A 128,211-nucleotide genomic window follows, 5' to 3' on the forward strand; every position below is an offset into this window, starting at 1 on the left:
TGTTTTAGTCTAAATCTAATAATATTTGGAAGAAAGTATTCATTTTCAGACTTTTTTTGGATATTAGTTTGACTTTTTATTTGGTTTTCTTTCTGCAAATCTTGAGTACAAAGATAACTAAAGAGAAAACCCTTGCCTATTTTATAAAAGGCAGTATAAAAATTAAATAGGCATTTCATAAATATATACATATATGTAAATATATGTGTACACATAATATATCAGTGTTTAGAATATAGAAGACCTTAAGGGTTGTTACTTTACTGTTATTAGAGTAAAAATCAGAATATAGTAACTATTAAGTGCCTGAACTTTGTTACTTCATTGATTAGCTAAAATTTTTGCTTAAATATTATCAGCTTTATGTTGTGGATATCGCTCTGTGTAAATAAAGTTCTGATTGGCCAGTGGCCAGGCAGGAAGTATAGGTGGGACAAGAGAGAAGAGAATTCTGGGAAGTAGAAGGCTGGGGAGAGACACTGCCACCACTGCCATGAGAAGCAACATGTAAAGACACCGGTAAGCCACAGGCCATGTGGCAAAGTATAGACTAACAGAAACGGGTTAATTTAAGATAGAAGAAGTAGATGACAAGAAGCCTGCCATGGCCATACAGTTTATAAGCAATATAAGTTTTTGTGTGCTTTTTTGGTTGGGTCTGAGCGACTGTGGGATTGGCGGGTAAGAGAGATTTGGCCTGACTGGGCCAGGCAGGAAAACTCTAACTACAGCTTTATGATTTTGAGCCAAAGCTTTTCCTTGTGGTTAGAGTACTGCATGAAATAGAATAACAGTTGTATTTATCTCTAAGGTTGTGGTTACACTTGAAACATTTAGTCCTCATCACAACTACCTGACATCCACGGTATCATGCTATTTTAATTCTAAGGGTTGTATACTTAAACACTGTACTTCACTTCACATAAGGGCTGTTACATAGTATGTACAAGTGTTTGTTGCTATTATGATACTTATTTATGGTTTCTGACATGCTCAGTACTTCCTAATAACATTGATAAGAAAGTCTAGATATTTGGGTGATTTTCATGTTGGGTTTCTAGATAACCAGCCTTTGAATTAATAATGTAACAGGCCAAACACTACAAGATAGTAGCTTGGTGAAACCTTCACAGAATTAATTGAATTTTTCCAAAAGCTAAGTTACAAGTAGTAAGATCTGCGATAGAATATGAATTATATATAATGAGCATAAACAAGTATCTTGGAGAATCTGGGTACAAAGGTCATTAGATATTATATATCATTACTCAGTGAGATTTTGTTGGTGTGGCCTTTATAAGGCAGCCTTGATTCATAAGCAATGGGAAGACATTGATGAGTTATGTTCAGAAAGTAAGGAAGACAGATCAGTGTTTTATAATAATGTCTATTTTAGGAAACCAGAGAGTAGAGACCTGATAGACAAGGTATTCTACAGTCCAAGTTAGAGAGGTGATGAGGGGCAGCCTTGCAGAGAAGAAAGGCTAGCTCTTCATGAATAAGGTAGTGGAATCTGGTTGAGATAACTGATAGGATGTATGGGTCATAGACAAACAATGATTTTGAGTTATGTAGCTTGAGTCACTGGAATGCTGGAAAGACTTTATTTGGTGGCACATGTGGTTTCTCTAGGCAGAAAAGTCAAGGAAACATTTGGCTGTACAGGTTCAAAGTTTAGTTATGAGGTCTAGTTCAAAGATATTGATTATTCACACACTTTGAGAAGAAAAGAAGTGAAGGAGAAACTCCTCAGAATTACTAGTGAGTAGAGGATCTGGAGCCAGTTTAAAAAAAAAAAAAGATGCTAGATTAGTAAGAGAAAATAAGAGAGAGCAAAGTTGCTGAAGCTGGGGAAGGGAAGAATGTTATAAGATGTCGAGCAGAAACATCGACAGCGAATTCACTAGTGGCATCTGCCAGACAGTCAGAGGACCACTAGGTCTGGGATCTATATTACGAAAATGGTTGGGGATGACAGCAGAAGTGAGGTTCCAAAGCCAGCAAAGGGAACTTCCCAGAAGTTGAATTGTAATTGAAGACAATGGGTAGGAAATGAAGGGCTTAAGGTGAAAAAGAATTTTCACTGCAGGAAAACTTGAAAGACTAAGGGTAGATATGAAAAAAAAAATCACTGAAAAATAAAATTCTAGAAGGTGATAGAAGGTAATATTGGTAATATTGGATAGAGGTTTTTTATGTCAGATATGTGAAATCTTATAAACATACAATATATGTATATATATATATATATATATATATATATATATATATGAGCAAAATGAAAGAAATATCATCAAAGCATTTGGATTTCAATCGTGAGATTAGTTATATATCAGAAATACCTCATAAATTTCTACTTAAAATGGATATTTATAAGATTTGGAGAGATGGCTCAGCAAATAAAGGCACTTGCTGTTAAAGCCAATGACCTCAGTTCTATCCCCTAAACCTACATGATGGGAAAAAAAGAACTTATTTACATATGTTGTCCTCTGACCTCCATACACATGCTGTGGCATGCATGAACCCCCCCCCCTCCACACACACACACAATAAATTAATTAATTAAATAAATACTTGTCAAGTACATAAAACTCTTTGGCAAAGAAGAATTCACATGACAACAAAATAATAAAAACTATAGGTAGCAATTTATAGATTATCTGAGTCAAAATTAGTTTTATGCTGCATGTCTTCTATGTAATGTGTATTTTTCAAAGGTGCATTTAACATACTATGAAATTTTATTTAACAATTACTTGCATGAGTCATTTAACTTGAAAATTGGTTTTCACCTTGGAAAATCCCTTAGTAGAAAATACTACAATCAAAGTAAGAATTGTCAATACTTAAGGTTCATTGGAGGAAATTTGCTCTGAATTGGAGTCAAGTCACAAGAAAGAGACAAGACAAGCCATATGAAGAGGAGAGACCTACAAACTGCAAAATGCTTATCACAGAAACAACAAGGAAAGCTTTTCTGTACTCAAGGGGAGAAGGAATGAACATCTGGGGATGTCAAGAGTTGAATTATACTTAATTTCAGAGCCTTGTATAGTATTTTCTTTAAGTTGTATCTTTTGGTGGGTTTAAGATATAGTTGACACGAAGGAGAACAAGCTGAGAGTAGGTCACAGGGCCTTCCACATGAGGTCCCTGGTAGCATCTGTTGAAATCTCTCAAATGATGCATTTGGTGACAAGATATCCTGCATCTACTTGAGAATTTCAGGTCCCTAGTTTACTAGCAGTGTGTGGACCAACTGTTCTTTTTAGAATGCTAATAAAATAACCTATTTCATAGGATGGGATAGTTACATGGGTTAATGGCAATATTTATGCATTTAACAGGTTTGCCGGTATACAGAAAAGCAATAATCACTGGGTCTCCTTGCTACTTAGTTGTTATTGGCATTGCCAGTGCCACCTGTTAGCTTCCACTACATGGGATGTGTAGGAATTACCTGTCCCCCACTCTCAGTTATCCAAGTTTCTTGTAACCAATGCATAGTAGAAATAGGAGAGTACTTTGATGTATTCTACTCCTATATGATTCTTGTATTTCTTCTGCCTTGTATTCCACCATACGCTCCAAGTTGTGTTTATGAAACATTGCCTTTGATGTGCTTTACAGTAATTCTGAGAAACTCTGCAATGACTTTGGTTGGGTAACAGTGGACTTCTGGACTGTGTCAGAGTCATATATTCCCTTGCTAGGACATGAATTGTGGCTGTCTAAGGTATATTTCTGCCATCAGCTGTCTGTGTGTCAGGAAGGGAGAGCTTTCTAAGTTTCTGAGCAGCTAAGGACTGGACTTTGTCCACTTATCAATCACCCATTCACAAAATCTATACAGTAATTCTGTGCCATGGTGCAGGGTATTGTGGGTCAGCAGGACACCTGTGTTCTGCTGCCACACATAAGGAGGAGCAGAGAGAGGATCTGTGAGTTTACATAGTACAGAGGTTCTGGGGAGGCCAAATAATCTTAAGGATGTTGGGGGGGGGGCAGTTAGCTTGGATCCTATATCTACATGATAAAAGAGAGTAAGGCCCTTATTCTACTTCTACTCTAGCAATCTGAAACTTTGGAAGCACCATAGCTCTCTCCTGCAGCCTCTTTCAAGTCTGGGAAACAACAAAAAGCTGGCTGCTTCAAGTTGCTGGCTGCATCACACTAAGAGGCTTCTGGAAACTTATAAAGTTTTTTACCTGCCCTTCCAGGTTGCCTGGGTTCAAAGAGGTAATTTAATAAGAGAGACTATAATTAGGGGATTTATGGTTTGTTTTGTTTTGTTCTGCTCTCTGGGAACAGAAACTGCCTCCCTTATAATTGCAACATTTGTTGAATGCCTACTCTGTGTTTGGCACAATTACATTTTTTTTATATATTCATCATAACATGTTTAGTATTTTAAAGAATTGAAAAAAATAAGATTTAAAAGGTAGGTCACATTCCTTGTTTATATAACCAGTAAGACATAAGGATAGGACTGAATAAGGCTAATGTCTGAAATATATATGGAATGTGAATGGAAAGGTGAAATGGAAATCTTATGGTAGCAGTGAGTTCTAAAAGGGGAGAAGCTGTGGGTGTATATTAAACTATTTCATATGAAGATCAGGTTGAAGTGTTTGGATTTAAAGAATTCCTTTGTAAGATTAGTGTGTGAAAGGATGTGCTAGGAAAGATCCTTTATTTACATATAAAATAAGACAATGACATCCCTAGAAAAGGAAGGAAGAGGTATAATGGACACACAGAGAAAGAGAGAGAGAGAGAGAGAGAGAGAGAGAGAGAGAGAGAGAGAGAGAGAGAGAGACAGAGAGAGACAGAGAGAGACAGAGAGACAGAGAGACAGAGACAGAGAATATCACCAACTAGAGGGCCATAGGATGTCTTTTGTTTTTTAATGAATAAAATCTACCTGTGAGAACAGATGCTACAGAGTAGGTTACTATTCTTGTTAGATTCCTCTGGGAAGTCAATTAGGTATTTTAAATAGTATATTTAATTATTTTAGATCATCTTCTGCAAAGATAATAATATCACACTGCTCTTGGCTCCTGAAAAAAGGACCGGAATCTTCTTCTGTGCCAGGAGTTGTGCTACACTCAGGCACTCTCTTCTGTTTAAGGAACTCACAAGATAGCTGAGGTCACAACACACTATAAGGATAGCTGTATGTGCAAAATATAGCCTAGTATATAGGGATCATATAAAAAGCTAGCTAGTAAACTCTGTGTGGGAACTGGAATGAGGAAAGGGATTTTATCTATTGTCAGTTAGATATTTATTCATCAGCAAACATATATTTCACATATTTAGACTTCCCATATACCAAAAACTTCAAATAAAAGGAATACAATTTAAAGTCTAGTACAATAATCAATTCCTATTATTAGAGTTGGAATTCGTACTTTAAGTATTCTAGTATCTTTTTCAAATATATTTTTATTTAATGTGTTTTGACTGCATGTATGTATATTCAATACCCATGGATCTGCTGGAACTAGATTTTCAGACAGTTGTTAGAAACCATGTCGGTGCTGGGAGCTGAACTGGGGACCTTCGGAAGAGCAGCCAGTGCTCTTAATGGTGGAGCCATCTCTCTAGGCCCTCTGTTTGTTGTTGTTGTTGTGTGTGCATGCACACACATGTGTGCATGAGGTGTCCATGGAGGCTAGAAGAGGGCACCGGATTCCTGGAAGCTGGAATTAGAAGCAGTTGTGAGATATCCACCTTAAATACTGCAAACCAAACTCTGGTCCTCTGAAAAAGCAGCAAATGCTTTTCACTGCTTAGCTATGTAGTTAGTTTTCCTGCCTGGCCCAGTCAGGACAAATCTCTCTCAATGGTCAGTCCTACAGTCGCTCAGACCCAACCAAGTAAACACACAGAAACTTATATTGCTTAGAAACTGTATGGCCGTGGAAGGCTTCTTGTTATCTACTTCTTCTATCTTAAATTAACCCATTTCTGTTAGTCTATACTTTGCCACATGGCTTGTGGCTTACCAGTGTCTTTACATGTTGCTTCTCATGGCGGCTGGCGGTGTCTGTCTCTCCACCTTCCACTTCCCAGAATTCTCTTCTCTCTTGTCCCGCCTATACTTCCTGCCTGGCCACTGGCCAAACAGCATTTTTATTTATACAGAGCGATATCCACAGCATAGCTACCTCTACAGCCCCTATGCTTGACTCCGGAATCATCTCTTTGATGACTCAAAATAAATATTTCTTTGGTAGTTGGAGGTAACTGTGTGTGTGTAGATGTGAGGGTATATACCCACAAACCTATCTGCAGAGGCCAGAGAAGGACATACATGTCTTGCTCTATCGTCTAAATGCTAGGGGTTCAAATTCAGGTCCTTCATGTTTTTTCCTATCCAGTGATCCATCTCTCTGTCTCAGGGAGCAATTTTTAGATATAATTTTTAGGATAGTGGTAGTGACACATACTTGTAATACTCTAGCATCCAGTAGTCCAGAACAGGAGGGTCATGAGTATACAGCAGGCTGGATACTGAGATACTGACTTGTTTAAAAAGTATTCATAACATGATCAAATGTTATATCTGATAAACAACTAATCACAGATCAACCTTATTAGTTTATTTTATTTTTTAAGACAAGAGCTCATGCATCTTAGGCTGGCCTCAAATTTGGTATATGGCCTTGTTAGTCAAGGATGACCTTAGACTTCTGATCTTCCTGATTATCTACCTTCTCCGATGCTGGAATTACATATGTGTGCTACCATACCCAGTTTATGCATCGCTAGGACTAAAGCTAGGGTTCTGCCAGGTGTTGTGGCACATGCCTTTAATCTCAGAATTCAGGATGCAGAGACAAGTGGAGTTCCAGGCTGGCCTGGTCTACAAAGCAAGTTCCAGGAGAGCTAGAGCTGTTATACAGAAAATGCTGTCTTGAAAAAGCAAGAAACAAATCACAAAAACAGGGTTTTATGCCTGCTCAGCGAGCACTTTAGCATCTGAGCTACACCACTAGTCCCTAGTTTTATTTTTCTGACCAAGATTATTTATTCAATTGTTTTCTTAATATAATAATAAATAATAGGTATCCATACCTTGTAAGAATATACCATAACGTTGGTATTTTTATCATTTCTCTTTTATAGGTGAGAACATTGAGACTTGGAGCTGACTAGTAACTATAAGGTACTAGTCAATGACCTAGGGGCAGGTAGTTTTTTTTTTTTTTTTATGTATTCATGTTATCACATTGGGAAATGAGGATTTGATAGTCACTCTTAATATTTACAAACACAACAGAAATTGAAAATCTTAAATCATTTTGTGTAGATATTCTTATCATAAAATCCACTTTTTGAGAAAAGTATGACAAGTTTACTCAAAGCTTTCCATTACATGCAAAGAAACCTTCCTAGTCAAGACCAATGACACAGGGGGAGGTTTAGTTTGAATGAGAATGCCCCCTCATGGGCCTATATATCTGAATACTTGGTTTCCAATTGATAGAATCCTTTTGTTGTTGTTGTTTTTGTTGCTTTTAAATTTTTGGAAGGAGTAGGAGGTGTGGCCTTGTTGGAGAAAGTTTGTTACTAGGGGTAGGATTTGAGGTTTCAAAAGGTTCAGGTATTCTCAGTTAGCTTTCGCTCTGCCTCCTACTAGGGGATCAGCTATTCCTGGTGCCACACCTTTGCTGTACAATTATGGACTCTAACTCACTGGAACTACAAGCCCATGTAAACTCTTTATTCTATAAGTTGCCTTGGTCATGACCTTATCATAGAAACAGAAAAGTAACTAAGACTCTCTCTGAAGTTTGATGAAGCAGGGACAGCCATATAGAAAGGTGATTTTAAAAAGGCCATGAGCAAACAGAAGTGGACACAAGTTTTAGCATTTTCACTGTCCAGCATCCAGCAGGACACCTATAAAATGAGGAGCTCAATTTCTTCCTCTCTTCCCTCCTTTTTTCTTCCTTCCTTTTTCTCTACCACACATATATGATATAGTCTTCTGAAAATGTAAACAAAGAAGGACAATGATCTATAGTGGCTGCCCAGTCTCTAAGTAGCACTCAAACACTTCTGAGCACTGTTACCCACAGTTCTTCTGTGTATTTCCTTCTGAGAGTTCCATGTGTCAACTAAAATGCAGGTAATCATTCTATAGTGAATGACAAGTAACCTGTAGTTCCTTCTGAGTACTCTTGCAGTTTTGGTATTCTCTAGTGCACAGGAAGGAAAGAGGAAAACACATTAAAGCAGTAAGTGACTGTTGGACAAAGGATTGAAGAAAGAAACAAATTGAAGAATAAAACAAAGCTATGGCCCTGGAACTCTTGGGGTCTGCTAGAGGCCAAGGAGATAAAGTTTTATATAGATGCAACCTGGCATCTCTCTTTAGGAGTATCTGGTCTAGTTGGGGTCTAAGTATGACCCTGTTTATGTAGTATATCTTACATGGTGCAGGTGCAGGAAGAGCTCAGAGGAGGGCAGCACAGGAACAGGACAAGAAACAAGAAATAAAGTATTCTGGTGACTTTGGAAAATGTGTATTGGGAAGACAAGGAGCCACCTTTATAAAGCTAAGGTGTGATGTGAGTTGTATTTGTTAAATAGACAGTTTGCAAAACATGGAGAAACCAGGCCCTGGAGTTTAGGACAGGCTGGCCAAAAGAAAATATCTTATGATCACTCACTGTCCATTACTTTTCCTTGGAAGTAGTGTATAAAATTAAACACATCTCTCAAAGAGTTAACATTCTCTTTTCTCCTTCTCTGCCTCAGATGGGGTTTGAATCTAGAGTCCCATACCACATGCTAAGCAAGAGTTCTCCCACAGAGCTACATCTCCAGATCACTTTTTACTTTTTATTTTGAGACAGGGTATCTCAAAGTTATCCAGGTTGGTCTTAAACTCCTAATCCTCCTGACTCAGTCTCCTTAGCTGTGACCACCCACCTGAAACTCTGACGGGTACTACTTAACAAATGTACTATCTAACCCAGCTAAGTTCCTTAAGGCTTTTGAAATGCAAACCGTGGGCTTGCTTAAGCATTCCTTATTTATTCATTCCACAAAAGTTCATGCAGGATCTCCTAGTGTGAGAAATTTGTTAGGCACTATGGGGGTGGTGGTGGTATACAAAGAGAATTGAATTTGGTCCCAATCTCCCAGGACCTTATAGCTTAGTAATGGGAACAAATGTGCATACACAAGACCTTACAATAGGTGAACATGTGAGAGCAGAATTGGAGGGGATCAACTCCTTTATAGAGAAACTATAAAGGTAATGTTAAAAAAAAAAAAAAAAAAAAAAAAAAAAAAAAAAAAAACGAAGAGTTTTTAAAACAAATTGGGTTCTGAATTAACTTTAAAGCGTTATGATAATAGTTAAGACCAAGACTCGAAGTCCAGGGTGGAGTAAGGAACAGAGGTTTGTTTGACTGGACAGTCAGGCTTCTTGAAGAGCAGTATAGTGGGGTATTTAGCTGGGTATAACCCAGGCTAGGGCTAGGCAGAAGGAACCTGAACCGAGATCTCATTTCTTCTCTTTATACTTTGACTTAACCCTCATTATATTTCTTTTTAAAATTCACCTCTTTCCTAGAGTTCTAGTGGTTGGTGGTGGGGTGGGTTCAATGTGTAAGTTAAGGGTTTGCAAAGCGGCCCACCAATGACTTAAATCCCATACTTTTGGAACCAGAAAAGGAAACACGCGAGAGGCTGTTTATGCCGAGTCCATTTAACACCACCATCCACCCCCACTCAAGATACCAGCTGTTGCCCGGACAAGCTGCAGGCCAAACCTGAGAGCCGAGAGCCAAAGCTGGCGGGAGCTCAGATCTCTGAACTGGCGGGCCAGAGTTGAGGAAGACAGGGAGGGAGGGAGGGAGGGAGGAAACGCGAGAGGGAGGGAGGAAGAAAGAGAGGGAGGCGTGTCATGTGATCCGCTTCCCTGCTCCTTTAAGCGTCCACTGGCTGCCGAGCGGCCGCAGTCTCAGCTCTGGGCATCTGGGGAGCCCGAGCAGCTTCGCCCAGGGATCCGAGCGGGCGCCTGCGGTCTGGGTCCTATCTAGGCTGTGCTATCGCACCCTTGAAGTTTTGCAGCACCAGGAAAATAGGACAAGGAAGAAGGAGAGGGGAAGCGAAAGCATAATCTAAAACATTTATTTAAAGGAGAAAAGAAGTGGCGGTGTGGGGGGGCGCAGAAATGGCTGGGGCAATTATAGAAAACATGAGCACCAAGAAGCTCTGCATTGTTGGAGGAATTCTGCTGGTTTTTCAAATCGTTGCCTTTCTGGTGGGAGGCTTGATCGGTAAGTGTGAGAGCTGCAAACTTTCCCCCTTTCCCTCTCTTCGGCCCTTCCCTCTTTTGCCTCTTGGGCTACTTGTTACAGTATCGCTGCCTTGCCTCTATGATCTAATTAGTCCGGCTATTGTGCTTAAGAAAGCAGAGCTCCATGGGGCTCCATGGGGCACAATCCAGTCTAGTGGCAAAGAGAAAAGGAGGGGAAAAGTTTTGGCCTAGTTTCAGTATCCACTTGAAAGGCAGGAGGGGGTGGGGGTGGATCTTAAGCATGGCGACGGATCGCGAGGAAGTGCTGGGTCTCAAAGTTGATTGCTCCCCCTGCTCTTTCCCCTCGCCCGCCCCCTTTTCCCTCCGTTCCCTTCCAATCAGCTCCGGGAGGGCAACGCAATCGACTTTATTAGGAATAACAGGAGAGTCGGTTGCTGAGCCCTGTGTCAGCCGCGAGCTGTTACTGGCTGTGGCTTGTGTAAATGCATTAGGTTGTCTCGGCGAGGGACTAGGGCAGGATTTAGGGTCTCAACCTTTAAGCCCTTGGCTTCCAAGCCTCACTCCACCCACCTCTGGCGGTGGATTGATCTGAGCTGAGCACTCCAAGCGGGATGGAGTAGGGTGGTTGGGAGAGAACTAGCCCTCCCAGCACGAACTTGGAGAGCGTGTAGCAGACAGCCCGTTTGAAAGGTGTTTCTTTTGCCTGTTGTCCCCTCTGCGTTGAGCCCCAAGATCCAGTGAGTCAGAAACCGGGGGTCCTCCCCTGGCGCCAGGAGGACGTTTCTTGCTCCCTCCTGGGCTGCCCTCAGGTGACAGCTCCCAAGCCCCAGCAACGGCGCCAGGGAGACTTTCCCCCAGTGCGCACTAACCCAGCCTCTTGAGCCAAAAAGGCTTCCGATGTAGCCGACCTTGTGCCTAGGTATTCATTCGGAAAACCCAACTTCCTTACACTGTCCATTCCATCTCACTTCCCTTCCTCCTCAAGATTCCAGACAACCTTGCACAAACTTCAGTGCCAACTTCGGAGCGGGAGCGGCTGGGAGGTTCCTTGGGGCTGGCTGTTGCTCTTAGCTGGGTGGAAGAGCGCTGGAGCCGGGGAGGGAGGGGGTGTCTGTGCTCCTCATGGGAGCCCTTAGGCCACGCAGGAGCTCTCTAGACCCGCCGGAGAGTCATGGGCGCGGTGTTTTGCTTCTAGACTCGGGTGTTTTAGGTTCGCATTCCAGAGAGTCTGGTGCTGCCAATCTTTGTAACATTGAGGCTGAGTGTTTTAAACAAAGGAGAGTGGGAGAAGCTTCAAGAAGGGAGTTCTTAGAGGAGATCCAGTACATGTTAAAACCAGAGTTTTCTAAGCCTCTGTCCTTCCTGTGGGCTAAACGGCTTCATCACCGCGCGCGCGCGCACACACACACACACACGCACGTACACGCGCATAAAACACACACACACACACACACACACACACACACACACTGCTAAACAGCTTTATCACTGCACACACACATACTGCTAAACAGCAAACAGCTTTGTCACTGCACACACACACACACACACACACACACACACACACACACACACACTTTGGCTTTTGTTTTGCTAAGCCATGTAGAATCTCTTTTTCTCTGTATTGGATTTTCCAGATTCTTAATACTTCTCTGCTGGGAGCTGTAGGCAGCAGCAGTCTCAACAGGCTCACAGTGATTATACCGCGGTTGCAATTACACCTCTTGTTTCCCTTGATGAGCAGTTGCAGTTAGATGCTATTGGATCTAGTGTGATTTCAGTGGAAGACCATAATAAAATTGCTTGCACCTTGTGCTTTCAGAATTAAATTGGCCTATTATCCTTGTCTGACCTTCCCTTTGAGGTTTTTGCATATAGTAAGCCATTACAGTTTCCTGTCACTGCAGCCCCCCCACCCCTCACTCCCCAGTGAAGCAGATGTGGGCCCACAGAGCTCCTGGTTCCGGTTGTAGGTTTCCTAGAGCACTTCTGGAACTAGTGTATTTCCTGAAACCTCACTATTGTACAGAGGAGATCCAAGGGCTCCTGTAAGTGTCTGCTGGACATCAGAATGACCAGAGTTAGAGAACTTGTTTGTTCAAATCAGGATTTGTCAGAAATAAGTAGTGCTAAAGTTGTTCTCCCCTCCCTCCCTTGGGAGACGCCCCCCCCCCCCAATTACTGAAGCGGCAGGCCTTGCCTAACAGATTTTCCCAAATTAACAAACTACTTTAGTTCTAACTTTCCTTGGAAAAGAAACATCTCTATAACATTTCTTGGAGGAAGTTTTTACACAGCCTTACTGTTTTACTTTCATTCTCTCCCAACTGCAGTGACTGTCCACAGTTCTGATCCTGAGACTGAACAGATTAGATGTAGCCCATACTGAGTAGTGTTTTAGTTTTTAACCTCTTCCACTTGGAGAGTAACATTTTTGCTCCTAAACAAATTTAGGTAACCTAGGCTCTCTAGACCAAAATACAGGAAATGAATATTAGCAAGAGGTGCATGCTATGTGGAAACACTCAACTTCTCTAATTGAAAGTATATGAAACTTTCAGAGTGGACTTGAAATCAGTACTTGAAAGAACATTTTTTAGGTTAGGAAGACGAGGACAAGATTAGAAACCTCTGCTTCCACTCAATGCTACTGCAACTTATGTGACCTAAGGCAGCTAGTTATGCCTTTACAACTGTAGCCACTGTGTTCCTTTTGGATCCTTGTTTTCCCTCAAGAGAGAAAACATGGCATCTCAGGGAAGGAGAATCTTATGAGAAAACTCTGGTAATACAGGACACACACAAAAGTACGAATCCCCTAAACAGCCAAAACAATTCATGAATTTCAAAGTGACCAGGCCAGTCACTTAACTAATAGCCTTTTCTCCTTACTGGTAGATATATGAATTTAAGATCCTTTTCATCTTTAATTGTATAACTCTTTTAGTATTCAGAGTTTTATATAAGACATTGGACTAATATTCAGTTATAGCCTCATAAAATCAAGGGGAAAATTTTTAAAGTAGCTATAAAAACAAATAGAAGGAATTAAATTTTGATTTAGTTCAAATCCCCTGTATCCTAAAAGTCTTCTTACTTAGCTTGTTTACTTGCTTTCTTGATGGCTTTGTGTGTTTTTCTTGTGCCAATGTGTATAGATTATTGAACTTTTGATGGAATTTTACAAACTGACTCTGTAAGGAATATCTTACATGGTAGAAACTGGTAGGTTTATAAATTTAGTGATTTATGTTTTTGTTAAATCTTTGAGACACTATAAAATTAGGCATCTGTTATTTTATACATTCAGACAAATTTACTAAGTGACTAGCTGTTTTAATGTTGAGACTGTATTTAATATTTAAAAATCCTAAAAGGAAAATAAAATGTTTTGAAAGGTATAGCTTAATTTTATCCTCCTGAAAACCGAGCCTGAAAAATCTTAAAATAATTTTTCTTTGGTTCATGGAGAAGCAGCTGTAGGGGTGATGGAAGAGGTAGGGAAGGAGACCGTGTGTCATGAAACAAGAGCACAGCACACTAAAAATCATGAACTTGAGTGTCTGGTTCATCGTGTAGTTTGTTCAGTTTCCGATGAATCATTTCTGGGGTTTTGATGTTTGAAGAATCAAGTCACTGTTTCACCTATTCTAAAATCATGAAATGAGCAGAGATTACAACTGAACAGAATGGATTATGGTTAAATTGTTTTAAGCAAATCCACAAATAAGAATTTCAAATTAAAATTGCAAGTAAAAGTAAACAAATCACTAGCTTTAATTTCTTTGTGAAGAATTGCTTTTTTCAGAAGTCATGTGTGTGCCTCCCTTTTTAATGCTGAAGATCTAATGTATGTAAGACATACAGACATACACATTTAACACATTTTCTCAAACAGTGCTGTCAAGCATGCAGAACTCTATCATGCTGTTATTAAGTGGAAACTGTTGATGATCTTGTTATTCATTCATATGAGAATTTGTCTGCTGCTGATTTTCATTTGAAAGTTGCAGAAATTTGATAAATTGAATGAAACAAGGCACACTTGATTTTAGTACATTAGATTTTAATTTTGCTGTATATGTTGCATTTTAATGTGTGTTAATATTGTACTCATTGTAATCCTGAAGTAGTCAAGTATCTGGTGAGAATCTTTGGTTTGCTTCTTTTGAGAGAGTCTCTTGTACCCCAGGCTGGTTTTGAACTCACTGGCTGAGGGTGTTCTCCAACTTCTGATCTTCCTTCCATGTCCCAAATTCTGGCATTACAGGTATGGCTCACTACACTAGGCTATATCTTCTGAGAATCTTGAAAAGTACTAATTGCTTTTTGGCTGATACTGGTCATATTTTTCTGTAATTTATTATGCCTTTTATTTTGTAAAATTATATACCTGATCAAACTATACTTTTTCATTCTTTTTGTTAGCTCCTAAAGGAATCATACTACTGTGATTTATGTAAGGTCTGTGTAGCCTCATAAATTCACTTAGGGCAATCATTTTTTTTTTCATTATTAAAATAACATTATTTAATGTCTAGCAAGCTAAACCTCTTGTTTATTACAATGAGACAATGCTTATGCTAATAGTCTCTAATTGTTCTCTGATTGGTTCAGTACCTCCCATCTAGCCTTCTAGTGCAACTTTTCTTTCCCTAATAAAGTGAGAAATATTTCCTTGAGGTAATTATGAATTGTTTTGTGAAGTTTACAAATCATCTGCCTATAAACCCTGCCTTTTTGACATTTTACAATAATTTGGCTTTTACTTTTATATTTTTTTACATTATTATTTTTTCATACTATTTTTGTTTGTTGTTGTTTTGTTTTCTCGAGACAGGGTTTCTCTGTGTAGTTTTGGTGCCTGTTCTAGATCTTGCTCTGCAGACCAGGCTGGCCTTGAACTCCCAGAGATCCACCTCACTCTGCCTCCCGAGTGCTAGGATTAAAGGTGTGTGCCTTTTTTGTTTGTTTGTTTTTGAGACAGGATCTCACTATGTTGTACACCTGGCTGGCATGGAGTTCCCTATGCCGACCAGGACACATAGTAGATCTGCCTGCCTCTTACTTCCCAAATGTTAGAATTACAGGCATGTTCTACCATTCCTGGCAACCTTTATTGTTAAATATGTGCTGACTGAGGAAAGGGTCATATCTATCTCACTCATAAAGTAGTTTTATAGAATGCCCTTAGCTCAAAACTTAGATGTATCACTGGTCTAATGTCCAAAGTGCTTTATCTGGGTCCATGGTGTGCTCATGACAGGCCTATATGCTGCCTAAAGATTGTTTAGAGGGAACTTAGAGCCTCAGTAAATTAGGGAGACTCACAGAAAATTTATGATGAGGATTCTACAAATCACTTATTTATTGATAATTTGAGAACATACAAAATTGGAAGCTATGCTGTTCAGCAAATTATTAGCTAATACTTATTCCTGAAATGAATGTATAAATAAAATATGTTGAACATGTATTGAATGCCAGATTTTGTGTAATTTAATCCACAAGAGCCTTGTTAATGGTATTACAATTAAAAAATTATGTGTGTGTTTATATATGTGTATATCTCAGAAGACAACCAACTCAGAGGAGTTGTTCTATCCTACCATGTAGGCCCCAGAGATTGAACACTTGTTGTCAGACTTTGTGGCAAACACCTTTACCTGCTGAACCTTTTCACTGGGCCATCATTGGTATTCTTTTACTGATTTTATTTTATCACTATTATATTAGTAAACCAAGATGCAGACAGTTCTAGTAAAATTTCTCAAGATTAACTTTCTCAGTCAAGTATACAACTAGACTCCAGTCAATCTGATATCACAAACCAGAGTTAAATGATCCTATATAAATCATGACTTCTGGGTATAAGTAGAAATGATTTTAATGCGGAGAAGTAGAATGAGGAACAGGAAACCATAACTGATTTCTCATTGTTATAACGTGGAAGGGAAGAATAATCTATATCATGATAAAGGAAGTCTAACTGTAGTGCCAATGCAGTATCTTAGCAAGCCAAGGGAGAGTATCCTTTGGAAACATTCAAACACCATTTTTACAAGTTCTATCCAGCCTCCATAATTGTACGAATCATTCAATTGTCTGAGCAGCCTGGTTCATTAACCAGAAAGAAAGATTGCTTGGTTTTCTTTTATCCAGCTGGTAGTTTGACATATTTATGTAGTTATATAAGAAGTTTGGACTTTTCAAAGGAAGACAAGAGAAAGAATCACTGGAGACTGAAGAGGGTTTTGGAAGTTATGAATGGCAGTAATGGGAGCAGTTGAAACTTAAAAAAATAAATAAATAAATCCCTCCCAAAATGTCAGCGTACAAGAGCGGTAGCTCTAAGGAATAGCAATGTTGACACCATGAAAGGTACATTTTATTCTTGGGGAAAATGCTAATAGATATTTTTTCTACATGGAAAAATTGAAGCTCTTGCTTTTGATAGAAACTTCAACAGATTTACACAATCATATTAGTTTTACTTGGGTTCTGAGACTTGATGATGGTGGCCTAAAGAGACAAGTAGGTCAGAATCAGGTAGTTCCAAAGTGTCTGATGGTAATGGGAGGACAGGACTTTAAGATAAAGGAATGTTTTGTGACTTTTCCTTTGCATAAACAAACTGAAATGATTTTTAAATTATGAAAAAGATGCCTCGTATTTCAGGATTTAAAAAAAATGCTAAGACTCTTGCTTTTTTCAATGGTTTCCCAGCTTCTTCATCGAACCTCCACATTCTATCCCTAACAAAGTTTTGTAGAGGAACAAAAATAAGAATCATGTTACTGTCTGACCAGGAGCAAGTATTTGCCTTGCTGTAATTTTTGCCTGTTGTGTGACCAGGTAAAACATTTCAAATGTATTGATTCATTTAATGCTCATTATAATCCACAGTGATATTATTGCTGCTTTCTCAAAAATTCATTTGAATCTCAGACCCATTTAAGGAATTTTTTTTTCTAATTTCAATGAGTGTTTATTTATCTTTTAAAACTGATCTTTTACTTTGTTCAGAAGTTAACAATTTAAAAAACCAGGGAACTAAGACAATTAAATATTTTTTACAACTGTCCTTTAATTTTTTACCAGTATAATTGCTATCTGGGCTAGATTTTTGTTTGGTTGTTTGTTTGGTGTTTTGTTTTGTGTGTGTGTGTATGTGTATGTGTGTGTGTTTTGTTTGTTTGTTTTTTGTTGTTTTCAAGATGGGGTTTCTCTGTGTAACAAACATCTCTGCATCTCTGGCTGTTCTGGAATTCACTTTGTAGACCAGGCTGGCCTTGAATTCACAGTGATCCTCCTGCCTCTGCCTCCCAAGTTCTGGTACTAAAGGTGCTCCACCATAATCCAGTTCTAGGGTATGTGCAATTTCCCATAATAAAAAGTGTTCAATCAGAAAGTACATTGCTGTATATACACATTAGGATTTTTTTCTTTAAACATAATTCTTTATTGGTTCTTTGGGAATTTCACATCATGTACCCCAATCCTGCTCACCTCCCAGTCTCTCACCTCACGTCCTTCATTCTAGTGGCATCTGGAACAGCTGTGTGTCATTTAGTATACCCTTTTGTCCAATCAGCCCCACCTCCAAAATGTTTACTGCAGTGAATCTTTGGTTCAAGGCTTCTGGCATACCATCATCACTGTACCTTCACCAAAACTCTTCTTAGATATCCTGTTGTTGCTCTGAGTAATGGAGATCCTGTGATTATAGTTCCACAGGACCAGTCTAAGGAACCTTTTTGAAGCTATCTTTTATTCAATCCTAAACCATGTTCTTAATGTTGGATGCTGCTTTTATCCCACTGTCCCTTCTATTTCTTTCCTTTTTTTTCTTTTTGGTTTTCTCATGTTCCTTCCATTTCTAAGAAACACAAAGGGGCAAAGGTGTGAGGTTCCACACAAATGAAATATGACATGAAAGCTCATACTCTTTTTTTGACTTATGTCCCTTCCTCAAACTAAGCATTCTCATTTGCTACCTGAGTATCAAAAGACAGCCTCCTAAACAAATGACTCCAATACCTCACACATAACAACCCTCATACCAGCACTGTGATTGTGACTATGCTTGTAGGCCATGCTGGCAAGGGCTAAGCCTAACAACCTCACATGCCTCCTTGGTGACATGGCATCTTGCAGCAAAGGGTAGATGAGCATTACAGAAAACTTGGGAAATGGGTGCTGAAGAGTCTCCTTTGGCTTTATTTAGCCTGTATAATAGGTATTGAATGTAATGGGTAAAGGAAAGAGGGCAGTGTGGATATCAAAGGAGATGATAGCAGAATGTGGCCCAGAAAAAAAGAAATTTAAGGCCTGTGCAAACATCCCTTCATGACATAGCTGGGCTGGATTTCTCACACCTACTTTTTTCTGATGCTACTCATTCCCCTACCCCAAACTAGTACTTCCATCTCCATGCCCATTTAAATCCTGTACTTTCAAGTCCCTGCTGCTTTTTCTCCTTCCTGTTGTATGCTTTTAATGTTCTCAGAAAAAGGAGTGTTTTAAAAAAAAAAACAAAAACAAAAACAAAAAACTGGTTCATGCAAATTATAGGACTTTCTTAAACTTCTGTCTAATTCCCTTGCATAGCTCAGGGGTTTTATCCACAAATGCACATGTCAAAGAGAGCAGAGGGAATTAAAAGAAAAGATCAAGCCTACTATATTATTTTGGCAAGGTATTAAAATTTTTCTTTAGGAAAAAAAGACAATTGGTCTAAAAATGGTTGTCTCGGTGTTTTTCAAGTTCTACATTAATAAAGCCAACCTCATGGATTGCACTGTAAGTTCTTCTTCCTTTGTCTTTCTTTTTCTTGAACAAAGCAGTCATGAAGCAACATGTAATTTAGTTAACATGATATTGACTTTCAGTCTTTACTACTTAGCATGTTTGCCTTCAGGTTATCACAACCAAAAAGTGGTTCCAACTTTGTTAAATCCAGCCTTCTCTGAAGGCAGTCATGCATTTTTGAAGTCCAGTTTCTTTTCATCTGCTTCTCAACATGTTTTATGCTGTCCTTTAGGCTGTAACTTGCCCTGAGTAGAATGCCTTTAATGGGAAAGACACACCCCCACATTCCTTTCTTTGCTCAGTTCTCTTAAGTTGATTCTGTCCTTAAGCTGCAATCCTTGAGCTAAGCAATTATACATAAAATTCTTGAGGCTATGAACAAACTGCTATCACTTATAGAACATGTCTCTACATTTTGGAGGACAGAGATGGCTGCAACAGAAAACTGTGAGACCTGAATTATCTTTGTTTCAATGTCTGGCTGCATAGAACCTTCGGGTTCATGAGAGTATGGATATGTTGAGACCCTGACACCACTCTTTGTACATGCTCAGGCAGAATAGAGTTGTGCTCTAAGAGAACATGATGTTTCTGTGTAATAGCTGATGAAAAGAAAGAAAGAAAAAAGAAATAGCAAGTTGATTTTTAAAATGAATGAGCACTATCATCTTTTAATTAGGATTTGTTTTCCTTTCTTTTCTTCCTTCTTTTCCTTTTCTTTCTTTCTTTCTTCTTTTCACAGATACCAAAAAAATTCTTCTATTACTTTCATCAATTACTCCATTCACTCAAGAAAATGCATTTTAGGAGAAGGATGAATATGTTTGAGATTCTGATTAAAACTAGGGTTAACATATCTATAAGACAGTAACTTTTATAAAGTAGGTCTTATCTCAGCTCTGTCTAGGTAAGCCACTAATTCTTCACACTAAGAGAGCTGTTAAAATTTAGAAAGGTACTTGTTGATTACTTGGGTGTATTAAAGGATTCTTGAGAAATAGTTATTTTATAAAACAGTAGCATGGTAGCTAAAGGTTTCTCATATGATGGTTTTTGTTTACCAAAAACCAGAGTTGCTATGGAGTATTATTTTAACTATGTAAAGATATGTTACGTTTGTTTATGTTGCAGAATATTATTTTATCTATGTGAAGGCATTTTTTATGTTGAATTTGTTGAACTAGACAAATATGTGTTGTATTTGTTTATTGTTTTTAATTATGTAAAGATGTGTTGCTGTTTCACTTTGCCTGTCTAAGGTACCTGATTGGTCTAATAAAAAGCTGAATTGCCAATAGCTAGGCAGTAAAGGGATAAGAGGAGCTTGTGGGCAGAGAGAATAACTTAGGAGGAAAGAAGAGAAGAGGAAAGAAAGCAGAGAATGAGGGGGAAAAAGGGGGAGGTGCCCTAGCACCAGCCAGCCAGGCAGCCTCCAGCCAGCTAGACACAGAGTAGGACATACAGATTGAAAGGAAGGTAAAAAACCTGAGGCAAAACATAGATGAAGAGAAACAGGTTAATATAAGTTATGAGCTAGTGGGACAAGCACAAACTAAGGCTGAACTTTCATAACTAATAACAAGTCTCCATGTCCTGATTTGGGAGCTAGTTGGTGGCCCAAAAGAAGGCTGGCTATACTGGGTAGTAAAAGCCTTTATCTCACACTCAAGACACTAAAGCAAAAGGATCATTGTTACTTGGGAAGTGACTTCAAGGCCAGAATCAGCAATTTAGTGAGATCCTGTTTCAAATAAGTAAAAAGAGGGCTGGAATTATAGCTCTGTTATAGTAGAACTGCTGTTATTATGTATGAGAAAAATAAGAGAAAAATGCACTAACCTTTCTGGTCAAAGTTTTTCAAGTTCTAAGAATTTTATTGTAGCAACCAATGGTCATGATCTGATTTATCTAATTGTTATCAGACTTCCTTTGAAACCTAGGCAAAACTTTAATGTCTCAGTTTCCTTACCTAAAGAATTTACAGGCAGAACATGGAATTTAAGTGAAAGTATAATTTATGCATTTGTTCCAAATGTGCCTGTTCATAGGCACAGAGGAATCACTTTCTGAGAACCACATTTCTGGATTAGAAGTTACCACTAAGTACATGCTTAGCACATACATGTATACATTTGTGTTCATTCTGTGTTTTATTTTTTGCTTCTAAGTTGGTTAGGTACTACTAAAAACCCAACAATACAGCTTTATGAACTTCTTATTGGCATAGTCAATGCTAACCAATAGTTCAAGAAGTATGTCCTTCACATATTTGTAATCACAGAGGTTCATTTATCTTTTGGTTTAATTTTTAATAGCTTTCACAAGGTTTAAATTGAATCATAAATATTTTCCTTTTAATACTCTGCCTTGGGGTTGGGGAGATAGCTCAGACAAGGCCCTGAGTTAAATCTCTAGTACTACTCTCAAAATCTAAAATCCTGGGCCAGTATACATGGCTGTATATAGCATAGGTAAGCCTAGGTAACAAATTTTAAAGAAATTTTACTTACATGTTCTATCTCTGCTGGTTATAACAAAAGCTTTAGTTGCCCTTCTGTTTTACAATATAAAACGAGTCATTATCCATGTGACATTTTTCCTCTTCCAAATGCATACTATATGATAGTGACTTCTGAACATCAAATTTGAGGGAAAACGATCTTTTACTAATGTGATATCAGCTATTAGAGTATTAACTAGAACTATGGAAATGTATTGTCAAAATATTTTTTTGTGTGTGTGACACTAGAGGCATGTACATGCCAGGTAAGCACTCTACCAGTATACATCACTATCACCATTTGAATTTTAAAATAAGAATAATATAACATTTAAGAAGCTATATAAAACTATAAGCTCCATCCTGACATGTAGTTGTTACCATAGTCAAGTACAATATGAGTACCAGAATGCGTGGATAAATGCCTTACACTTTGGACTTACTGAAAAGATACCAAAAATATTCATTAACATCTGCCCTAAGTGTTGTATTCCAGGCTGTAGTTTTACGTTTAAATGAAGATAAGGCTTTTATTTTTCACTTGAACATGTTAACAAAAGTTCATGCATACCTTCATGGTATGTATACTTGGATATGAATAAACTTGTACTATTTTTGGAGTTGAAAAGGAACCTTCTCTTATATTGTGGAAACCAAGGCCCAGAGGAGACCAAGGGACAGCATGTAGTTTGATCCAAGCTTCTTGGTCACTGTTCATTGTCATTCCCTCTTGTTGATGTGTTTTTTCTTTGATTGAGAATAAACATAGGTAATTGACTGTGGTTGCTTATCCATACTTGACAATTAAGTATAAAGGGAATATGCTCTAGTGCATATATTTCCAAAGTTTGAATAATCAAATAGAGATGCTGAGTGATAGTGGAAAACTTGTGATTTATTGTGTTTACAAAGCAAATATATTTCTCGTGCTTCATCAGGGCTGTTCTGGAGGGACTTGTTTTAGATTTATTTCTTCTGCTTCATGAAGACTGTTCTGAAAGACTTATTTTAGAAGCCCCACAGTTTGACTAAAAACTCTTAAAAATTGGAATTTGTTTTTCTACTTTTCTAAGAATTTTGCAGACATATGGTTGTTCTTTGAGACTGGAAGATTAGATTTAAATGGTAGTTTAAATTTTAGACTTATTTATTTGTAGTGTTACAGATTGAACCTTACAGATTGAACCTAGTTCCTGGGCATGCTCAATAAGCACTGTACAGTGAGCTATCACCCAGAAGGTGTGGATTCAAGTCCTGGCTCCACCATGTGCTGGTTATGCAACCTTGAATAATTATTTAACTCAAGTCTGAAAGTATTCTTCAAAGAAGGTAAAGTAGATTCACCAGGCTTATCTCCTAAGATTACTATAAGATTAAATAAGATGTTAAAAGACTTTATTAAGGGGGTCTGTCAAATACTGAATCCTTAAAATTAAACAATGACTATTTTATTTTTAGTCTTAGTCCTTTCACCCAGTGTCCTGGGGAAGCTGTTGTGAAGCTTTCTAAGATGTGGATGGCTAGACTGTTGGTTTGAGTTTAAAATCTGGTGAAAGGAAATTTTTCTATTTTAATTTTTAGTTAGGAATATAACAACCTTAAAGTAATTGAAAACAATAAAAATAGAAAAAGGAAATCTTTCTGAAATTCACCATTTTAATGCAACAATTTTGTTTAAATTTTATTTATTTTTTCACCTCTGGTGCCTGACATTCAGTCTCACTAAGTAGAGACACTTAACAGAGGCTTTCTGTTGTCTTTCTGCCAGCTGCACTTTACTTTAGAAATTTAGCAATTCCTCCTCTTTCCTTCAAGCTCTGTTCTACTACTTAACTCAAGATTGCTATTGAGCCATTGAACCATGGGAAATTCATTTTCAAAATCTGCTTAATTGCTGTGAGACTTTAATTTGTTCTGGATGATGGTGCTAATGTCTGGGAACTGGGACTGAAGCCCTCCGAAGTTGTTAATTTAATCAACCGCTGTGCCCTTGCCTAATGAAGGGGGCACCAGATCCTCCTCACAAAGAGGCTGGGTCCCTCCTGACCACCTCGTTCATGATGAATAACAGAGGCCCCACAGTCAGGTTGAGAACTTGGGACAAATTATCAGAATGTTGGTCCCCATTATCTGAAATCCAGGGCTGAGTGTCCCTAAATAATTATTGAGTAGATTTTATAAAGGAATTTAAGAGTTTCAAGGTAGGGATTCTTGTATGCTTGTGTTCATACCTGATAATCTGAAAAATTATTGAATCGTTGAGGTTCTGTTACAGCTGGTCTATACTCTGTAAAATCCTAAAGATCACCTCAAACTGCAGAGAATGCCTGTTAACCACTCAAGTTTTCCATGGCAAGACTGGTGAACACTTGCTCTGGCCTCATGATAAATTAGCTTGTTTATTCCTCTTCTGCTTATTTCTATCCTGCTGTTGGTTAGTGTAATGAAGCAGAAGCCTATTGTGTATGTTCATTGGCTAGCAATCCTCTGGCACCAAAGAGGGTAATTGAGTAGAAAGGCGGATGCTGTTGGTGCATGGGAGAAGCTAACACCACATGAGGTCACCAGGCTTCCAGCTTTAACCAATGTGGACACAATGCAATTGAGATTCTGAAAAGGGTTTGTTTATAGTGTGAGAGTAAGGGTCAGTAGTTAATTTGAAATGCTGTAGGTGTGTTTTCCTTGAACCAAGAAGGTACAGAGCATGTGTCATGGAAGATTGTAAATATCCTCAAGGGGCGGAGGGTAGACTTAGGGGAGGGATTTAAGACAAAAGCATATTTAAAAATTCTGGTATGCTTATTATCTCTCTATCCATGTTTTCTTAAAAGTTTTACTTTCTTGAAAATGAGTTCACTGTAGAAAAAAAATACTACAAATCTGTGATTTAGAGGCACAGTCCTACCAAGAAACAACCTTTTTTGAAGTAGTAGTTTCTTAAACATGAAGGTATTGGAGTCCTGTAAAATATTAATATTATTCTAAGGAATGCACACATTCAGAAATGTCTTCTAGGATATATAATTGTCCTGACTTTAATGAGATAATATGGAAACCATTAGCCCCGTATTTGTTCATAGTGTAGGCATTTGCCCTTTTTAAGTGTCTTTCCCAGGCACATCTGCCTTTTAAAATTTTCTTTGGTATTAATTTCATTAATTACCTGCTTAAAATTATAGAATTGTGTTTTTATAATCACTCTTCAGATAATTTAAAGTCGCTAAGAGCCTCCCCTATACTATAGGGAAATGTAAGCAAACGTTTGGTTTTCAGAAATGACAATAGGAACAAAAATGGAGGTAATGCAGGAACCAAAGATTTGCCATGACCTTTATCATGCTTTGTGGAGTGTATGTTAAGTCTAGAATATGCATTTGATATTCCTGAAACCTTACATTTATAGACAGCTTTTATCCTTCTTCAAAGTGCTTTTGTAGAAATCACCTCATTTGATCTTGCCACACTCCAAGATAGGCCAGTCCACCAGGGATCTTCAAATTTGAAGTCATGGAAACTGAAAAAAGAACTATGTTTATGGTGTGTTTTGTTTGAGAAAACACTAGATTTGTGGTGATTAAAACCTGAAAATTTGGAATCTTATTTGCTACATGGGAACAGGTGTTAAGAAGAGTAAAGCGGCATAGTTGTATTTTTTTTTAACATAGAATTATTTGTTGTAGAAATTACCAAATTACTTTCTGAGCTCTCCTCCAGGAGAAGTAAATGCTCTCTGTAGTCTTTTCTTTGTCTTTCTCCATCTAACTCATAGTTGCTTCAGTGAACAATTGTTGAATGTCTCTTTAAACTGTGGTCTGTTTCAAGTTGTCAGGTGTTTTTCAGTTTCCCCAAGCAGAATCTAGTTCTTTAGATATTTTGGCAAATTTTAAAGGAGGGGCCAGAAAATACTTTCATTCCCCCCCCCCCATTTTTTATTAAAGGCATGGGGTAGAGTTTTTTGCTTATCTGTAGATCAGACATTTATTTTGATTTATTTAGTTTTGTTTTATATGTATGGCTGTTTGGATTGCTTATATGTCTGTGTAACATGTACATGTCTGGTACCTTGGAGGCCAGAAGAAGGGCATGGATCCCCTGGAACTGGCATTATGGACAGTTGTGAGTTGCCATGTGGGTTCTGTGAATAGAACCTAGGTCTTTTGAAAGACCAACCAGTGCTCTTTTTTATATATAAATTGTTTTGCCCCTGTGGATTCCCCCATCATTACACCCCAGGCTTGTATAATCCTTTCTCTCTTTCTTCAGCAAGGCTCCCAGAGCTCAGCCCAGTGCTTGGCTGTGATTTCTGCATCTGCTTCCATCAGTTACTGGATAGAGTATCTCTGATGATAATTAGGGTAGTCACCAACCTGATTACAGTAGATGGCCAGTTCAGGTACCTTCTCCACTATTGCTAGGAGTCTTAGCTATGGTTATCCTTATGAACTCCTGGGGTGTTTCCTGGTGCCAGGTTTCTCCCTAACCCCAAAATGCCCCCTATCAAAATGTCTCTTTCTTGACTCCCTGCTCCCCATCCCACCCTAACCCACCTTCTGCACCCAGCCTGCCCGACCTGCTCCCTCAAATTCCTGTCCCTCCACTACCCCATCCCCTGCCCCCAGTTCACTCAAGAGATTCCCTCCATTTCTCCTTCCCAGGGAGATACATGCATCCCTCTCTGAGCTCTCCTTGTTATCCAGCCTCTGTGAGGCTGTGGACCATAGGTTGGCTATCCTATACTTTACTCCTAATATCCACTTATGAGTGAGTATATGCTGTGTTTGTCTTTCTGGGTCTGTGTTACCTCACTCAGAATGATTTTTTTCTAGTTCCATCCATTTGCCTGAAAATTTCATGAGGTCATTGTTTTTTTACAGCTGAATAATACTCCATTGTGTAACTATACCCCATTTTCCTTATCCATTCTTTGGTTGAGGGGCATCTAGGTTGTTTCCAGGTTCTGGCTATTATGAATAATGCTGCTATGAACATATTTGAGCAAGTGCCCTTGTGGTATGATTGAGCATCCTTTGGGTATATGCCCAAGATTGCCAACCAGTGCTGTTAAACACTGATCAGATGTTTTGATGATGATTAAGGCATATTTTCCACTTCACAAAATTCTGGAAGACATAGAGTCGTGGGACAGGATCATCTGTTCATCTGTGATGCTAAGGAAAGAATGCACTGGAATGAGTTCACTGAATCTCAACTGTGAGATCTAAGCTTGCTTTACCTTGTAACATATTGCAAAAGAAGACAATGCATGTGAAACATTTGATTTTAACAATGAACCAAAGTACAGATAAAGTAAAAGTATTTTAGGTGAGTAGAAAAGTTGAGATAATTATAAAAATATTGTTTAGCACTACACAACAAAATATGATTATAATCAGGCAATATTATTTGAGCACCATTTACACTCTAGACAGTGTGCTAAGTGTTTATTCATAGCTTACCCCTTTGAGCTGTTTATTTGGAACTAGATTCTTTGGTTGACTTGGTTTTACATTTTAAATTCTAGAAAAACTGAAGTATCCTTAAGTCACTGATTTGGACTTCCTTAACTTATTCACTGCATTTCTTTAGAAAATTCTTCTATCCAGGAGTGATGGTACATACTTTTAATCCCAACACTGGTGATGGTGGTGGGGAAGGCACAAGCAGGCAGATCTCTGAGTTCTAGGCTAGCTTGGTCTACAGAGCTAGTTCCAGCATAGCCAGGGTTACACAGAAAAACCTTGTTTCAAAAAACCAAAACATCAAAAAATACTTCTAAAAGAAACAGGTTTTGGAGGGCAAAAGCTGGAGGTGGCTGCAAATTGACCAGAAAGTTAACAAGTCCTCATAAGGACTAGCATTGTGTTAGCCATTGTGGGCAAATCCATTCAGCTTAGGGCCTCGGTCTCTATTTCCCTTTGTGAACTCTTCTACTGAATGTCCCATCATCCTTTAAGATGAAGTTCTGCTAGTTTTGTCTGTTTTTACCACATAAATGTTTTAGGAACTCTCCACAGACTGGCTTGATTGTTTGTGTGGGCTGGGAACAGATTGTGTGGGTGATGAGACAAGTAGGAAAGGACTCGGAAATCAGAAAGGAGTTGAGGAGCAGTAAGCTCTTTCTCTTTCTCTCAGAATGGAGCTTGGACACAAAGCGAACTTCGTTAATCATGCTTCCTTTGTAATCAGAATGGAGAGGCACTTTTAAAAACTACTGCCATTTGGTTCACTGTTTCGTCTGAGTTAAGCCAACTATGCCATAGCTAATTGAGTGGTTAAAATTTTTCCAGAGGCAGCCAGGCAGAATCAAGTTCTACTGATAAAGTAGGTAACTAATAGTAATGGTGCTGGCCCTGCCCAGGGTTTTCATGGTGGCCACTTATAATTAGATGGTAAAATTTGATGGGTAGTGAAAAATGGGAAAAAGGTTGTAAGATTTGGGAATTTCGATGAATTTACCAGATTTGAGTCACTTTGTACTAAGTCTCTAAAATAAATTCTGAATAGAGAATTAAATTATCTCATTTACTGGATAAATTTGGAAAATTTGCTTTATCTTGTGGTAGTTTCTTTCTTAGAAATCAAAGAATAGTAATCTTTAATGCTCACTTAATTGGTGTTGTGAAAGATATTGACTGTAAATACTCTGAGTGCCTTACAAATGAAGAGAGAGCAGAAATTCTTTTAGTATTATTCATATTCAGTAGGGAAAGGTGAATCAATATAGATTTTTGTTGTTGTTGTTAAGGAACACTTGTTATTCTTTCAACACATATCTTTTTACAAAGGAGGTTATATGTCTTGCTACAGGTTAATATTCTCTTCTTTTCTTTTCTTTTTCTGTATGCAGCCCTGTGTGCAGCCCTGGTAGTTCTGGAACTTGCTCTGTAGACCAAGCTGGTCTCGAACTCAGAGATCTATCTCTGCCTCCCAAGTGCTGGGATTAAAGGTGTGTACCACTACAGGTTAATTTTCTAGTACTTATGAGAACAAGCTTGGAAATTTACAGCGTGGGTGGTTTAGAAAGAAAGAACTTTAAACTTATCTATGCTATATCCGTTTAGTCCATCAATCTAGTAGTGAGATGTTTTATAATGAGTTGTTGGTATTGAGGAAATAAGGAATGATGAAAACAAAGGCAGCAGTAGTGTACTGACAAGGGTATGCCTATTTATTGTTATATAGCTATTTCCCACTTATCTGTCTTTAACAAATGAAACATAATTTTTAAGCTTAATAACAAAGTGGTCATATATCCTAGGCATCTGAGTGTCTTATATTTGGAAGACAGTAAAAAGATCTTGGCCTTTTGACTTTATTTTTGTTTCAAAACACCAACTGTCCTATCCCTGGATTATCTATTCAAAACAGATGAAAAAAAAAACAGATGGAAAATGATCTCTAACAAATTTCTTCTCCTGTTGGGTCTTTTATCATCTAATGTACTTTCCTCCTAGGCTGAATTCCTCCTTTCCTTTTTATGTGAAAAATTGCTGGTATTTTCTTCTCAGTGGAAATCTCTAGCCTTACTTTCCATTTCCCTTTTTCAACAGCAAACCCACATTTTGCTAATTATTTGGAGCAACAAAGATTTTTATTTTGGGAAGATCCTGGGTATTTCTCTAGTCCCGTCTCTCCTATCTTCCTATAGTGACCTTCCATTCCAGTGACCTGTTGTTCTTTAGTTCACTTAATTTTTCGATCCACTCAGTTTTTCAATCTAGTTTAAACACTGCTATGAACACTCTTTCTTACCCCTCAGTGGAAAGTGTTTCTGGGATCACAATTAATTTCTACTTGTGAATCCTGGATTTTCTATTTGGAGTAATCTAGAACATGTGTTTCCTGTTTATTTCATGGTAATATTTCACATAATTGAAGATAGCTGTTACTTCCCTCCTTTGACTTTTTTCTCTGCATGAGATACACCTTGTCTCATTTAGTTAGACCCCTAACCATGCTCACTATGGCTTTTCTGGTGATTGCATCACAGTTAAATGTACTTTCACTGCCATGGTAACCAGTTACTGCTTGTTTTTTTTTTTTTTTTTTAGAAAAAGACACAGCTTTCCTGTTTTCAGTATAAAGTCCATAATTAAAAAGCCAATATATGGCTGTCCTTACAGCAAAGCTGTGGATGGTGGTCAACTCCATATTGGGAATACAACTTCATACAAGCTGGACACTGACCTCACCACTTTAACTCAAATGACTTATGGCACATGCATTTTTCATGCATCTTTTTGTCCACTTTTCTCATTAGGAGAGCCAGTTGGGCCCAGATTGATTTGAGTTCATCCCCATTATAGCTACATACTTACTGATACTGACTGTGACATAGGATAGGTAGAATTCAGATCCTCATTTTACTCATCTCTAAATAGAGTTTTTGTGGTGATATTGTGTTCCACAAAATATTGTGCATCCTAATAAACTTATCTGGGGTCAGAAAACACAACAGCCACTAGATACAGAGGCCAGAAAATAGTGGTACACACGCCTTTAATCCTATCACTTGGGAGGCAGAGATCCATGCGGATCTCTGTGAGTTTAAAGCCACACTGGAAACAGCCAGGCATGGTGACTCATGCCTTTAATCCCAGGAAGTAATGGCAGAAAGCAGAAAGATATATAAGGCGTGAGGACCAGGAACTAGGCTGGTAAAGCTTTTAGGCTTTTGAGCAGCATAGTTCAACTGAGAGGCATCCAGTCTGAGGAAACAGGATCATCTGAAGAACTGGTGAGGTGAGGTGGCTGTGGCTTGTTCCGTTTCTCTGATCATTCGGCATTCACCCCAATACCTGGCTCCAGGTTTGATTTTATTAATAAGAGCTTTTAAGATTTGTGCTACAAGTTTTATTTACTACTTATATCTACGTAAGAATGAAAACAGTTCCTGTTAAATTCATAGAATCTGTGTCACTTATGAAATGATATACAAATGGGTAGCTGCTGCTGTCTTTCATAATTTGTAAATGGAAACCTGATGCAGACAGGTTGACGTATCCAATAACTACAATGGGTGTGGATTTCTGGGGACTTGTGTAGATGTAACCGGCTTGTTAAATAAGAAACACAGAACCGATTGCAGAGTTAAAAACCACGAGGTCAGAGCAAGAGTGGAAAACCTTACCCTTCACTGCTTCTGCTGTTCTTCCTCTCTGCCAGAGACCTACTTCTATGTGTCCTGTCTATTTAAAGACTTTCTGTTCTGTTTTCTCATTGGTTGTAAACCCAGCCACATGACCTCCTCATCACCTCCTGTTTGTACAGACCTCCAGGTCTTCTATGGTTGGTATTGAGATTAAAGGCGTGTGCCTGCCATGCTGGCTGTGTCCTTGAACACACAGAGAGATCTGCCTAGCTCTGTCTCCCAAGTGCTGGGATTAAAGGCATGCCCCACTACTGCTCAGTTCTGCTCTGGCTTGCTCTGACCTCAAGGCAACTTTATTGACATACAAATAAAATCACATTTCAATACAAATAAAATATCACTATAGACTTGGAATTGTAGTTATTTTGTGGTGTGAGTGTTTTACTTGCATGTAAGTGTAGCATGGGCCTACCTGGTATCTGTAGAAGTCAGAAGAAGGCATTGGACTTTAAGCTACCATGCTGATGCTGCAAGCTGAAGTCAGATCCTCTGTAAGAGCAACATGCTAACAACACTGAGCCACCTCTTCAGCCCTAAATTTCCCTTTTAAGAGTGGATAATTGGGTAAAGCAAGGGTTCTCACCCAGGGTTAAAGTGAAAATCCTGGGGTAGGACAAGCAAGGAAGCTAAGAGATTCAAAGCCAGAACAGCACTGAGTGATAAGCTCAGACTTTGAACAGAATGTTAAAATGAATCTAGTGCAACCATAATTCCACCATCAAAGGGGTCTAGCCCCATAGTTCTAAGATGCTAACTCTTCCAGTATTTTCATGTGCTGATTAAATAAATTACGCTTGCCGGGAGTTGGTGCGCACACCTTTAATCCCAGCACTCGGGAGGCAGAGGCAGGCAGATCTCTGTGAGTTCAAGGCCTGGGCTACCAAGTGAGTTCCAGGAAAGGCGCAAAGCTATACAAAGAAACCCTGTCTCGAAAAACCAAAACAAATAAAGAAATGAATAAATAAATAAATAACGCTTAGAGTTTACATGCCACTTTTTATACCTTTTATTTTCTTTAATTGCTCTGTACTCAACTGTTCTAGTTTCTAAGTAGTTATTTTGCCCACCCACCTACCCCAAAAAACCTGAAACAATCCACAGCCAAAGGTGAATCTTATATAAGAAGTTTGTAGTTAGAGTTTTCCTACCTGGCCCACAGTCAGGATAAATCTCTCTTACCCGCCAGTTTACCCGCCAGTCCCATAGTCGCTCAGACCCAACCAAGAAAGCATACAGAAACTTATATTGTTTACAAACTGTATGGCCGAGGCAGGCTGCTTGTTATCTACCTTTTCTATCTTAAATTAACCCATTTCTGTTAGTCTATACTTTGCCACATGGCTTGTGGCTTACCAGTGTCTTTACATGTTGCTTTTCATGGCGGCGGCTGGCGGTGTCCCTCTCCAGTCTTCTACTTCCCAGAATTCTCTACTCTCTTGTCCCGCCTATACTTCCTGCTTGGCCACTGGCCAATCAGAACTTTATTTACACAGAGCAATATCCACAGCAGAAGTTCTTACCTTGATTTGCATTGTCCACACACAATGGAGAGGATATTAAATCTGTAGCAATGCTTATACAAAATTACCTTTTTGTTCCAAGACACTTTGTTGGTCCTAACTTCTCTTCCAAAATCACTCTAGCATATTGATCTTTGAATAAACCCTTTTCATAGCCTTTGTCAATTTCTTCTACCTGTTCCTTCTTTTGGTTGTATCTCATAAAAACTCAAAGACTCCAATTGGTAGGGTTGCTTGTAGGATGTCAAGAAAATGGGTGAATTTTTTATGTGTTCTTTATTTGTGTGTTTATGTGTATGTGTTATATGTATCTGTTTGTGAGTATGTTTGCTTATGCATGCATGTTTGGCAGTCAGAGGTTAACTTCAGATGTCTTCTACTTTTACTCTGCTATCTTATTTTTTTGAGACAGGAACCTGGCTAGAGTGACTGACTAGTGAGCCTCTGGGACCTCCTGTCTTTTCCTCCCTTAGTGCTGGGATTATAGGCACATGCTGTCATGTACAGCTTTTGTGTGAGTGTTGGGGATCTGAACTCAGGTCCTCATGCTTGTTTAGCAAGTACTTTATCAACTGAGCCACAGCCTGAGATCCATATATTATATTCGTAAGAATGTGTATAAAAATATGTCCTAAAATCTTCAAGCCTACTACCATTAATTATATGTGTTTAAGGCTGAGATGTGGACATTTTGCCCTATTTTGTGTCTCCTTTGTCTTGTGTTCATGCAAGCCTAAGAGCAATTGTGGAGTTAGTTAAAAAGTTCTTCCTTTTGAAAGCCTCATTATTTAAAAAAAAAGAAAAAAAAACTGCTTAGAAACAGTTATCACATGTTACTGTAACATTAATGTTGGCCACAAACATTGGGAGCACTATTTCAAAAATAACCACTTTTTTGACCATTGTCTGTCATTTCTTTTGGCATGTAAATGAATTTTTTTTCTAGTAGACTGAGGTAATAGTTTAAAATTTCATTTTAATCCTCAAAATGTAGTATTTATACTATAAACTTACTGACACAGACTTGTAAGAGCCATGTAAAGTATTTGTAAGAAGGAAGCCTGGGGTTGGGCTTGTGTGTATTATGTCCCAGGCAGTGTGAAAGATAGTTATGGAATCTTCCAGACTTCCTCTCTGTATCAATCTTCAATGTGCATTAATACAAGAAGGTCACACACTTAATCCATTATGGCATTTTTGCAATGATGCCTACAAAGTGTATGACAAAAATGTGTTGATAAATCAAATAGTACTTAATGTCAATCAGTTTATTATAACATGAGGACTCCACAAAGACCTGCAGTTTGAACATCTTACATTTAAACCTCTGTGAATACTAAGGAGAAGGAAGATGCAGCCACTGCTCTAGAAGTTTATAATTTCCTAGTTCGGCTGGGTGGTGGTGGCACGCCTTTAATCCCAGCACTCAGGAGGTAGAGCCAGGCTGAGTTCGAGGCCAGCCTGGGCTACCAAGTGAGTTCCAGGAAAGGCACAAAGCTATGAAGAAACTCTGTCTCGGGAAAAAAAAAATTACATGTTCAATAGAAATTTGTAATGGAAATTGACCAGCAGATGCAATGGTTACTTACTATTACTGAAAGGAAATCAGAGAAATCCTTAGATGTTGGCTCCTAACATTTAACAAATTAGGCAAGGGAAATGACACTTGAGTTAGAACCTAGAAGTAGTATAAATGTTAAAATATTTAACATTTGCATAGTGATTGAAACACAGTAATTCCAAAAACTGTAGATCACCCTTAAACTGTACCTGTGTTTAATTATAGGAATTCACAAATTGTAAGGGCTCACCTTGTCTTTGAACAACCAGGGAAATGATGATTCTGGAAATTTGTGAAATTGAGATAGGTCATTTACAGGTGTTGCTTGGCTATACTTTCTTTCTTTGATTAACATGCCTATTGAAACTTGTCAGAAAATGGAGAGAAATCAATAAACTGCAGCTACTTACTGCACATTAAATTCTGCATTCTTTCACATGTCACATACATACATACATAGAACATTTATCATCTTGGTATGACCAAATGAAACTTTTGCTTTAGTTTAGGTTCTCTTATTTATCTAATTTTTTCCCCTGAATTTACTGTGAATGGAGAACTCACCTTTTCCTGAGCCAAAATGTGCTATTATATGCTTCCCTGAACTATCAGTAAATTCTTTATTAGGTTGCTCTGAAGCCAACCTGTCTCTAACTTTTAAATCTTTTTATCATTCTTGTCTACAAAGTTTGCAAATATATTCTTCTAATAGCAACACTGGATTCTTTACCCCAAGTCATGCCTCTTCTAGTCTGCCATCCCAAAAGAACCCAATAAATATAGGAGAATGTCCATTATGTTTAGTTGAGTTTAATGTATTTTTAAGAGCTTCATATTTTGTCTTCTCTTTATGTAACTCTAAATAAAAGTGAAAGTGATTTACAATTCATATATTATTTATGATTCATCTTTATTAGTGCTAATGACACAGATAAAATCAGATGATAGATGCCAGGTAATAAGTTATAAATAGCCAATATCAGAAAGTTTTGCTTCACAGCTGTTTCTTTTAGGACATTAGTTAATTTGGGATTTCCTAGCTGTAAAATTCCAATGTAATGTGTACTGCGGCTTGCTTGTTCAAAAAGTAGAACCAGTTATTTACCTTTTATTGCTCCTCATACCCACAGCCTGCCAAAGCAGTTTTGAGGACTTCCAAGGCACCTGTGAGGGATTCCCATACAATGACTGGTGCATACCCATGCTAGGTTTTGTGATTATGACTCAAGGTCATAATTTAACTATCTGAGTTTTCTTACAATACCCAATAGAGATACCATCGCCCCCTAAACAACAGGAAGCAATTCTAAGAAAACGACGCCCCTTATCACTAAGGTTTCATATTTCTCAGAATTATGGATAATGGTTCTAGGGTTGGGGGTAGAAGAAACTGTTAAACTCAGTACTCTCCTTAAGGAAAGAAAATATGTCTCAAAAAAAAAGGAAAAATAAAAATGGAATGGATAGGTATAAGATATTGTGGTAGACTATCATATACATTAGTAAACAAATTTAGTAATATATCAGCCTTTGCACTGTTATGAATTCTTATATATTGATACAAATATAAACTTCTTTTATTCCTATTTAAGATAATTTGTATATTGATACAAATACAGAACTATGTTTGTTATATTCTACACATATTTTTACTTATTTGAAATATTTGTATATTGATACAAATGTGAATTTATATCTGTCATACTGTATGTATGTTCTACTTCTGTTTAAGATATTCTGTATACTGATATATATTTAGGATTATTATCATATTGCTTATTACACTATACATTCCTACCTCTGTTAAAGATATTTTGTGTATTGTCACAATTTGAAGTCATTGTCCTTTTACTGTACATTGGCTTACAAACTGTTTGCCTTATTTAGAGAAAGCCTTAGTCCTTAGGTTGTTTAGGTAGATAAGACTTAATAGAGTCATTGTCACCTATGCTGGACGCAGGAGGTAGACCGAACAGAGTTCTCCAGAGAACACCGCCAGACTGCGCCATACCTTTGCCAGACCCTACAACCTATCCCTTCATTTGTAAGTTACCCCACAAAATAAACCTCCCTTTTAACTACGTAGAGTGGCCTTAATAATTTCACCAATAGACACTATTTTTTTTCCATAATTGATTCTAAATAACCTTTTGGCTAACAAGTTGCAAAATTTGAGGCACTTGCACAGGCTTGGAAATGTAGCTCAAATGTCTGGTTTGCAGAGCAATGAGCATTAATAGATGAGTCATTTGGTCTTTCTGTGGAGGCCTTTTGTACTCATTTCATGTGCATTTAATTTTTGCTGTTATAAGCATCATGGAGTAATGTAATAACAGACTTTTTCAGAAATATAGCTTAGAGTTAGTGATTTTATATACTTCTGTCAGGCTTCTTGATTCAGCCTTTCTTTATCGGCAAATACTAAAGGTAAGTATTTTTTTTAATCCAAATTTAGGCCATTGGGTTACTGTTCTAGTTAGCATGTCTAATGACTGGCAGATTTTATGTCCTGAACCTCTTGCAGAGCCTTTTATGTGTGTTTTATTGTCTTTTCAAAAAGAAAAAAAAAAAAAACTGGCACCAATATTCAGCCTAAAATAATTTCATGTTTACCATAGGATTTCACATGCTATGTAGGAGTTTGGCTTAGTGTCCCAAAGAACTTTGTTGTTTTTTTGTTTTGTTTTTTTCTCTATGGTTCCAACACTCCTCAATTCAAAGGATCTAAGCCAAGCAAATAATGCAAACCAAGTGTAGCTGGTTATTTGCCATGTGGATTCTATAAAGTAATTCTTTTCTTCTATTGAGATTTACAGGCCAACCATTTAAAATACTCATCTACTTAAGATATAAATATAAGATATTTTTTAACATTTTGGAATTAGAATGAAATATATAACTTTGCTGCAATTTTGAAAACTATACTGTTAAACTGTCTGTGCCATTCACTCATAGCTTTATGTCACACACAGTGAACTATTTTTAGTAAGTGTTTGCTACAAAAAATTACTTTTCATTCAACTTTGATGTTCATGAATTGTATGTTGCTGTGTGGGTATATTTATCTGTTGGTTGCCATGTGATTGTATGTCTGTGGGTTACCATGAGATGTGTATGCTGCCATGTAAGGGGTATAATTTACTCTGTGAGTACATTTGTGTGTTAACATATGGGTTGTTTGTGCTAACCTGTGAGATGCATGTGAATCTGTTACCATACACATGTGCACATTAGCCACCTTTCTATTTGCTTTGATTGCATCCTGACAAAAACAAGGAAGGAAGAGTTTATTTTGGCTTATAGTTTTAGTATAGTCCATCATTTGTACTTTTAGTACAGTCCATCATTTATAGTTTTTGTATAGTTCATCACTTATAGTTTTAGTACAGTCCATCACTTATAGTCTTAGTACAGTCCATCATTTATAGTTTTAGTACAGTCCATCATTTATATTCTTAATACAGTCTATCACTTATAGTTTTAGTACAGTACATCATTTATAGCCTTAATACAGTCCATCACTTATATTCTTAATACAGTCTATCACTTATAGTTTTAGTACAGTACATCATTTATAGCCTTAATACAGTCCATCACTTATATTCTTAATACAGTCTATCACTTATAGTTTTAATACAGTCCATTACTTATAGTCTTAGTACAGTCCATCATTTATAGTTTTAGTATAGTCCATCACTTATAGTCTTAGTAGAGTCCATCATTTATAGTTTTAGTACAGTCCATCATTTATAGTTTTAGTACAGTCCATTGTTTATAGTTTTAGCACAGTCCATCATTTATAGTTTTAGTACAGTCCATCACTTATAGTCTTAGTACAGTCCATCACTTATATTCTTAATACAGTCCATTGTTTATAGTTTTAGCACAGTTCATTGCTTATAGTTTTAGTACAGTCCATTGTTTATAGTTTTAGTACAGTCCATTGTTTATAGTTTTAGTACAGTCCATCACTTATAGTGTTAATACAGTCCATCAATTATAGTTTTAGTACAGTCCATCACTTATAGTCTTAGTATAGTCCATCATTTATGGTTTTAGTACAGTCCACCATTTATAGTTTTAGTACAGTCCATTGTTTATAGTTTTAATACAGTCCATTGCTCATAGTTTTAGTACAGTCCATATCAGTTTACACTGTATCCACAGTCAGGAAGCAGAGAGATGATGAATTCGGGTGTTATGATCACTCTTTCCTTTTTCTGAAATTAGGGAGGAGGAATAACCCCTGGAATGATGTCACCTACACCTAGAGTGGGTCTTTCTACTTTAATTAGCCTAATTGAGATAATCCCTCACAGATATGCCCAGAATTTATTTTCAAAGTGGTTCTAGATCCTGTCAAGTAAAACAATTCAGTTAACTCACCTTCATGGTGTACACCTGTGTATGGCCCTGTGTATATATATATATATATATATGTGTGTGTGTGTGTGTGTGTGTGTGTGTGTATTTCTGTATGTTGCCATGCATGTGTATCCTTGTGTTGATATGTGGAGTATGTGCATCAGTTTTTCTATATTCATCTGTATATTACCATGTAGACACACCTGTATGCTCTTATGTGGGGTATATTTGTTTTTGTGTTCATCTATTACTGTGTGTGTGTACTTGGTGTTTCTGTGTCTATGTTGTATGTAGGGTACATATATGTTACCATGTATATACATATGTGTGTTGGGGTATGTGTATATGTTGCTCCTTATGGGCATTTATGTATTGCATGTAGGTGAGTATGTATATCTATATGTCACCATATGGGTACATGTATGGGTCTGTGTGTTCCCATGTGGAGTATATGTGTAAACCCACATATTTTTGTGCCTCTCAGTATTGGGATTAAAGAAGTGTGACACTATGTCCAGCTGTATGGTATGTGTTTCAGTGAATTGCTATGCATGCATGGTGTGTGTGTGTGTGTGTGTGTGTGTGTGTGTGTGTGTGTGTGTAGTGTGTAGACATCTATGTGATGCATGTGTGTCTATGCTGTCATGTGAACACATGTGCATTCCTGTTTTTGTATATTTGCATCTGTATTTTGTGTTGTATGCATGGATGTTTGTTGGTGTGCTACTGTTTGGGTGCATGTAAGAACATCTACATGTTGGCATAAGGAATATAAAATTTGTTAGTATGCCTTGGTGGTAGTCATTTAGTGTAGAGGATTTCTTGCTTTATTCAGTAAATATGTTTCCTAGAACAGATGTTAGTATAATTATTCATTGGAAGTGGCTGTCAAGAAATGCTTTTAATGCTGGATGGTGGAGCACACATTTTTTGTTTTGTTTTGTTTTGTTTTTTTGAGACAGGGTTTCTCTGTGTGGCTTTGTGCCTCTCCTGGAACTTGCTTTGGAGACCAGGCTGGCTTCGAACTCACAGAGATCCCCCTGCCTCTGCCTCCCAAGTGCTGGGAATAAAGGTATGCACTACCACTGCCCAGTGGAGCACACCTTTAATCACAGCACTCAGGAGGCAGAGGCAGATACATCTCTGAGTCCTGAGTTTGAGACCAGCCACCCCCACCAAAAAAAAAAAGTTGCTGTCAAGAATGAATTGCATCTCACTAAGTGTACATCATTTCACTCACAAGGGTATAGCTAAGGTAATTCCCAAAGTCCTGTCTCTAGGTCTAGTCTCTACAGATACACTTTTACTTTGAAGTAATTGTTATTAATTGTGAAGTAATAATTTGTTCAGTAATCTGGTAAGATTTAATTAGCATGGTTGAAATGCGTGATAATTTTATCCTTAAAGTAAATGGCAATGTTAAAACATGTCTGAACATTATAGCTACAGAACAGTTTCAGTCAAGGAATTAACAGACTGAGTTAGTTAATTCCTAAATGCTAAATCAGTTTAACACAAGTATTTGCATTTTCTGTAGCTTAAGGTTTTGAGCTGTCATTTAGAGACACTCTTAATACTTAAATATTTTCTGAGGATGACAACAGTGTTTTCAGGAATTTATCTTGGATGGATGGCTGATGCACAGGAGTGACTGGTGGAGTTATTAACTGTTTTGAATGTTACAGTTCAACCAGATAGTGTTATCTGTCTACTTAAGTTGTACAGTCTATTTCATGTGTTTCTTTTTAAGCAGAATTAAGGCTTTTGAACTTAGGAATGGCCAAGAGGAATGTCTCAATTAATTACTTTGAAAATCAACTTCTAAGTTTGAGGCTAGGCTAAGGCAGTTAAAAGCCAAGTTCTAAACTTAGATGCCAATCAAGAGCTTTGGGGCTATTTGGATGAAAGTTACAGTTGTGTCACTAACACAGACCTATTTATTTATTTATTTATTTATTTATTTATTTATTTATTTATTTTAAATTTGAGACACTAAATTTCCTTTTTATTTCCCACCATCTTGTTTAGGCTGTTTGGTACTGAGAACCTAAGTATATAGTGTGTATTGTATAAGTTTTCACTGCGCACATATGTTATTAATAAATTTTTAGGTGTAGGAGGACATGTCTTTCTGTGTCTGGTTGTTACCAGCCTCATGGTTTCTGGAATTATACTTCTGTTCCACTATACTTGGCCTATCTTCTAGGCAATGAAGATATTTCTCTAAATTCTAAGGTGAAGTTGATATTAAGCCTCTTACTTTCATAGTTAAGATGAAAACTTTGGGAACTGGAATTATCCATATATTGCTTCTGTTATTATTTTAAATCAGTCTGTTTGTTATCCCTTTAATATGAAATATAAGTTAATATTTCTGGTAACCTAAAATTATTTTGTAGAATAAGATGGAGAAAATAAAGTGAAACTTTGAAGTCCTAGATATATTCCCCCCCATCCCCACCTCCCAAGAGAGGGTTTCTCTGTGAAACCCTGGCTGTCCTGGAACCTGCTCTTTAGACCAGGATGGCCTCAAACCCACAGGCCTGCCTCTGCTTCCTGAGTGCTGGGATTAAAGGAATACACTAACACTGGCTAGCAGTTGTTTATATTTTTAAAGGTGTAGAGACAGTATAAGTTTTTAACTGAGATTATTCAAAAGTTAATTCAACCTCTCTTTAGAGTCATAGAAGAAAGTATTTGTGCATCATTGTTTTATTGTTATTTTTACTACTAAATTCTCTTGGAAAAATAAAATATTTCTGAAGTTGTTGACTCACTCCAAATCATTATGTTTTTCAAATTTTAAAGTTATGCTTATTAATGTTTGTAAACCCAATTACCCACACAAACCAATTTGTTCTCCATATTCCTTCCACTCAGCCCAAGCAGATTAATGTTCAAATTATCATTTTTGTTGAAAGGCAGGCATTTCTGGTCTAATTTAGGGGAAGGTTATTATGACCTGATAACTAAGATTTCAAAGGCTCTGTGGGAGAAGTAGAGCTCTTCCATTCCTATTCAGACCACCCTCTAGAGTGTCCTTATTCTCCCAGCTGATATTCTGTCTGCCTTTAAGTAGGTACAGATTGGGGGGAGGGAGAAGGAAGGCTAGAAGGAGGAAAGGAAGTAGGGAGGGAGGGAGGGTGGAGGGAGGGAGAGAGAGAATCTTAAAAGAGTCCCTAAATAAAAGTTCTTTTTGTGTGTGTGTGTGTCTTATTGTTCCTTTTCTATAGTGTTTTGTAGAGCTGAGTAGGGACTACTGAGAGTAGAAACCAAGATGACTGTAGGAATGTGCCCTTGGCTAGAAAATCAAAGGGCTGTGATCCAGTGAAATGCTCTTCCTAATGCCAAATGTGGTGGTGGCACATGGCTTTAGCCCTAGCATTGGGAGGCAGGGGAAGGTGGATCTCTGAATTCCAGGCCAGCCAGAGCTACATAGCAAGAGCTGTCTGAATCAATAAGTCAGTTAATTAAAAGTATTCTTTCTAGTTTTCCAAACTCAAGCATGGACATCTGTAGGCAAAGTATCTGCTTATTGTTTCCTAACCTAGTGGTCCCCTTGCTCTCTGGGCTCATACTTTCTGTATTTCAAAAGTAGACCCTGTAAGCCATTACAGACTTCTTTTACAGCCAAAACTCTATTCAGACCCTTGTTGAAACAACTTACTATCATGATGTCACTGTCTATCCAATGCTCAGATATTTGCAAAGGGATGCTTTGTTGCTTGTTCCAAAACCAAAGAAATAGAAAAAAATCCCTATTGACTTAAACAGAAACTATTTGTCATTTTAGCATGTTGTTTGCTTTTATTTTAACTTTTGTAGAAAACAACCAACTCTTGTATCTCTCCCTGTGCATCTTTCAATTGCAGGTTCTAGAAGAAATAGGGCCAATGATTTGACAGTGGTGGTTGGCTAGAAAGTAACTTGCAAACCAAGGTCTGATTTGAGATAAAGGAAGCTGACTGGAGCCAATTAATTTTCTTCCAAAATAGATACAGGCTTAGTTGTTACTGGATTACCTTTTTATTCAGGGTTAAGTTGGAGATGATGGTTGAAATTTGTCTATCACTTTATTCTTCTCATTCCTTCTATATTTCAAATAGTTAACTATTCCCCTTTCTCAGGTTAAATGTAGCATTCATCACAATTATAATTAAAATTTACAGTAATTACCTATTTTCTATATTCCTCACCATTCATATATTTCACATTATTGGAATCTATTATTAGAAGTCTACTCCAGCAGCTGACAGTGTCTATCTAGCACATAGTGAGTCCTCACAACCATTGGGTATGAAGTAATGTATCTGAAGTATCATTTTCTAAGAGGTAGCTTCCCAACCTTGATTTTGTCACAGATATTACTGATTTCATATCACTTTGTAATTAAATATAGTATAGTATCATATTTCAGAATATGAATACTGTAATGGATAAGAGGAGTCAAAAGTACTGTTGAAATACAGATAAAGGAAGAAAATCTGGCCTGTGTTTGATTTGGTAATGAGAACAGACCAAAGACTGGGCCAACATTTTTACAAATGCTTTCTATAGCTAACCTGCATGCATACCTTCAGTGTTCGTAGGTGCCAATATGAGAAGTTAACAGTTCACAGTGACAGGACATATTTGGTTTTTTGTTACAATGTCCTTCTTGCTAAATTGTATTGATGTAGAATCAGCTTCTAGCCCTTATATTTCCAATTAAGTTATATTCTATGGATGTATACAGAGGAATTTTATAATGTGTGAGGCAGTTTAATGATCCTGCTTTACTAGCCTTCAAATACTGCGGAGTGGTTGTTTTTACTTTTCATTTGATCAAACATGACTTTGTTTGTTGACCTGAATCTAGGTAACCCCTTTTTAACACTGTTTTGCTGTCCTTTGCTTTGTAAACCAGGCTGGCTTCAAGCTCACAGAGATCTGCCTGTCTCTCTTTTTAACACTGTTGATCCTCAGAATCAAAATAGGAACTAAGACTTTCATTGTAAATACAGTGGACTACACTTGTTCTGGTTGCCTGCTACAGAAGGTATTTCATCAGATGCAGCCAAAACTTTTGTCTTGTTCAAAAGTTGCAGATAACTTTGACTTTCTCTATTTAGTTCTTTAGTCATTATGAAATCACTTTCAAAAATAACAGTTCAAACATTTTGGGTTTTTGTTGTTGTTATTTTGTTGAGATGGTATCTCACAATGTAGGTCTGGTTCTCCTGGAACTTACTTTGTAGACCAGACTGGCCTTGAATTCACAGAGATCCCATTGCCATTCCAGCTGTGGCCTGGAAGTTCCAACCCCCATTGAGGCTTCAGTAATGGTCACGCCTACAAGGCGGGGCTGAGAGAGGACACTGAAGACCCAGGATCCAAATGAGAGGGAGCTCTTGATGCCCAGAGCCTGGATGCTGGAGGTAGACCGAGCAGAGTTCTCCAGAGAACTCTGCCAGACTGTGCCATACCTTTGCCAGACCCTACAACCTACCTATCCCTTCATTTGTAAGTTACCCTACAAAACAAACCTCCCTTTTAACTACGTGGAGTGGCCTTAATAATTTCACCTCTGTCTTCTGAATGCTGGTATTAAAGGTGTGTGCCACCATGCCTGGCTCATTTCAAACAAAGTTTTATTCAAATACTGTTTTATGATTTTTGTAGTCACAATTTTGGCTGAATCTGATGAAAAATACCTTCTATAGCAGACAACCAGAACTAGCTTCACCCTTGGCTTTCTGTTTTCTTTATATGCTGTTGACACTGAGTATCTACTCTTAGCTGCAGGTAAGATGTCATCCTCAGTTGTAAAGATATCACCAAAGGAACTCTGTCTATGTTTGAATACAAGTGTGCAATTTACTTTTTCAAATAGTATAAACATTGTTTTCCTTTTGGATGCTACTAGAAAAAGTTGAAATGTTTAATTATGTGCAGTTTTCAAGTTTTAAATGATTTTTTTAGGCTATCTTATTCCAGAGAATAAAAATATTTCTCATTCTCATAGTCTAGCTAAAGATACATATTTGAAGCTTCTTCAAGTCCATTGCCAAGATTTCTTAAGAATATGAGTGTTTCTGGGAATTTTACTTTGTGAATGATACACTGGGTTAAAAAAAATGAAAACCAAGTTGGTGACTACACAGTCTCCCACACAAGCTGCTGGAAATGCAGCCTCTGTACTGTCTGGTGTCCAGTGCTCTGTTGTCCCATGTGGAATGTGGTTTTGGAGCTCAGCTGAGGAACTTGGCTAGTTATTTTTATTTTTGTCTGAGGAGTAAAATACTTGTTTTTCAAACTGAATAAAATAAATGAAAAAGGCTAGGTTCATTTTGGAAGAAGAGAGGTTTTGAAATGTAAGTATTTTTTGCAACAAATAGTTTGACTATGTTACTTAAAGTGGAATTTATGACTTTTGCCTCACTGTTTAATTTCCAACCACATTAAAATGGGTCCAATTAAATGTGTCATTTAGTTTTTCTAACATCAGGAAACTGTTTCGCTGACCAAAATAACCAATGTTTGATTGACTCATTTCTAATAATATGCTAGACAAGATGACTTTAGATAAATTATGTATACAAAGTATTTGTGGTTGTATAGTTTTGAGTTTTGAGGAAAAAAACTCCCATAGCATGAATCCATAGAGATACCAACCACCAATACCCAAGAGCTATCAGTTGTACTACTTGACTGCAGAAGTTCCTAGCATTTTTTACTTGGTACTTGCTAGTCTTTTTAAAAACACATTAACCACTAATATGGATATTAAGATATTAACATATTTACCATTAATATAGATATTAATATATTACATATTAAGGTAAGAATAATGTTTTAATGATTTTGAAATAGTAGTTACTTTCCTCTAGGAAGATTTTAGGCAAAAGTTTTAAACTTCAAATTATATTTTGCAATTTTACTATTACAGTTGTATTAATCATTTTATAACAAAACGGTGCTCCCATATTATATGTTTCAAATGTTATTTTCTTTCTTAATGAACATGGGTAATATTTTAGTTTATTTTAGAAGTATCAATCATTAAATATCCACCTTCAGATATGTACCAAGCTAAATGGGGTTCTAGGTCAGCATAGTTGTACATCAAAGGCAGTAGTGGTTGGGAATCATCCAGCTGAAAGAAACCTTAGAAGATAGCCAACTTGTTCCTTAGATGACAGTCCTGAAGCTAGCACAGATGCTGCTAACTTAGGTTGTCAACCAAGTCTCAGACCTGGCATCTGAGTTCAGAGACTGGTCTCTGCAGTGCACCTCACTTAGTCCCCAGCTCTTGAGGCACATTGGAATTTTATGACAAAGATTTGAATGGAGGCTGTAACTGAATTAGATTGCTTACAAGTGTATACTATAATTAACTGGACATATAATGGGAAGGCTTATGGAGATACTTTTGTGACCCTCTGCAGATGACAGGAGGGTCCTCACTTGGATTTAGAGGATCTCAGATTGCAAGTGTCCCCCAGCTGTAGATGGCTGTGTACAACTGGAAGGAAGGCACAGTTGAAGAGTTATTAGCTAGAAGTGGATACTTCAGTGGATTCTTTTCTAAATAGGAAAACCTTATCTTTTCAGCTCCAGCACCCACAACAGCAGTGCCCTACATGTCAATAAAATGTGTGGATGTCCGTAAGAACCACCATAAGACAAGATGGCTGGTGCCTTGGGGACCTAACAAGTGTGACAAGATCCGAGACATCGAGGAAGCAATTCCAAGAGAAATTGAAGCCAATGACATTGTGTTTTCTGTGCACATTCCCCTCCCTTCTATGGAGATGAGCCCATGGTTCCAGTTTATGCTGTTTATCCTGCAGCTAGACATTGCTTTCAAGCTGAACAACCAAATCAGTAAGTACGCCAACTGCTTTAGCCACCTGTGGATATTTCCTTCCTAGGAGTATGAATGATGATGGCAACTCAGTTATTAGCTGTTTGCTCCCTCCTGTGCGTTTTCTGAGCCCTTCATCCGAATTAACTCATTTAATCTTTTAAAACCCCTTAAGGCAAATATCTGTATTACTTCATTTTACATGTAGATCACTTAGGTTCTGGTGAAGTTGCCCACAGTCAAACCTGTTGATCCATTTCATTGTCCCCTGTGTTGATGTTTATGCCCAAATGATAAGTTAGTATATAGAATGCTTATGAGAATGGACCTGAGTACTCATGAAATAGATTTAAATTCCTGAATTAAAAACTTGTGTGTACATGCATGCAAAGTTGCTTGTGTGGAGGTTATAGAACAATTTTTTTTTTAGGTTTTCTTTTTTTTTTTTTTTTAAGAAAGTTTTCCACTCATTGTACAGATTCCCCCTCCCACCCTTCCTCCCGCTTGCCTCCCAGATTCTCCCCGCAGCCTACCCTCTATCTCCTTCTCCAAAAAAGTAAGAGCTCCCACAGGGAGTCAGCAAAGCCTGGTACATTAAGTTGAGGCAGGACCAAGCCTTTCCACCCTGCATCAAGGCTAAGCAAGACACCCCACCATGGGTAATGGGCTCCAGAAAGCCAGCTCAAGAACTCTCCTGATCTCAATGCCAGGGCCCCTCAAACAGACCAAGCTACACAACTCTCTCATATGCAGAGGGCCTAGTCTGGTCCCATGCAAGTTCCGCAGCTGTCAGTTTAAAGTTCATGAGTTCCTATGAGCTTGGTTCAGTTGTCTCGATAGATTTCCCCATCCTGATCTTGACCCACCCTTGTTCATATAATCTCTCTTCTCTCTGTTTAACTGAACTCCCAGAGCTCAGTCTGGTGGTTGGCTTGGATCTCTGCATCTGCTTCCATCAGTTACTGGATGAAGGCTCTATGATGACAGTTAGGTTATTCACCAATCTGACTACTGGGGTAGGACAGTTCAGATACCCTCTCCACTATTGCTATTAGTCTAATCTGAGGTCATCCCTGGTAATTTCCCTAGCATCAGATTTCTCCTTAACCCCATAATGTCTCTCTCTATCAAGATATCTCTTTCATTGCTCTCCCACTTCATCCTTCCCCCAACTGGACCATCCCATTCCCCCATCTCCTCCCCTCTATTGCCCCCCACCTAGTTTAATCAAGGATATCTCATCTATTTCCCCTCCCCAGGGCAATCCATGTGTCCCTCTTAGGGTCATCCTTGTTACCTAGCTTCTCTGGAGCTGTAGGTTGTAGTCTGGTTATCCTTTGCTTTACATCTAGTATCCACATATGAGTGAGTACATACCATGTTTGTCTTTCGGAGTCTGGGTTACCTCACTCCAGGTGATATTTTCTACTTCCATCCATTTGCCTGCAAATTTCATGATGTCAAGTACTCCATTGTGTATATGTACCACAGTTTTCTTTATCTATTTTTCGATTGAAGGGCATCTAGGTTGTTTCCAGGTTCTACTGTAGTTGATTGACTTTCTGTGCCCACCCAGATCCTATGTCCTCACAGTCCCGCAGCCTCTCAGACCCAAATGAACACACAGAGGCTTATAGTAATTATGAACTGTATAGCCTATTAGCTTAGGCTTCTTGCTAGCTAGATCTTACATCTTAAGTTAACCCATTTCTGTAAATCTATACTTTGCCACATGGCTCGTGGCTTACCAGTATCTTTACATCTTGCATCTTATGGTGGTGGCTGGCATCCTGACTCAGCCTTCTCTTCCCAGAATTCTCCTTTCTGATTGTCCCACCTATACTTCCTGCCTGGCTACTGGCCAATCAGCACTTTATTTATTAACCAATCAGAGCAACACATTCACAGCATACAGAGCGATATCCACAGCATTCTAGCTATTATGAATAATGCTGCTATGAACATAGTTGAGAACAATTTTTAAGTGCCAGTTCTCCCCTTCCCCTGACTCTTGTCTTAGTTACTGTTCTACTCTTGTGAAGAGACACACCATGACTAAGGCAACTCTTAAAAAAAAAAAAAAAAAAGCATTTAAGTTGGCACAAGCCTTAAATCCCAGCACCTGGGAAGCAAAGGCATGAGAATCTTTTAGTTCAAGGCCAGCCTGGTCGACAGAATGAGTTCTAGGATAGCAAGGGCTACACAGAGAAACCCTGTCTCAAAAAACCATTTAATTAAGGTTTTTGCTTACAGTTATAGAAAGTTAGTCCATGACCATCATGACAGGAAGCAGACAGACATGGGGCTGGAGCAATAGCTGAAAGCTCACATCCATTCTGTTCTGGCAACAGCAGGCAAATAGAAAGACAATGGCCTGACATGGGATTTTGAACCCTCAAAGCCCATCTCTAGAGACATACCTTCTTCAACAAAGCTATATCTAGTGCAACAAGGCCACACCTCATAATCCTTTCCAAACAGTTCCACTAACTGGGACCAAGCATTCAGACATATTAGTCTGTGTTGGCAATTCTCATTCAAACCATCACATGCAGCAAGTACTTTTACCTGCTGAGTCATTCAACTGCCCTCTGACATTTATTGAAAGTTCTACAATGTTAAGCAACTTATAAAACTTCTCTGAATCACTTTTTGTGTGTAAAATTTGAATAAAAATATCTACTTAACCAAATAATTTTGAAGAATAAGCAATTATTTCAAAATTTAAAAAAAGTCATTCCTGAAATTCAGACCATTTACTCTTTTGTTCTACTTCTTGGCTAGTGGAATTAAGTTTTTACAAAAGAGTTTTATCATTTAATCTTAGTCATTTCCCTGTATAAAACATCTTAGATGAACTATAAATAAGTCTTGACAATTCAGAGTTCTCTCCATTGTGTTCCAAAGCTTTTTTGCAGCTTGCTTGCTTCCTTCCATCCAATCTTCCTTCCTTCATTCCCTCCTTCCTTTATTCATTTTTGTTTGTTTGTTTGTTTGTTTATTTTTTCAAGACAGGATTTCTTTGTGTAGCCTTGGCTGTCCTGGAATTAGCTCTGTAGACCAGACTGGTCTTGAGCTCACTGAGTTCCCCCTGCCTATGCCTTCTGAGTGCTGGGATTAAAGACATGCACTACCACCACAGAGTACAGCCTTATTTCTTATAGCTGACTTGCGTATATTTCTGCATTCTCAAACAATCTCATACTTTGTGAACATGTCCAGAGATTACTTCTGTTAACGTATTTACTCATGCTGATGTTCCTTATTATTTTTTTTTCTTTTCTTTTTAAGTGATACTGATAGAGCCCTGGGCCTCATGGATACTGGACACATGGTCTACCACTGAACCATACCTTAAGTCCCATCCCCTCTTCTTTTATCATTCTCACTTTCTCCCATAGATGTGAGAAAATTTATATATATATATATATATATATATATATATATATATATATATATATATTTGTTTTAATTTTGTAGGATAGTTAAGAGATTGTATGAATCTCAGAAGAGATCTTCAACTTTGGACTTTTAAATATTGTTGAGACTGTGATAGACTATGGGGACCTTTGAAGTTGGACTAAATGCATTTTTCATTATTTTTCATTCTTCATCTTAGATGTTCCAGTTGTTACATGGCCCTAGAGCCTTCCTAGATGTTTTCTTATTTCCTTTGTAAATTCAATTTATATTCTCTGAACTCCATTATTTGCTGAGCAATGTCTACTTTGACAACCTAGCACAACTGAATTATTTTCTATGTCTCCTTGGTAGATCAGCTCCCTGATTATGATTGTGTTTATATTTGTTAAACTTTAGCTTTGTGTGTAAGGAAGCTGTGGATAAAAATGTCTCTTGAATAGGATTACTCTGCTACAAAAACAGATATCAAACAACTGATGGAGGTGCTTGCCCCTTTTCTACTCCAAGACAATACTTTTGTTATTCAAGAAACATTTCAATAGCCAGTGACATTAATTCTGGTTACAGCTACTTAAATATTGTTTGCATGAGTAAATTATGGCTGAGATGTTTACAGCTGACTGAAAAGGTAATGCATTGCTAAGAATAACAGCTTGTTGCCATAGCAGCTATTGTTTGATGCAATACTTAGGTTTTTTAGAGCATGGATCTGTTTATCAGGTTGAGGGAACACCTGTATAATTTTGATACTTTGACTTTTGTGTTGTGTAAAATGCTTGGCCTATAATCGGTTTCATTTTTGCCATTAAAGTTATTTAATAAAATAAATCACAGCTTCTGGTAAGTTTATGTGAAGTTGATAATATATTTCTAAATTTCATTCCATTCAATTTATAAAAGGTTTTTAAGTAAATACATGAACGCAACTGACTCAGCCTGCATAAAGTTAACTGCATGTATAAGATCTCAGGCTGATCACTTGGTATTGGATAGCCAATTGAAGGCTCATCCCTAGGGAAGATCACTTCTCCCAGTCTCAGCATTCCCCACTTGCCTATAGTTCTTTGCCTAGCATTGAGACCCCATGACTTCCCCCTCTATTATGTTAGTGTGTTCATTAGGCCATGCTGGTGATACTTCATGGGTATAGCCTCTTTGACATTACTAGAAGAAAGAATTTCACAGCAAAACCCTATTCTTCTGGGTCTTTCAATCTTTCTGTCACATCTTTTACAATTGTGTTGTAAATGTATCAGTTAAGATTGGGAAAAATATGATATCTTGTTCTCTACATTTTGATCAGTTGTGGTTTTCTGTAATATTCTTGTGCTAAGAATGATTTAACTGTAGGGGCCTGGCTCAAGAGGTTTCAAAGGAGAAGAATATTAATATATGTGCTAAAGATCAGATCATTCATGTGATATTTTGGTGAAGAGTGGCTGCTTTTGGCCCTTGAGGCTAAAGTGAAGAGATTTGGGTTAATTCTGTGGGCAGAGGAAATCTCAAAACAGCATAGTATAGACTCTATTGTATAGTTATTTGTGGTCACTCTAGTGAAGATCTATAATAAACAGGAGCAAGCTAAGAAAGAAAAATACAAACTGTACAGATTGAGGAAAAAAAAGGGCACCAGAAGTGGAATAGAGCTAAGTCCTGTGTTAAAGAAGATAAATAGATTAAGAAATAGAAGAAAGTGAGTGGTAACCCCAGAGCAAGACCCCACACAGCTTAACTTCCAACTTGTAAAAAGGAATTAAAGAACAGCTTAGGTCCAAATGTGGTGGTGTATACCTTTTATCCCAGTGCTCAGAAGGCAGAGGCTGGTGGGGTCTCTGAGTTTGAGGCCAGCCTGGTCTAGAGATTGTTTCAGGACAGCCAAGCATAGGCAATGAAGGAAACCATTTGAAAACAAAAAGTCAGTGAAGATATATAATTGAATGAGGGGGGCCATGTTCCAGCTCCAGCAAGCAGCAGAACTTGGCAGCTTTGGTCATGTGGTTCAGGCTGTAGAGTAAAGGATAGAAGAAAGGAGTTATGTAATCTCTCTCCAGAACTAAGAAAAGCCACCGAGGCCAGGAATGTGTTAGTGGTGTCCCTGAATGGAGGACTAGAGAGGCCACTGCATAAAGCTGTGAAGGTGAAGCTGGGATTGCCTTGGAGACCCCAAGATGTTGGAGATAATTAGTTGTGGAATACCTACCAAGGAAAGCTGCTAATAGGGAGTGGAACTAGCCCAAGAGAAAGAAGTGTGTTGCAGTCAACAAAGCTGAATGGAGTTGGAAAAGAGAAGAATGCTTTGACATCAGACATGGAGATGCAGAGTTTAGAGTTTGGCCAGCTGGTTTCGGGTCAGAATGCTTTGACATCAGACATGGAGATGCAGAGTTTAGAGTTTGGCCAGCTGGTTTTGGGTCTTGCTTTGGTCCAGCATTTCCTCACTGTGCTCACTTCCCTAACCTTTGGAATTGTAGTGTATATCTTGTGTATATAATATGATCTTTTTTCTTTTAATTTTGTAGGATAGTTAAGAGATTGCATGAATCTCAGAAGAGATCTTCAACTTTGGACTTTTAAACATTATTGAGACTGTGATAGACTATGGGGACCTTTGAAGTTGGACTAAATGCATTTTTCATTATAAGAAAGGCTATAAGACTATTGGGGTCAGGGAGTGAAATGTGGTGGTTTGAATAGGTATGGCTCCCATAGACTCATGTGTTTGAATACTTGGCCCATAGAGAGAGTGGCATTATTAGGTGTGGCCTTATTGGAAGAATTATGTTTCAGTCTTTCTACTGCTTCCTCTGGATCAAGATGTAGAACTCTAAGCTCCTTCTCCAGCAGCATGTCTACCTGCATGCTGCCATGCTTCTTGCCATGATGATAATGGACTAAACCTCTGAAACTGTTAGTCAACCCCAATGAAATGTTTTTCTTTACTAGAGTGATCATGATGTCTCTTCACAGCAATAAAACCCTAAGAGAAAGAGTAAGAACTAAACTTACTTATGGGTATAGGAATAAACATTTAGAATGTAGTTAGGAATTCTGCTGATTTAATGAAGTGGAAGTTGAAGGTTATCCTTCTAGACTTGTGATCTCACAAGCCCAATGTAGTAGTCTAGTACTAAGTATGTTTTCCCTGTTGTTGAACAGGTCTTAAGCCTAATTAGAGAGCTATTGTTTATCACTAATGCATGCATGCCACTATTGTACCATTAGGGTTTTCATGCCATGCTGCTCATTGTTTTGGTTAATGTCATGCTTGAGTAAAACTATTGGTTGCTTCCCCCATTTGGAAGCTTGCATGACACTTTCTCTTACCATGAAAGCTAATCCTTAGGGAGGAGGCTTTCAGGTCATATCCAGCTCAGGTCCTTTAGGTCCTGTGTCTGAAATGCATAGGGTCTTTGGCAATAAAAAAAACATATATTCCACCTCAAGGAGTCAACTAAGGGCAACAGCAATAGCATAAAATATTTTGAAAGTCTTTTGTACAACCTAACCAATAACTCAAAAGGGGTTTCTTATGCTTGGTGTTGGATTTTTTGCATCTTGGGGGAGCATATAAACACATTTATTGAGAAAATCAGAATATTATTACTGTATTAGTCAGAGTTCTCTAAAGGAGCAGAACTAATAGAATATATACACATATACATGTATATATATATATATATATATATATGTAATCTAATAAATCCCCTTTAAGTATTATATATAATACTTAAATATATATATATATATATATATTTAAATACTTTATATGTACTTTAATACATATATACATGTATATATTCATACATACACACATATGTATGTATGTGTGTATGTATATAATACTTAAAGGGAATTTATTAGCTTGGCTTACAGAATGTGCTACAGGTCATCCACCAATGGCTGTCTCACATTGGAGAGGCCAAATATCCAGTAGTTGTTTAGTCTAAGAGGTTGGATGTCTTAACAATCTCAATGTAGTACTGAAGGCCTAGAGAATTCTAGGAGACCTGTTGTTCTTCAGTCTATGTTGGAATTCCAAAGAAGTTGGTTCTAATTTTGGTGAAGGAATGCTGCAGCAACAAGATAGATGGACTTGCCAGCAAGAGTGAGAGAAAACAGGCAAAAAGCTATGTACTTTTATCTGAACTGCCACTGCCACTAGGTCCAGATTTAGGGGAGGTCTTCATTCTTCAAATAATCTGATTGAGAAAAATCCCATGATTCTAAGGAACTGCCACATTGATTTCCATAGTGGATGAACTAGTTCTGCACTCCCACCAGCAATGAGGAAGTGTTCCTCCTATTCCACATCCTTGCCAGAATGAGCTGTCACTTGTGTTATTGATCTTAGCCATTCTGACAGGTGTAAGATAGAATCTCAAAGTAGTTTTAATTTGTATTTTGCAGATGGCTGAGGATGTTGAACTTTTTTTAAGTCTTTATCAGCCATTTGAGATTCCTCTGTTGAGAATCTCATTTTTAATTGGATTATTTGGTTTGTTGGTATCTAGTTTCTTGAGTTCTTTATATATTTTGGATATTAGTTATAGTTGGAGACTTTCTCTCCAGCCCCCGCCAAGCCCTGTTAGTCCAACAAACCACTTATAAAATAAACACACAGACATTTATATTATTTAAACTGCTTGGCCATTAGCTCAGGCCTATCATTGTCTAGCTCTTACTCTTATATTTAGCCCATTTCTATTAATCTATACTTTGCCACGTGGCTTGTGGCTTACCAGTACTTTACATCTTTCTTATCATGGTGGCAGCTGGCAGTGTTGTCCCCCTCCCTTCCACTTCCCCGAATTCTCCTCCTCCTTGTCCTGCCTACCCTATCCTTCCTGCCTGGCTACTGGTCAATCAGCACTTTATTTATTTTAACCAATCAGAGCAACATATTTGACATACAAAACATCCCATAGCACTTGCCCTTTTCTTTTTTTCAAAAAGCAAGGTTTTAACTTTTATATAGTAAAATTTCAAATAACAAAACAATTATCAAGCAAGAATTACAGTTACAATATTAAAAAAGATATCCTATCTATCTTATATTGGTGAGTCTAAGGTTTTATATCTAACTTATCTTTTATCATAATTGAGGAAATTATAACTATCTAGTCTTCAACCATATCAAAGACCTCAGAAGGATATAATATTACCTGAGAACCGGGAGAAGGATGCAAGCAACTTTCGGTAGTCTTGTAGGGTAGACAGAGACAGCTGGCAGCCTGGACAGTTACCTAATGTTCCTTTGTAAAGTTGGGGCATTTGTCTTCAGCCCACAGGGCTAGAGTCTCTTGGTCAGTTTTTTAGTGTCCTATAGAATGTCTGGCAGTTTCCTCTGCAAAGCAGGAACCTGAGGGACCATTTTGTCAAGCAATTAGTCCTCTATCAGATGTGGATTTGGTTAAAAAACAAAAACAAAAAACCTTCCCACTCTGTAGACTACTACTTTGTCCAACTGACAGTGCTCTTTGCCCACAGAAGCTTTTCATTCTTATGATGTCCCATTTATTAATTGTTGATCTTAGTGCCTGTGCTAATGGTGTTCTGTTCAGGAAGTCTTCTTCTGTGCCAATCAATGAGGTCAAGGTTCCTCCCCACTTTTTCTTCTATCAAGCTCTGTGTATCTAGTTTTATATTAAAGTCTTTGATCAATTTGGAATGAGTTTTTAGTAATTATTTAAAGGAATGATTTTCTATTTTTAAAATTGTTTGGTATAGTTTACTTATTTAAATAATTTCCCAATGATATTATCTGTAGCTGGAGTTTTCCTACCTGGCCCAGAGTCAGGACAAATCTCTCTCACCCACTAGGCCCATAGACGCTCAGACCCAACCAAGTAAACACACAGAAACTTATATTGCTTACAAACTGTATGGCCATGGCAGGCTTTTTGTTATCTAGTTCTTCTATCTTAAATTAATCCATTTCTATTAATCTATACTTTGCCACGTGGCCCGTGGCTTACCAGTACCTTACATCTTGTCATGGCAGTGGCTGGCAGCATCTCTCTCCAGCCTTCCACTTCCTCCAATTCTCCTCCTCCTTGTCCCGCCTATCCTATCCTTCCTGCCTGGCTACTGACCAATCAGCACTTTATTTATTTTAACCAATCAGAGCAACACATTTAACATACAGAACATCCCACAGCAATTATCGTCTTTTACTGACTTTTTGGTGGGGAGAGCTTGAGACAGGGTCTTCCTCTAAACCAGGCTGGGCAGAAACTCTGAAGCCCATGTTACCCTTAACCTTCCAGAAATCTCTCTGGCTTGAGACTGCTGATTTTTTTGATTACAGGTATGATCTACATGCCTGGATCGGTACTGTTTTATTTATGGGATGTTTTTGTGGCAGACTTCCTGATGACAGTCTTTGTTGTCAGCCATTGGCTTCAGTTTTATACTCTTCCATTTCAGGACTTGTTTAAATCTCCTTTCTGAGTTTCCACTACTCCAAATGGTTGAGTAGTTTGTTGTATGATTAGCTACAGATGACCAAATTAAGGAAGTAGCCTTGATTCATGAGTAATGAATCTTGAAAGAAATTTGGACCCAGTAGTTTGAGGCTTCCCTTCATGATCATTTAATCTAGATAGTCCTGAGGGTCATCTATACAGGCAACATTAACCATGTGACCATGAAGAAAACAAACTTGGCTGGCAGAGAAAGAGAAACAGATGGAGAATTGAGTGCAGATCTCTGGTGTATTTATGGTAGGTTATAATAATAGTTTTACTCTTAACATTCTTCTCCTGATTCCTGTGTTTTCAGCTTGTGAGCCCTTTATTTTCCTAATATATTTTTACATCCTCCTAGGTATATGCTTAAGCTAGTATAGTATAATACCTACATATATAATAACTACATATAAGATAATATATGTATTATAGGCTATAAAGCATATATTTATTATATGTGTTTATTATAGGCTATATGGCTACCAGAGAATATCTATACAGATATATATATATATATATATATATATATATATATATATATATATATAAAATGTTAGTATAGATGAAATCCTGTTACTTACAACCAAATTATCTCTAATTAAGAGTTTGCTTTTATTTCTTTCAATCATATTAATTCTCTCTAGCAGAATGAGGAAACCAAAGATAAGAGATATTACATGATTTATTTGAACATAACCAGTGGAGAAATAGAGACTTATAAATGTATATGATGTTAAGACTCCAAGGCCTTGATCCTCCCAATGAATTTATTGATAGTGCTGTAGTGTGGCTACCTGTTCTTAGTGGGCAATTATACTAGGTAATCCATAAGGTCCTATCTGCTATATAACTTTGTGATCTGAGAATCTATGATTTATTCAATTTTTTTTGATTCATGAAAATCATATGAATGTATCTTTGGGTTTGTAAATAGGTGGTTTTAGAGATTTTCAAAAGTAAACAGATTCAAAATTACTGTTCAGTAGGGGTAGATGCATCTTTGTTAGGTAAGCTTAGTGTTGAAATGAGTGACTTTTGTTGTGTTTTAAGTTTATCATATTATCTTGTGTTCATTGGTAGTCCTGGGATAGGCAAATAGGGTCTTATACTAGAGACGTGTGTGTGTGTGTGTGTATCACCAACACAGGAAACAGATTTTAGGTTAGTATATAAACAGTCCCAGAGTTTCTATAATATGATGGTAGAGCTTTAACAGTCTAGATTTTGAAACCACTGTCCCAACTTCATTCATTCACTCACTCACTAAGTCATTATTTATTAACACTTGTGCTGACATTTTGCTTAGAGTTTAAGGAAAAAGGTAAGTTCTTACCCTTCATTAATAACTTCAAAAACTCTAACTGCCCTTGTGTATTTATATTATAAGACTCATTTCTTAATACCAAGTGACTATGTGTTCATCTTTTTGTCTATACACAACTATGGTGTAATCAGCACCATTGATCAATAAAGTGGAAATACTTGAGGGATTGCTTCAGTGCTGGGTTTAATATTTTCAGGCTTGAGTGTTTAAACATCCTATTTGATTTTTGTTAAAACCTCTCATGTGTTTACTATACAATAAAAATAATAGTACTACTTTTATAGAACCATTAGAATTAAACTATTATAATTCATGTGGAACTTTTACCATGCTTACATGCTCAATGAAGAGTGCAGTCATGTGGATGTAGTGGCACATGCCATTAATCCTAGTACTTGAGAGGCAGAGGCAGATGGATCTCTGTGAATTCAGGGCTAGCCTAGTCTAGATAGGGAGTTCCAGGACAGGCAAAGCTGCATAGTGAGACTCTGTTCTGAAAAAAACAAAAATACAAAAAACAAAAAAACAAAACAAAACAAATCCCCAAAAGTGTAGACATTATTCTTGAACTTGAATTGAGGGGCATTTGATAACTGAGAAGAACTTGGAAGCCCAGAAACACACATGGTAGGGCCAAGTGTGCATGCTGGCTATAAGTCTTCCTTGTATCTTAGGACATTTATAACTAACACAACTCAAGGACTTGGGAGGTAAACATGCTTGGGCCTATTCACACACTTGGTTTTCATATTTCAATTCTAGCCTTGAAACTTATGTGTAGAAGTCAGAGGTTTATAAATCCCAAGATGGGAACTTCAAATTTAAGTATGTGTAGATCTTGAGTACCAAACTGTGTGTTGGTCATCAGCCAAGTCTTTAGACTAGGTCTTTGGAGCACACTGTACAATATGAAGCATGGGAAACTCTCAGCATCCTTAGGATGAAAGTATATGAATATATTTGGCTGTAGACATATTAATATGTAAATCCTGGTGTTTTGAAATAGTATTAATTCCAGTGGGAGAAGAAGTGTGTGAGAGACAACCTCTAGGAACAGAAAACTATAATGGGAATAACAGGGTATGAATTAGCAATGGAAACATTTCTGGATGAAAGTAAAAACTCAAAGGAACTGAGTTTGAGGGAAAAAATATTTCCTATGCATCTCTTATATATGTTCAGCCTTGATGTTCAGGGTTAAATCTCTGCTCTTCACTGTGAAATCATTACCAGAGACCAAGGTTTAAAGGTCTACTAAATAAAGTTATGGAATTAGAATTTTTTCCAAAGTCACCTGATTTACAGGTGAAGAAGTTAGAACTATGACCCATATTTTTCTACCATGAAGTGCTATAATAACTCCTAATGACATATTGTTATTTCCTTAGAGAAGTACATTTCTATACCCTGTAACTGGAGTTTTCTCCAGTCCTGCCTGGCCCACAGTCAGGACAAATCTCTCTCACCCTCCAGTCTCACAGCCGCTGAGACCCAGCTGAGTAAACAGAGACTTATATTGCTTACAAACTGAATGGCTGTGGTGATCTAGGTGTTCTATCTGAATTTAACCCACTTCTATACATCTATACCTTGCCACATGGCTCATGGCTTACCAGTATCTTACATGTTGGTACTCATGGTGGTGGCTGGCAACGTCTTCTTGCCTCAGCCTTCCTGTTCCCAGAATTCTCTTCTCTGCTTGTCCCACCTATACTTCCTGCCTGGCTACTGGCCAATCAGCATTTTATTTATTATCCAATCAGAGCAACACATTTAATATACAAAACATCCCACAGCACTTCCCTTTTTCTTTTCTTCAAAAAGAAAGGTTTTAACTTTCACATAGTAAAATTACATATAACAAAACAATTATCAAGTTAGAATTACAGTTACAATATCTAGTCTATTTATAATAGCTAGTCTATTTGTATTTGGAAAAATTAAAGAAGATATTCTATCCTATATTTGTAAGTCTAAGGTTTTATATCTAACTTATCTTTTTATCATAACTGAGGAAATTATAACTATCTAGTCTTCAACTACATCAAAGACCTCAGAAAGATATAATATTACCTGAAAAATGGGAGAAGGACACAAGTAACTATCAGGATTCTTGCAAGTGTAGACAAAGACAGCTGGCAGCCTGGACAGTCACCTAATGTTCCTTTGTATAGTTGGGGCATCTGTCTTCAGCCCACAGGGCTAGAGTCTCTTGGCCACTTCTCCCTGTGTCCTGTAGAATGTCTGGGAGTTTCCTCTGTGAAGCAGTAACCTGAAGAACCATTTTGCCAAGCAAAGTTCAATAATCACCTTCCTATGGGTCCTGCATATCCAGTCGATCAAGCAGTCCAGGCAAGAACAGTTTCCTGCTCAAATGGCTATTTTTGCCAAGCTGAAGATAAACTCCGTATGATGTGTCTTCAATGCCCATCCTCCTCTCTGAAGTAAATCGGTGCTACCGGGAATAGACATGTCTCATTGTCCAGAAAGTCTAAATTTTTAAAACATTTTAAATGCCATATTCTGTAGGTCTTTGAAGTGTTTGAAGATTACCTATCTATCTGAAATATATCTATGTATACCTAGAAAAGTTAACTAACATGACTATAAGTTTGACTATGATAGAATACTAATTGTTCCATTACAATTTAAATGAGTTGTATAAACATAATACCTTAAACAAGAGTAAAAATACACATACAGTATAACAAAATTAACTTTAAATTTGTATCAGTAAACTAAGATCTATACCAATGTAAAACATTTCAAACAAGTTGTTGCTCTTTAAAAGTAGGTTCATTAATCTACCCTTTTATCCTATCATATCTATATCAAAACCCTCTTCAGAGAAGCTTCTTTTTTTAAGTAGGTAACAGTATAGAGACTACTAGTGGGTCAACATGGAGTGAATAAAAGACTGTGGAATGCTCAGCCCTAAATGAGATGTGCATACCATAATTCTCCCCTGAAGACTCAGGGAACTTCATGGAAGAAGGGGCAGAAAACCAGAGGCAGAGGGTGACTTCAAGAAAATGGTGTTTTCTGAATTCACCAGGGCATTTTGACACAGGAACTCACAGCTATTTTGACAACATACATAAGAATTACACAAGCTCAAAACAGACATCATTGCAGCATGGAGTCGGGGAGATAAGCACAAAATTCTACCACTAATTAAGGAGCTATTGACACTTGATCACTGCTGGGGGTGGGGCATGTATCTGTATGTTGGGGGGTGCTTGAAGGGATGGAGAGTGGAAGGATCCATCCATATCTATACACATACACACACACACACACACACACACACACACACACACACACAAACACGAGTGTCATCTTTCTTTAATGACATAACCCCTGGTAGGGCAGGTCCCATCCCAAAAGAAGTTGGGCAACACATACTGGACTCAAGGTGAAGGAGGAGGGAGAAAAGTTGGGTGAAAAGTTGGGTGAGTATGGAATTGAGGGTGAAAGGGTGTATATGGGAGAATTTGGGGAAGTATGATCAACATACATTGTATAATATTTTCAAAGAATTAATAAAACATTTTAAAATTAGCACACTCAAGGGTGTAGTGGTGGCACATGCCTTTAATTCTACCCAGCATTTGTGATGCAGAGGCAGGCAGATCTCTGTGAGTTCGAGACCAGCCTGGTCTACAGAGGCAGTTCTAGTACAGCCAGGGCTGTTACACAGAGAAACCTTGTCTTGAAAAATTAACCCCTCTTGGGGGGAGGGGAGGCTTCCTTAGGGGAGGGAGAGATGGCTCAGCAGTTAAGAGAACTAACCGCTCTTCCAAAGGACCTGGGTTCAATTCCCAGAACCCACATGGCAGCTCACAGCTGTCTGTGACTCCAGTTCCAGGGAACCTGACACCCATGGCAAAAAAACCAATGCGCATAAAATAAATAAATAAATGATGAATATCACACTGCAAGAAAAAAAAAAAACATTACCCCATCTGTAAGGCTATAGGAATATGTCTGTATTGGAGATGAAAGACAAACTCCTGAAAAATGGCAGAGCTTTTCAGTGAATTACAAAAATTAGCTATTTGACTAAGAAACTGGGAGTTTAATCCTTATGGAAAAAAATTTAAAATTACATATGTAATGTGGAACTGAAATGTAGATTCAGAATTAGAGACCTGCTTGTCCTTTAATTAGACAGTAGCTGGAGACTGCATTTCTTCTTTGCTGTCTGGATCTCTCACTTGGTGGTCCTCCTGACAGGAGGCTACCTGTGAACTTTCTAATAGGAGAAGTCACCAAGCTGAGCTAGGCTAGCTTCATACTGTGCTGACTTCAGAGGCAAGTGAAACCCCACTCCCTTTGCTTTTAAACTACAGACACAGCCATCACTGTTACTACTGACCGAGTGACTCGGATTCCAGAGGATGCCAGTAATTGTGGGTTTTCATCACACAGGATAAAGATAAGAGGAGAGACAGGCTGCTTTTTACACAATTAAATGCTACCTCTCAGGCTCCTCTGTTGGTAGGAAGCTGAGGGTCAGGAACCTCCAGCCATATCATTTTCCTCCTAGCTGCCTGCTCTCATCTGTATCCCCCATTCAAGGGATGAAGAAAAGGTGAGTTGGAAAGAAAAGCTAAATGTTCTGGTCTAAATTTTCCTTTCCAAATCTTGTCTGTGGAGCAGACAAGAAACAAAGCTTTTCTGTTGAACAGAGATCACTTCTAGTCAGTGGCTTTTTTGCATGAACTTTGTTTCCTCTATGCTCTGTTGCCATCTGTAAAGATACAGCACAGGGAGTGTGTGTGAAATCTATTCTTTCCTTTTATGGTTATGGCAGTGGTATTTTGTTTTCATGTATGGTCACGTATCTGAGGCTCTGTTGTTTTGTATTTGTAACTGTTATTCAATATTAATCAGATTCCAGTTTTTATCCCTTATCACTCCATTGAAATTGTAAATGCCCTGAAGACAGGAATGGCTTTATAGTTACTTGTTTTTACCCCAGTTCCTTAAATGTAGAAGGAAGTTAAAGAGCTGATAATGTTTTAAATTTCTTCATTCATGAACTATTAGAACAATAAAATAATTCAGTAATCATATGAGCCAATGTCATAATTTATTGAGAGAATACTATATGTAAAATGACTTATCGAGTTGGACTGTGGATAGAGGCCTTCCTAGTATAAGGAACAAGTTTCCTAATTTCCCTAATGTGCAACTCAGTGACATAGCGAAAAATAGCTTGCTCTTTGGAGTCTGGCAAAATTAGGTGTATAGTGTGTGTCTTTCTTACCATAATAGGACTCATTTTCTTCACTTTGTGATTATGAATGGGTTATTCTATCTGTCTGGTTTCTGTATGGATAAAAATGTTTACATAATTTACATGTAATAAAAACTAAAAGAATATCAGTTTTAAAGAATTATTGTTTCCTTTCTTTTTCAAACACTTTACTACCTTTATAAGAAAACACATTTCTGATATCAATTCATTGTTAGAAATTGTGCCTTACTGTCATTTATAAGAAGAACTTAGGAAGGAGAGCTGGCTAATAAGGATGATGAAAGAAGAATCAGCATATACTAGAAATAGACATTGTTTTTGCCTATAGGAATTATCTTCTCTTTCTCCTATTACCCTCTACATAAGGGAGTTGTAGTTGATATATTAAACAATGAGTAATGCAGCATTTACCTTCCCTGCTCTGGAGTGCACAAGAAGCTGGGTATGTGGAGTGGTCAAGAAGATGAGCAAGGTACCCACCAGACTCCACTTGCTTCAGAAGTGTTATGAACACAAATTATTGTGAACAATGGGAAGGGAGAGAAGCACAGGGCTCTAGAAGGAGTACTCAGGAAGATTCAGTCACACATACAGATAAAGGGGTGCTGACATCACCAGCAAGGTAAAAAAGACAAGGAAGAAGCATTCCTGGAGAGCAGAGCAGAAAGGCAGGTAGGTCTACTTAACATTCTTGGTGGCTTTTATTTAGGGAGCAGTAACTGATATCTTTGGGGCTCCACCACTGGTCACGTTCATGTTTTGTTCTTTTCTCTCATTCATACAGGCACATGTCTCTTCCATTTTCTTTGCAATGTTATGTATCTGTCCATCTCCAGAAAACCTGGGTAGCAGCAGAATATTGTCCTATTGCCCTCAGAGCTCAGCTTAGGGAATATGTGGCTGACTGGTCAAGAGAGGATGGCCTTATCTGCAAAGAGAATTCTGAATCCTTAGTGCCATAATTTTCCACATTCACAGGACAAAGCAAATACTCTGTGTGAGTAACACTGGCTTGGCTCCAGCAATAACACAGCTGTTGAAACAGCTTAGTCACCGGGGCGATGGAGGCAGTATGGTGAGAGAATGCTGGAGTGCAGGGAGCTGACATTTAGCTGGCTAGCAGGGGCTCTGAGAGCCAGAACAGATCTGTGGGAGAGCTGTGGAGAAGCTGCTCCCCGCCCACAGTCATCCCCTTGTTTCTTTTGAAGCTCAGCCATAATCCTCTCCCTGGGCAGGGTGCCTGAGGAAGAAAACTGAACACATTTTTATGACTGATGAGAGGGAATGAACTGATTCAATCCTTCTAGACACCTGGTTTCTCTCCTTTACAATGACCTCTTTTTGTTGTTTTGTTTTTGTTTTGTTTCTTGTTTTTTAAATGCCTCAGGCTAGTTAGAATACAATGTGTAATTTAGATACCATGGGGTGGGGGTAGGAGGTGACCTGCATTTATAGAGAAAATCTCATGTAGTTCTTTAGTTTTGACTGTTCAGTTGCTGTAAGAAAAAGTCAGATGGGAAAGCCTCAACGCTTCTGACTGGTCTTTCCTTGATCCCTACAGCAACTGTATCTACTAGAGCTTTATCCTGAAGTTCTGTGGACAGATCTGATAAAATACTTCACTGGTCACATCAGAATTTGGGACGGCCTAATGAATTGCTATGCAGCTACCCTGCTGTTCTTGCAGCCTTTAAACAGCTGACCTTCATGTGTTTTTTTTCTTTATCCTGGGCTCCTTTTGCACTGTTTGTTTTGGAAGTTGTTGAGTTAAATTAGCCATCTCTTTCCTTTCTTGGTTACAGTATGAGAATGCAGCTGTCAGTCTGTGAACACTGCCATTGTCTATTTTTAGATTCAGTGTGAATAAAGCTCTCTTCTCTAATTGCAGAGAGAAAGAGGGGGGCAGTTAACAACCACCACATCAGTTATTCTGAGTGCTCTGTACACTATATGTGTTGTCCTAGGGAAAAAGCAATGGTATCCACTGTGTCTTTCCATTCCTTGGTTATCACGTTTGTTTGTTTTCATTTGGCATGAATGCTGATTATGGTCATATAGGAACATGTGTGACCACATTTGTTTTCCATGTTTTAACACTTGCCAGCTTAGATAGATCTGTTTTCTCTAGCTTTGTTATGGGGGGAAAAAGAAAGAAAAGGACTATCATTGATTTCAAATTCCTTACAAATTATTTTTTTGATATTTTTGTGGCATCCGATTACATTAAACAAACTTGAGAGTTATGAAATACAATGGGCTGTGATTTTTTTTTTTCCATATAGCTCTCTAACCAGAATCCTATGTGCCTAAATCCAGGTTTGCCTTTTATGTAACTATTAGAAACACTTAAATATGTTTCTTTTTTTTCTTTTTTTTTTTTCATTTATTTTCCAGACAGAGTTTCTCTGTGTAGCCTTGGCTGTCCTAGAACTTACTCTGTAGACCAGGATGGCATTGAACTCATAGCCTCCCAAGTGCTGGGATTGAAGTTATGTTCCACCACTGCCTGGACTGCTTCAAAGTCTTTCTAAGCAGAATACCATGGTATTCACTGTAGCTTGGACCCTTAGTTATCAGACCCTTCTTGCTGTTCAGTCCTCTATTCCTTCTAGTTGCTCCTCCATTCCCACCATATTGAATTAGTTTCTCTGACCATTCAATGCTTCTTTATGCTTATATGGATTTTTAGATGTACAGCTTCCTTTATCCGTGGTTGCTTCTACTCCATTGCTTCTTGAACTGTTGTCCTATGATTAGTAGGTATATACCACTTTGGATGAGCTGATTCTGAAAGTCACATGTTCTGTGCTCCATTGCTTAACCCAGTGCCAAGAAACACTTTGTGCCACCTATATACATAGGTTTGCTTCTACATCAGTGCCTGATTTTCCCAACTTGCTGTGAACAATTTGAGGGCGAGGGCAATGATTTTTGCCTTATGCATTTTTATCATCATTGCTGTTTATGGAACCAGTAGATGCTTAGAAATATTTAGTTGAGGAAAAAGAAATTCATTTGGATGGTACCTCTAGCATTTAACTTTCAGAGGAATATATTGTTCCCCCCTCAGTGGCAATGAGAATTGTTATGTTTTGTCTAATCATGTGATTTCCCTCTAGCTTTAGCAAGCCAGGTTGAATAGATTGTCAGGTCTTGATGTACCCAAAAGAATACTGCACAATTTTTCTTCTCTAAAATCTCTTAGAAGAAGTCTTATCTATTGTCTTATTTCTGTGGGCTAGAAAGCTACAATGCAGATCCATTTTATTGCTTTGTTTAAACACAAAACCTTAGATCAGCACTAGGTCAAAGAAGTTGTTGGTTTGTAGCCTCTGGAATTACATTTTCTTTTCTCCTTTAACCCCACTGGCACTTTCTAGCAGAACATTAATACATTATCCCCATATTATTATCCAGAAAAGAGAGGTGACTCAGAAGTCACCCTTTTTCCTGACCCAGAGAACAGTTATACTGTTCTTTGGTATGTAATTTGGAACGATAATCATTACTTATTTTATAGCTTGTGGTTAAAAAAAATGACAAAGGCAACTTATAGAAGGAAGAGTCTTTTTGGCTTATGGTTCCATGGGGATCAGAGTCTATCTAAGCAGGGAAGCATGGCAACAACAAGCAGTCATGACAGCTAGAAGAGGACCTGAGAGCTCACCTCTTGAACTACAAGCATGGAGTAGAGAGAGAAAACTGAGAATAGCATGTGGCTTTTAAACCTCAAAGCCTGTGTGACATACTTCTTCCAGCAAGCCTTTACCTCCTGAATCTATCCAAACAACTCCACTAACTGTGACCAATTTTTCAAACATCTAAGCCTGTGGAGTCACTCTAATTTGAAACATCACAGGAATTAATTATGGGCCAAATTAGAGGAACAAACTTTGTGTGAGGTATGCAAATGTGTGTTGCATATGAATATATACATGTGTGTGCATGAATGTATATGGAGGTAGGATTGGGGATAAGAAAGTAGGTGGTAGGCAGAGGAGAAAGTACCAGTTTCACTAAAATAGAGCAAACCATGCATTTGGAATATAGAATGTGATAGAGTGACAAGAAATTTGGGGTATACGAATATTTGAAGGCTTGACAAGATGTCTCAGGGGTTAAAGCACTTGTCATACAGGACTGAGAGTCTGAGTTCAGTCCCAAGGATCCACTTAAGGGTGGAAGGAGAGAACTGATTTCATAAAGTTGTCATCTGGTTTCTATACGTGTGGTATGACATGTGCATCTTCCTACATTATATACACACAATAATAATAAATATAATTTATAAAAGAATATTTGATGGAAGGGGTGTTAAGATATGGTACTATAACTGTGAGAAGGGCTGAGTTAGACTGGCATTCATTAGCCCCTAGTATGTGTTGCAAAAGAGTGACATATACAGACAGTAAAGTGGAATAAAGCATACAGTTCTGAACCACAGGACACTGTGGGAAAAACATATGAGGTCCTTGCTAAATTTTGAAGGGCTAATAAAACAGGAATGAAAAGGTGTAATTCTTGAAGTTAAGAAGGCATTAGTTTGGTATGAACAGAGGTGTTAAACCCTATCTCCAGTCCTTTGTAGTTCTCTGTGTATACGGTTTCCTTTTAGAAATTTGATGTGCTAGTGAAGTGAGTGTAGTGTGACCAAATGACAGCACTGAAATAGCAGCCTGCATGTTCTGAGGCTCTGTCAAGTACTTAGGTACGTTGCCTTCTTTATTTCTTATGGCCTTATAAGATAGGATTTACTATAATTTCCATTTCATAACTGGAGAAGTTCAGACAATTTTCCAGTTCTGCATTGCTCTCAGGTGGCAAGGTGGGCTGAGATCCCAGATTGTCTTCAGGGCTGACCCCTTTTCATCTGCCAAAGTTGTAGAGGAAGGGAAGTCTGGGTGGAAGAAGACAAGGGACCATAGAGGAGCCAGATAATCACTTACTATGCCATTTATAGAGTTTCCATTTTAGACTGAAGACAGTATAAAAGCATTGAAAGTATGTTTTGTTTTGTTTCAGACAAAGTCTCATATAGTCGCAGCTGGCCTAAAACTTACTATGGAGACTAGGCTAGTCTCAAACTCACAGGTATCTGCCTGCCTCAGACTCTTAGGTGCTGGATTGAAAGGTATGGGCCACTGAAAGTACTTTAGAAACTACCTCTCTGGCTGCAGTGTGAAAAATTATCTCAACTAGGCCATAGGCAGTAGCAGTGTGAGGAGTTGAGAAGAAGAGTAAATCTGAAAAAATCAGAAAGAATTGATGACATGAATTATTTGGTTTCCCCATGATCTGTCTCACTTCAGATTCATTAATCTACAAACAGCTAATGTTCCAATAGTGTTTCCAATTGTTCAGCCTTCATGTAGTTGCTGCCTTGACTGCAATAAGAAAGATAGATTTTTCTTTTCTGAAAAGGGGTATCTCTATAAAGGACTAGACACAAGAAATATATTATCCCTTTGTCCTTGTCATTGAATTGCAGAGTTTTAATTTCAGCCAGGCAATAATGCATCAAAATACAGAAATGGAAATACTTCTCTCCACAATGCAAATGTTTGATAGAATGCAGAAAGATGAGAGAGAAAGAGATAGGGAACTGACTGCTGGCTAGTTTGTTAAATAATCATGCACATTCATTTATATAATGGTTCACACCCAACCCTGGATGGCATCTTAACACAGGCAAGGCCAAATTTATAATAGCTAAGTCCAGTTTTGTCAGACATTCCTTATATATAAGACAGGGTTATTTTCTTAATTGAAAGCATCAGGAAGATACCAATCAGGTCATAGAGTTTTTGATTGGAGAAGTGCCAGCACAAATAACCACAGTTTATATGTCTGTTGGAGGCTGACAGTAGACTGGTATGAGTTACTTCCATCTGAGGTAACCAAACAACCGCTTGTGACTGGCAATGTGGGAATGCACATGAGGGTTGTGAAAGCTTTTTAGTATTTTTCTCCCCAGGGCAAAGGCCCAAGCAAATCAAGGTTTCTTTCTGAAGCTAAAAAAGGTTTTGACACCATAGAATAATTATTTCTTCAAATATGACTTGATTTCCCCCTTTCTTTTCACTTACTTGGTCAGTAGTATGGCCTAACTCTCCTGTTGCTTGATGGAAAGGAAACTTGTACATGCTATATGTATGCCATGTAGACCAGACTTATGAGAGCTGGCCCATGTTTCTACATCTCCTGGGGGGGGGGGGACAATTTATAGGGAGCTAACTGATGGCTGGTATGTTAGATAAAAGAGATGGAAAGTTAGACTTAAAGTCTTCCAACCAGAAGATTGAAGATAAGATGGACACTATCACCATTGCACATTTAGCTTTTGTCTTTGTACTATCTGGCTGCTAGTACTAGTTTTGAACAGTTGCACGTAAGTGAAAAGCATTCAAATGACTTCTTCCATCACTATTGCTCACATCACTCATACACAGAAGCCAAGCTTTTGTCAGTCATCTGTTTTTGGTTATTGGAGTTTATTTAGCCTCTTTATAGCTCTTTGTCACCCACCTCCACCTATTGCCATCTCATTTCTTACTTTCAATTTGCTTAGCAGAACAAGGCAGTGTGACTAGTATAAAGCTCCCCTTATAGTCCACGTTTCCTGATGTGAAAGGACACCAACCTTTCTGAGATCTTTGTGTCTATGATGACCCCCACAGACCATTTCTGCTCTTACATAGTCCTGTACATTTCTTCATGTGAGAGTGCCACCCCTTAACCTGGTGGAAGAAGTAATTTTAATTTTAATGAACCACAGTGCCAATGCATAGTTAGTTCCCTTCCCTATATTCTGAAATGAATTTTTCACTAACCTAAATACGTGTCCAAAAGTATTTGAAAAGCATAAAATTTGCACAGAACAGTAGAATGATGGACTTCCACACTAAAGGGCCAGTCCATAATAGGAGTAGAAAACCATTGATTTCAGATCTAAACATACTTATTCTAATACATTATGCCCTTATTCCATGGAATTGATATAAGCAGAATATTTTATAAGTAGTTTTTCCCAATGTCATATGTAACTTTGGCCATCTTGCCCATCTGCCAAGGAGTTCAAATAGGATAAGCAGTCTTAATTGTGTCTACAAGGTGTCAGGTAGCATTGCCCAAGCAGTATCCCAGGAGCCATAAGACTAGTGTTTTATTATATGCAATATAATCATTAAAGCTGAACAAGATTTCCTACTCCATTGAAAGAAGAGAAAATAGTTCAATAGCAAGCAACATAGCTTTACTGACTTGTTCTACCTAGTGCTCTCCTGTTTCAGAGTTTTGTGTTCTATGTTTGGAATGGGAAGCTCCATATTTTTCTCACCTGCTATTACACTGAATGAAAGGTAGATATGAGGATTTCACATCCCTCAATAAAATGACAAAAATTGCTATCTTTGATGCTTTATGAACAGTTCTAAGCAATTTTCATGAAGTGACTAATTTAGTGGTCATAAAATCCCAAGAAAATAGTTCTAGTATAACAGGAGAGGAACCCTAAGCATCTATCCTGGTAACAATAGCATTGAGTTCAATGGGGGAGCCAAAGGTATTTGAACAGCACTTATCCTGTATTTCTAGATTTCACATATACCAATGAAAAATGGCAAAATGTTGAGGCTATAAGCCAGGACACATTAGCCACTGACATGTTTTGGGAATATTGGCTTCCTGAGTTATTCAAACACAAGAAAAATAGCATCCTTGTCTCCAACTACTCAGGGAGTAAGTAGATAATGGGTAAAATTAAGGCACAACAGGCTATAAATATAGTAAACAGTGAACTTGACCTGTTGGAAAGATGGGAAGAAAAGAAAAGATGATGTGTTGGTCAGCATGAAAAACTGGTGTGTCTGAGATTTCCTGATGCTCTATTGGTGGACCTGCACTGAGATTATGAAGAAGGATGTTTTTTAGTAAACAGATTACTGAATTTTTTTTAAAAAATTGGAGAGTTGTTTCTTTTGATTTTTTTTTTAAGAACAGCTGCTTTCTTATCACATGTTCATGTTGTGTCCATGTTCCATTTTTTGGGAAAAGGTTTCATAAATTGCCCAGGAGCACATGAGTAGTGAATGGCAGAAGTGAGTCTTTAATTTCCATATGAATCACTCCAAGTTCTGCATTCCCTACAACTTTTGTCTGAGAAACAGAATTCAAAAGACACCCAGGCAGCACACTTTATGGAAAAGCTACCCAACTGCAACCAGACTCTTATTTAAAAAGAAAAACAAATAAACAAACAAAAAACCAAAAACCTTAATTTCTGGCTTTTCTCTTTTTAAAACACTAAGACAGTCTAGTAAAATGGATTAGTACCACTTCACACTGACTACTAAAGAAACGCACAGTACTTCCTCCTTAGACAGCCTCATTCCCCACCCACATCAGTCTGCCTTTACTATATTTGCAGTGACAGACAGAACCACAGGAACCAGTATCCCCAGGCTTACATCTTGGTACTCTTTGACTCACACTACAATTCTCAAGTTCTTGAGAAAAGGTATTGTTTTGGTTCAGCATATTCTGACCCCATGCTTGGCCTAGAGGGTTTCAGAGATGATTTTGAACCTTGTCCCTGCTGGGAACACTGTAGAAAGCTTTGATCAGAGTTGAGTAGCTCTTCCATGAAGCATGATTAATGTTGCTGCTGGATGTTTCCTTGAATTCTACTGTTTTATCTGATGAAAGTAGGAGGAACAGCAGAGCTAGGGGTGATTCATATGAAAGTTGTATTCTCTGACTGATTTGAGGAGCATTTTCTATGGCAAGTTAGACAATTTTCTTTAAGTGATACAAATCAAGTGATGGTCTTTAGAAATTTCTTGGCTCATTTAATGTATACAACATGATGTTTTAAGATGTTTATAGCAAAATAATTACTTATAGTGAAGCAAATTAATTATTGTCATTGCAGCAAAACCACAAAAGAAATGGGTAACTGATATGATGGAGAGTTGTCCTTCTTTCCCTTCCTTCCTTTCATGTTTCCTTCTTCCCTTGCCCAATCTCTCTTGCAATTCTAGGGATGGAACCTAGGATCTGCCACTGAGCTGTGTTCTCAATCCTGATAATTTTCTTTTAAGGCTACTTCAGGATAATTATCTTTCTCATGTTAATATTAACAATATAGCTTTATGCAGTTGTTAAATATCTGAAAGCCTCAGTTTACTTATTAATCAAAAGGACACATCAATGTCTAGTTATTAAAGTCAATAGAAAATTAAATTAGGCAATTTAAATTAACCTCAGAGGTTATTGCTGCTTAAAATTGAGTAACTTTACTAATATAGTGTGTACATTTTTTACTGCTTTTCTTTGAGCATCCTCAGCAGATTAGAAGAACTGTTGATTGCTGTGGGATGTTCTGTATGTCAAATATGTTGCTCTGATTAGTTAAAATAAATAAAGTGCTGATGGGCCAGTAGCCAGGCGGGAAGGATAGAAGTAGGTAACAAGAAGCCTGTCACGGCCATACGGTTTGTAAACAATATAAGTCTCTGTGTGCTTTCTTGGCTGGGTCTGAGCGACTGTGGGACTGGCGGGTAAGAGAGATTTGTCCTGACTGGGCGAGGCAGGAAAACTCTAACTACAAATGGCGCCCAACGTGGGGCAAGAGTTTCCACCTAAAACCTAACAAAAAAGATTCTAAAACAGAAGTAAAAACAGCTTTCTAGTTGTCTCTCTCAAGTTAGTGGCAGCCTGCCTGTTTGAACTACTATCCTGGTGTGTGCATCTGACCTGCAGTGTGGCAGGAATGAGGAGTCTACAAGTGTCACTTTACTCTGCTGCATGGTGGATTTAGCCTTTGCTAGTTTAAAAAAAAAAAAAAGGTTTCTGGGCTATGCGCTGCTTTGATAGAACTGCTTCTGATAGTTGATAGTACACATGGCTCCAGACTCAGAGCTGGCAGTAAACTGTACCACCGCCATGTTGGGAAGCTGAGGTGGGCGGAGCCAGCAGCCACAGCAACATTTCAATCTTACAAAGATGGATATTACACAGAGAATCTGGTTTGTGTTGTCTTTGGGATGTTTACCTACAGAAAAAGATTTGATTGTAAAAGCTGTTGAGTTAAATAAATATGTAAATTTTAAAGGTAACTTGACTTCAAAATTTGGATATAAGGATATGTTGCTTTGGAAAAGAGTCTCTGCTTTTGTTTCCACAGAAAGCCAGAGGCTATGGACTTGTTCAGATTAAGATACATCAGGTTTGATCAGCCAAGACTACCTGAAAGGTCTCCGATGACACAATGGCCCAGATGATCCAACATCTAGAATGGTTTCAAGGCAACTGGCTCAGAGGTTTACCCTCATGGACTACTCCATAATCCTAAAATTTTCTTTGCGTCCCCATAAGATACAGCGCCCCCCTCTAGCAGGAAGTAGTAAGAGAAACTACGCCCAATTTCCCAAAATTATCAAGCTGGCTTTGGAGATGGAATTGGCTCACTCCTTCTCTAAACCCAAACATATTGCTAAAAGAAAAGGTTAAGAGATTTTTGTGTCCCAAATCAGAAGAGCCTTCTGGTGTAGGACAGAAAAAATCCAGTATTTTTATTTAAAACAAGTTGATTAAAAATGCGATCTCTTTCTAAAGAAGAAAAGGGGATATGATATAGATATAATTGGAAAAAAAGGTAGATTAAAAAACTTACTTCTAAAGAGCAACAACTTGTTTAAAATGTTTTACATTGGTATAGATTTTAGTCTATTGATACAAACTTAGAGTTAATTTTGTTATGCTGTGTGTATATTTCTACTCTTGTTTAAGGTATTATGTTTATATATCTCATTTAAAATTGTAATGGATAATTAAAAATAGATTAATAACTGGTCATCTATGATAATCATACTCATAGCCATGTTAGTTAAGTCTTCTAGGTATACATAGAGATATTTCAGATAGACAGGTAATCTTCAAACATTTCAAAGGTCTACAGAATATGACATTTAAAATATTTTTAAAATTTGGACTTTCTGGACAGTGAGACATGTCTGCTCCTGACAGCACCAATTTACTTCAGACAGAAAGATGGGCATTGAAGACACTTCATATGGAGTTTATCTTCACCTTGGCAAAAATAGCCATTTGCACAAGAAACTGTTCTTGCCTGGACTGCTTGATTGACTGGACGTGCAGGACCCATAGAAAGGTGACCACTAAACTTTGCTTGACAAAATGGTCCTTCAGGTTCCTGCTTTGCAGAGGAAACTGCCTGACATTCTACAGAACACTGAGAGAAGTGACTGAGAGATTCTAGCCCTGTGGGCTAAAGACAAATGCCCAAACTTTACAAAGGAACATTAGGTGACTGTCCAGGCTGCCAGCTGTCTCTGTCTACTCTTGCATCCTTCTTCCAGCTCTCAGGTAATATTATATCCTTCTGAGGCCTTTGATATGGTTGAAGACTAGATAGTTATAATTTCCTCATTTATGATACAAGATAAGTTAGATATAAAACCTTAGACTCACAAATATAAGATAGATAGGATATCTTCTTTAATATTGTAACTGTAATTCTTGCTTGATAATTGTTTTATTATCTGAAATTTTACTATATAAAAGTTAAAACCTTGCTTTTAAAAAAAAAGACAAGGGGAAAATGTTGCTCTGATTGGTTAAAATAAATAAAGTGCTGATTGGCCAGTAGCCAGGCAGGAAGGATAGGGTAGGAAGGACAAGGAAGAGGAGGAGGCAGGGAACAGGAAGGCTGGGAAGAGAGACTGCCAGCCACTGCCAGGAGAAGCAACATGTAAAGACACCAGTAAGCCACAAACCATGTGGTAAAGTATAGATTTATAAAAATGGGTTAATTTAAGATAGAAGAAGTAAATAACAAAAAGCCTGTCACGGCCATACAGTTTGTAAACAATATAAGTCTCTGTGTGCTTTCTTGGTTGGGTCTGAGCGACTGTGGGACTGGCGGGTAAGAGAGATTTGTCCTGACTGGGCCAGGCAGGAAAACTCTAACTACAGTTGATGCTGGGCCAGGGCAGGGAGGGGTTAAACTTGTTTGATCTTCTTTCTGCCTGAGATATCTGCTCTACCTAGGCCTATTGCTGTTTGTTTGTTTTGGTTTTGTTGTTGTTGTTGTTGTTGTTTTGGTTTTTTTGGAGGGGGTGGTGCCCAGGGTTGGAGTTTCCCTGAAAGCATAGAAGGCATACCTACTGTTACATTTGACAAATAAACTGTTCAGTCAAATATATTCTACTTTCTGATTACAACAGATTTACTTTCATAAATGAACTGGAATACCAGTTTTGAATTTAGGATTCTTGGACTGCTCAAAATTATGTGCAAGAATATGACTGATCAGGAAGCCATCATCTCCTATTCATCTCATAGAGAGGAGCCTTGTTGCTTGTGCAAGGACATTCCAAACTCTGAGATCTAGTTCTGTGTGTGTGTTTCTGTGAATAGCAGCCTTTTAGTCATTATTGACCACACAAATGGCTGTTTAGTTCCTTTTGAATACCAGGTTTGGGGAAAAATTATATAAACCCTGAAAACAAGATCAGATTTGTCCAAAAAGAGTATTTCCAGAGTATCACAAGACAGAAATAGGGTATTGGATGGGTAGGCTCTGGATTTGCACATTTTCTGTCCCATAGAATCTTCAAATCCTTTGAAGAAGGGAGGAAGTAAAGAGACCCACAAACATTAAAAGTGAGACTCTTGCCGGGCCGCCGAGGCACATGCCCTTAATCCCAGCACTCAGGAGGCAGAGAGTGAGATCCAGGACAGGCACTAAAACTATACAGAGAAACCCTGTCTTAAATAAATAAATAAATAAATAAATGAATGAATGAATAAATAAATAAATAAATAAATAAATAAATGAATAAATGAATAAATAAATAAATGAATAAATGAATAAATGAATAAATAAATAAATAAATAAATAAATAAATAAATAAATATGGAACTCTTTAATAGGGTGAGGCCTATAGCATGAATTTTAACAGGTCTTATTAATAAAATCAAAATAAATAAATAAATATGGAACTCTTTAATAGGGTGAGGCCTATAGCATGAATTTTAACAGGTCTTATTAATAAAATCAAACCTAAGCCAAGTATTGGGGTGAATGCTGGAAGATCAGAGAAGCAGAACAAGCCACAGCTTCCTCACCTCAACAGTTCCTCAGCTAATCTTGTTTCCTCACACTGGAAGCCTCTGTATCCTCATCTGAATGGGTCTCAGCTGAACTGTTGCTAAAAGCCTAAGAGCTTAACCAGCCTAGTTCCTGGTTTTCATGCCCTATATGCCTTTCTGCTGTCTGTCATTACTTCCTGGGATTAAAGGCATGAGTCACCATGCCTGGCTATTTCCAGTGTGGCCTTGAACTCACAGAGATTCTAGCCTCTGTATCTAGTGGCTGTTCTGTTCTCTGACCTCAGATAAATTTATTAGGGAGCACAATATTTTGGGAAACAATACCCCTACAAGAGGCCCCAATTGAGTTTACTCTACTCACATATAATACATGCCCATTTCTTACAAGGAAAATAGTTTTCCAAGGAAAAGAATATGTGAACTAGTATTGTAGCCTGAGGGAGCTAATAACTTATACCTTTTTTTTTTTTACATGTCTGCTCTTGGGAATCTAGCAACTCTCCAAGTGTCCTTTCAACATCACTGAAAGTGCTAGTTCCTAATGCTAGTGTTAAAAGGGAGAAAGGTTGTTTCTACAATTAGATTCACCACTGGGAATGCAGTCCAGTTCCTCTTATTAACCATGAGACTGTTAATATATGGAGTGATTAAAGCTAGTGTGGTCAAAGAGATAGTCAAGCTCTGAGGATTGCTTTTGTTGAGTGGGGGGGGGGCACACAATTTCCTATCTTCCTGGTTCTCTATATTGTCTGATCTTTAAGTCTTTGCTTAGATAGTACTAATGAGAGGAAGCCTTTTTGTGTGTAGTTCTTTGTCCAGTTACCCTGTTGGAACACACTGTGCCTCACCCCACTCTGCAGCTGATATATTCTGAGTGGCTTGAGACTGGGTCACATAAATTGGTTCACTTTTCCAGAATATTCCCTCTATGGGAGTTTAGGCTGTAGATAATCAAGAAATCCTACTTTACTTATATTTAACAGTAATAATGAATCATCTTTCATCCACATCAGATTGATAAATGGAAAAACAGTCATTCTATATTCCTAGTAATTTATATGTATTCTAGTTTAGTAGAAATTGATTAGATACTATGTAGCATGTAGTGCTTCCACTAACCTGACCTCTGTTAGTTAGATTTTACTTTACAAATCAGCAAACTGAGGATTTATAGCTAGTAGTCAGTCTAGAATTGATCCCAATTTCCAATGGTGGTTGGCTCTCCATTCATTGTGGAAATATGGGATTGTGCTTTATTTATTTTTTATTTCATTAAAACTGTCTATTTGTGAACTTGCTCACTACAGTACAAAATGCTCAAAAATTGATGAATTCGATTTTATTAGTCTAATCTTCTTATTGAGAAGTAGTAAATTAACCCTACCAAAGTCTCTGTTGATGTGGAAATATAAGTACATCTACCTATTCTCATTATCAGTGTATGAATTTTTGTTTTTAGAGAATTAATTTTGTCTACAATATGAAGGAATTTTGAGTTTCAGAGAAATAGTTTCTTATAAGTGAGAACCTTTTGGGTACAGTTTTATGAAGGGTACGTTCAGATAAGAGTGTCTCTAGAGGTGAGCATGGAAGAAATTCAAATGTCTTAGTTGTTTTTCTATTACAGCTACAGGTAAAGAAAGAACTTTATTTAATATACACTTTGGAGAACTGACAAGTCATGATTAAGTGCTCTAGATGTTCAGTGATGGCCTCCTAGGTACATGTTGAATGTCATCATAATAGGAGTATGTGTAAGAGGGAACAGTCACACCACGAGACAGGAAACAAGAGGCTTAGGAGAAGTCAGACTCTCTTTTTATAGCAGTCTATTCTGGTGGGAAATTATTCACTCCTATTATTAATCCATTCTTGAGGGTGGAGACCACAGTGACTTAATCAAAATCCACTAAACCCCACCCCTTAAAGGTTTTACTGTTTCATCTCTGATATATTGTTGACAAAGCCTCTTGGAAGATATTCTCAAATCATTTCCATAACAAAGAAGAGTGTTGAGAGAAAAAAAAAACATTAAATGAATTTCTAAATAGTTTTATTTAATAAGAAACACAGAGCCAAATACAGGGGTAATAGCCAAAGAGATCAGAGAAATAGCGAGTAGCCATGACTAGCCTTAGCTTTCCATCATGCAGTAGCTTCCCCAGAGAGAGCTTCTTCCTGTCTAACCTGTGCTTTTATTGCTTTCCTGTTCTGCCTTTTCATTGGCTCTAAGCCCAGCCACCTCATTTCCTTGTCACTGCCTGTCTATATAGACCTCCAGGTCTCTATGTTTGGTACTGGGATTAAAGGTGTGTATTACCTTGCTTGGCTGTGTCCTTGACCGCACAGAGACTCTGCCTACTGTGTGATCAGATTAAGGGCATATGCTACCACCACATGACTTCTGTTTATGGCTTGCTATGTGACCTCTGATCTCCAGGCAAACATTATTTATTAACATACAAATAAAATATCACATTTCAGCCCAAATAAAATATCACTACAGAAACAAGCAAAGAAACTATGATAATCAAGTATTTAAGGCATTTATGTGGTACAGCAACGTCCATGTTGTTCTTATAGGCATATTTTAGACCAGTAGTGCAAGTTACAGGAGGATAGCTTCTAATCATGATTCAGATTCCAAGCAACTGTGCTGCCTCAGAGAGAATGAAGATCTTATCTCTAGTAGAGTTTAAATGGAAGTTCTTCCCACTCTGCTATGGGAAGAGATCCAGAATCCATACTAGACTTTAGTACTGTGACTTCAGTCTTTGGTTTGAGTTTGCTAATAATATCTCTTTTGTTTTGTGGATTCCATGGAAGAGCCTGTGAAAATTTTGGAATGTTTCCAAAGTTTTTTTCCCAAAATCATTTAGAAATTGTCCATCTTTTCTCTTGCAGGAGAAAATGCAGAAGTTTCCATGGATGTTTCCCTGGGTTACCGTGATGATATGTTTTCTGAATGGACTGAAATGGCCCATGAAAGAGTACCACGTAAACTCAAATGTACTTTTACATCCCCCAAGGTAGGGTACCTTTTTCACTGAGTTGAGTATTTCTTTCTTGACATGGAGTTACACCAATCAAGTGATTTTTGATGTCCCATAAGGGATAGAATGTTGTTATTTTCTTTTTCTAAAGTAAAAGGCTATACTCTCCACTGGAGAAATTCTTGATCATGCTTTTGCTCATCTGTTGTCTTCATCTTAGTTGTTCCTTTAAGATGAGACAAATGTGATCCTTCTTCTAGCATTGTTTTTTTAAAACTTTGCTTTTGCCATTAAGTGTAAGGACAAAGTTAGTAGTGAGAATGGCAGGTAGAAGCCTATGAATACCATGCCTAGCATACATAGCCTTATATTTTTAATCTAAATTAAAGCATGGATTTGGAATAAAACATATGTGGCCCCCATTCCAGGTTCTGTCACTAACTCAGTGTTCACGATCAAGCTTTATAATTGCTCTATTTTTTTTCTTCTGCAAAATGGAAAGATAATGTATAGTAGCTTTGGGTTTTGTTTTGTTTTGTTTTTTGTTTTTGTTTTGTTTTGTTTTGTTTTTGTAAGAACCAGAGGAAATAATGAACACCTACATCTACAGTGGCTTTATAATTTAACATTATGTCTAAGACATGCTTGTGAGTCAAATGCAACATTAACAAGATGGGCCACCTAGACAGAAAGTGTCAACTGTAACACTCATACACAAACTTTACCCAGCATGCAAGTATGTGTTGCAGTTTGTTTTCTTGGCTTTCATTATATAAATGTGGTTTGAGGACCAAGGGCATCAGTGTAAATTATGAGCTTATGGGAAATACAGATTCCCAGGCCACACTTAAAACCCATTATTTTCTGCTGATATGTAAATAAATTATAAATAATAGAAATTTATTTGGTTCATACTTGTAGAGGCTGTCTACAGTCATGCCAGTGGAATCTCTTCAGGTCTTTTATACTACACTAAACCTGGCAGGAAGGTAATCATACACATAAGGGAGAGGAGATGGGACAAAAGTGGGCTTCACATAGCAAAACTTCTCTCTTGATTATTAACCCACCTTCACAATAACAGCGCTAGTTCTTTCATGAGAGCAATATGCTATGACCAATTCATGATAACTACTAAATTTCAATATTATTATTGACAGGGACATCCAACTCCTGACTCAAATCATAGGAGATGGGACCAAAGACTTCATTTCAGTGCATTTTGAACTCATCCTTTTGGAATGAACAAAATTTGAAAAGTCCTATCCCAGGCCCTTTCTTTGCTGACTTTCTAAATATAGAGTTCTCTCCTAAACAGACTTAAAGAATTATTTTGTGTAGGTTCTTGAAGGTAATTTAATAGGTAAAATGAGAGGGATCTAAAAGCTGGAGGAAATAGAGACATAGTTAATATTTCAGATTTTTTTATGAAGTTAAGGAAATTCCCTTCTATATGTAATGTAAGTTGGTTGTGTCTTTCAGAGGAGAGCCTGGTTAAATGTAAGTTACCGGGCTTTCAGATATAGAAAATTTTATCCACATAAAAAGAAGTCATTTTTCACTTTTCCTTACACTTTGGAGAGGTATGTGTGGGGTGCTGCCTGTAACTGCTTCTTAATGACAGGAGCTTAATTATCTTTATGATGTGTTGATCTCCTTCTCAAAAAAGATCAAACTTTGAAAGGTGTGAAGAAAATGAATCATCAAATCTATGCATTTTGATTATGGTAAAGTTTAATCTTGATTCTGAAGATTAAATGAGAAATTGCTTTAAAGCTCTACAGTCTCTAGTGGATTGTGAAGTCAAGAAAAAAAAATCAAGTTGCTACCTGCTATAATTTGCCCTAATTAGGCAGTCTTATGCCAGAATTAGGGGAAGGGAGGGAGGGTGGGAGGAGGGGAAGGCAGGTGGGAGGCAGTGAAAAGGGGAGAAAGTAAGAATATTGTTTATCTTAAGAACTATAGAGGTAGAACTTTAGAAAGCAAAATCAAAGCATGGTACACATACATATATGCAGGCAAAGTACTCAATATACATAACATAAAAATAAATAAATACAGTAAAGTGGAAGGAAGGAACCAAGGAAACAAGTAAACCCTCCAGCCTCTAACTGCATATGGTGAATTTGACATTAATCCTGCTAAGCAGCTTGAAATTTATTTCCATTAATTCCTACAGATTTGTATTTCTAGACTTATTTGTAAGTAAAGGAGGAAACAGGAGTTCAAGGGCAGAGAGACCATTTATATAGGGAGAATCCTCCAATATGCATCTATAATTTAGAAAGAAGCAGAACTCTTTACACAAAATGATTTTACTTTTGAAATCTTATTTGCCACCACTAATAAACTGGTGATGTCTGACAAAACCCTCATACTTTAAAAGGTAAGTTTTCATGATTCATTACTGATGTATGTCTAGTCTAGAAAGGGATTGCTAGTCATGTTTGACTTGGCAAGGAAGGGAAAAAGAAAGAAGTGCATGAACTATTTATTTGCCAGTTTTATTCCACCTAATCTATAAGTGTCTCCTGTTCATTGCACTCAGGATTAGTATAATATCCTGACTGTCCAATAAAGAGGCCCTGCCACCATTACAAAAGGTGCTGAATCCTTTCTATGCTAAACTATAGACTCCTGCTCATCTTCTCACTGGATTCTATACTAGTTATTTTTCTCTAATTTTACAAATTATTAATACCACCTGAAACAATTTGGAACTAGGAATGAGAAATAATTTACCCCTATTCACTTATTCAGGACACATCAAATTTTCCTGAGTGTAGATCTGATATTAATGGCAGACTTCCAGTTACTTAATTGGAAAAGGTCTCTGCCTGCTACAGCTCATACTTCTGCACACCATGTTCACCTCCCATACCCACCATTAATAGGCACATACACAGGATGCCTTGAGATGTGTACAGAATTTATTTCCTCACTACCATATAGTCTTTCTTAAATTGTTAGGAAGTTCAAGAGGCTTTCTTAGGTACTGGGCTAAATTTCTATTTAGTTAAATTTTAAGTTGTCTCTTGCCAATTTGGCTGTTGAGTTGTTAGGAGGTTCAGGTTGAGTGCAGAAAATTCTGAAGGAGTGTCTCTAGCAAACTAATCCCATCATTCAAAGCACTGTATGCAACTTCTCTCTCTTTTTTTAATTTTATTTTTAAAGACATTTTTATTTGATGTGTATGAGCATTTTTTCTGTATGTATGTAAGTACACCACCTACATGGAGTCTGTCTTAGTTTGGGTTTCTATTGCTTTGGAGAAACACCATGACCATGTCAACTCTTATAAAGGAAAACATTTAATTGGGGCTGGCTTATAGTTTCAGAGGTTAGTCCATTATTATCATGGTGGGATATGATGGCATTCATGCAGACATGGTGCTAAAGAAGGAGCTGAGTGTCCTACATCTTGATCTGCAGGCAGCAGAAGAAGTCTGTGTCACAGGGCATAGCTTGAGCATGGGAGACCTCAAAGCTCAGCCCCACAGTGCCACACTACCTCCATCAAGGCCACACCTACTCAAACAAAGCCACACCTTCTAATAGTGCCACTCCCTATGGGGTCCATTTTCTTCAAACAACCACACAGTACATGGAAACCAGAATAAAGTACTTTGGAACTTAAGTTATAATCATTTAAGCTGTTGTGTGGATGCTGAGAATGGAATTTGAGTCCTCTGCAAGAACAGCAACTGCTCTTAACTGTGGAGCCATTTCTTCAGCACCAATGTACTGCTGCTTTACTTATTTATTTATTTATTTTTGGTCAGATCAATAAGAGAAAGATAATTTTAGCTTTTTATATTTCACTTGTGAAAATAATTAGCCATCATCAAGACTGTGATGGACTTCAGCAATGGCTTTCCTCCTGGACACACAAGGAGTCTTTGGAGGTCTCTTAGGAATTCCCTAGTATAGTAGACCAGAGAGCAGTCTGATGTAAAGCTCTAATGTGGATTCTAGGTCTGAGAAAGGTATCAAAGGACAGAAGAGATCTCTACTTTTTACCTAAATTTTATTTTTTGGTTTTACTTCAAATGGAGCTGATCTCTCTCTCTCTCTCTCTCTCTCTCTCTCTCTCTCTCTCTCTCTCTCTCTCTCTTTCCCTCTCTCTCTCTCTCTCTCTCTCTCTCTCTCTCTCTCTCTCCCTCCCTCCCCCTCTCCCTCTCCCTCTCTCCCCTCCCCCTATTTCTGTGAAGTAGTTCAGTGGACACCAGGATTCCTTGTAGATCTGTGCCTTTAATGTGCACCTTAACACATTAGCATTTTAAAAATTAGTCATATGAGCTCAATGCAAATGAATGTATATAGTCTTCTAAATAGTAATCTGCCTCAAACCATCTAATCTCTTCCCAGACTCTAGAGCATGAAGGTCGTTATTATGAATGTGATGTACTTCCTTTCATGGAAATTGGGTCAGTGGCTCATAAGTATTACCTTCTAAATATCCGGCTACCAGTGAATGAGAAGAAGAAAATCAATGTTGGGATTGGGGAGATAAAGGATATTCGGTTGGTGGTAAGTGTAACTGAACCAACAGACTGTGCCCTTGAAGCAGCAGTCAAGAATATAGTATTTATATATGTATTAAAAGGGCTCTGTCTTAGTTCTTTCATCTCTTTGCACACATGAGGCCCTGGAAGCATGTGGGAGGGAAACTCTTTGTTTGTCCTGCCATCTATATGCTTATCTGTTGGCTTATCTGAGAATTGGGAATAACAATATAACCATGATAGTCAAAATGCTAAATTAAAATGATTTGCATTGATTTATTTAATCATATGCATGATTTTTAATATTAATATTTTAATTTTAATGAGTTTTTTGAGAGTTTTGAGTTTCATAATATATTTGGATCATATTTGGCCCCCCAACTCTTTCCAGATCCATGTTTGGATCCTATCGTTCCAACTTTGTGCCATGAAAAAAAAACAAAACAAACCAGACCAAACCAAAAAACCTTTAAGACCAGTTTGTGCTGCCCAAAATTTTATTGGGTATATGGTCTTCCATTGTAATGTGGTTGACTTACCAAGGGCTGCACTCTTACATAAAACACCATCCTTCCTTCCTCAGTTTTTAAGTTGCCAATTGCTCTGTGGCTAATACTAGGGTTGTGTGTCCAACTCTCCTCTCCATGGTGTGATTTGGTCTGGTCAGGCTTGTACAGGTTTTGTGCATTCTCTGGCAACTGCTATGAGTTCATGGATATAGATGCCTTGCTGTGCCCAGCTGCTGCTTTCTTGAGGTTGTCCACCTCTTCTGGCTCTTTCAGCCCCCTCTTCTGAAATGATCTCTGAAACATAGGAAGAGAGGTATGGTCCATTTTCCTTTAGGGCTGATAGTTCAAAAACTTATTCTATTTACCTTGGCTAGTTGTACATCTCTGCACCTAGTATTTTAAGTGGTCTTTTTATTAAGATCAAAAAAAGGCCATATTTTTAGACTGATAATTCAACATCTACATACAAAGAACATGGAATAATTTAGCTGACTTTCAATTTGAAGTTTCACGCCTACTGGCTAGCATTCATAGTGCTAGAAGGTGCTATGTATAGTACTGGAAGGTAAAAAAAAATAATTGTCAATCTCAACTATCAAGCTACAATAATGACTTTCTTGCAAGATATATCCACTGGTAGAATAGTGGCACAAATGTTATATTAATAACTAACCACTTTTGATAATTTAAGGCATGCTCCATGGGATGGCATGCATACCTGACACTATTAATGGTGCCAAGAACCTGAGAATGAATACATCATGGGCCCTGGGGAAACCTACTATTGTTATTCTGCTAAAGGAACATAACAATAAAAAAAGTTCCTAATGAGATATTGTTATACCTATAGATGAGTGCATCATTTAACCTTTATCAGGGAAGTGTCTTCTTGCAGTAAATGGTAATTAACACAGAGCTCCTTAACTAAACAACATTCAAAGAATGAGATTCTTTGTAATGTTCACCTCTAAATGGGTATCTTTATCACATTCCTCCTCTCAAGGCTTAAAGGTCTTTATGGAAGAGAAGATGGAAAGATTGTAAGCACTAGAGTAGTGTATAACTTCAAGGAAACATAATTTTACAGACACAACAGGACAGATGCACACATAAGACCTGTAAAAGTTAAAGCTAGGCAAAATCTCAGCACTGAAGAGGGGAAGTGAACACAAAGTCCTGCTCCTAGCCAAGAAGCTACTAATTATTTATATTTGCTAGGATAGGGAAAAATCAGTTTTCACCAATGAAATGACAGACACTGTGTATATCAACCACACTCCAGAGCAGGCCTCATGCACAAGAATAGTTGGCCACCACAGATTAGATTCCATATTTTATTGTTTGTTTTTTGGGATTTTTGTTTTTGTTTTTAAATAAGAGGAAAAGATCAAAAGTAGGGTGGGGCAGGATGTAGGGAAAGATCTGAAAGTAGTTGGGGGAGGAAAGCATATTGTATGAAATCCTCAAAGAATAAATAAAAACATAGAAGACAAATCATATGGGGAAAAGAAAAAATAAGTAGAAGCAGCTGTTTTACTTTGTTTACTGCTCAAGGTGTAAGAGTGAGCACAGCCCTGATGTGCTGCAGCTTCCTGTTGCTCATGCCCATATGATGGTACAGAAAACCATGCCAACATGCCAAGGTCCTGGCACAGGCAACCTGAAGCTGGAGTTCAGTGCCTTAGCTTCTCTCCATGGATGTGGTGGGCTTTGTAATTCTTTAATTGGTCTTAAGATCACATAAAATTATTGTCATATTGATTGCATAACAAGCAAGATAAGAATAATTAACATGTTTTTACCATGAGTCACAAATATTAGTGAGAACAGTAATGATTTCTTTCCATGTTATTTGTTTAATGAATGGTATAGAACATAGCGTAAAGAGGCCACATTTTAAATCAAAACTCATTCAGATACACATAAGAAAATTAAAAAGCAAATTAAAAGTACAGGTAAAGATACAGAGAAGCATAACTATTATCTGTAATGACTTGTGCTTTTTGCTTTTGTTTTTTTCAATTAATGGCGTTATGAACATAATTTGAATTTATTTTCCAATACTGCTTAGTGGACCTATGTGGTATCTCCAATGTTGAATGAAGACCCTATAGAAAAATCTTTGATTATATTCTTAATCAATCCCTTGGTATAGCATGGCCCATTTTTATGATTTTCCAGTGTATTACTATGATATCTGATGAGGAAACAAAGGGTATGTGAGGGCAATACCTTCTGTGACTATGAGCTGTAGCAGGAATCTTAAATGGTCTTATTAATAAAATCAAACCTGAGGCCAGTTATTGGGATGAATGCTGGAAGATCAGAGAAGCAGAACAAGCTACAGCCACCTCACCTTGCCAATTCCTCAGCTGATCCTGTTTCCTCAGACTGGATGCCTCTCAGTCCTCATCTAGAATGAATCTCAGCTGAACTGTGTTGCTCAAAGCCTAAAAGCTTAACCAGCCAAATGCTTCTAGTTCCTGAACCCCAATGCCTTATATATCTTTCCGCTTTCTGCCATCACTCCCTGGGATTAAAGGCTCACTTCTTGGGATTAAAGGTGTGTGTCACCATGCCTGGCTATTTGCAATGTGGCCTTGAACTCACAGAGATCCAGATGGATTTCCGCCTCATGAATGCTAGGATTAAAGGTGTGAGTGCCACCATTTTCTGGCCTCTGTATCTAGTGGCTGTTCTGTCTCTGACCCCAGATAAATTTATTAGGGTGCACAATATTTTGGGGAATACGATACTACCACAATGAACACTGTTTGCTCATCTGTATTTAGTTGTATAAAAATAACACATGTATATTCATCTCCAAAATTATAATTGGTTTCTGTCTAGGGAATCCATCAAAATGGAGGCTTCACTAAGGTGTGGTTTGCTATGAAGACCTTCCTCACACCCAGCATCTTCATCATTATGGTGTGGTATTGGAGGAGGATCACCATGATGTCAAGACCCCCAGTGCTCCTAGAAAAGTAAGAACTGATTCAGATCACGCTTAGAAAATGCTAATTTTCTATAATCTGCCATACTCCTATTTTGTGTGTCTAATTCAAGAAGCCAGTGTGTGACTTCAACTAGTGAACTGACTTTAAGAGTCATCATGAATTCTTTGTCTCCTTCAGATTTCATATACAAATTATTCTTACATCTTTAAGTGCTCCCCCTCACATTGCTGTCTTTGCTGTTCTTCCACATGGTCAGATTTCTCTTTTAATGGGCTTTTCTCTGTTAGTGGATGAACTGTTTCACTCTCAACTGAATTCAAACCCTCCCACACACAGGAAGATGTTCCTATAGATGTAGTCTTTTTCTTTCTCACATCAACATCTCCTTTTTTGCTGTCTTATTTCTATTTATATTACATCTACATATGCTATCCCATGAGAAAGTACTTTATTCTGAAATAATCATACCATTTTCTCCTTTTACAAGAATCTTCAAAAATCTTGCCCACATATATGCTCCAATTCTCTCTTGATTCCACTTTAATATTGATTGATCTCCACTGTGGCATTTTACAGTCTCATGAATCAACTCCACAGTCCAAATCTAATGGTTGGTTTCTAGTCTTCACCTTCCTTGGATCCATGAGCAGCATTCTACATAGCTGATCACCTTCTTTTCTTCACACAACCTTACTGGTTAGTCTCCTTTTATGGCCATCACTTAGTCTTCATTACTCTTCTGCATCTTTCTAGCCTCTTACATCTTTGAGCCAGGGCAGAGACTTTGGACTTATTTTCTTTATTAGCTCTGCTTTTTCCAAAGTGATCTCTGGAAATTAAAAATTGTGTATTATGTGATGATTCTTATTTTACATATTTAGTCTTAATCTCTCCCAAGTCTAGATGCAAGCATTTACTATCTTCTCTTGCACTGAAAAAAAATTAATACAAATACAAAGAACACTTGACTACTTTCTGCTGCCACCTATAGCTCTCCTAGGCCTCCCCATATTAATGAAAGACAACTCTTCTTTTGTACTTGCTGGACTGTAAAGAAGGAGGCGACTTAGTATTCTACTTGATATTCACACCTCTATCCAATCCTTGTGAAGTCTTACTGTCTCCATTGCTACCACCCTAATCTGATCACCCAAATCATTGCTCAGCTGGGATATTAGAAACACCTCCTTGCACTGTTTTATTTACTACAATCTTTTCACCAAAAGCATCTATGTTCCCTTTAAGTGTCAGTAAGATCACTCCACTCCTCTGCTGAAAGCTCTCCACTAGCTTACCCTTGTCCTATAAACCCCATTGGATCTTACCTCCTGTTCTCTGCAGCACCTGTGATGGTGCTCGAATGCCTTACATTCTAGGCTTTCACCTCAGGGCCTTTGAACTTGTTGATCTTGTATCTGTAATAGTATTTCCCAGTATCTTAATACTTCACTTCCTTTAAGCCCTATTTTGATGTTTCTCATTGCAGTGTTTTGTTTTGCGTCGCCCATTTCCCAGTGTAAATTGCTCTCCATCCTCTTTCTATCTTTATCTTTCTTTATAACTTTAAGTTAATATTTGTTAAGTGAATGAATGGTGTAATTCTATTATTTTAATTTTTTATTGTCTTGCTAGTCTCTTTTAAGATAAACCTTATATAAGTTTCTATTTTATTTCTCTGCTTCCATGTCCTGTCATTTCCTAAGATGTATTACATGTAGATCTGTAAATATTCCTGCCTCTTCCAAGCCTCTCTGCATCCATTTAGACTCTGCTTTCTTCCCTTTTCACCTTCATTTCCTCAACTCTTTCTGCACTTAGTTTCTGTCTCTGTAAGCAGCAATCCTGGCAGTGTTCTGAGCCTCTAAACTGTGATGATGTTGCTTACCAACTTATTTTAATGCCTCTTTATCTGTCTTTCCCATTAAATGCAGTTCCCTGGGTGAAAACATTGGTCTTTCTCATATCTGTATCTGTAGCCTTAACAGTATTCTTGGTACATTGTTCATGGCTTATAAGCATATGTATCTTTTGGATATGAAAATTGTTTAAATAAATCAGAATGGCATTTTAATAAATAAGGGGCAACTAATAGTATATTGAATAAAAAGCAAAATAAGTAGCCACTTGTATTTATGTGTAGTTGTATAGTTTTTATTGAAACAAATATGCTTACACAATTAACACTTGCCAAGGATATCACAATAATGACTAATGATGTATAATCTTAATGATTGGGTCAGTGATATTATGAAGACCGTAAGATAGTATAATTATACTAAAGCATATATATTTAAGAAGGCAATGGGGTTAAAGTGTGTATCTCTCAGGGGGTTTTATTTAATTATACAGAAGTTAGTGTGAAACTCCTTCGTTTTCCAGAGATGCAAACTAGGACATTTTGTATCCCAGGGTGGAAACTTACCATGAATGCTAAGAAACTGATCAATTGGCTAAAGTCTGAATAAATAACATCTCAGTTCTCAAAATTGGCTTCAGATTTTTAAAGTCTACCCTCCAGAATAACCTGGATCTTCTGGGTATTTTCTCAGAGTCATCTTTGCCCTTGGAATTTCCATGACCTTTATCAATATCCCTGTTGAATGGTTTTCCATTGGGTTTGATTGGACCTGGATGCTGTTATTTGGTGACATCCGACAGGGCATCTTCTATGCAATGCTTCTTTCCTTCTGGATCATCTTCTGTGGCGAGCACATGATGGTGAGAACTCCTGGGGAAGGGACATCTGTCTATTCATAGATGCTTTGAGAGGGTTGCTGAGCTGAAGCCTGCCTTCTTATACCTCTCTTAAGCTATGGAGAGGTAAAAGAAATGAGAGGCCACAGTTCTAATTCTATCCCTGCAGATTCACATTCCTTCTTCACTAGTAAGTTGGTGAGTGTTTTGAGGCAAGTGCTCTAATTTCAGGCCCCTTGTTTTTGACATATAGTGGAAAGTCTTAATGTATAGTGTTTTTTGTTTCATTTTAGAAAAAATGTGATAATTTAATGGAAGAGAAATATATTAAATCTGATCATTATTTTTATTTCTTGTCCTTTGACTTCCCTTCTGCTTGCCCTAGCCTTCTGCTTGCCCTAGCCTTAAGAGCAGGCTAACCACCAGGGACAGTGTTCATGCGTTTTTTTCCAGCTAGCAGCTTGACCAAGTGACCTAGTAACCTCTATTACCTGATATACTGACCTCTTTGCATGGCATCAAAGTCTATTTTAAGAGACTGTGTGGTGAATTATGTTTCCCAAAATATTGTACACCCTAATAAACTTATCTTGTGTCAGAGAACAGAACAGCCACTAGATATAGAGGCCAGAAAATGGAGACACACATACCTTTAATCCTAGCATTCCAGAAGCAGAGATCCATCCAGATCTCTGTGAGTTCAAATCCACACTGGAAATAGCCAGGCATGGTGACTCACACCTTATATACCTTTCTGCTTCCTGCCATTACTTCCTGGGATTAAAGGTGTGTGTGCCACCATTTTCTGGCCTCTATATTCAGTGGCTGTTCTGTTCTCTGACCCCAGATAATTTTATTAGGGTGCACAATATATTGGGGAGCACAATAGCACCACAAGGCTGAGTTACCATAATAAAAATAAAAATGACATTGTCCTTACATTGTGGCTAAGATGCAGTTATATCAGTAATAACTTTGTTTTTAAGTTAGACTTCAGAAAAGGTGGTTTAAAATTGTTTATTTAAATTACATTTATTTATTTATTTTTTTTTTTGTGTGTGTGTGTGTGTGTGTGTGTGTGTGTGTGTGTGTGTGTGTGGTGTGTACATCAGGGAACAGTTTGCTGGAGGTCTCTCCTTCTACTGTGTGGGTTCCAGTGATTGATTTCATGTTGTCAGGCTTGGTTGCAGCTGCTTTGATCGACTGAGCCATAGTGCTTGTGCAGGGGCTATTTTTAAATTTCATTATGAATTGGTCATTAAAATCAAATCTCTGAAGCCAGTTCCCTATGCAGGAGAATAGTGTAAGAAGAGGAGAATTTTCTCACAGCCAAATTCCACCTGAGGTGTCTTGCAACATGAAGTTTTCTCCAGCAGAGATGCCCTGGCAATGAGATAAGGACAGCAGGGCCCCAACCAGGATAATTGTTCACAATAAAATGGTAAAGGCCACCATCCATACCTAGAAGCTTCAGAAAAAAGTTTTCCTGTGTACTGCCTGGTCCCACAGCTGCTCAGACCCAAGTAAACACACAGAGGCTTATATTAATTAAAACTGCTCAGCCATTAGCTCAGGCTCACTACTGACCAGCTCTTACACTTAAACTCAGCCCATTTCTGTTAATCTATGTGTTGCCACATGTTCCATGGCTTTACCTATATGCCATTACATGCTGTTCCCTGGATGGCGGGATGGCGTCTCCTCACTCATCCTTCCTCTTGCCAGAATTTCCTCATCTGCCTGTCCCACCTACACTTCCTGCATGGCTACTGGTCAATAAGTGTTTTATTGATAGATAAACCAATCAGCGCAACACATTCACAGTATACAGGACATCCCACAGCAGGAGGCTGAGATATTTCATGTATATCTTCATTTTCTTTCACTGCCCATCAAAAGGAATACTTCATGCTGGACTTTTGACAAATGCAGGAGGCTCAAATGGGAGGATTTTTACTTTTAGGCTAACCTGGGCTGTATCTCAAGACACTCACTGGAAAGCAGGTGGGGGAGGTGGAAAATTGTTCCTTGTGATGATGAAAATAAGAAGATAAATGACATAATAAAGTATAAACCTTGATGTTTTTATTCCTTGGTGATTGTTTTACCTTTATAAACAAAAGTTATCAGCTAAACAGCAAGTTATTAAATGGGCCAAAAATTTTCCTAAAATCATTCTCTGTCATCCCACATTGCTTTGTGCATTCTTACTGATAGCCCCAGTGAATGGGCTTTGTGATAAATGATCTCCCTCAACTGACATGAGCATTAAGAGTTTTATCTTTTTGTTTCTAATGCCATACATGGTAGGTGATTAGCTGGATCACCTATGGAATAGCTTTGCTCTTGTGCTTCTTCAATTTGTTTTTACTTAGGATCAGCATGAACGGAATCACATTGCTGGGTATTGGAAGCAAGTTGGGCCAATTGCTGTTGGCTCTTTCTGCCTCTTCATATTTGACATGTGTGAAAGGTAAGCAGTTATTGGAGTCAGTCCAAGATGAAATGTGCCATTATGTGTCTACTTCCATCTTTCTGGGAAGAGTTTTTAAATGAAGAATGGTGGCTGGGGTTACATGGGATGAAATATGGAGGAGATCATATCCTCAGATGAAGTCTGTGATTAAATCAAAGGCTTATGCCTTTATACATGCAAAGTGCTTGGGCTCATCATATTCTAAAGCTCTACATCCCCTTATACTCTCTGAAGTTTACTTTCTAAATATAGAAACACCACTACCACACTCCCGATTTCGTCTATTGTTACAGTATTAAGGGAAATCTCTACACTACCTTTGTATTTTATTTTCCTTCTTGTTTGTTTTTGTTTTTATAGAGGAGTGCAACTTACAAATCCTTTCTACAGTATCTGGACTACAGATGTTGGAACAGAACTGGCTGTATCCTTCCTTGATAAATTTGAGGCTTCATTTTTCTCTTTCTATCTGCCTGGCCTCCATGATCATTTTCTGTGGCTCAGTTGATACTCTATGTATGAACTCAGCCAGGGCTTTGGTCCTCAGACCAATAACTGCAATTAGAGATAAATAATGAGAAGAATTAATATGTGATTTCAGGCTGTGAAAGAAGCCAAAGTAAGGAACTTACAAGCTCTCCCTGTGTCATAGGTTTTAGATCCAGTTCAAAGTTTATTTTCTGAAGTATATCCTAAATCATCTATTCTGTATGGTGTAGCAGCTTCTTCTTAAGCCATGGATGCACTTTCTGGCTCCTAGAACAGAGGTCACCTGTATGGGAGGGAGTATTCTACTGTAGAAAGCTTGGGACCAAAGTCACCATTGTACAAGCCTTCTGTGGGAAAACTGGGGTCTAAGGTCACTTGTATGCAGGGCTTCCATGGGAAATCCAGGCCTTTGTGTGAAGCTTTGACAAGAGTTTAACTGGATAACCACCTTTAGTTCCTGAGGCTCAGTGGGAATGACACTAAGGTAATTAGTCTTGAGCAATGCTGAGGGTTCTGATTAGTCCATATAATCACCATCTGCATCACTTCAATGAAGAAAAATGAGTCTTAACCCATCCCTTTAAGGATGCTTGTTTTAAAATCTAATATTCTGAACACCATTTTTAATATTCTAAGGGAAAACGTCTCTCCTCTGTAGTGAGAGGGCAGCCTGGCATTGTGTTCTCCCATAACAGCTAATACCTTGACTTGTACCCTTGAATATACTTTGTCTTGTGGTGATGTTTATATCAGTTTCTTAATGTCACAGAATTTTGTGAGCAAACAGATACATAGTATCAGTACCTTTCAGATAAAAGATTTGAAATTCCTCCACTCCTCACCCTCCACAATAGCGATTGTACAAGACAAACAATTGCAACGTCTAGTTCACACATAGGATGAAGGGCAAGGGAAGCAAATAAAATTTCAAGTCCTGCACCAATTAACCATTTTCTCTTTATCCCAGGGTACTGTTGGTCATAGGAAAGAAGGAAGAATTGCATTAAATATACTACTTAATGAAAGGTGGATGTAGAGTTCATACCTGTCAAAGTACTGGAAAAACATAGGCAATTTGGGATTCAGTTGTTAGAAGAGAGAGGAGCTACAGTCTGTTGTCTGCTATTGCTGACAGTTCACTCTTGTATAATATTAGAGGGACCAGCCTTGATATTATACATCCCAGAGGCTCAGGAGAGAGAACTACTAATGATGAGGACTATTTCCAGGAAATAGAATCTCAGCACACCGAGCTCTATAGTCCACTTGCTTTAATTCCTCTGGCATAACATCCTATTTATACAGCTTCAATTCTGTTCTTGTACCTAGCTCCTTTCTTGCCTGATTTCTCTCTATATTATCTACTCCCTCTAAGTTCTATCTTAATTCTCTCATCTTAATTCTGCCTCATCTAGGTCCTTTTCACCTTGTTCTTACCCAGATAGGACTTCCCCATCTGACTCTTCCTCATCTTCCATCTCATCCACATGTACTCTGTGGTCAAAATCCTCCTTATCCCTCCCCATTCTCTGTCTCTCTGTCATTCTAGTCCTGGGAGTCCTGGTATATGTACACTTACAAGCAGTAATCCCTTGGCAATGCAAAGCCAGGCTTCCAGGGTCAAACGGAGGGGTGATAAGAATCACATAGAGGGGCAATAACTGTTAATTATCATTTGTAACCCCAAAGGGAAGTGACCAATGGTGAAATGAATTAACAAAAGGCTAAATTTGGGTAATATCTAAGAAGAGAGATCTTATGTGCTCAACTATAGTCCTAAATGTGATTGGTAGAAAATGTTAAGAATCTATAAGTTACTAGGTTAATGGGAAAAAATAAAACTGCCTTTTTTCCTATGGCTCATATCTGTCCAAGCTATCTGCCATTTTTCTGCAGGGTAGGGGAAAATATGCTCGGTCGCTAGGCAACCTGTGTACAGCTAGATGCCTCTGGTGATAGTTAAAGGGAGATCTGGAACTAGAGGTAAGATTTGGGAAAGGAGGAAGTTAAACTTAATTGGCACATCTACCAGGCCTTCTCAAACAGGTAGTCTGGATGTTTAGAGAGTACAGAGGTATCTCTGATAAGGTACTTTCCTCCGTCTGGGGATGGACCTGGCTGGATGCTGCCAACGATGATAATTACAGGGAGGCTTGAACTGGGGTTCTGACTGACCATAGCTGTCAGCACAGAAGGTTGTCTAAATATTCCTAGAAGTGATTAGGTAAGGAGTTAGAGGTCTATAGCGTTAGTAAGGCTGTAAGAAATGAGGGTCCAAACTAAATTATGTAAAGCTATTATTTAATGTCCACCTGACCTAGGCAGTGTCTCCTTGTGGAATTTACCTTAAATCAGGAGACTTGCATGTGGACTGTTATTACTGTTAGTCCTTGAAAGTGACTAAGGGAGATATCTGATTCTAGAGGAAGCCTTTCCTGAGGCTGTTCTCCAAATATCTTGAATGGTTATGTCCAGAGAGTGATCAGTCCATACTGTTAGTGCTTCTTAGGGAAAAATCAATTAGGAAAACTATGAAGGCACACATGATTTTCATAACAGAATACAGCTGATATATAACAAGCCAAATAACACCAAAAGCTCCTTGGAATTTGGCTTCCTCTAGAGGAATTCCTTGATCACTCCAGGTAGTGACTTTGCCATAACCAGCTGAGTTCTAATGATATATTCCTGTGTCCTGTAGCAGTTCACACTGCTCTAGATCTTGCTGTGTCTCACAGTCTGGGCTCTAGTGGTAGGTCTCAGAATTTCCCTGATAAGTGTACTATCTGGATCCACAGTCCTTGCCTTTACTCTGTGTCCTTCGGGCCCTCGACAACCCCCTTTCATTTGCTATTGAACTTGCTCCATTTATACGTTCCCTAGGGTATCTCAGTCTTGTTCTTAGATAAGTCCAAGCACAACACAGTGATTTCCAGGCATGTTTACACTTGTTTTCTGATTCTAGCAAGTCTGATTAGATATATGTAGGATGGCTTAGAACACTGTTTGAATATTCCCTTCTCTGAAATTGTTGTGTCAGAAAACCCCAATCAGTGGTATCAGAATACCAGGTTTTAATAGTAGTGCCTTTCTCAAAACCCCTTGAACACTTGGAGACAATGTTGAGTGTCACCAACACAGCTGGGAGGAGTTCTGTGCCCTCTTAGAACATGTTCTTGGCAGATCTACTCTTTCCTTCACTATGTACTTGCAGATGGCTTTCATCATTGTAGCAGGGATCTGCCTCTGCCTCTATTTTCTGTTTCTGTGCTTCATGGTATTTCAGGTTTTTCGAAACATCAGTGGGAAGCAGTCTAGTCTCCCAGCCATGAGCAAAGTCCGGAGGCTGCATTATGAGGTAAGCAGCTATCTTGGCTCATTCTAAAGCTGATGCTCATGATCTCTAACTGGATGTGTAAACACACAACTCTGGAAGTTGGAAGTTTTAGTTTCAAATACACATTAAGGAGACATCAAAATGAACTGGCCAGTAAAAGTGCTTGCCATACAAACTCGACAACCTGAGTTTATTCTCTGGAACTCACAGTCAGAGAAAACTGACACTTGAAATTTGTTCTCTGACCTCTACAAAATCACTGTGGCATGTGTGTGTCCAAAGTCTCTCCCTCTCCCCCACGCCCCCCGACCCGTGTGTGCGTCTGTCTATAGCATGCACACAAATAAATAGATATAGATAGATAGATAGATAGATAGATAGATAGATAAATAAATAAATAAATAAGCAAAATAAGTAGACATTAAAGACTTTTCATACAGGGTTCTGGGACAAATAAAAAGACACCCAAACAACTATTTCCTGAAGTTTTCTGAAGTATAAACATGTACTCTTAGCAGTAAGATAAAAACTTGCCCAATGGGTTCTTTAAGAAAAACTTTTGATGGAACCTAGGTGCTTACTGTATGAGATGGGATACTGAACTACATAGAACCAACTTAGCTTGGGGTATGGCTTTTCTTCTAACACTTGCAGATTTTAGCCCAAATAATCTGCTTTCTATACTTAAAGAAAAAGAAATTGTTAGGTACTATTGCTTGTGTGTGTATATGATGTATGAGTGAGTATGCATGTCATAGCACAAGTGTAGAGATCAGAAGACAACTGTGTAAATTCATCTCTCTACCTTGTCTTTTACATGGGTTTAAGGAATTAAATCAAGGTTACTAAATGTGAGTGGCAAATACCTTTATCCTCTGAGCAATCTTTCTGACCCATGCTTCCCAGATTCTTAGTACTCTACATTCTCTAAAATAGCCAGTGGGTGCTCAAGTAGAGTTCAGTAATCTGCTTCTAGGTTATATTAGTTATTCAAGAGAAATACCTAGCCACCTCCAATCTCTAATGAAGGTGACACATTGACTAAATTTATTGCTTAAATGGCTTTTTATGTGAAAAGAAGAGAAACTGCAGAATCAATAAGTGATGCACAGCAAGTCTGCACAGAAGACACCTTAATCACTAGGCACCATTCTTTATATCCTGATTATTATTATTATTATTATTATTATTATTATTATTATTAGAAACAAAAAGTACTTTCTCAAGCTTGTCTGTTTCCAGAGCTAGAGTGAAAAATGAGAACATTCAACCAAATCAATTTCACTTTGATTAATACACCACCCTCCCCCCCCAAAAAAAAAACTGGAGAAGAATTTTATTGCAATTGAAGAAAACTTTTATTTGGTAACTTTGAATCCTTGTGGAGAATTATATAACCTATTTATCAGAGAACTTGGTAGCTTAATGACTTGTTGTGAATGTAAATTCCTAGGCTCCAGTGTCATTGTTTCATGAGATATAAGAACATATAAAATATTTTGCCTAAGAATTTCCTGTGTGTGTGTGTGTGTGTGTGTGTGTGTGTGTGTGTGTGTGTGTGTATGCAGAGAAAGAAAATGAATATATTAAACCACTATTCCTGTCTTTCCTAACAGGGTCTGATTTTCAGGTTCAAGTTCCTCATGCTTATCACTTTGGCCTGTGCTGCCATGACTGTTATCTTCTTCATCGTTAGTCAGGTGAGTGAATCCTAAGCCTTCTCAAGAGACTGTCCCTGGAGTGGTTCCCACCGATAGCTCCTTTGCAGAGCTGCTGAGGACAAAAGCAGAGAGGCTTATTTTGTTTAGCTAACTAAGCCTTGTTTGTTTAGATCACTCCAACGTGGAACTTTACACAGGCTGGTGACATAGACTGGCTTTCCCCTTCCATTCCTACCTTGTAGAAAGTTGCTAAATAGACTAAAACCTGTGGCCATATTGAAGAGATATTTCATTTAAGGAAGCAAACATTTCAAGACTTGTGCCATAACACTGACAAGAATGTAATAATTTGATTGGGTCATTACCTAACATTAACAAAGATCCCTTGACAGGCCTTTAGCCATTCTATGTGATAATTACATTGCTGCCTAAATATGAACACAACTCAAAAGTCCCACTGATAGAAACTTATATTTACACTATTTCTAAAATTCAAAGTTTGATGTACTTTGAAATCTCAAAAATGATGATTATAATTTTAAAATATTGATTACTTACTTTGAAATGTGAAAAAGTCTACCTAAAATCTGATATGTTATACACATATTAGTCAGATGGGTTTCACAAAGTTCTTCTGAGGTAAATAGGATAGGAACTGTTAGTCATGTTTTCAAAAATATAATTCCCTTGGCTTCTTGGGTATTTTCATATACTCTGTTTTCCAGAAATGTAGTAATTTAGTGGGTTATTTAGCATTTCTTAACATTAACATTAATTTTTCTCAATGTACAATAGTAACATATGTAGAAGTGATATTGCCAAGTATTTAGTAGAGTCCCTGGTGTGTCATAAGCATTAACAGCTGTGTTAGTAATTTACCAGAATGCATATAAGTTGGAGACTAGAACTTAGTCATTCTGGATCTTTTGCTCTATCTATTTGGACAGCAGAGAGCAGCATTCTGGTAGAGCCTTAGGAGAAAGGTGATTGATTTATCCTTTCATCTGCTAGCAAATTCTCTTCAGTTCATCAACTCTGTGTAGATTCCTTTGACAATCTAGTGAAGCTATGGTTCTCTTCTCAGAATACTTCTAATGAATAAGTAAAGTAAAATATTTTCTATTTTAAAAGAATCATATATATATACAATTATATATATTTAATTATATACATTACAGATAACTCATAGTTAATATAAATATGTCCTCAGCACCTACTTTGCACAAAAATAACATTTCATGGGTAATGCTAATATCATAAAGACTTGTTTTGTACATTCATAACTAAAGGAAATATCAACTTCAATTAGAAACTAATGAAAATAAGAATACTTTGTTCCCCTGCTCATTCAGACACCTTTAATTCCATCCAAGGGAACCACAAGTTTTGAGCCTCTAGCTCCCACTGGGATGTATTGGGTTTCTGGCTCTGTTCAAGGTTGACTGCATGTAGAAATAAACAATATACCTACATATGTTTGCACATTGTTCAATCCATCTTCTTTTACTTGTAATAGGAATATGTTTGTGTCAAACTGCTTATAAAACCTTGGAAATTTCACTCCAAATACAGTAAGGCTGTTGCTAATTCTGGATGAGTTCTTTCAAAGTTTTTATTACATTTTACTTGTGTGTGTATCACATGTGCCACAGGAGTCCGTTTTCTCCTTCCACCATGTGGATTGCAGAGATAAAACTTGGATCATCAGTCTCATTGAGCCATATATCTAGCTCCTGATGCATCTTTAATGAAGTTAAGGCTCAAAGACTCATATTCAAGCAAAGGGTTAGGGTTTGGGTTAGGCTTGATTCCACCTTTGTCTAGTTTCCTTGTGTGGTCACTTTGCTTCCTGGTTCCTCTAGATGCTCAGCAATATGCTGTTGTTACACAGCCTCCTGAGTTCCTTAGCTGAGAGAATAGGGAACCCTCACCTAGAAGTGGAGTCTCCAGTAAGATATATCATGTACTCAGGAACATGAAAGGGAAGAGCACTTTCATTCCTGAGGCCTGCCTCTGCCATTTTGCAAAGCTCAAGTCCTTTCATACCTACTTTGGGGCCACAGCCCTCCTTACTGACTAAACTCTGCAGAACTCCTTCCACCTGAATTATAGAATAATCCTCAAGATGGCTTTGCTTTGCCTGAATCTAATCATGTACATGTTTGACTGTTGCACATTTTAAAGTGGTAGAAGATGTCTTATGACCAAATTTGCAGCTTTTCTTTTCATAGAAAGATTAATTTATCACTAGCACAGTATTGGGCTCCAACCTGCTTTTTATATTAGCTGCAATAGTCAGATGGGTGGATTTCAACTCTAAGGAGGTATGATGTCTTTGAATTCCATTAGCACCACACATTCCTCCTGCTGCTTTTTCTTTTTCTTTTTTTAAGGTTTATTTATAGATATCTAAGACATTTTCTTGCATAACTCTCTGTGTCCTGGTACTGATAATATAGTCATCCAATGATTTATTTTCTAATATCATTTTGGAATGTCATAGCAATGAGCTTGCCTGAAAGAAAATCCCATTGAGTAACTTTTGAAATGGATCTCAGCATTAGGTAAAAGGAATGTTTTTAAAACTTCCATTATACTTGTTGGGAGAGCTTCCATTTAAGCCCCATGAAATATGCTTGAGGAATCTTGCCAGGATATTGAAGCTCTGAGGCTAGGAATGAAAGGCACATAGGAAGCTGTTAGACTGTGTTGACGTTGAGGCTTTGTAACTAGGACTGAGGTTCAGTCTTTAATGCCTGCTATTTTAATGGTCTGAGTCACAGCAATGAAGAAATGCTGTGCCAGAGTCTGGTCTTTCAGCCCTGTTCCTTCTGGAAGAGAGAGATGTTTAGTGTAGAGGTGGTATTAGCAAGGAACAGAAGTATAGTGCAGGGAAGAAGGTCATCAACCCTCACTAAAGGAACCCCCAGAGACCTGATATTCATGCCAAGATACTTGTAGTAAACTCCCAGAGAACTTGTTCCCCAGTTCTGTTGTTGATGTGTGATCACTTCATTCTGTGGCTTAGACTGATGTAAGGAAATGTTTCCTATAAGAAAGCCTGTGTTGGGAGTTTGGAAATCTTGTAGTTACTGGAATACTAGGTATCAAAACTACTTAGTATAAAGAGATTTGCCCTCACTTGACTGCAAGGGTATAAATTGGTTCCTATACAGAAGGAATCTGTTGACACATAAAATCAGAAAGAGGGAAGAGTATATAGAAAGTGACATGGTTTTAATTTTTGGTGATAATAATGTTGCAAATACTTGAGTTCTCTCTTTGAAAGTTAAAATAGGAAGTGGCTACCCCTCTAACTTACTATTGTAAAAATTTGGATCTACAAGGCCTGCTCTGTTGAGGTTGCTCATTGCGGTTCATGTTAGTGGGAATGTGCTCAGAGTTCAGTCTGTCTAAAGCATGAGTAATTGAGAAAACACAATCCATTTTCTAAACCCTGGGGTTAGATTAATTTTTGTAGTTTACCTCTTTGTCCACCAGGAAATAAGCATTTACATATATAAGTTCAGTCTACAGGTACTTAAGTAAGTATATTCTAAACAGCATGTATACCCCAGAACAAATCAAAGAGGGCACTAATCTGTTATTTTTCTTAAGACAGGCTCAGCTCCTATGTATTCTTTATCATCTGAGCATCTCATTTATGAGATTCTTCTGAAAAGAATATATATATATATCCTGTCTGCTATAAATCATACACTACTGTGTTTAGGATATACATGTCATGTACAGTTTCTGCACACCCCCTACCCCCAGATTTGAATGTATAGACCTGTGTATATATACTGATTGAACAATGGTCAATGAAGTGAGCTTCCACATAGATTGTTTGATCTGCTGCTTTTAGAGACCAGCACTGCTTAAAACAATGTCCTGCCCTTGTGTTGCATAGTCACTTGTTGGAGCCTGCTGACAGTCAGCTGGATAGCTAGATAGAGGTGTACAGATTGTAGAGACAATGAAGAAGACAGAAAAGAGTCGAGAGGTCTGCTAGTCAATGCTGGACAGCCCCGAGTTTATTTCACAGCTAGCTTATATACAGTTTTTAAGAACAGAGGTAGAATAATGCACAGTGCTGGCAATCAACCACTATCTATCCTGCCTTGCATCAAGGAACAGGCAGTTTCACTTTCTATCTCAATGTACCTCTGGCTGGCATCAGCAGCCTGTGTCTAGCTAGATAGTGTGTTCCTTCCTGTTGGCTAATCAGGACTTTCTCACAGCCCTGGAGCAAGAAAGCTGGGATTCTATTGACTCAGAATAGATTTCAAATTCAAACTGGGATACTAAGTCAGTTGTGGGCTCCCACAATTCGTCCTTTTTTATTTATTTTAAGACTCCACTGAGTCTCTCTGATGACTGTGCCTGTCTTAGGTGTTTCCTTACCATATACCAATCTTACCTATCTATCATAGGAGCATGAATTCCACCATTCACATCCTGTCTTAGGTTGAAGGGAAGCAAAGAAAACTTACCTGTCTTCAGCTACCAGCCTCTGGTGCCAAGTCAAGGAATGTGCAGAGTTTTACTCCATGGAGTTCTGAGCCAAATCTTAGTAGTTCAAAATCAGCTTTAAAATCATAGGCAAACAGATTATGCCTACTAAGATACACGCTCCAATAGCTACAAACCTACTTAAGAGTGAAGTAAGTGATGACCATGAGGGGATAGCCCTTTTGAATTGTTCTAAAATATCTTCAGGTGTTTTAACTGCATCAAAATCCAGTTTAGCCTTTTTCATATCTATAATCTCTTGATGTAATTGAGCCAGATCTAAAGATTCACTAGAATCATGCCAAATTCCTTTAAGATGTTCCTTAACTCTTTCTCATCCAATAGCACTTTCATTGTACACAGAAGTTATAACACAAATCCTTTCATAATTAGAATGACATTTCAAATGTACTCTAATTTTCAGACTTTGGAGCTCATCTTCCACAAATTGTACCACATCATATAAAGCATTCAATTTATGTTCCATTTTCACATCTATATCTTCTTGAGTTTCTAATGTCAGAAACATTCGTAGACAATTGTTTAACAAACCCTGCTGTGTGAATGGATTGAGACAATGCCATTGAAACAACCACAGTAGTAGCAAGCATAGTAACAAGAGCTGCAATTCCTGCTATAACTAATCCAACAACATGCTTCTGTTTGCTTAAAGCTTTCTTGATTTCTTCAATCACTTGTAACCCTTTATCATCAAACCATGGATCACTCATATATACTGGCAATATTACAAAAGGTTATTTTAACACTATTACACAAGTATGATTATCCATTTGAGAAATGCAATTGGTCAAAATGCAATTAAGATATGATACATTAAACATAGAACCATTCATAGATATATTTTCTTCACCAATTAAAAGAACATAGGGCATTTTGAAAGCTAAAACAGGTTTCAAGTGACTGGAATGTCCTGCCACTGTTCCCATGGCAGCAGCAAGTTTCCAAACATAAGTTTGTGGAGATCCAGTACTGGATACCAAATTCCAGCAGACAGTCCTTGGTCCCAAGATTCTGCTGTAAGACAGGGTAAGAGTCACTATAATCATCCTGATTTCTGGACCAATCAAGAATATATTGTGGTGTACCTATGCTGTTATACTTTAAATGAACAATGGCAGCACATCATCTCCATAACAAAGTTATGTTAGACTCTTGCAGTTCTTTTGTGCATGGAGGAAATTTTTGAACGGGTGAAATATTACTTATCCAATCACCTTGAGGAAGCAATAACTTTGTACAAAGTGTATATTGCTTATCATATGCTTACTAAGACACATGCTCCAATAGCTATATGTCCCAATACTTGTTTTTAGAAACACTCCAAGACATCTCTCTAAAGTTTTTTTTTTTGTTGGTTTTTTTTTTTTTGCAAAACATACAGGAATCTCTTTACCATATCCAATATAAGAAAAACTGTGAGCAATCTGGAACTCTTAGGTGGCAGGTTGAACTAAAAACCTGTTATCATTAACTGCAACTACAATTTCTTTTCCTTCCCAAGTTTCAGGATGTAAAATTGGTGGATCAAAAACATAGGCCCAATAGGTCTCACTCTGGCATTTCTGGATGGTCATCAACAACATCAGGATCAGCATCTCTCTGCTCCATATACTATATAATCATTCAGGCAACTAACAAGTTTTACTTTCATTCTGTGAGAAAACACAAACATGCCCTCATCCCCATATTAAACAGGGTCAGGGCCCTTCCATAAACCAGTATAAGGATCTTTCCATTTAACTTGAGCAGATTTTATGGTGGTGCCTTCAAGTCAAAAATCGATCAGCTGCAGATTTTCTAGCAGCATCCACATTTTTAAAAATTTAAAAATAAATAAGGCATGATTCAAACCATTATGTGGCAACTGGGGATATAATTCTCCCTTTTATATTTTTTGAAGTTGCATTTTGAGATTGCCATAGGCTCATTAAAAAATACTTGTCCTTGAGAATTATAAGGAATACTTGTTTCATATTCAATTTGACATTGAGAGCAAAATTGACAAAAAGCTTTACTAACATCTCTAGATCCATTATCAGTTTTAATAACTTTTGGTATCCCCATATAGGAGAAACATTTCAGGCATTGAGCAAGTACTTGCTTGGTAACTTCACCAGTTTGAGCAGTAGCCATTAAAATTCCTGAATAAGTGTCCATTGTCATTTGCAAATATTTCAGTTTCCCAAATTCTGCAATATGAGTGACATTCATTTGCCATAAATGATTAGAAAGGCCTTGAGGATTTACTCCAAAGTAAGGTACAGTCAAATATTGTGGACACATAGCACATTTTTTAACAATTTGACGAGCACTTTCTCTTGTTAAACAAGATTGTTTTCTTAAGCTTTTACTATTGTTGATGATACAAAGCATGTGATCTCTGAGCAAGCTCAACTTGCGATCAACTGAGTACATTTATCAGCTAAAGCATTATCTTCAGCCAATGGACCAGGAAGATTTAAATGTGCTCTAATATGTGCTCATTATGTGCCCCACAAAATATGACAGTTTTTTGTTTTTTTTTTTTAATGAATGGCATCCTGAATTTGTTGAAATAACATTCTTATTTGTCATTAATAGTTTTAATATAAGAAAAAGTTTCTATAACTTGAAGGACTCTATAAATACATTGACTATCTGTATATGAATGTGGGTGACAGTTGTGTGGCTTGATCTGTTAGTGGGGTCCCTGGCAACAGGGCCAGGACTTATCCCAGGTGCATGAACTGACTTTTTGGAACCCATTCCCTGTGATGGGATACCTTGCTCAGCCTTGATACAATGGGGAGGGGCTAGGCTCTCCTTCAACTTGGTATGCCAGACTTTGTTGACTACCATGAGAGGCCTTACCCACTCTGAGGAATGGATGGGGATAGAGTGGGAGGGAGGTGAGGAGGTGGGAGAAGGGGAGGGAGGGAGAACTGGGGTTGGTATGTAAAATGAAAAAAATTAATAAATAAAAATATTTAAATAAAACAAAAACAAAAAATTAAATGAATTATCTTTAAGAACTTGGAAAACCAACAGTTTAACTCAACAACTTGAACTGAATCAGGAATAGTTTGAACTACATGTCTTTCACCATTAATCACATAAGCTGCTTTCCCATTAGAAGAGCCATCAGTAAAAAACCAAAGCAGCATCTTTCACTGGCATATGCATTAATACTTCAGGAAAAATAAAAGACTGCATCTGAGCAAACTGTAATAATTGATCAGCAGGATAATGATTATCAATTTGACCCAAAAAATTTAGCAAAAGCAATTGCCGAAGAATCATTATTTTGAAATAGCCAATCAATTAGTTTTTGTTTGTTTCTTTGTTTTTGTTTGCTTATTTTTTTTTTTAGTAAATGGAACATTTATTACATTTGGTTCCTTCCCAAAATACCTTCTAGAATCAAACCTATCCCATTTTTCTTTGGCTGATGCTTCTTGTGGCTATTACCTGTCAAAACTGTTAAGGTCCATCATCACAATGTAACCCTCAGCTGTTTCCCATGATCCCTTCATGTCTTCGAAACCATTATCATCTGGGAGACTCTTAAATTGCAAAGTTTACCTGTCAGAGCAAGGTGCATTCTTGTGTATAAAAGCATTGAGGTGAAGCTTTAATATTTTATTAATTAAACATTGTTTTTAAATTCTATCTTAAATAAATCTTATTTTTATAACATGAACTATCATATAGAAATCTATCCCAATCCAAAATACTTGGTGGTTGTTGCCTCCTTAGTCTAAAAGGAGATACAGTGAAGAGAGATCTCATTAGTACTAAGAGAGATATTCTTTAACCTCAATTAAAGATTGTTGCCAGCCACGTAGCTGCCACTTCATGATGAGGTCACCACCCGAGATGGAGGAAGACCATGTGGTTGCTGTTTAAAATTAAACAATAGTTACATACACACACACACACACACACACACACACACACACACACACACACACACACAGTTGGATCCAACTATCATTCATTCCCATTTACATTTACCAGCTGCAGTGAACAGATCTGAAAGTGAGACATTGGGCTAATGGTTTGGTGTCATAACTCACTTAATCTCTCCAGAGGAACCATTCATAGTCAGGAATGGAGGTGGGGGAGAATACTGAAGTATGAGAGAATCTGCATTGTAATACTTAGCATCCTCTTCCTCTAATTCTGCCTCATTGCCAGGGTCTAACTGGTCATTATCATCAATTAAGTTTGTAAAAGCATCCACACAAAGCAGTTCCTCTGGGACAGCAGGATGTTTAGTTTCAGTTTTTCTTTGTTCAGGAAATACTTTATTCCTTTCAGTATGGAGGTCTAAACTGTCTTGAATGAGTTTCCAGAGACTGAAAATATCTGTTGTAAGTTTTTCTGGACCATGCTTATCATAATACTGCTGTATCTTAACTCCAATATGTTCTACAAATTCTAAAAATTTACACAATTGCTTACATCCTACTTTAGTTCCTCTAGCCTTTAAGATACGTTTAAGTAAATGTACAAATAGCCATTTTCTATTTCCTTGGCCCATACTTACTTTTACACTTGTTCACAAATTTTTTAGTGTGCGTCTGATTTTTTATTTACACATATCACTTTTACTCTCAAGTTGTACTTACCACAGCTTCCACTTTTTTTGAGTGCACTCCTTTTTTTCTTCTGTGGTGTCTATCATGGACTCCTCCATACCTGCTCCCACACTGGGCACCACTTGTTGGAGCCTGCCGACAGTCAGCTGAGTAGCTGGGTAGAAGTGCGCATATTGTAGAGACAATGAAGAAAACAGAAAAGAGTTGAGAGGTCTGCCAGTCAATGCTGCGCAACCCCAAATTTATTTCACAGCCAGCTTATATACAGTTTTCAAGGACAGAGGTAGAACAATGCACAGCACAGACATTCAGCCACTCTCCTGTCTTGCATCAAGGAACAGGCAGTTTCATTTTCTAGCTCAATGTACCTCTGGCTGGCATCAGCAGCCTGTGTCTAGCTAGGTAGTGTGTTCCTTCCTGTGGGCTAATCAGGACTTTCTCACAGCCCTGGAACAAACAAGCTAGGACTCTATTGACTCAGAATAGACTTCAGATTCAAACTGGGACACTGGGTCAATTGTGGGCTCCCATAGTCACTAAGAACACTTTCTGGAGTTGGATCCATGACTGTGAATTTCTAGTTGAGCAATCTTAGGCAAGATATGGAAAGATTGTCTCCTGTCGTAGTTAATATTCTGTTGCTGTGCTAAGATACCATGACCAAGGCATCTTTTAGATGAAACAGTTTCTTATGGGTTGTCAGTTTCACAGGGTGAATCTATGGCCATCATGGTAGGGAGCATGGAAGCAAGCAGGAAGGCATGGCACAGATCCTGATCCAAAAGCCTGAGGCAGAGAGGGAGCTAACTAGGCATGGTGTAGGCTTTTGAAACCTCAACCTTCCAGTGACACTCCTCCCCACAAAGCTACACCTCCTAGTCCTTCCTAAACAGGTCCACCAACTGGGGACCAAGCATTCAAATATATTAATTTATGGGAACCATTCCCATTCAAACCACTATAGTTGTCAACCTCATAGAATAGAGACTAAATGGTATTTTTCATATAGTGCTGGAATGTCATGAACACTAAATGAATGTTACTACAGTTCACCTTGCTACTATTACAGAATAATCTTTACTTTAATATTGCCTGTATTAACCATTTGTTCTAGCTGGTAATAAAGGAATCCAATAGAGCACAAGATGTAATGAATATTTATCACGTATTGATTTTTCTTCTCACTTTTACATAAAATTCTTGTGATCTATTATGGACTATAATATTTTCTTTACTTTTCAGTCAAATCATTCTTCCCTTCATTGCTCTTCTATCTCTCTCTCTGTTCTCCTTCCTTCTTTCTCTCCCTCACCACTCTTTCCTTCCTCTTAATCATCAAATAGTACTGTCCATGATAAGATCCCCTATAACTCCTGGCCCAGGATTTCTATCTTCTAGGACACATCTGATAGCTTCCCCAATTCCTTGCATAGTGTTATTTCCCACAACCTTTACTCTCACCAGCTAATGGTATTGCTCTCTCTGGGGCTCCCTGAATCTGGACATCTTCAGCATCTTCTATAGAAAAAATTGTTTCACTCTGAGAATCTCCTTCCTTCAAAGCCCAGGTTATAATCACTAGCTGATGATATTCCCTATATCCCTATGTCCTTATTCTTTCAGGGTCTGAACACTAGTTGAGAAATTTCTCTTCCCCCCACACAAGCTAACAAACCTGACCTTCAGAGCCCAAGTATTATCTTGAAATCCAGTAGTCTTACCACTCAGAGCCTGTTTTTATTCTTCTAAACAAATTGTTATGACTCAAGGTACATCCCAGCTGATTCCTTGAAGCCTATGGCATGGCAACTAGAACCTTTTTCCCATTGCTCTAACTCACTAGTTTCTTCCATTATGAGCCGCACTAACATCCATTAAAACTCATCCTCAGTCAATAATGAATCACAGTCCACCCTGCTGAATTCCTGTGTTCTGTTCTAGCCCTGCTTTCTTTTTCCTTATGTTCCCGCAGACATTCTTATAACATTCCTATATCAACAACTGTCAATTGAGTGCTGTGTGAGTTCCAGGCCTACAGGTATTTTCTTAGATGAGTTAATCATGCCAATCCTAGCAAGAATTAATTCATCAAAATATCAGTTCTGTGGAAGGAGGAAAGCTCAAGAAACTTCAGTCTTAGACAAAGAACTACAGGCAACCAGGGAATGCTGAGAGCAGAAGAAATAGTATTCTCCAGAGAAGAGCATACAAATTGGTTACACAATACCAAATGGTCAGCCCAGAAAACAGATGCATACAAATAATATTGATTATAATGTCAAGTGGATGTATTTACACATTTAGTTACACACACACACACCATTTAAATGGAAAAGAGGTTATAAATTTGAAAGACGCTAGGTTTGGGGCTGTACATGGGATAATATGAAAGAAGGAAAGGGGAAGGGGGAAATTATGTAAGTATATCATAATTGCAACATTTTTTTAAAACTTTAATGCAAATCTTCAGAAGAATTAAAGAATACCAGTTAAATTAAAATTTTAAATATAAGTTATGAATTTTCTCAGCTTATGTCCCAAAATGTAACCTTAGTTGAAGGTCTATTACCCAACAGCTGCTTTGTTCTGTCTTGCTTATATTTTAATGATCCCAGCCTTCCCTGTTACCTGGTCTAGGCCAGAAGCACAGATTTCTGGAACTCTTAAAGCTCTTTTCCTACCATCATATGCATTGACATAAGTCTGTGTTCCACATGGTATAATTTTTATAAAGTGGGCACAATTTGTATTTTAATGTTAGAGTGGCATTTAGAAACATTGCTAAGAAGTCATAAATAGCTTGAATGCTGACACATGATCTAAAATAGATAATGGTTATAAACTATCAAAACCACCACCTGGACATTTCATAAAATAAATTGTTTTAAAAATGAGTAAGAGGTGGTGGTTTGTTTTATGAGTCACAAAAATGAAAAATTATATACCACCAAAGGATAGACTAACATTGGCAAGTATATAATTGGATTTTCTGGTTTCTAGACACTCTAGGTTTTCAAAACAAAAAATACACAGTTGATGTCTTACAAGGTTTATGGCCTCAGTGGATCATGGGAAATACAAAGTAAGGCCTGAATGAACACAGACCCACTATATCATAAACAGGAGCCAAGCTTAACCTTTTTGTTGAAGTAATTAACATCCCAACCTAGCTTGCCATCTTGCAATTTAGAAGTGGCTCCTAAATAAGGTTTGTATAACCCAGACTCATTAAGCTTCCAAAGAAACATGTACCCACTACTTTCTTTTATCCACATTTAAAATTACTTATAGGAAGCAAAAGTGTTTGAAATCATTTCAGTGAGCTTAGTGCTTGTACAAATTATTAGTCATTCAACTCAACAGCTCTGTAGCAGTTGTTTGTGTAAACCATATATCTTCAAAGCTCTCTGAAAACACTTACCAAGTCATATCAAACAGAGGCAGTTTCTGAACATTTGTTACAAAACTACAAAGCATATGGAAGCTTCCTAATTACCTTTATTAGTAGTTTACCTAGAATGACACTTCATAAATACAATATATTGTTAGTTTCCACCATACAATTTCTAGAAATTACATATATATTCAGTTCTCAACAATAACCCTACAAGTTTTTAGGGAAACTGAATTCCAGAGACTTCACCCTTTCCTTATTAAGTAAATGTGCATTTACGTTTACTGCACACACACACACGGTGCATCAAGCACCAAAGATGCTGCAGCTGCGGAAAGCAAGTTAGAGATTGTTTCTGCCTTAGGCAGCTTTTATTTATATAGGAAGATGGCAGAGAAGAAATTGTAGTTGTGGATGGAGTCAAGCACAACCTGTTAATAGAAGAATAAGGGAACTTCCATTTCCAGGAAGAGACATTCTCAAAGTTATACTAATGCATAGCCAAAATAGTAGCCACTGACTTTGCGCCTGACACTAGTAAACCTTCAGGAGACCTTAATTTATATGAATTTTATTTACACTAAAGTGTGGAGTCTTGTAGGGCCCTTAACTTTTCCATCTGAAGAAGAGCCCTGGCTTCCATGTTAGTTGGTTTCTATTTTTGTATTATGCTTCTCTGTTTCACTTGAATGCCTTCCTTTTCATCTATAGGTGACAGAAGGCCATTGGAAATGGGGTGGTGTCACAGTTCAAGTGAACAGCGCTTTCTTCACTGGCATCTATGGAATGTGGAACCTGTACGTCTTTGCTTTGATGTTCTTATATGCACCATCCCATAAGAACTATGGGGAAGACCAGTCTAATGGTGAGTCTCTGTCTTTTTATTGCAAGTTCATTCAAAATAGAATAGACCTTTGTGTCTTCAAGATTTAGAGGCTAAAGCCCTGTGTTCATCAGTTAATCTTTCTTCCAGATATCTTTCTAATACAAGCAGAGAGTAAGTGAGCACTCAGGGGATTCAAGAACCATAAAACAAAAATTTAACACAAGGTAGACAGCTCTTGAAATAGCCATTTTTGTTCTCCAAAATCTATTGAGAATGTTTATAAAATATATTCCAGTTACAGTAGTAAAGAATAAAATTTGTTTTCCTCACTTTTCCTTGAGTAAAACAAACTCTTGGAAAGTATGCCACATTTATTCCTCCAACCATGGAGGTCAAATCTTGAGATACTGGGTAAAGGTTCCTTGGATTTGATTTCTTTTCCTTGGTTCTCTTCATGTGTTTTTGCTGTGAGTATGTATGTGTGTGTGTTGGGATCAACCTAGGATCTCATGTATGCTTAGCAGGTATTCTCCCATTGATCTATATTACCATTTTTTCAAGAATGTTTTTTCCCAAACCAATTTCTTTTCTGTTTTCAAATAATTCCTGTCTTCTAGTGCTGAGAATGCCACCTTTTCCTAACTTAATATCACAGAAACCCAAGGCATCCAAAACTAATTGTATTTAGCCAATCTGGTCATGTCAGAGGAAAGGAAACTGAGTATCAGAGAAGAGAAGTTGTTAAGTCTCTGCACTAGCCATCATGAAAGGAAATAATTGTCCCTTTCCAATGCTGTCCACATGTAACAGATGGCTATATGTAATAAACAGCTAGCTCAATAGCTCTTCTTTTGTTTTACCTCTAGTCTCACTCTTTTTACTATTTTTCACACTGCTTTACCCTAACTGCATCCTCATTCTTAGGGTAACCATAATGTATGACATGTTTTCTGAAATTAGAACACTATTGTGCTCTTAATGCCTTGGTACAGAGATGGACACCTTGACATTTCCTGCATTAAAACTTGGCCTCATTTCTGTACTCAGTGTGTATGTATCGTGAATGATTAGATTCTGTTTTCATCAGAGCCTGCTGAAACTCTGTCTTCTTTGGGGTACAGTCTACATATTGTCTCCTTTGAAAACTATTTCTGATTATCAACATTAGAACACAGAAAATTATGCTTAAATGGAACATTATTTCTGTTGGCTGGTGGCATGATTTTAGTAGTCAGGTAAGTTAAGCCAGATTGATAAGCATCAATGAAGTTTTCACTTCAACATCTTCATGCCTTTCATAAACTAATTTTTATTGTGACTGAGGATATGACTCAAATGCTGAATGGCTTGCCATATAAGCACAAATATCTGAGTGTGGGTCATCAACACCAGTGTAAAACTAGGCATGGTGGTACATTGTCTGTAACCTAGACAGTGGGTTAAGGAAAGACAGGGAAAAGACAAAGACAAGCAGATCCTTGGGGCTTGCTGGCCACTCAGACTAACTAAAATAGTGAGATGCAAGTTCATTGATAAATCTTGTCTCAAAAAATAAGGTGAAAATCAGTTGAGGAAGATACATGACATCTATCTCTGGCTTCCACCAAATGCACACACACATTTGCCCATGTACTTTATGTACATGCACAAACAAATATGTACACATACATATTATAGTTTGTACTATGTCTTAGAAGTAGGAGTAAAAGAAGTTTTTCCAGGTTTTAAATTGTATCCATTTTCTTAAATGGGTAATTAGACTTCTAAGAAACAAATCTGAGGTATATGGTTGCTCTTTTTATGGCATAGGTGCAAGAAGTATTCTAGGCCATGCCCTCCTTCTCCTAATGGAATATTGATTCCTTAAGGGCAGACTTAATTCTGGTTATGTATTTTGCTTTTTTTGTTTTTCTCTTTTATGAGATAAGGTCTGTGTAGTTCAGGCTGTACTAGAACATGAATTTCACCTGTCTCAGTGCTGGGAATAGAGGCATGTGGCTGTAATGATAAGCTAAAGATAAGGAAACAGGAATGAGGAGAAGCCAGGAGTGCTGATTCTAGAGTGAGGACTCCTCAGTCCCACTACCATTTGTTTTCATATTACGTTGTTGCTTCTATGGGAAAACATCCTATGCAGAAGATTTATTTTCCTTCTTATACCATAACTTTTTTAGAATAAAGAGATCTTGTCATTTCCGGTTTTCAGTGTATCTTCCTGCCTCTCTAGAGGGCTTGAGACCTAGGCATCTGTCAGCCTCTCTTCCATGGCTAGTTGATGTACTACAGTATGTAGCAAAGTAGGGCATGCAGCTTCTTAAACAGCCAATCTCCATATTGCCAAAACAATGGAACTCTGGATTATAGACAAGAACATTGATTTTATTTCATGGTCCTCCTGTAGGACTTTAACAGATACTAAATGGTCTTGTCCTTGAATTTGAGAGTTTTTGTCTTGCAAGGAAATAGTACATAAAACAATTACTGTGTTCCCTAGATGTTGTAACGAACATGCTAACAAGTTGTCTTACTAATAAGCATTGACTGCATGAACCCTTCTGCTTTCTGTTTGCAAATCTGCTAACCCCCTGCACTGCTTTTCTCTATAGTAAACAAGCTCTTCAAGTTCCACACTATCAGGTTCTGAGTTTCTTTCTTACACTAGCAGTGAAGAGCAGAAGGGGACCTCCTGTCATTGTGCAACTCAGGGAAATGTCTGTCACAGATAAAAATGTGTCCACCCATAATACTACTGAGCACATGACGCTCCAGAGCCATGACTAGCTTCTTACCCTGTACAGTAGCTTTAAAATCTCACAATTGAGAAATGTTACAATGTTGGCCTCATCAGAAGTTTTCATGGAAGACAGACTTATTGATTTATAATGCCATAGAAAGCTCAAATCCTAGTTCACAATAGTAGAACATATCCTCATTTTTTTTTTAAATGTATGCTTGGAACATTCATATCCTTGCATTGTCAATATGGCTGTGATATGCCACTGTCATTTTGTGTCCAGATTTTAAAGATGCTAGATATCTTAATGTTTCCTTGTAGTGAAGTATCATAACGCTCCAAATAGCATATTAAAAAGAGTCTTAAGCACTTAGTAGCAAACATTTGGGGCCCTAGCAACTTGTACCCTGTACTCTTCTGTGTGGCATCATGACCTCACTCAGTTCTAGAAGGGGGTCTTTACATTGGCTTCCTGATCACCTTCCATCTTTTATCTTTCCCTATCAATCTTTCATCTTCCAGAAGATGACATAGTAGATCCTGTGAATTCTGGAACTTTAGGCAAGACTCCAAAGCTTCTTGGAAAGGTCTAATTTGAAATATTCCAGAAAAAAATACAAATGAAGTCAGGAAGAATACTTTATTTTTAAATTCCCTCAGTATCTGAGTGTCAATTATTCTCTGCAGCCTTCCTATGTCCCTTTTCTCTTTTCTGGAGTGTTTTCATTGTTAAACTCACATAACAAATAGATCTAGGCTCTTTGAACCCTGTCTCATCAAAGCTACCTTCACTCAGAAGGGATCCTTACCCTGAGGCACACCTACTTTGCAGTGGAGGATTGTCCCTAAACTTCAGGAAAGAGTGACAGTGCGGGATGCTAAACTCTTGCTAGCTGGACAGAGGTAAAAAGTAGCTGAGGCAGGCAAATATTGATGAATAATTGATGAGTGTGTACTGCCTGGAAGATGTGCTGGGTCTTTGATTCATTATTTTTTAAAACATAATCATCACCACCATTATCATATTAACACCCAAAATGTAAGACAAACATAATGTTAACAGTAATCTTTTATACTGAATCAATTTAGATCTACAAATATAGCATTCTTGTTTTTCAATTCTGCTCTGAACCAGAAATTTTCTTATAAAGAATAATCACTTAAATTCATCTTTGAAGGTGAATAAGAAAAAGGCTAGTATGGGACCAAGGAAAAGTCCATAAAAAATGATAGAGTCATTATGACTATATGGAGAGAACACAAGCTTTGAAGACAGTCACAGATGGCTTAGATCCTGGCTCCAGCGCAGACTATATTTGACCTTGAGAAACAAATATGAGTCCACAGTATTAGAACTCTCTGGTAGTAACTCTTGAGCAACGGTGTGTTATTTGACTTTGATGGTTATAAGGATGTAATTATGGGATCCCTTTAATATTAGAAGACCTTTGTTCTCACAAAGAATGTGTGAAACACTCAGAATGGCCATGGCATGTGGAAGTTCCCTTAATTCTCCATCTGCCCCCAGTAATGTTTTCTTTTTGTGTTGGATGGAAAAGACTTTGAGCACCCAGAAGCCAAGACAGAGATAGACTAACAGATGGAGCAAGACTTTGGCAGAAATAGGGGTTAGTGGAGTTTGGAACCAAATGAAGGAATCCTTACTCCCCCTCTGCTACTGGCATATTCCCAATACCATACCCTAAGTTGAAAAAATTGCCCTGCAAAATGCAAGAATTATAGATTCTGCTGCACAGATTTTCACTGTAAGTCTTCATCTAGCACTTTAGGTAAACTAATAATGCTTCAGTATCCTCCCATCTAACAAGGAAATACAGGTCATGCTAAGTCTCTAACAGTGCACATTGCAAACATATAGACCACAGCTCCCTTGTTGGTTCTCAGATTTGTATGCTAAAAATGTATCAAGATACTAAAACAAATTGATATTCTAAAAGTCCCTCTACATTATTAGATTATATATTTGTTGTCTATAAGCATACAAATTATTAGTATATATTTACAGCTTTAGCACATTTTACTTGAATGTCATACTTCATTGGTGGCCTTGTTGGTCTTTGGAAACTATAAAATCAAACATATGGTAGAACCCGAAGGTCAAGAGCATAGAGCCTGGCCCATATTGATATAGTGTGTATCTGCATCTAATATTACTGTGAGTCAGTTTGGGCCTTGGGAAGATTACTTATCCTTTGCTTTTTTATCAGCAGAATGGGAATGATATGAATATTGCCTCTGACAGCAGAATGGTTTGTGTATTTCTGCATCAGTGTTTATACAACACGTAAACTTGCAACAGAACCAGGAATGATACTGCACACCTGTAATCTTTGCAATCCAGAGGCATAGGCAGTGGGATCTTGAGCCCAGACTTGGCTAAAAAGTTAGATCCCATCTCAAAAAAAAAAGGGGGGGGGGGGAGAAAGGAAGGAAGGAAAGAAGTGGAGGAGGAGGGGCAGGGAGAACTGTCAGGCACATGATAAGCACTATAACATAGATGCCTATTTTTGGTTTTTGCTTGTTTGTTTTAGCCTTTTTTTTTTTTAAGCCAAAGTATTTTGGCTATTTTGTTATGTAACCTGCAACATAAACATTTTCTAGGAGAAAGGAATCCATTAAGTAAACACTACTGTAATAGTCAGGATTGTCTTTGAAATTCTGGTGAATGGAACAGACATGCCATTAGAAACTGACTGTGATATGATGACTCAGCCTAAACATACAAATCCATAAATCACTTTCTTTTACTAGAAGTATGATGCTTCTGCTCTAGCTCATGAATGTGCATGCATGTATGTTTGTGTGCATGCACATGCACATGTAGGTCATAAAAGTAGAATAGGGACCATGGAAGAGGGGAAAGGAAAAGACAATGATGACGTACATATGAAATGAAAGCAGAAGAGGCCTATAAGAATGAGCTGTTTGTAAAAGTAGAGCTTGTCCCTGGCTTGAGGTACATTTGGCAACTTCTTACAAGCTTTGTTATGCATTTCTTCTCCTGTCCAGAAGTTGATTTAATGAAAATGCTGGAGGCTGACCTAATGCTTCTTTATTTAGAATATTCTTTGCCTAAGTCTTGAGAGCTGGTATTTAATGATGTAATAGATTATGGTATACCATACTGAAAAATGGATCTATAATGAAAAGCAAATACCATATGTTATCCATGAACAAACATACCAGCCAAACAAATCTAGTTTCTGAATGGGATGACCTGTGGGATTCTAAGACTTTCAAGCCCTGGACAGTCTCTAAGGGGCTCTCGGTTGCTCTCTGCCCAGGATAGTATCCAAGGGACTTTCACAGGTTTCTTAATGTTCAGGACAGTATCTAAGTACTGTCTGGTCACTTTCTGACCCTAACTCTGAGTTTAATTATATGCTTAAACTAAGAAAATGCTTAGTTCCATAGAATACAATAGTTATATAATATAGAAAGCGTGGACATGCTTCCACACACATGCCCACATTTCATGTTCTATTCCCCTGTACTCCTATCTACCAATGTGTGTGTGTGTGTGTATATATATATATATATACTTCTCAGAGTGAAACTGACCATTGATTCTGGGTGCTTTCTACTCTCTTCTCACTAGTTTACTAGTTCATTCATATAATAGTAGAATATTGGCTAGCAGACTCTTAAATGTTTAGCATTATTTTTTCTCCTAATTAGGGAAAGGCCATGTTATTCCATTTTAGGCACACAATTCTGTCTTGGTATCTAGGCAGTCATGAAAGACAGGAGAAAATTTGGTTCTTTTTTTCTGAAGCCCATAATTGCTGTTAGTATATATTAGCTTGCCTAAATCCTTGGTTAGGATAGGCAGGTCTTGTTTGTAGGAGACATAGTCATTGTATATGTTGTCATCAATAGCTGCTATGTGCCTATTGAGCCATGCACATCTGCTGTGAGGTCTGTTTTACTGACTTAACCCACTGTGTTGGCCTCAGAGTCAGATTCCAGGTTTTACTTTTATGCTTTTATGTACCTGTTCCTCCATGGGGGTGGGGGTCAGTTCCCTTGCTTTTCTTTCCAGGCTCCCCACCTTTTTAGCTGGAATGACCATAATTGACTGCATCTTAGCCTGCTCTTATGAGTATTAAATAAGATTGGATAATAGATATTTATAATATCATTAAGTACAAGGTAAGCTTTCATTAAATGTTAATAATACTATGAATGATATCAGCAGTGATTTAACTCATATCATTAATGACCTGTCTGAGGGCAAAAAGCAGTATTAAAAAATATAACAAATTCTAAGCAAAAAAGTTGAGATAGCCTATCAGGGTAGAATGTGAAGTGCCTCTCTTTTCTCCTTGAACAAATATAACACCAAATACCTTGTTTCAGGTGACCTTGGTATCCACAGCGGGGAAGAACTGCAGCTCACCACCACAATCACCCATGTGGATGGACCAACTGAGATCTACAAATTGACCCGTAAAGAAGCACAGGAATAGGATGTTACAGTACTGCACTGGGCTGAAAATGTCTCTCTATCTAGCTCCATCCCTAGAGTGGGAAGCCTACTCTACAGAGCTTAGTGAAAAGTGACTGCCTAGTGCTTCTTAGGTATGTTTTCTTAGACCAGTGGACCGACATTTGTCAGATAACTTCCTACAGTGGCTTTTACAAGACTGCCACTAATATATCATGTATGATAACAAAAACTGGTATGACACATTTTCTGTGATCACTGTTAATTAGCGACATAGCAACATCTGTAGCAGGTGGGTTAGTAACCCTCACATGCAGGGGTATACTCCTTGGGATGGTTTTGGCCAATGGGGTCTATATTGAGTAGATTATGACTTTTTTTTTCCTGTTTTAGATTCTGGGATATGTTTAAACATTGTTTGTAGTCCAACATTTGTTTATGTCATGGCCTTTTCACCCTCCTCCATGGGCACTTTCTTTTTCCTATTTATATCACCAAGTAGCCAACTGAATTATTATATAAGTTGTCAGTGTAAATCTGTCCATTTTTTAGTGGCTTACGACAAAATAACCAAATTTCATAAGAAATTCTATCCCACCAGAGGTATTTCAGCTTTGAAACCAAATCTATGTATCTGATACTAATATGTCTGTTAGATGTGAATTTTGAGAAATATTTGCTAAACTACCCAAGTAGGATTTCTGCTATTAAATGGCCTTTGGGTCCTAAAAGCTTTTTTTTTTTTTTTTAACTTCTTGCTTAAAATGTGTTTTCTTTTGATAAGATGCTTCAAACAACCTCCAAAACTGTAAATCCAGTCATTTGAATAAAATGAATATAAATATGCTCTCCTTGCTGCCCCAACCATGCTCAAGCATGCAGATTTGAGTTTGCCTCAATCATGGAGTGACTTGGTGCTGGCAGAAGTAGCCTGACTATTCCTGGAGGTGAAGCAATAGCTTCTAAGCCAGTGTGCATACAGACTTCATTTCCACACCCGCCAATAACCTGTTAGATTTTTATTTGTTTATGTTTTTTTAATGCTAAAGAAGCTATATGCCATAGGAGATAGAACACTGGATCCTGAATTTAGAAGGTAGTTTCCTATCAAAGGTCCATCATGCACTTGTCAGGTAACCTTGTTCAAGCTGTCTGACACGGCTATTTTCTCACCAAGAAACTCGCATTCATAAAATGTCACTGTGTGCAGAGTCACAGTAAAAAATAATTAGTGTACATGGGAATGCTTCATCAGTTATACATTCACATAAATAGATTTCCTTTGCAGTCTAATAACAATTTCATGAGAGTGTCATTTTGAGATACTGCTGACTGAAATGAAGTTTGTGGTATATTCTTAAATTCACCTACCTGGAAAATCCCACCCTGTCTTTTTCCTAACTTTGGCTAGGACAATGATAAACAATGACAGAGAAAACACTTAGATCCTGGCTGTTGTTTTTAATGCCTTTTGCTAATCTGGTAAATGTTGAATAGGTATGTGAGCTGTTGTACTCAACATTTACTTACTGATTCTACACCTAAGAATCAAGTATAGCTTGTTCTTATGTTTCTAGCAGGGAAGATAAACTTCAAGCACTATAGTGATCTCCCATCTTGAAGATGGTAGTGAGGTGTCTCTATTCTTTGGGATGGGATAAGAGCATTAAAGAAGTATTATTTTTCCCAGGGCCAAAGGATAGAGGGTACAATATTAGAAAAGCCATAGAAGTAATATAATATTGAGAAGGTTTGGGTAAGGTTGGGTATCTAGTCTAGATGGTGTGTAGAAAGGCACAAGATGAGCCCTGTGCCCCTTGAGCCAGAATACATATGATTTTCAATGTCATAGTAAGAATTATCAGACTGCTGCAAATTTTAGACAGAAATAATGTGGTTAGACTCACCTCTGAAGCAAGGGAAGGCTTAATGGATCCAGCATTGAAATCAAAGGCCAGAGCCAGGCAGCAGCAGAGGATGTGGAGAAGGGAGGATTATTTTGGAGATAAAACAGAGCAGACATGGTTTGAGTGTTCTGAATGCGAGCTTCATAAAGAAGTATTGAACAGAGTCAAATTTCAGGCCCTTGCTAAATAGGGGACTAGTAGTCCTCTGTCCCAAGTAGAGATTCCTGGATGAGATGTCAGTGTGTCCATAAATAGTAGAATCCAAGTTTACCACAAATAATAGGATATTCCTAGAATAGTTAATGGATTTCTGGAAAAGTTGCATTACCCAAAAAACAATGGACTTGGGGAGAGCTCTAATGGAGTTCAGCTTTAGGAACTCATGTTTTCCCCTAGAGTAGTTTCGTTTACAAATCCTGAACCTTAGTCTCTCTCATTAAAACCATAGACAGTATGTCCTGTTGCCATTCAAATTATACAGGGAATCAGGTCAAACAGCTTGACTTTGTGATAGGTTGAAAGGGGAGAAGTTGGGCAGAGAAGCAGAGCAGAGTCGATTGATGGACATGCTGAGCGGCGAGGGGGAAGATGGTTGCTCTGATTGGAGCCAGAAGGAAGGCACTAATTTTGAAATCTGAGACCAGCCATTAAGGAAAGACATTTATAACATGAAACAAAACCCAAAGAATGTCAGTGACTAGGATCTAGAAACAAGTTGTGGATTTAGCTCTGAAGGATTGAAAAGATACTTTCAATGCATACGGTCGAGAAATACCAGGTGGACAGTGAAGAAGGAAATTGAAATCAAAAGGAGAAAGTTTGTAATCCTGGAAGGGCCACCAAGAATGCTGCAGTTCTAAGGGTGCAGATGTAGCCTAACCAGCTCCAGTCAGTAGAAAGTGTCCTGGAAACTCCTCAAAAAGTGAAAAAATAGAGACAATCAGATCAGGAAAAAAAAAAAAAAAAAAAAAAAAAAAGTTGTGTATACCAATTTACATACACATCACTATAAAAATAATTTTCATATGACCTTAAGGATATTTTACAAAAGTATAAAAGATTACCATTATCTATAAAATAGATGCACCAATGTGTTCAACAAATAAGTAGAAAATAAAATCACTTCCATTTGATTCTTGGGGTTTTGTATGTATGTTATACTTACTTACATTTTCCCCACTGGGGAAGGGAATGTGTATCAAAATGAAGTAAGTGTTCTGTGTATGACCCTTGTGTAGTTTAACCATCCCTCAGAAGTGATAAAATTCACTCTAACAATTCTAGTGCCTAAGTTCAGGCCATCTAGAGCTTGTACACAGGATTCTGAAAACGAAGCTTCCTGTGTAACCTACAGAGTAAAGTGTGTAACTGTTTTTGACTCCAGCACCCTAGTCACTTCCTCCTGCCTGGTAATCACCGGGTTAACAGAGGAAGTAGGAAGATTTTTTTCCCATGTGTAACGGATGGATGCATAGAAATGGATACCTTTTAAAGAGATCATGTACACAGCTACCTCAGGAGTAGCTATTTTAAAGTAGGATTTTGGTCAGGGAATGGTGAATAAGAGTGAGTGAGCACATTTCACTCATCCTGCTCTCACTCTGAATGAATGGGCCTGTGTTCTCCAGTACTGTCTTCTTGATTTAGGTTGACTTTTTGCCCAGCAGACATTTATCCTCAGGGCAGGTGATGAGGTCAAGTTGCCTGTGCATGCTGACTGTCATGAATATACCTTGTACCTTTATCCCTCAGAATCATTTTTATCCTGGCATGTTTACAAAAACATTTCTGACTTCTATAAGTTTATATTTGTCATATATTAGTCACTTTTCTATTGCTGTGATAAAACACCACAACAAATACAATTTATAGAAGGAAAGTTTAGTTTGGGTTTCCTGTTCGTGATGGGAAGGCATGTCAGAAATCTGCAGGCATGGCAGCAAGAACAAAAAGTGAGAGCTCACATCTCAACACAAGCACAAAGTAGAGAGAGAAATAGATTTTAAACTCTAACAGCTGATCCTCAGTGACATACTAACTCCAACAAGGCTGCACCTCCTAACTCTCCCCAAGTTTATCCAGCAACTATATTTAAATATCATTTCTCATTTAAACCACTACACTTCATGTCTTCTGAGAACTGATATTTCTTATTATATATGGATTTCTTAGTTTGTGACTACATAAGTAGCCCCCTTTCTGCTGAAATCAGAAATGTGTAAACTATTTTGTTGTAAAGAGTTTCCTCTTTTCTCACCAATGCATTTAGATTTTAGAGTTAGGAATGTCCCTTGGTGTTTGTAGCATGTTTCCTTCCTGACTTTTCATTTTTCTACTGACAGCTCCTTCCCATCTCTCCATGTGCAACCCTATAGACATAGTTTCCAGATAGTTTCACCATTACTGGTTATTAACTTCAGTTTTGTTTCTCATTCTTCCAAAATACTACATTAAGAATGAAATAGTATTCTGACTGGAACAGATTAATGTGAAAATGATACTTTTTGTACTAAGGACCAATGGCAAACATTTTTTATTTGTTTCTCATGACTTGTGACCATATCAACACTAACACACTTAGAGATTTAAATATTATCAATGCTATGTACTCAGCAATATTTTTCATCCTTACTTCATGTCTATAAGACATTATCTCACACTGCAGCCCATTACTCACAGAAATTCTACTGTTTAGCCTCTTTAAATGCTACATATGAGCTACCACACGTGACTCATATTTTTTTTTTAATCTTAATTTTAGGAATTTACATCTCACCCTTTACTTTCTCCCACACAAATTCAGTGAATGTAGTGTATCTTTAGCTTTTAAATAATTCTTGCTTATAATTTGTTTAATTTTTTTTCCAAGTACAGCATGCTTTCAATTGTAATATAGACATATATACTTACTCAGGACCAGAAAACCCTCCTTTTCCCTATACCTTTGCTGTGTCTGGCTCTATCCTGTACAAACATATATAACACATAAAGAAAAGAGTATAACAGGGACTAGAGAGATGGCTCAGTCATTGTGAGCTCTCAGTGTTCTTTCAGAGGACCCAAGATCAGTTCTTAGCACCCATGTTTGATATCTCACAATTGCATATAACTCTAGCACTAAGAGATCCAATGCATTCACCTGCATTCACCAACATCTGCATTCACATGTACACACTTCACTCGCCATACACAAAATTAAAATTTAAAAATAAATTTTTAAAAGAATGTCACCACAGTTGTTTGGTAATATGTACTTTATTATTTTTGAATTTTCCTCTAATACCACCTGCTTGTAGCGGTCATATTTCATGAGCTATGATGCTGAGAGTGGTAAAGTGAGGCATCCAAGGTCATGTCTATTAAAGAGACAGGTGGACCTGCAAGGAGTATGTCAGCATTTGAAGTATACTGTCAGTAAAAACAATAAAAAAATCATTTTGAGTTGCAACACAAATGGCATTAATTTGAGAAAAAACTCTAGTGTTGGGAACTACCAGGCTTTTCTTCACTTCCATAGACAAAGTAAGTGTCTTCCTCTGCTGGCCAAAAAAAAAAAAAGAATGACAGCTATCTTTGGAATCTGGGGAAATTAGTCACTCCTGTAATTTCTTCTTTTTAGTGAGTTCTGATCTGATCTCTGGTCCCTCAGGGCTTTTCCTTTGCAGCCTAACATGAACTAGGTGATTGTCCTGATTCTGAGAGACAAACAGAATGTCATGCCAGTGATGTCCTTTGCTGATATCGGGTATGATCTAGATTTTCTATGAACTAGGTACTTATTTCAGGCCAGTGGCTTGCATTTCATTCATCTTGGGGATGGCACCACTTTCACAGATGGTGGTGTGAATAAATGGCACTTCCTGATCCTGCAGCTTCTGCAATGACCTTCCCCAGGTGTCTTTCATTGTCTCTTTTGAAGCAAAATGTGTCTTGGAAATTCTTTCCATCTTGATGAATCAAGTTTAGGATAACCAGCTAAACAGTATTTTTTTAGGGATGCTGAGAGGCAGAAGGTGGCTGCAGTGTGACCAAGATCTGTCTGACACCATGTCTGGGCACATAAAGATGTTGCACAGACAATACAAGGTACAGAAAACTAGATGGAGAACTTCCTTTAGATACATCTTTTGCATGTGGAAGGTTTGAAATAGGAGGCTGTCCCTGAGATGGGTTTTAAGTTATTCCTAAAAGAAGATCTGAGGCAGAGATTTGGGTGCAATTTAGGGCTTGGAAGGTGATAAGAAAACAGAGAAATGCAGAGCAGAGGCAGAGAAAAGGGAAAAGTGAAGAATGCTTTTTGGTGGTACCTCTGAGGATCTCAGAACCTGCTACAGCATCAGACCATTTTGCAGAGGAAACTCTGAGAGGTAACCACCCACCCTCTGATTGGGCCATGAGCTGTTAGCTGCTTGGAACTATGGCTAGCTCTTGGAATATTGAGAGGGAACCGATGGCCTTAGGTATATGTTTTGATCTGTTCTCAATAACAAACAAGCTGTTAATTGTAAAAACCTTTGCAAAAATTCACTAAAGTGGCCAGGCGGTGGTGGCGCACGCCTTTAGTTGCAGCACTCTGGAGGTAGAGGCAGGTGGAGCTCTGTGAGTTGCGAGCCAGCCTGGTCTGCAGAGCTAGATCCAGGAAAGACACAAAGCTACACAGAGAAACCCTGTCTCAAAAAACAAAACAAAACAAAAAAAATTCACTAAAGGAAAAAATCTGAACTTTTCCTAAGCATACCTCACAGAGATAAGTAATATTACAATGTAAAAGCATATACAGGCAATATACAAGCCTTTTCATGCATATATGCATATCCAGTATACATACATTAGATTGATTCTAGATCATTTTATGTTTCTTTCCTTTTTCATAGCTTGTCAATTGTAGATCTGTCCATGTTCTAACATTTTCTAACATGGTTTTAATGACTTTGTATTGTAGTTTATTACTAATCTATGCATGGAAATTTAAATGGTTTGCAGTTTGACTATTAGAATGAGTGTTGAAATGATTTTTTGTTGTTGTTGTTTTGTTTTGTTTTGTTTTTCGAGACAGGGTTTCTCTGTGTAGCTTTCCTGAATCTCGCTCTGTAGTCCAGGCTGGCCTCGAACTCACAAAGATCCGCCTGCCTTTTCCTCCCGAGTGCTGGGATTAAAGGCGTGCGCCATCACCGCCCGGCGAAATGAATATTCTTGAATATGGCTCATTTTTGTACATCTGAAAATAGTGATAAGACCAATTCCTGAGAATATATGCTCCAAAGAGGGGTTAGGGAAACCCACAGAGACAGCTGACCCAAGCTAGTGGAAGCTCACGGACTCTGGACTTACAGCTGAGGAGCCTCCGTGGGACCGAACTAGGCCCTCTGAATGTGGGTGACAGTTATATGTCTTGGTCTGTTTGTGGGGCCCCTGGCAGGGGGACTAAGATTTTTCCTGGTGCATGAACTTGCTTTTTGGAGCATTCTCTGTGGTAGGATACCTTCCTCATCCTTGTTTCAGAGGAGAGGGGGTAGGTACAGCCCCAACTTTTGACTCCCCACAGAAGGCCTTATCATTGCTGAGGTGGTGGTAGGGGGAGGAATGGAAGGAGGGGAGGGAGGGAGAAATGTGGTCGGTATGTAAAATGAAAAAAAAAAAAGGAATATATGCTCAAGATCAATTATTGATTACACACATACTGAACATTTTTTTACTGGTCAGGTGTTTCTATAAGTATTTGGGTATTGGTGAAATTATTAAGGCCACTCCACGTAGTTAAAAGGGAGGTTTATTTTGTGGGCTAACTTACAAATGAAGGGGTCTGGCAAGGGTATAGCGCAGTCCGGCTCTGGAGTTCTCTGGGGAACTCCACTGGGTCTACCTCCACTGTCCAGGGTCCGGGAACCAAGCGCGGGACCTCTTCTCGATCCTCGGTCTTCCGCTTCCTCCTCCTTTGCCCTGCCTTGTGGTCGTGACCATTATCAAAGCCTCAATGGGGGTTGGAACTTCCAGGCCAATGCTGGGATGGCTATCCACTACATTTGGGACATTTCAATAAACAGCAGTCCATCATCATGAGCACATTGATGTGGTAGTAAAATAGTAGTAGTAGTAGTAGTAGTAATGGCTGTGGGAAAAAAATTTTGTCACGCCATCTGCAAACCTGGACCTTGCATCCTCACTGACAAGATGTTTCCCAGTGTAAACTTGTTGAACTATGTAAATTATGTATTTACATCCTTTTCTTTTTTTGTTTCCTAAGCCTAGAGATTTTTCATATTTTCTTATTCTTAAGTTCATATTTTATTTGTTCTGTGTGTTGTAGATGTGCATTGTGCTATGTCATGTATATAGTAGTCAGAACTTGTGATAATTGGTTCTTTCCTTCTACCATGTCAGTTAGGGGGATAAATCGTAGGACGTCAGCCTTGACTACAAGTAACTTTACCCTCTTGAACCATGATGCACACCCTTGTTTTTTAAATTTTTTTCTAATCAAGTTTTATTCCAGAACAAATATTTTTTGTGTTTACAAAGTTGACTTTCAACAGTACATTTTCTTATAGGCTAACAGTTTCATTTCCCTTCAACCTGTAAGCTAAGGAACCAAAGCTACTGCTCAGCAGAATCATCAGTTTCAGCTTTTAAGGAAACCCAGTCACCCCTGCTGCTAAGTTAGTGCCCTCTTCTGCTGACAGGGAGGAGCTAGTGAACAACAATTTGTGGTAGGTTTTGTGCAACTGAAAGGCAGTGTGGCCTCCGTAGTTTCTCCTTCTTAGTATCTCCCTACAGGGTAGCTGGATGCTGACCTGAAGACACACAGAAGCTAGACAGAAGATTCAGAGAGAACTCTGAGCTATTAGGTAGTGCTTTTTACTCTGCTCATACTATGTCAGTTGCAAGAGCTAGGCACAGACAGTCCTATTTGGGCCACAGCTACACTTTGTCAAGTTAAAAATACTATCTGTATTTTGCTTTAATAAATATGGTGTTGACTTTATTTTTAGCACATCTACCATATTAACTTGTTGTAAGCAATCTTTTATAATGATACATATTCTATACTTGACGGTTTAGAGTCCAAGCATCAAGGACACAAACAAAGAGGGAGGTGTTAGAGACGATGTTGAGCATGCTTGAATATCTGAGTATCATCTCCAGACCACATATGCTAGAAGCAAAGGGCAAACCACTACAAATTTTCATCTTACCTCCATACACACGCAGTGGTATGTGCTTCCTGCCCCCCCCCAAAAAAGGAAAAGAGAGCTGCATACACAACACTAGATTAAAAAATTAGAGGGATTGCAGGTGGAAGAAGATACATTGAGGGAAAGGGGGTAGGATAGAGAGTTGGAAGAAGAAGAAATAGAAACTAAATTGGTACTTGGAGAAGTAATAAATAATGCACCAAGAAGCAAATCTCTGCCAATCTTTCTGGCCAACAGATTGTGACAAGGAGGAGCAGAAACTATTAGGTGCATGAAAATCTTCATTCCCAACAGCAAAAGATACCATTTATTCTTCAGTATTCCCCTTACCAAGAATGTATGTATAGCAGTTTACTGTGATCAATTGCCCAAAGTTAGGGTTAGGGTCAGGATCAGGATCAGGAAAATAGAATCAGGCTCAGGGATGGATTAGAGGATTAGGGGTACACTTAGGGTTAGAAAGGGGTAGTGTTGCGGGGGGTGTGGTATTGTGTTCCCCAAAATATTGTGTGTTCCCCGAAATAAACTTATCTGGGGTTAGAGAACAGGACAGCCACAATATTAAACATGCCGATAGGCAGTAGCACACACCTTTAATCCTAGCATTTCAGAGACAGAAATACCACTGGATCTCTGAGTTCAAGGCCACATTAGAAACAGCCAGGCATGGTGACACAAGCCTTAAATCCCAAAGTGAGCCTTTAATCCCAGGGAGTGATGGCAGAAAGTAGAAAGATATATAAGGCATGAAGAACAGAAATTAGAAGCATTTGGCTGGTTAAGCTTTTAGGCTTTGGAGCAGCAGAGTTCAGCTAAGATTCACTTGGTTGAGGACTGAGAAGCTTCCAGTCTGAGGAAACAAGACCAGCTCAGGAACTGGTGAGGAAACTGTGGCTTTTTCTTTCTCTCTGATCTTCCAGCATTCACTCCAAAAACTGGCCTCTGGTTTGATTTCATTATGAAGACCATTTAAGATTCCTGCTACAGGGGGTGTTTTAGGATTATCGTGATAGAGGGTAACAGAGTTTGGGTGAGACAGTATTGATAAACGTAGAGCTTTGGTTACAATTAAATTATGCTCAGGGTAAGGAGTAGGGACAGGCCAGGGTTAGGATTACAGAATCGGGATAGAAATGAGGTTAGGGTTAGGGTTAGAGGGTTAGAGGGTTAGAGGGTTAGAGGGTTAGAGGGTTAGAGGGTTAGAGGGTTAGAGGGTTAGAGGGTTAGGGTTAGGGTTAGATAGGGTTAGGGTTAGGGTTAGGGTTAGGGTTAGGGTTAGGGTTAGGGTTAGGG

General features: G+C 37.9%; 1 protein-coding gene across 1 annotated transcript; it reads left to right on the forward strand.

Moving 5' to 3' along the window:
- Nucleotides 1-9,898: 9,898 nt before the first annotated feature.
- On the forward strand, nucleotides 9,899-118,590 carry Wls (Wnt ligand secretion mediator). The gene is made up of 12 exons (XM_036190129.1): nucleotides 9,899-10,310; nucleotides 45,793-46,065; nucleotides 78,561-78,685; nucleotides 83,018-83,179; nucleotides 86,514-86,650; nucleotides 89,173-89,341; nucleotides 91,693-91,790; nucleotides 92,154-92,217; nucleotides 95,497-95,640; nucleotides 97,236-97,319; nucleotides 110,502-110,655; nucleotides 117,731-118,590. The coding sequence occupies exons 1-12, from the start codon at nucleotides 10,205-10,207 to the stop codon at nucleotides 117,838-117,840; spliced, it is 1,626 nt and encodes a 541-aa protein (XP_036046022.1). The 5' UTR covers nucleotides 9,899-10,204; the 3' UTR covers nucleotides 117,841-118,590.
- Nucleotides 118,591-128,211: the final 9,621 nt, after the last annotated feature.

This window comes from Onychomys torridus, chromosome 6 (assembly GCF_903995425.1).
Source record: "Onychomys torridus chromosome 6, mOncTor1.1, whole genome shotgun sequence".
NCBI classification, from domain to species: Eukaryota; Metazoa; Chordata; class Mammalia; order Rodentia; family Cricetidae; genus Onychomys; species Onychomys torridus.

Bases quoted from the DNA above. Each gene is read 5' to 3' on its own strand.
- Wls (XM_036190129.1), top strand. From the start codon at position 10,205: ATGGCTGGGGCAATTATAGAAAACATGAGCACCAAGAAGCTCTGCATT. The intron at 86,651-89,172 runs GTAAGAACTGAT...GTATTTTCTCAG, and splicing joins CCCCCAGTGCTCCTAGAAAA to AGTCATCTTTGCCCTTGGAA. The intron at 95,641-97,235 runs GTAAGCAGCTAT...CTTTCCTAACAG, and splicing joins TCCGGAGGCTGCATTATGAG to GGTCTGATTTTCAGGTTCAA.